The 144179-nt window shown below is 39.4% G+C and overlaps 1 protein-coding gene across 1 annotated transcript; it reads right to left on the bottom strand.

Annotated features, from left to right (window-relative positions):
* Positions 1-84545: 84545 nt before the first annotated feature.
* Positions 84546-85481, bottom strand: OR5AK2 (olfactory receptor family 5 subfamily AK member 2). The gene has a single exon (XM_010334615.3). The coding sequence runs from the start codon at positions 85479-85481 to the stop codon at positions 84546-84548; it is 936 nt and encodes a 311-aa protein (XP_010332917.3).
* Positions 85482-144179: the final 58698 nt, after the last annotated feature.

The following is a 144179-nucleotide window of genomic DNA, read 5'->3' as shown; positions in this document are numbered from 1 at the left end:
CAACCAGAACTGCAATCTCAAGTTAGTAGAACGGTTGGCTTTCCCAGTTTACTGGTCACCGAGATTGCTAGCTTTACTGACAGAGATGATGGGTGTGGATTTTTTTCCCCTTCCACTCCAAACCAAGTGAGTTCTCTCTGCAGCAAAGTTGCTGGTTCTCACGGCCAGTCCCATGGGGTTAGAACTACCCTGCTGACCAAGCTGGGTGGAGGTGGGGAGGAGGAAAGCAGCCTCAGTCTGAAGCTTGAATATCACAAACTTCCGCAGTTCTCACCCCAAATTTAGCAGTTTTTCATGAATACAAACTTTATTTGCGATGTGGCTCTGTTTGATTTTCAGAGCTCTGAATCATTGTTTTTGACAGTTTTGATTTTAGTATATAGAGTTGTTTTCTGGGAAGAAGATTTGCTAATAACCTCCTCATTTTGCCATGCCAGAAGTCTCTCCTGCTTCCTAATTGGAGGGTTTAGTTCCAATATTATTACATTTAAAATAACTAATAATATTGTTGGTTTCTCAATATTCTTTCTTGGTATTTGATGATTTCTGTCTGTATCATCTGTTTATTTGTCCCTCTTTTCCTCCTTTCCTGCCTTCTTTGGGATAATCAATTTTTTTTTAGCTATCCATTTAAATTTATCTATTGACTTTTTAACTATAATTTTTTTTTGTATTTTTTTTAGTGCTCCTCTAGGCAACGTACATAGTTTTAATTTATCAAATATATCTTTAACTAATATTGCATCACTTCCTATGAAACGCAAGAACCTTGCAACAGCAGGAGAGCTCTTATCTGAACCCATCTTCTATGCTATTACTGACATACAGGTATTCCTCGTTTCGTTGCACTTCACTTTATGATGCGTCTCAGATACCGTGTTTTCTTTACAAACAGAAAGTTTGTGGCAACCCTGCATCAAGCAGGGCATCAATCTGTTGGTGCCATTTTTCTCAACAGCGTGTGTTTCCTTTGTGTCTCTGTCACCTTGTGGTAATTGTCTCAGTATTTCAAACTTTTTCATTATTGTCTATCTGTCATGGTGATCTGTGATCATTGTGATCTTTGATGTTATTGCTGTACTTGTTTTGGAGCACCATGAAGCATGCCCGTATACAACACTAAACTTGATCCATAAGGGTTGTGAGTGTTTTGATTGCTTCACCGACTGGCCATTCCACCTCTCTCTTCCTCTCCTTGGACCTCCTTAGTCCTTGAGACACAACAAAATTGAAATGAGGCCAATTAGTCACCCTACAATGGCCTCTAAGGGTTCAAGTGAAAGGAAGGGTTGTACGTCTCTTACTCTGTATTAAAGGTAGAAATGATGAAGCTTAGTGAGTAAGGCTCACCAGTGTCTTTCAAGAAGGTTGAAAGCTTTCACTAACGTTGAAAACAGCGATATCCCGAAACCTAGGCTTTTTTGTACCAGTTGAAAGTCCTTGAAGGAAGTTAAAAGTGCGACTCCAGTGAACACATGGATCATAAGGAAGCAAAACAGCCTTATTACTGATATAGAGGAAGTTTTTGTGGTCTGAATAGAAGGTCGAACTAACCACAATATTACCTTAAGCCAAAGCCCATTCCAGAGCAAGCCTCTTCCATTCTGTGAAGGCTGAGAGAGGCGAGGAAACTGCAGGAGAAAAGTTTGAAGTTTAGCAGAGATCGTTTCATAGGTTTAAGGAAAGAAGCTATCTCTGTAGCATAAAAATACACAGTGAAGCAGCAAATGCTGATGTAGAAGCTGCAGCCAGTTATCAAAACATCTAGCTAAGAGAGTTGATGAAGGTGGCTACACTAAATGACAAATTTTCCACATAGAACAAACAGCCTTTTATCGGAAGAGATGCTATCTAGGACTTTTATCATTAGAGAGGAGAAGTCAGTGGCTGGCTACAAAGCTTCAAAGAACAGGTGGACTCTGCTGTTAGTGGCTACTGCCGCTGATGATATTAAGTTGAAGGTAGTGCTCATTTACCATTCTAAAAATCCTAGGGCCCTTAAGAAATATGCTAAACCTACTTTGCTTGTGCTCTATATAAATGAAACAGCAAAGCCTAGATGACAGCACATCTGTTTACAGCATGGCTTGTAAGATATCTTAGTCATACTGTTGAGACCTATTGCTCAGAATAAAGATTCCTTTCAAAATATTACTGGTCACTGACAATATACCTAGACACTCAAGAGCTCTGATAGAAATGTACAAGGGGATTAATCTTGTTTCCAAGCTCCATAACACAATATTCACCGTGCAGTGCATGAATCAAGGAGTAATTTTGACTTTCAAGACTTATTATTTAAGACATAAATTATGTATGGCTATAGCAGCCAAACAGTGATTCCCCTGATGGGTCTGGGCAAAGCAAATTGGAAACCTTCTAGAAAAGATTCATCCTTCCAGATGCCATTAAAAATATTCATATTCATGGGAGGAGATCAAAATAACATTAACAGTAATTTGGAAGAGGCTGATTCCAACTCTGATTATTTTCTTTGAGGGATTCAAGATGTTAGTGGAGGAAACAACTGCAGATTTGCTGGAAATAGTAAGAAAACTAGAATTGAAAGTGGAGCCTGAAGATGTGACTGAATTGCTGTAATCTCATGATAACATTTGAATGGAAGAGGAGTTGCTTCTTTTAGAAGAATAAAAAAGTGAGGTTTTTTTGTCTGTTTGTTTTCTTGAGACAGAGTCTTGCTCTGCCACCCTGGCTGAGTGCAGCAGTGTGATCTCAGCTCACCACAATCTTTGCCTCCTGGGTTCAAGTGATTCTGCTGCCTCAGCCTCCCGAGTAGCTGGGACTACAAGCATGTGCCACCACGCCTGGCTAATTTTTGTATTTTTAGTAGAGATGGGGTTTCACTATGTTGGCCAGGCTGGTTTTGAACTCCTGCCTGTCTTGGCCTCCCAAAGTGCTAGAATTACAGGCGTGAGCCAATCACACCCAGCCAAAAATGTGAGTTTTTGAGTTGGAATATACTCCTGGTGAAGATGCTGTGAACATTGTTGAAATGACCACAAAGGATTTAAATATTACACAAACCTAGCTGTTAAAGCAGTGGCAGAGTTTTAGAGGATTGACTCCAACTTTGAAAGAAGTTCTACGATGGGTAAAATGCTATTAAACAGCCTGCCATACTATAGAGAAATCATTTGTGAAAGGAAGAATCAACTGATATGGCGAACTCCATTGTTGTCTCATTTTAAGAAATTGCCACAGCCACCCCAACCTTTAGCAACCACTAGCCTGATCAGGCAGCGAATTTTAATTTTTTTCAAGAACATTTTTTCCCCCTTTTCTTTTTTAGACATGGGGTCTCATTCTGTTGCCCAGGCCGGAGTGCAGTAGTGTGATTATAACTCACTGCAGCCTCAACTCCTGGGCTCAAGAGATCCTCCTGCTTCAGCCTCCCAAGTAGCTAGGACTATAGGCGTACCCCATCCACATACATCGACTGCCTGGCTAAGAACTTTTCTTTTTCATTCACAACTTGGCTAACTGTCAGAAATCTTTAATTCTTAAAAATGCGATATCTATGAGTCACAATAAAGCGAAGTACAATAAAGTGAGGTATGCCTGGATACTACGATTTAGTTAACCAGTCCCAGATTGATCTATCCATTTTTCTTAAAGTTCTCTAGATTGGAAAACTGAAGCTCCCCTGAGAATCAGGGACATCACTGGCCAATCCTCAGAAAGAATTTAACCTCTTATTTTGTACATGCATTGAGTAGCTATTGTGAGCAGGGCTCACATCCTGAATACTCTCTGGGAATATTGAGGTAGAGTTTTTGCCCATATATACAAATGACTGCCACATAAGATAGATGGTAGTAAGTGGCAGAGAGAGACAGAGAGTGAGTGAGCTTAATTCTGTCTTGGTGGAAAGTAGGTCAGGGAAGGCTTCATGGTGTTGGTGACGTTTGAGTTAGATCAGAAATAGGAGTGAGGTCTTTTGGAAGAGGCTGCTCCGGGTGGAGGGAATGGTGTGGACAGAGGCACAGACAAGAGCCTGGATGGGAAAGAGACAAGCGTGAGCACCAGTATGTGAAGGACAGCAGGCTGGGGCTAGGTCGCAGTGGAGATTAAGCACCAATCCAAGGCACTGAGCAAGGACAGGAACTTTCACGGAGTTTTGCTTGTCAAGGACCTGTTGTGAGATTGAAAGAATTAGATTCATGGATTAAGGGTATTTTCTAGAGGGAGTCTTCTTATATGAAAGCACATTTTGATATATTGGTTGTAGAAAATGCTTCTTCCTTTGCTCTCACTTGTGTTATCTGGGTCCGTTTCCTCTTTTGTCTGCCCTCCATCCCGGGCTCCCAGGTGTCCAGGCTGAGACTGACCATGAAACTATACTGCCTCCCTGTGCCAGGTTCATGCATAGCACTTGGCATAACTGCTGCCCTGAGGCTGCAGAGGATGGGATCAGTCTTTATTCTGTGATGCTCACTGATGATCATCATCCACATGCACTCATTGTTTTAGATGGGGAGATCGACTGCATTTGCTGTGATGTCTGGATGAGCACTCACGTTCATTTCCATACTCGGAGTCGCAGTGAGGGGAGAGGAGAGGGTCTGTCTTGAGGACCTGCCACTACCAGCCTCCTGGGCACCAGGAAAGGGGCAGAGACCTCTGCCCACTCCATGGGATGATGCATGTGTTCCTTACTTTTTTGATCAAGGGAAGCGATGCTTTTTCTCTCTTCTTTTATCTTCCCTTTCCTTTCTAATTTCCATGAGAATTTCTGAATTAGTTTCTGAGTCCTTGGGAGCACTTGGTATGAGAGGAGCAGAACAGCAAAGATGAGTTCAAAGCCATCCCCAGGACACAGGGGAAGCTGCCATTAGCATTCAAAGCTCCCTCACGGACTGAAAGATAAAGTCCAGTGTCTTCAGTTAGACTTCAAGGCCCATCAGGATCTGACTGTAACTTGCTTTCTAGCTTTGGCTCTTCACATTTCCCCTCTGTGCAGCCTGTGCTTCAATCAGAAAGCATTACGAATCCCTGCCCGTGTTATTCCCTCTGCATGAAATACTCTTTTCCACACCTTGATTCTGGCCCAAAACACCTTCTAGTACCAAAGAGGCACAACTTCCTAAATAACTAGTCCTAAGCCTGGGCATAGGGTGCAAGCAAAGAGAAATACATGTCACATCCAAAATAGCTCCTACTCTTACCTATGGTTACAAGACCAGACTGGCACCAATGGCTAGTCTTTAATTTTGATCTGAGACCTCCTGCATACCCATCCAGACTCAGATCAAATATATCACCTCTGCAGGTCTTTCCTGAGCCTGACTCCATCACACTGTCCCTGGATTCAATGATGTGTGCATATTTCATCTCAGTGTCTGTGGTGCCGGAACCAGTGGCCTGGCACCATTGCAGGCACTCAGCGAACCTGTAAACCATCCCAGGTCCATGATTATGAGGTGGCTAAGATGGTGAATGGATAAGTGTCTTTAAGAGGCAGAAGCTTAGCAAGAAGGCAGCAACAAAAGGGCAGGCACAAGGAAAGCACCTTCATCTCCTAATGTGTCCTCCTGCTTCCTCACCCCCTCCCTATAGTTGTCAGGCTGGGTTTCTCTTCCTGGCTGCAGGCTTTTCATTTCCCCCTGAGTTTACACCTATGTCTTCACAAACTCTGCCACTCCTCACCCCTAACCTGGAGCCAACTTTGAGAGCCAAATGCTCTGGATCGGGTGGAGCCTTTGAGTACTTTCCAGCTGAGGCCCGAAGACAAGATTCAAATACAGGATCCACAATTTATTTATTGGTGTGGAGTCTTATGCAAATTTCTTCACCTTTTGGAGCTTGTTTCCTTGATTGTAAAATCAACACAGTCATTTTTATTTCTGTGTACCTCATGTGACTTGGGTGAAAATCATATCCAATGATGGATACGAAAGAGCTTCCTAGAAATGCTGTAGATGACTATTGTTAGGATAATTGATGAAAATAAATGCATGGAATGTTGCTATTTCCTGCATTCTTTCATGAAAGCTGAGGCTAAAAGAAAGGCACAATCAAGGGACTGAGAAATATCACACTGGCCAACGTTTGAAACCCACTTGAAATTAAGTAAACCTTTAGGGATCTTATTATCTCTTAGCAATAACACAGAGTGGGCTAGACTGAATCCACAGGGTTCCTGCATCTCACATGTAAAGGCAGTGTAGCCTAATGGTTTGGAGTCAAATTACCTGGATTCAAATCCCATCTCTGACAACTAGGTAGAGCTACTTAAGCAATAGCTTAGTCTCTCTGTGCCTCAATTTCTTAGCAAAATGGGAACAATTTTAATAATGACACTTATCTAATGGTCTTGTTTCAACTAGGTACAGCAATGCCTATAAAGCACTGTGAAGTGTAGCTGGTACACAGTCAATGTCATCTCTGATCATTCCCTCCATTAGCTTCCTGCTCATGGGGTCTGACAGTTTTTCCTTTGCTACCATCTTGAAAAAAATAACGAAGTTCGATAATAACTAGGCAGAGGGCAAGGAAAAAACAACTAATGAAAGATTGGCTGGTAACTGAGGAGAGAAATGGTCTTAGCAACTCTCTAGTCCAGTTCTCTCATTATAGAAATAGGAAAGCTGAAGCGGAGGGAGGAAATATTTTTCCTGAGGTTATATAACAAATTCAGTTCAATTTATTGACTCTTTTCTCATGCCTGTTATACACCAAGCATTATCCACATTTCTGTGGATGAGTGGATGAATAAGAAACAGTTCTTTGCCTTTGCAGAATATTTCCCAAAATGTATTTCTTGCAAAATAAAGTTATCATGGCCAGAATTTAACTCAGAAAACGCCGTGTTAAAGAAAGCAGACAGGGTTTTTGCCTTGTGCACTGCTCATCTCAGAGGCAGTCTGCCATGCCTAGCATACGACATGAGTCTTCTGTTCCCCTAGAGTCCATTGGGTGGGATTTGTACTTTGTGGCCCATCCAACAGAAATGTGACTCTGGCTAGAAGTTCACCGAGTAGTTCAGGGTACGGGATATATGGAAAGAGACCTAGCAATTCCATTACGGGGTGTATACCCAGGGGAATATAAATCATTCTACCATAAAGACACATGAATGCAAATGTTGCTAACAGCACCATTCACAATAGCAAAGACATGGACTGAACCTAAGTGCACATCAATGACAGATTGAATAAAAAAGATGTGGTATATATATACCATGGAATACCATGCAGCCATATAAAAGAACGAGATAATGTCTTTTGTGGGAACACGGATGGAACTGGAGGCTATTATCCTCAGCAAACTAACACAGGAACAGTCAACCAAATACCATGTGTTCTCACTTACAAGTGGAAGCTAAATGATGAGAACTTATGAGCACAAAGAGGGAAATAGCAGACACTGGGGTCTACTTGAGGGTGGAGGGTAAGAGGAGGGAGAAGAGCAGAAAAGATAACTATTAGGTAATGGGCTTAATTCCTGGTTGACGAAATAATCTGTATAAGAAAATCATGAGTTTACCTATGTACATACCTTCCCATGTACCCCCGAACTTAAAATGAAAGTTAAAAAAGAGATATTTATGAGAAATTTATTGGTAATGAGGCAGAGATGGGGTATGCATTAGTGTTCACGTGGACCATCCCTGAGGGCACAAAGCCCTATTCCCTCTGCTTAGTGTTTTCATGAGGATAAAAATCTCCTTCTGTGGACCACTTAAGAACAGTCTTACTCAATGCCCAAGTACACAAACTTTAGGAATTGTATTAAGCAACTGAGATGTTGAAGGAAGAAGAAATAACAAGATGATGACCATATTGAGACCATAACGAGGGCAGGATGAGGGTGGTAGTCACCAATTACATGATGTTTGCTATGAGCCCAGCCTACCTTGTCACATTACCTGTATTAACCCATTCAATCCTCATATCAACCCTTTGAGGTGGGTACCATTATTACCACCAGTTTGCGTATGAGGAAACAGACACAGGTAGTTCAATGACTTGTCCAAGGTCATCTGGCAAGTAACTGAAGGAACTGAAGTTTGAATCAAAGCAATGAGCTCCAGTCTGGTTTTGGACTCATAGACAGGGCTGGGAATTGCTTTTGATGTGATGTATATTTCTCTTTGCTTGCATCATATGCCCAGGATTAGGACTAGTTTTTCAGGATGTTGTACCTGTTTGGTACTTTGATCTGCCATCGTGTTCACAAATATTTGGGTGGTGGGATTTAGCTTGGGATGGGCAGTGTGGCTACCTGTGTGTGGGAAGGTAGAGCAAAGGTCCTTCCTGCTCACGTCTACCTTTCTCCAAGGATTTGCCCAGATATCAATCTCTCCATGTTTACTGCCTTCTCTATGCTCAGTACTTCATTTACACTTGCCTGAGTCACTTCCTGTCTACCTTGTTTCCAAATTATTGGCACAGATCTGTGGATGCTCCCTAGATAAGCCATAGCTGCTGGAAGGCAGAGGCCAGTTCTTATTCCTGTCCCTAGATTTCCCACCTCAGGGCTTTGCTTGGTCATTACTGTTAAATGAATAAATGAATGACTTTGGAACCAAAGGATAGGACTAACTAAGAAACCTCCCCGTAAAGTGGGAATACCATAGATGGTAATTAGTGCTACCAAACACTTCCACACTCCGGCCTTCCAGGCACATGATAAAATGACATTTCTTTATCTCTTTTGAAATTGGATATGGCTGTGCGACCTGCTCTGGGAGAAGAAATGTGAGTCGCAGAGCTGTGAGTGTTACTTCTGGGAAAAAGGTTTGAGAGCCAGTGTACGATTTGTCATACTCTGACATGATGGTGGCAACACTTCAGATGGTGGCTGCTCCACCCACCTGAGTCCCAACGGCTTGGAGCAAAGCCCCCCTATGGACTTGGAGCATGGGCAAGCAGTGAATTTTTGTGATTTAAACCACTGGGATTTTAATGCTATTTGGTTCTACAGCATAACCTGGCTCTTCCTGACTGATGTATCATAGAAGATCTTCTGGGAGACAATTCTGAAAATGAACATCACTCTTGCCAAGCATAAAGATAAAACAGAAAGTCCACAGGGAGCTTGAGTTAGAGGCAAAGTCCTGCTGTTATTGATTTAGAATCCAGTTTTAAGAATAGCAGAGGAGTGGAAATGAAGCCGTAAGCTTGAGTGCTGTAGAAATGCTAAATGGAACTGGGAAGGCCACTTGGTATATAAGGCATGGCTAGGGAGGTGGCAGGGAGCAAGAATGACTGACATCTAAAGAGGAGGGTCTGGATGTGTTCCTCAGAACTTGTGGTCTGTATTCTATTCTGATCATACAATATTTAAAATTTTTTGCATTAATTGCTGTTATTTAAAAGTCCAGATTTATTTTATTTATCTATTTTTTTTTAAGAGTCTTGCTCTGTCACCAGGCACCGGGCTGGAGTACAGTGGTGTAATCTCGGCTCACTGCAATCTCCGCCTCCTGGGTTCAAGTAATTCTCTTGCCTCAGCCTCCCAAGTAGCCGGGACTACAGGCACATGCCACAACGCCCGGCTAATTTTTGTATTTTTTAGTAGAGACAGGGTTTCACCATGTTGGCCAGGATGGTCTTGATCTCTTGACCTCGTGATCCGCCTGCATCGGCCTCCCAAAGTGCTGGGATTACAGGCGTGAGCCACCACGCCTGGCCAAAAGGTCAGATTTCTGATGTCTCTGGAACAAATCAGAAGATCTGAATGATGAGGTATGCTACTACCTTTACTGCTTACATGCTGCAGGTGCCTAATATCTGTGGTCAGGCCTGCTTCATTTATTTATTTATTATTCCTAAGCCTGGAGCCATTAGGGTCAGAGACCCCGGTATGACTTGGAGGTGGGACACCTCATCTCGATCTACCTCACAGTGTTTAAATGTTATTACAGGCAAAACAGTGCACTTTCCTCCTCTGGATTTTGGGAGCAATTGCTCTTTCCAGTGCTAAGACGAGAATAATCTTATGGTCAGTTTTAGGACCTAAAAGAACAAAGACGCACAAGACTTTGACTCATCTTGGCACACATAAGACAAAATGATTCTGGGATGTGCGACTCACGATAGACATATCAAAACCAGGAGCCTTTAAAAGTAAAAATGGCTGTGGTCAGAGAAGATTGAAAAGTCTTTTTTTTGTTCTGGCTGTTTGCAAATTGGCCATGCCAGTTTTCCCTTTTTGCAAATGGGCTGGATTGAGAGAAGATAAAGGTGAAACTTGCTGCAAGAGAAAGTGAAGAGTGGGCACAGAGGATTGTTGGAGAGGTCTGAGCATGGAGGAGAAAGTTATATAAGGCTTCAGAGAAATGCTTTGGTGCGATGCTTTCGGCTCTGCAGATGAGAGATGTGGAACAAACACAGGGAGAACAAAGGCAGCGGAGGAAATCCAGGCGGGATCAGCAGATAAGTCAGGGGAAGAAGACAAAGGCAGCTAAATTTAAACAGGAGAGAAAAGATCCCTCAGCGGGGCCAGGAGCAGTCTATAAATACCTTGAAGGCAACAAGCTCCAGAAAGAAAGGAAGGATTATTCACTGTCTCCCCAGATGTAGGACAGAGACAGAGGCCAGAAGGAAGCTGAGCTGGCGTCAGGCTGTTGGACCCAGGGGAATAATACGATGTTTGTACTGTGGTAGGAACTGGGCAGTGAGTGGGGACTCCAGCACCTGGGTGGCTGCTCAAAGTGGAATCGCCTCCAGGCTGATTCAGCCTGGGACACTTCGGAGACCACCAGCCCCTTGCACAGTTGATTTCTGCTGACCAGGAAGGAATCCTCTGGCGGGAAAGGAATCCCCTCGGCTCTGGATGCTGAGACCCGCTGGTGCTCTTTCAAGTCACTCCATTTCTCTCGCTTTTGTCTTTCCTCTTTGTACAATGGGGTTAATTGCTGGTCGCCTAACAGGGATGTGTGAGGATCAAATGAGCTTTTGTGTACGAAAGGGTTTGGGAAGCTGTGAAGCCTAGGACAGATGGAAGAAGGATGCTCTATCTGAGAACCACCTGCCTTTGTTTTCACAGCTGGTCAGGGGCATTGTTAAAGGGGAAGGAAGATTTCTTCCTTCCCTGCTTCTTTCCTGTTCTTCTCATTTGCATTCTGTCTTATGTTCTTCCTTCAAACATTTTGTGATGTACTAACATGCCCCTCAGCCCAGGATAGATGGCCCTGAGCAGATCAGAGTCCTTGCTTTTAAGGAGTTAAAAGCTCAATATGGAGAGCAGACATGAACCCAAATAACTTCCACCTGGTACCATAGTGGAAGAGGCAGGGGCACAGCCAGGAGTGGCTGAGGAGGAAAGGTGCAGCTCACGTGGGAGGAGGGACGTTTAACAGCGTGCAGAGACGGGAACAGCATACTGCGTGTCAGGGCACTCCAGACAATTCAGTGATGGCTGAAACACGGGCTATGTCTGCTGTAGGGGGGCCTGAGACAAGGTTGGCAGAGTACACAGGGCTGGGTCTGCAGGACCTTGTACCCCAGGTCAAGGACCCATGTCCTGTTGATAGAGGGATGCAGAGAAGGGTTTGGAGCAGGGGAGTACCACAGTGACCCTTTTTTGCATTTTATTTAATAGGAAGTACTCTCCGTAGGCAATGTGGATGATGGACTCAGGCCAGTGGTCTGAGCAGAACCTTGCTCCATTCCTGCTACCCATGTGTGTGTGTGTGTGTGTGTGTGTGTGTGTGTGTGTGTGTGTGTGTTTGAAGTGGGCGGGGGATTTGAGACATCTAAGGCACGAGGATTGATGGAGGCGGGTAAAGGGTTAACTCTGGGGCTGAGCTGAGGCTGATGGGTGAAAGTGCTAATTAGCTGAGGACTAGTGTCCAGGAAACCTCCGAGGTTGTGATTCCTCGCTTAGGCTGAAGATAACATACTATTTCCATCCTGTACTTCTGGGAGGAAACACCGCCTTAGAGTCCAGCTTCCGTAACTGAGGAGCAGAGCCAGGCGCTGCCTTGTGTTCCTTTCTCCCGCCTGTTTGCATTTGTGTTTGAGAAATGGAGGCGGTGGGCAGTGTGAAGCCACATCATCATTAAAACTTCCTGAATAGAGAATTTCATGATGGAAGAAAGCCCTAAAGATCACGTGCAGCAGACAGCCTTTGGGGTCTCACCCAGCTCCCATCTAATCTGAGGAGAGTTGTTCCGCCTTGCTCTCCCCATCCCACATATGCAGAAATGGACTCTAGTAGTCATGCTCTTTGGACATATTTTTTCTTCTCCAGTCACAGCTGATTGGCGAAGCAGTGGATACCTGGGTCAGGAAAACCAACCCAGAGCTGGGCTGGCCCAATCATACCTTCCCCAGAACATCTGGAATTGGGTTGTAGAGATAATTGTTTAGCTTGCTGTGTGTCTTGACCTTCTCAGATGATCTAGAATTGAGGTCTGAAGGGGCCGTCTTGGGTAATGGGATGTGTGTAGTAGATTAGGAAGAGCTCATTTGCACAAAGAACGGGTTGAAAACAAATTGAATGACAATGTAATGGAAGAGAGTGAAAAGGAGAGAGAGAAAGAGAAGCAAATAAAGAAAGCAAGAGGAAGACAGGGAGGGGCGACCTTGGCTCCCGATGACTTTTGTCTTTGGTGTTCCTGCACGGTTTCTGTAAGATACTCCTATATCATTGTGGTAAACGCTTTTTATTTAAGTTAGTTTGATTTTTTTTTTTTTTTTGGTAACCAAATGGTTGAAAAAAACAAAATAGTCTTGCTCTTTCACAATTAAGAAAATTTGCACTGAACATTTCCACACCCATTTTTTTTTTTTTTTTTTTTTTTGAAAACTCTGTGAGATATTTCATCATGTGCTTTCTGGTTAACACTTCCAACACTTTTACTCTTCTAGTTAGAAAGATCTACTTGAGAACCTGTCTGTGTATCTTTTGTTACCTTTCAGGATCAATAATTTTTGTTTTATGATAGATCATTTCTTTTTATATTCAGTCCTCTTTTCTTTATAGTAATTTGTACATAATCAGTATTTATATTTTTTTCTACTGAATAGAGAAAGAAACCATTAGCAATCTCCAATAGTTAGCTGAAAAAAGAGAGAGGGAGAACAATGTGACTTTGGTCTAATAAAAAAAATCAGTGGATAATTGCACTTTGGAAAATAGTGCAATCTCTTAAAAAACGGTGGTAGAAATTAGCTGGGGATTAATCATCATGACTGAAGAATCCAAAGTATAGCACAAGAATCCAAAGGACTTATCAGCCCTTCCTAGCATTCTGGCAGCAATTTAGTTTTGAGGAGTTTAAGAGATTCTGAAAAGATGGATTTCTTAAAATGAGGCTTTCTGAATGATTAAGGATTTTTATCCCTGACTCTCAGTGGCTTTCTGGCTGATTGGAAAACTTCTGTTTTTTTTTTTTTTTTTTTTCTTTTTCAGAGTTTCTGGTAGAGAGTGGATAAAAGCAAGGCTCCCAGGTCAGACTGGTTTCACATACTGGGCTAGGACACTCTGTTGTCTCAGATTACTTAACCGTTTAACCCCGTTCTTTCTTTAAATGGGCCTAAAGATAGTCCCTACCCATATGGGAAAAACAAATGGTTTTTCCTTCTGTACTCACACAACTCAATACTTCCAGAACACTCCACTTTCCACACTAGATGTGTGGTTTTCTTTTTTTCCCTCACACCAACCGGTTCTCTTATTCTCCAAACACCAACTGGGTATCCTAGGATTCAACAATGACACAACATACCTGGAGGTAGACCCAGATCCACAAGTTAAGGGCTCAGTCCCAGATGACTGCCCCCACCTCGGGTGCCAGCCTCACCTCCAGGCTTTTTTATTCCCAACTGCCTGTTATAAATGGAGGATCCCCATAACCTTCTCCTCAGGGTGGATAATTTGCTATGACAGTGCCACTGAACTCGGGGAAACACTTGCTTATAGAAAGGATCTAGGATGAAAAGGTCCATGGGGGTTGGAAAGGCCCCAAGGACAGGAGCGTCTGGCCCCATGGAGTTGGGGTACATCACCCTCCCGGCATGTGGATGTGTTCTTGTTCATTGACCCTTCCACTCTCTGAACCTCAAACTTCAGGAGAGTTTCATCACATAGGCATAATGTGGCTTTATTATGCAAGCCAATTTATGGACACTTCATCATGTAGAAACGATCAATTATTAACTCAATCTCCAGCTCCTCTCCCCTCACCCAAGGATGCGGACAGGGGGTTGGCTAAAAATTCTGAGCTTCTAATCATGGCTTGGTCTTTCTGGTGACCAGCCCCCATTCAGGAGCTACCAGGAATCATCTCATGAGAACAAAAGATATTCCTATCACCCAGGAAATTCCAAGGGATTTAGGAGCTCTGTGTCAGGAACAAGAAATGAAGACCAAATATATATTTATTGTTATATTACAATATCATACTATCTCAGAGTTGTGGGGTGCTCATGTTTGTATGATTCTTCTTAATATGTTTACTGTTGTGTGTGGCCTTAGAAACATAGATTCCAGGAGGTAATGGGGCTGGAAGGGATGATGGAATGCCTCTGATTGGATGCTTTCAGCTGTGATCACAGACAACTCTGACTGGTTTAAATAAAAAGGAATTTTTAAAATCAGCCACCCCTGGAAGTCCTCAGGTGGGAGGAGCTGCAGGTTAGCTTAAGATAGTAGGCAGAGGTGTCATTGCTCATCTACCCTCCTTCCTATCATTAGGAAATTGTATTTGCCTTTGGCTAGGCTCCCTGCTAGGTTACAAATTAGCTGCAGAAGTTTCAGGTGTCTCATTGAAACACAAACACTTTTAGAGAAACAAGAGACCATACCTACTTTGTCTTTCTGAAAGAGGTGAGAAACTTCTTCCTGGAACCTCCTAGAGTCTTCTTTTCAAGACTTCTGGTTTGAATTTGGTCACATGCCTGTTTTTCAGCCAATCACTGGCAACAGGAATACATGGAAACACACTTGCTTAGATTATTCATGCTGTGAATGTTGAATAAAGGTGAGTTATATTAGTAAGAAAGCAGGAGGGAAGGGTTGTTTGATAGGTAATTAAATGCTCACTCTGGAGAGTTTATTCATCTGTATTTGTTTATCAGGCTGCCGTAATAAAACACTGTAGGCTGCTGGGTGGCTCAAACAACTGAAACTTATTTCTCACAATTATGGAGTCTGAAAGTCCAAGATGGTGTCAGCAAGTGTGGTTTCTTCTGAGGCCTCTCTCCTTGCAAACAACTGCCTTCTTGCTGTTTCCTTACATGGCTGTCTTTGTGTGTTGTGTCTGTGTTCTAATCTTGTCTTCTTATAAGGACACCGGTCATACTGAATAAGGGCTTACTCTAATGACTTCCTTTAATTTTAATTACCTTTTAGGCCGGGCGTGGTGGCTCAAGCCTGTAATTTCAGCACTTTGGGAGGCCGAGGCGGGTGGATCACGAGGTCAAGAGATCGAGACCACCCTGGTTAACATGGTGAAACCCCGTCTCTACTAAAAAATACAAAAAAAAAAAAAAAAATTAGCTGGGCCCGGTGGCACGTGCCTGTAATCCCAGCTACTTAGGAGGCTGAGGCAGGAGAATTGCCTGAACCCAGGAGGCGGAGGTTACAGGGAGCAGAGATCGCACCATTGCACTCCAGCCTGGGTAACAAGAGCAAAACTCTGTCTCAAAAAAAAAAAAAAAAAAAAAAATTAAAAAAAAAATTACCCTTTTAAAGGTCCCATCGCCAAATACACTCACGTGTTCAGGTACTGAAGATCAAGACTTTACCATATACAGTTTGGGAGACACAATTCATCCTATAACATCATCCAACCCACTCATTTTATACATTGGAAAAATTGAGGTCTGTGGAAGGAGCTGTGATCTGTCTCAAATCACACACACTCTCTAGACTCACAGGCTCACACAACGTTTTCACACTTGTAATAGTGAATTTTTAGCCCCTTGAGCTACGGTTCTAAATCTTAAGAATGGAATCCCTATTTGACCAACCCCTAACACGCAACTTGCAACAAGCTCGTTTCTGGCTGCTGAACTGTTGTTTGGAGACCTGTGTTGATTTGCCAATCAGGAGATGAGGCCGGTAAGGACACGTTGCTTGACTTCTTTAGAACCTATTGCTTGGCCTGGAAGATGGCCATCTGATCCCAGAGATGGTCTTCTGTGCTTCAGCAAGCATCACCTGGTGGGAGAATTAACACTTTCTGAAAAAAAAGAACATGCCTTTGGGCTAGGAGCTGTAGTGTTCCCCATCCTTGGCTTTATTAGATTTAAGGACATCAGTTAACCAGTGGTATAGTCTGATGCTGGGAGGCCTAAGCAAAGTTAACAGTTCTTTCACCTTGCTCCCTCTACTTAGAGCTTCTCAGAGTCTTTATTATGCTGCTGCATTCTGTGAGTATATTTACAGACATGTATACCATCCGCAGGAGTCTGCAGAGTGACTGTGGAGCCCTCTTTTCCTCCATCTGGGACGTGCTGGTCTGGAGCAGTGCTCCCCAACCTTTTCCACGGCCTGTCTAGTCCATGAATAGAGTTAGCATTTGTTTGGCATCTGGGTGGACCTTCCAGGACTTTGGCTGCTCAATTCTAGCCTAGCTGCTCTAAGGTAGGCAGAGTGGTTGGGAAATGGGTCTAGACTCTTCATAAATTAGATATCCACAGGTTCACACACAAGAAAATCAGCCTTGCTTATAGAGCCTCCTGGATGCCTCAGTTGCCAGGCACCAGATGACTATACAGGGATAAGGGTCTCTGCTTGGGGTCCAACGCCACAGAACTTCATTCCCTGGATGCCCCCTGCTCTCCCTCCCACCCTCCATCCCTCCCCTTGTGATTCTCATTTGGTGCTCGCTCCTTTTCTCTTTCCTTAACATAATGTACCTCTCTCTCTTTCTTTCTGCGTATCTCTCCCAGATGGATAGATACATATACACATATGCACGCAAGTTATAGAGGATGGTGCTGATGTATAGAGAATAAGTAGGGCTCATTGATGATGGGAATAGGCATACCAGTTTATTTATTCAACTTCTAAGTTCAGGGGTACAAGTGCAGCTTTGTTATGTAGGTAAACTTGTGTCATGGGGGTTGCTGTACAGATTATTTAATCACCCAGGTATAAAGCCTCATAACCATTAGTTGATTTTCTTGATCCTCTCCCTTCTTCCACTCTCTCCCCTCCAAAAGGCCCCAGTGTTTGTTGTTCCCTTCTATGTATCCATGCGTTCTCACCATTTAGCTTCCATTTGTAAGTGAGAACATGCGGTATGCGGTATTTGGTTTTCTGTTCCTGTGTTAGTTTGCTAAGGATAATGGCCCCCAGCTCCATCCATGTCCCTGCAAATAATATGACCTCATTTCTTTTCTTATGGCTTCATAGCATTCCATGGTGTATATGTACCACATTTTCTGTATCCAGTCTATCATTGATAGACACTTAGGTTGAGACTACGTCTTTGCTATTGTGAATAGTGCTGTAACGGACATATGTGTGCATGTGTCTTTATAATAGAATGATTTATATTTATTTGCGTATAAATCCAGTAATGGGATTGCCGGGTCAAATGGTATTTCTGACTTTATGTCTTTGAAGAGTTGCCACACTGCATTCCACAATGGTTGAACTAATTTGCACTCTTAACAACAATGTGTAAGTGTTGCTTTTTCTCCACAACCTCGCCACCATCTGCTATTTTCTGACTTTTTAAATAATTGCCGTTCTGACTGGTGTGAGATGGTATCTCATTGTGGTTTTGATTTGCATTTCTCTAGTGATAAGTGATGTCGAGCTTTTTTTCATATGATTGTTGGCCATGTGTATGTCGGTATGTCTTTTTTCGAAAACTGTTCATGTCCTTTGCCCACTTTTTTATGGGGCTGTCACTTTCTCTTTTGTAAATTATACACCATTTTTAGAGAGATGCCATGGCCTGGCTGCTCCTACAGCAGTGATATGACTTTTCTGGTTCCCTGCCCAGTAGCTGTGGTGCCCACATCCCTGCATCCTACTGCAGGACCGCAGGGTAAGGCATTGAGGGCATAGCCCCCAGCCTCAGCACCCTGAAGGGGCTCTCGATCATACAGTGGGTGACTCAGGGCCAGCCTGCCGCTCACTCTCATCTCATGCCCTACTCCATTATCTCCACTCTCCTACTGGCCAGAACTGACACTCTGGTTATAATAAGGCTGCAACTTCGCTTTCTTTTGCTCAGTCATCTCATTCCTCTTCCCAAAGAGACTGGAGTTCTGTCACCTGCTGTTACGGACTGAATTGTGTCCCCCTAAAATTCATATGATGAAGCTCTAACCCCAATGTGACTTTATTTGGAGGTAAGGTCTTAAAGGGGTAAAGTTAAGGGAGGTCATAAGTATGCAGCCCTAATCCAATGTGACTGGTGCTGGCTGGATATGGTGGCTCACGCCTGTAATCCCAGCACTTTGGGAGGCAGAGGTGGGCAGATGGCTTGAGATCAAAAGATCAAGACCAGCCTGGCCAACATGTTGAAACCCATCTCTACTAAAAATACAAAAATTGGTGAGACATGGTGGTGCATGACTGTCATCCCAGCTACTTGGGAGGCTGAGGCAGGAGAATTGCTTGAACCCGGGAGGCGGAGCTTGCAGTGAGCAGAGATCACGTCACTGCATTCCAGCCTGGGTGGCAGAGTGAGACTCAGTCTAAAAAAAAAAGAACAAACGACAACAACAACAACAAATAACAATATGACTGATGCTGTTATGCTGTTGTAAGAAGAGAGGCTGACACCAGGGAAAGGCATGTGCTGAGGAAAGGCCATGTGGTGACCTTGTGAGAAGGCAGCAGTCTGCAAGCCAAGGAGAGAGGCTTCGAAGAAACCAAATCTGCTGACACCTTCATTTTGGACTTCCAGAACTGTGAGAAATACGTTTCTGTGATTTAAGTCACCCATTCTGTGGTTTGTTATGGCAGCCCCAGCCAACTAATACATCTGCTGCCACCTGCTGCCATGTTCTTGACAATGCTTTCCAGCTGGGATCCTTGTTTACTGACCACTATACAGCAGGTTATTTACAAGCAAGACTTTCGGGTTTGAAATCCTGCTTGTGTTTAAATCCTGGCCCTGCCGCTGGCTGGGTATCCTTGAGCAAATTCAGTAACCTCTCTTATTTTCATTTCATGGTTGGTGAGAAAGGCTAACAATACCTTCCTCAGAGGCTCAAATAAGATATATGCAAAGTACTTAGAACTTGGCCCGGTATGTGGCAGTATTAATAATATGGAAATGAAGTTAGCAAAAATCCTGGTTTTTAAAATTGATATAATGATACTACAGGTTGAAAAGATAGAAGGCAAATGAGACAACTTATGTTGTACATATCGTGTTTGGTACAAAGTCAGGGCTTAATGCTGGTTAGCGTGCTTTCCTACAAGCCTGCCATGTTCCCTTGGTTTACATGAACTCTGTGCCTGGTGCTGAGCCACTGCCTATTATAACCACCTGTAGATCCCACATTGCAACTTTTGGACTAGTCCCCTGCCCATGCCATCATATCTCTCTTACCTGTTTAATCTTTTTATCCTTAGCATTGATTACTAGCTTGCCTATTTTATATGTACATATATATATATATATATATATATATATATATATATATATTTATATTTATATGTTACTTATTTAACTTATTCATTTTTTTCTTTTCTTTGGAATATAAGCTTCATGAGGGTCTGGCACATTGTAGACACTGAGTCTAGAACTGTCAAATGAGTGAATGAATGAATGGTAGATGCAAAAGCTGATTCCAGTGCATGGAGGGGGAAGTAATGTACCATGATGGTGGCTAAACGCTCAGGGTCTGAAGCCAGAGGAACACAATTCAAATCCTAATCTTATTACTTTCCACTAGTGGGATTTTGACCTGTTGTTTAGATGGAATAATCAAATGAATAAATACAGGTAAGTGTGGAGAATGGTACCTGTAAGAGCCTAGTAGACATCAGGTGATGCTCTCAAGAAGTCATAGAGAAATCTATGGGAAGCAGTAATGGGGAAAACCTATGATTCTTTCTTGATATTTGAATCAGAAAGCATATAGTCTGTTCTCATGCTGCTCTAAAGAACTTCCCAAGACTGGGTAATTTATAAAGAAAAGAGGTTTAAGTGACTTACAGTTCTTCAGGGCTGAGGAGACCTCAGGAAACTTACAGTCAAGGTGGAAGAGGAAGCAAACATGTCCTTTTTCATGTGGAGGCAGGAAGAAGAATGAGCAAAACGGGGGAAAGACCTTTATAAAACCACCAGATCTCATGAAAACTCACTTACTCTCATGAGAACAGCAGCACGGGGGTAACCACCCCAATGATTCAATTACCTGCCACCAAGTTCCTCTCATGACACATGAGGATTATGAGAACTACAATTCAAAGTGAGATTTGGGTGGGGACATAACCAAACCATATCAGAAGAGAGTGATGGGATAAAATTAGATAAAGGCATTAATTCTCACCCTGACTTTGCAGTTCCGCTGGACCACATTCAGGTCCAGAGGAGGAATTTTGGGACCAGGCATTCCTACCTAGAATAGGTTCACAGTAATAGTGAAGTCCAGTTAGCCACACTTATTGTCAACTCTTAACATTGGTGCGGTCTTTAACAGGTGGCAAGGCCCTTCTACCTGCCTCTTCCCTGGTCCCTTCTTCACTGCAGCCCTGGGAGGAGATATCCTTTCTTCTCATTTTATCCATGAAGACACTGAAGCTGTCAACAGGTGCTACTTCCTTGAGATCATGGAGCTTCAGGAGCAAGGGCCAGGCTGTAAACCTAACTCCTCTGAGTCCAATGCTAGAAGTTTTTCTGTTGTCATACGCTGATGTGTTGTAATAGAGGGGGGAGCAAAGTAGAAACTTTGGTGCCATTTTTCTCCAGGAATGAAATCCAGTTTTCTTTTTTGGTATAAGTTGTACTTTGTTATCTCTTGGAAAAAAAAATTGGTCTTCCACTTTGAAAAGTTTTTGCTTTTGTCATGCGAGATCATAAGAATTACTGTAGCCTATGTGGGAGCTGAACTTAATGCTGTGGGGGGTCGATCGATTCTAAAGCAATTGGAGAGCTGAGTGTCTCTCTTAAAAGGCAATTGTGTTTTATTGAATCTTTCAATTCTCAACTACAGTAGGGGAATATAGGATTGTCTGAGTACTGGTTGTTGGAACAAGGGAAGGTCTCTCGATAGCTCTGGGTTGTGTAAAAGGAGCAGCTCAGTGTAGTGCAGAGATGGCACACCGGGGCAGTCCATGTTTAGTCCATGAGTACTTTAAGATGCACAGTATATTACATCAAATACATTTTATTTTGCCAGTATTAAAAACCAGAATATTTCACATAAACTTATGGATTTATTTTTCTTTTGAAAAAAAGAAGATCTGAAGACACTGGACCCTGTTCTGTGGCAGTAATTGGCTGGATCTAAATTGATGCTTCCTTCAAATGAGGCGTGGGTCCTTCAGTGTGTCACAGTTTCCTCCATCACCTATGGTTATATATCCCTTCCATTCACTGATGAACCTAGAGGACATTTTGGTTTGTAATCATAGATAATATAATAATAAAAATAGCACTTTACTGAGAGTGGGAGACTTGAGTAACAGTTCTGATGCCAAAATGCTACAGTGGTGTTGGATAAATCTCTTAAGCTCATTAGAACTTTCTCAATTCATATATGAATGGAGATACTGTCTTAACATGTGAAGGGGATTGAAACAGCTGATGCATTCCTCAATCTATGTATTCAGCTAATGTTTATTGAGTATATACATCATGCATGTTCCTGGTGGCCAAGATATAGATTATAAATCTTATCATCCAGTGGAGAAAACAGGTAACTCCCTAAGTGGGGAAATACAGGGTGCTATGAGGATACGTTGCAGCAGCATCTTACCCTGTCTAGGGTTTAGAGAAGACCTTCAGGAAGAAGTGAGGTTTAAATCTAGACTCAAGCAATGAGCAGTAATGGGAAGAACATTGTCCCAGTCAGAGAAAACAGCATAAATGAAGGCTGGAAATGAGGAGAAGGTAAAGCATGTTTGAGCAACTCAAAGGAATATCGTATCACTAGAAAAGGATGAGAAGTGAAGCTGGAGAGATGAAGAGGGACTAGATTATGAAGAGATTGGAAGGCTCGTGAAGCCAAGAAGTACCGTGGTTGGTTTTAGTTTAGGACTTCATATTTTAAGACTTCAATATGCAAACTCATTTTAATTCTTCAGCTATTCAGGGAGAAGAGGCAAGTGGAATATGAACAGATCCAAAGTATCAACATGGGAGATAGAAAGCCTTTCCCTAAGAGTAAATAAGAAAACAAATCATTAATTTATTAATCATGGATCTCAGTTGAGTCTGGTGAGATGTAAAGCCACTTGATGTTTAGGTGTTTGCATTAAACAAAACACAGTTGACTCCTTTTTTTTTTTTAAATTAAATTTTTTTTTTTGAGACAGTCTTGCTCTGTCACCCAGGCTGGAGTACAGTGACACAACCTTGGCTCACTGCAACCTCCGCCTCACAGGTTCAAGCAATTCTCCTGCCTCAGCCTCCCAAGCAGCCAGGATTACAGGCGTGAGCCACCATGCCTGGCTGATTTTTGTATTTTTAGTAGAAGAGGGGTTTCACCATGTTGGCCAGGCTGGTCTTGAACTCCTGACCTCACGTGATCCACATGCCTTGGCCTCCCAAATTTCTGGGATTACAGGTGTTAACTACCATGCCCAGCCACAAAATTCAGTCAACTCTTGAACAATGTGAGGGTTAGGAATGCTGACCCCTGTGTAGGCAAAAATATACATATGAATTTAACTCCCTAAAAATGTAACTGCTAATAGCTGACTGTTGACTGGAAGCCTTACTGGTAACAAACAATTGATTAACACTTATTTTGGATGTTATATATGTTATATACTGTATTCTCACAATAAAGTAAGCCAGAGGAAAGAAAATATTATTAAGAAAATCATAAGGAAGAGAAAATATATTTACTATTCATTATGTGGAAGTGGATTGTCATGGAGTTCTTCATACTTATTGTCTTCATGTTGAGTAGCCTGAGAAGGAGGAAGAGGAAGGGTTGATCTTGCTGTTTCAGAGGAGACAGAAGAGGTGGAGAAGGGGGAAGGGAAGGCAGGAGAGGCAGGCACATTAAGTATAAATTTTATTGAAAAATGTCCGCCTATAAGTGGACCTGTGCAATTTAAACCTTTATTGTTCAAGCTCAACGGTAATGCTTTATACCTTGCAAATGAAAAGCACAGCTAAATAATACCTGTAATAAATTACATTTTAGTAACCAACACTGCCTGCATGGGGTCTTTTGGTCTAAGGTAGTGTGACAACTGGACTATGTGTTGTCAATCAAGTGAAGTGCTGAGATGGGATAACTGAACAATTAATCAGCTTCCAAATGGGTTTCCCTTAAAATCCATTCTTAAAAAACTTGTAGTGGTTACTGTAGAAAATGTTGCTTAGGTGACATTGAAACATAAAGACCGTAACAGAAAGAAAGGATCCCTTGGGGCTGTTTTAACTATAAAATTTGACCTTTCTAAGTCACTGCAATTCTATGTCAAAATAACACAGAAGTTACTTGAATAACACCAAATTTCAGTTGACAGTTCCAGGTAATTGAGTGAAAAAACTTGTAATTCAGATATATACTTTAGTTCTATTGTAGAACTACAGGGGTAAAGAATTAGAACCAGTCTTGCTGTGGTAATTGCTGGTGGGCATGGGAATAGGAGCATCTCTCTGGCTGTTTTGTGATTGAATGCACTCTTCTCCCTCAATTCTCCTTTTGGGTGGTTATCAATGTAAAGAACATCGACTTCTCCTTCTGTCTATTTCTATGGGGAAATGAGCCTGCTCATTTCTTCCTCCATTAATGTCAGAGTCCTTGGCTCCACTCCAATCCCAGTGCTTGTTATAAATTGGAGCAAAGTATGAGGCATGTCTTCCCACACAATCTAAAAATTCCTGTTTAAAGGGATTATCTATATTCTGGAACATAAGCTTGCATAAAAGAGCAACTATCTCTAATTTTCTGACTATTTCCCTTCATCTTGGATCTGGGTCATCCAGATTAATTATAAATTGTCAAGAGGCACAGGCTGAGCTTGGCTGGGATAATTGTCCACATGATGCTACTGAAGAGACTTCAGTCAAACAATTCTGCTCCAATAAGTCACTCAGCAACTTTCTCTGAGGATAGGAATGCCTCCAGTGTTTTTTTTTTTTTTTTTTTTTTTCCAGATGAGTAGTATACATTAGAATCAAATGAATGTATTCATCAAACATTTATTGACCAACCACTATGTTTTATGTAATATGATGAATGTAAGAAATGAATAATAACTATGGCAACAATTACTATATTTATTGAGCTAATGCTAAGGGATTGGTACTCTGCTGGGTGCTGTATATGCAGTATTTCATTTAATTCTTTCAAACTCCTTGAGAAGTAAGTATTATGGCCTTTACTTTGTAAAATAAAACGCTGAAGTTTAGCAAGGTTAGTTATTTTGCCCAAAGTCAAGATCCCCCAAGTAGAGTGTTTCAGAGGTGGATTTAAACCCAGCTGGCTTCCATGAAAGCCAACACTTTTAGCCAACATACTGTCCTTGAGGAGACTACAGACTGGTGTGAGAGGAAGATGTGCAAGCTAGCAATTACGTTGAGCAGGGCTTAAAAAAAACCAGTAGTAAGTCAATAGAAGGGGGCAAGAAAACTCCAGGTAGAGGAAGTTCAGATGTGCAAAGAATAAGAACATGGTGTGCACAGGAGAAGGTGCAAATTACATGTGGCTGGAGAAGGGAAGGTGGGAGAAGGCTGAAATGGAGGTTGGGAAAATGCACTAGAACAAACTTGTGAAGGATTTCAAATGCCATGACAGGGAATCTGGATTTTATTTTATAGAATGATAGTGACAGCTTTGTCATACTAAGTGACTCCCTCAATAACAATTTATAATTAACTACTGTCCTGGAATAAAATTTATAGATAGCATAATATACCTGCAAATGTACTTTTAAAAGATAATCAATATATCGTTCTAACTCTAAAGAAAAGTAAAAGGAAAAGGAAAATAACTTTTAAAATAAATATTTAACATTTAAACGCTAACTGCAACCACTGTAGAAGACATGATAAAATAGTTAGAGGTTTGCATCTGGATGTTATCATGAATGTATCAGCTACAAATGCAGACTGACATGATGATTTTCTTGTACTGAAGACCTCAAATACAATGAAAGTGTTGCTTTTGGTTATGTAATTTCTCCAAATGGTTAAAAGTTTCTGGTTAAATTTCCCAGCAAAACAAAGTCTAACCTTTCCTCCATTTATGTGGTAGTTGCAATTCAGGTAATCTACTGCATGCTAAAATTGTGCAAAAATACTTTGTTTATTGTAACGCAGTTAGGTTCTATGTTCAGTTAATGATAAGGTTTTCACTTACATGATATCTGAAGGGGTATTTGAAAATCATGGCTGATATTGACTGTTCTTGCCCGTGAGATACCATGCTGTGACCTTAGTGATCTCTGCTCCCTAAATACTGGGAGTCTCCCCTCAACTACTGGGACAACTAACAGTGTTCCTGCAAGTTAAAAAAAGTCTTTAGAGATCTTTAACTTTGAATTAGGAGCAATGTAAAGGAAGTAAATTAAAAATAATTTAAAAAACTCTCTCCTAAAGGAGTTCCAAATATAATGAGGAAGATGGATAAGAAAACAGTTATTAGGAAACTCTGTGCTAAGTGCTAATGCAGTAATAGGAGATAGAAGAGGGAGGCCTGATTTTGCCTGGGATCAGGAAAGGTCCCACAAAGGGAGTGATGCCAAAGCCGATCAATGATGACTTGTTCTTTGCTGAACATGGTAAAAGGAGGACCTTCCAGAAGGAGGTCACAGCATGTGCAATGATATCAGGGGAAGCCCGGAGGACCTGGCATAGCCACGGTACTGTGTGAATGGCCCAGCACAGGGAGTTCAGGAAGGAGTGGAAAGGATGCTGAAAAGACTGGCCAGGGTCAGCCCAATCCTAAAGATTACAGATCTCTGGATCTATTCCAAGAGTATTAGCAGAGAAGTAACTCTCTGATTTTTGTATTGTATTAAAAAAAAAAAAAAAACAGCCACATTGTGGGGCAAAATTGCAGTATGCCAATATTCTCAAAGTATGGTCCCTGATCAGCAGCAACAACATTACCTGGGAACTTGTTAGAAATACAAAGCTTTAGGCCTTGCGCCAGAGGTACTGAACCAGAAATTCTGGAGTTAGGGCCTAGCTAGATGTGTTTTAGTAGGCCCCCTACCTCCACTTGATGTCTAATAGACATCTTGCACTCAGCATGTTAAAAAAGGAACTTTGAAATAACAGTGACTGGATTGACCCTCCCACTCTGGACAACTGAAACAAATAACTCAACATAAGAAACTATGATTTTCAGATATTGGAAACTAGACAGCATAGAACAATAATCCCTAAGAGAAGGGAAGTGAGTGGAGTGAAGTGAAATTTGGGACAATTTCTGATTGTCCCAAATTAATGCCTGGAGAGAGTTTCCAGGGCATGGCACCAGGAATGGGGAATTCAAACAGAACTGTGATCTTCCTGAGTTAAGGACACAGAGATAAGAATTTAGGGATCCCAGGTGGCTAGAATGAACAGAACAGAGAGTACTGGAGAAGAGAGAGCCGCACAGAGAGAAGTGGCATGCAAGTATACACACACGCACGCACATGTGCACACAGAGGGAGAAATATTTGGAAATCTGTAGATTCTCCTGCATTTTCAGTTGAGTATTGATGAGCACATGCATGTGAGGAAACTATCTGAGGTCTTGTAAAGAACTCTTAGAAAGGAGTAGGCAGAACAATCTTAGAAGCCCAGCTAGGAGCAGGAATAGTTTATGTTTCCACCAGCCAGAGTGGCAAAACTTTGTAATAAATGGGGTAATGGGGAAAGTATTCAGAAGGTTATTGCCTCAGTAATAGGTTAAAATTAGCTTCGGTGTAAAGGCTACATTAGTCCCATTTAACAAAACTTAAAAGCAAGCCTCAATAGGATTAAACACATTCTGAGTAATTTAACTGCATCCTCAAACAAAACTCAAAAATATTTTAAAAAGTATAAAAATGTCCAGCACTCGGCTGGGCATGGTGGCTCATGCCTGTAATCTCAGCACTTTGGGAGGGTGAGGTGGGTGGATCACAAGGTCAGCAGATCAAGATCATCCTGGCTAATACTGTGAAATCCTGTCTCTACTAAAAATACAAAAAACTTAGCCAGGTGTGTTGGTATGCACCTATAATCTCAGCTACCTGGGAGGCTGAGGCAGGAAAATCACTTCAACCCAAGAGGCAGATGCTGAAGTGAGATAAGATAGCACCACTGCACTCCAGCTTGGGTGACAGAGTGAGACTCCATTAGAAAAAAAAAAAAAAAAAAAAGAATCCAGTACTCAAAAAGCTAAAATTCACAAAGTCGGGCATCCAATCAAAATTACTAGGTGACAATAAATAAATAATAAATAAATACGTAACATAAATACATAAATAAAAAGCAGGAAATATGACCCATAAAAAGAAAAAAATCAGTAGAAATAGGCCCAGAAATGAATAGATGACATAATTTGTAGACAAGGACTAAGTAACAGTTATTAGAACTAAATATCATAAATTCAAGAATATAGAAGAAGCAGTATATGCTAAGGAAAGAGACAGTCTTTTTCATTCAACCCAAATCTAATTTTTAGAGGTGGAAAATACATTAGATATGATTAAGAGATGATTAGGCACTAAAAAAGAAATGTTTATTTTTTAAATTTTATTGATTGGTTGGTTGATTGGCCTCCCAAAATGCTGGGATTACAGGCATGAGCCACTGTACCTGGCTGCTTAAGAAGAAATTTTCAAACTTGAAAACACGGCCAAAGAAACTATCCAAAATGAAACACACAGAGAAACATGAGTGAACACAAATGACAGCGCATCAGTGAACTTTGGGATAATTTGAACCAGGTTAATATATGTGTAGTTTGAGTCCCCAAAAGAAAGGAGAGAGAAAGGGAACGAAACAATAATTAGAAGAAATGATGGAAAAAATTTTCAAATTTGATGTGAACTATAAGCCTACAGATTTAAGAAGTGCCACTAACTCTAAGGAAAAGAAAGACTAAGGAAATGACCATCAGGTCACATCATCAAGTAGCTCAAAGCCAGTGATAAAGACCAATTCTTAAAAGCAACCATAGATTTTTTTAAAAAAGACATTTCATGCAGAGAATTACAGCTGACTTCTCATTGGAAACAAACAATGCAAGCCAGAAGACACAGAATGATACCTTAAAAATACTGGAAGAAAAAAAATCCGAAATAGAATCCTATACCCAGTGAATTGATCTTTCAAAAACTAAAGCAAAATATAGCTAATTTGAAAGACAAGCTAAAAGAGTTTGTCACCACCAGCCCTGTATGACAAGAAATGTCATACAGGAAAATTAAAAGGAATTCCTTTAATGCCTGAATTCCTTCAGGCAGAAAAAGTATGATACAAGTAAAAAGTATGGATCTGTACAAAGAAATTTAGATCACCAGAAACGGTAAATAGGTATATAAGTACAGAATTAAAGCCTGATCTTAACCCCCAAACCTGCTCTATCTGTAGTCTTTCCCAGCTCAGTTATGGTCACTCTATCCCTCCAGTTGCTAAGCTAAACACTTTGAGTCACCCTTGACTCACCTCTCCCTCTCACACTTTATACTCAGTCCATTAGATATTTCCATAGCTCTACCCTTAGCCTATATCCAGAGTCCAGCTACTTCTCACATCTACTGTTATGGTTGTAGTTCTAGTTACCATAATCTCTGACCTGGATTATTGTAATAGTCTCCTAAAAGATATTCCTGCATCCCCCATATTTTATTTCTTTTCCCCCAGATGGTGTCTTGCTCTGTTGCCCAGGCTGGCGTGCAGTGGCCCAATCTCAGCTCACTGCAATCTTGCCTCCCAGGTTGAAGTGATTCTCCTGCCTCAGCCTCTTGAGTAGCAGGGATTACAGGCACCAGCCACCACACCCAGCTAACTTTTGTATTTTTAATAAAGATGGGACCAGGCTGGTCTTGAATTCCTTACCTCATGATCCACCTGCTTTGATCTCCCAAAGTGCTGAAATTACAGGCATGAACCACCATACCCAGCCTCATATTCTATTTTTTAACAGGGTGGTCAGAGTCATCCTTTAAAGTATAAGTGAGTTCATGTCACCTATATGCTCAAAATCCTGCAGTGGCTTTCCATTTCACTTAGGGTAAAAGCTGAAGTTATTAAACAATGGCCTACAAGGCCCTGTGTGACTTGCAGCCCCTACCCCCATCTCTCTGAACCCACTTCTTGCTACTTTTCTCCTTGCCCATTCTGTTCCAATCATACTGGTCTTGCAGCTCCCTGAGCACATCAGGTACATACTGGCCTTAGGAAACCCTGAGTAAGTCCCTCTTGCTGGACTCTCCTTTCCCCAGACACCCTTTTGGCTCATGCCCTTGCCTTTTTAAAGTCTGTCAAATATCACCTCCTTCGTGAAGCCCACTCTGACTGCTATTTTATAGACCCTCTTCCTTTCCCCCCTTTTTACAGAGCATTTCTTGATTTCTAATACATTCTGTAATTTACTTATGAGGTGTATGTCTCTGTCTTAGTCCATTTAAGTTGCTACATAAATTACCATAGACTGGGTAACTTATAAATCAAAGAAATGTATTTCTTATGTTTCTGGAGGCTGGGAAGTCCAACATCAAGGTGCTGACAGAGTTGGTGTCTGGTGAGGGCTGTCTTCTTGTTCATAAAAGGTATTTTCTTTTTTTTTTTCAGATAGAGTCTTGCTCTGTCACCAGGCTGGAATGCGGTGGTGCGATCTTGGCTCACTGCAACCTCTACCTCCTGGGTTCAAGCAATTCTCCTGCCTCAGCTTCCTGAGTAGCTGGGATTACAGGTGCATGCTACCACACCCAGGTAATTTTTGGGTTTTTAGTAGAGACAGGGTTTCATCATGTTGTCCAGCATGGTCTCAATTTCTTGACTTTGTGATCTGCCTGCCTTGGCCTCCCAAACTGCTGGGATTACAGGCGTGAGTCACTGCACCTGGCCCATAAAATGTGTTTGCTTCCTGCATCCTCACATGGTGGAAGGGTTAGCTAGCTTTCAGCAGTCACTTTTATAAGAGCACCATTCCCATTCATGAAGGTGGGACCCTAATGACCTAATTATTTCTCAAATGCCCCACCTTCTAGTACTATCACAACAGGGATTAGGTTTCAATGTATGAATTTTGAGAGGCAAAACATTCAGACCATAGTAGCTCTTTCATTAGAAGGTAAACTCCCTGAGGTCAAGCACCTTTGCTCTTCTGTTTATGGATTTATCCCAAGTACCTAGATCTGTGCCTCTCACATTACTGGTGTTCAGTGAGTGTCTGTTGACTATTGAACAAGTAGCCTGTTCTGGGTTCCACAGTTTATGGACAGCTGACCTGAATTCTGAGCCTAGGTCTTAGATGATTAAGCCCGTGAGAGCTGTCCTTTATTAATGCTGTAACACAAACATCACATACACACTCGCTCTTTCTAAAGGTAGAACTCTGTGTTATTTTCCATTAGCTTTAATATTACATGTCAACATATTCAATCATGACATTAAAAGAGATAATGTGAAAAAGTATTTTGTAAATGATAAAAGTGCCTATAATTTTTAGTTGTTAGTATTATTTATCTCACTGATTTAATTAGTCTATTGATTTGGTTGGCCAATGTAATTTGCAGAGTATTAACTGCACTATAACGTGAATATCATAATGTCTACTCAATCTATCTTGCAATTATTGTTGAGTTTCCCAGTTTCAGTTATTTGCATATCACCTTACAACTTTTCTCCTTTCCTCTGCTACTCATGCTTTTCTCTAAACAGTCTTACTTTTTATTTTTATAAATTAATTTTAAGAAAAAATATACTACCTCATTAATTGAGGGGTAGAGTCATTTGCCATAAATAGAAGGCACATTAAATACACATTAAAATGCAGTTTAGCTATTTAATTTAAAAAAGTTGTGTCCTGCCAAAAACATCGCCTCTGCTATTCCTGATATGCTTGCCACACGTTTGGAAGCATAAAGTGCTAGAGCACTCTAAATTGTGACAGAACATGTAGAAATGATTGTGATTCATAGGAATATTACTATTATGCTTTCTGTGATTAATAAAGAAGGCAAGCATTCAACCCTTGATTCATCAAAAGTGCAAACTAAATCTTATCTCTGGAAAACACACATGTATGTACATAAGAAAACTCTAAAGATGAAAGGTTAAGAGCACCCTTTTAGTATGATGAGAGTCTCTGAAAGTATAGGCTTCTCAAATAAAGTGAGTGATTCTATGTGATGAAGTCAGTCACCAATCGAACCCTTCTGAACTGGCACAGATCCTCAAAGCTTATCCAGTTGGAATCATGTGGAGGGCGGGGAAGTTAAACTGCTGTGACAAGAAGACTCCCAAAATGCAATGGCTCATTTTCTCTTCAGGGTGACTTGTTGAACTCTGCCCACTGTGGTTGCTCAGGGCAGCTGGAGAACATCTTAGAGGCTGTCTGGCATCATAGAGGCTGGGTGGCTGTCATGCTCAGGAGGGATGTCTGTTGTCTTAAGGGCACAGAGGACATGCATAACTTCCACTCACATTCTACCATCAAGAACTCAGCCACGTGGCCACCCAATCGCCAGGCAGTCCCGTGCTGGGCTGGCTCTCCTAACATGGGAGGTGTGCTCAAGTCCTGTTAGTCACTTGTTCTGTTAGCTTTTTATTCTTAGCTCCCAGTCAAGATCTTTGAATTGACAATTACTGTTAATGGAAATTGGCAGCTTTCTTTCAGGATCAGAATTTTGAATTCATCCCAGATGAACAGTGCTAGCAAACAACTAGTGATTATTAGGTGCCTGATGTGACAAGACTTTGATGTCTTAATTTAGTTCCCAGTGGGAGGATACATGTCACACAAACTGCCTCGCACCATGAAGGGAAAAGATAGCTGTATACAGAGATAGTAGGTGAGAGTCTGGAGGAGGGGAACAGCCCTGGAGGCAGAGAGCAGTCCTGTATAATATGCAGGAAAAGGAAAAGAGTTAAACAGAAAGGAAAATTAAAGGAAAAGAGTTAAATAAAAAAGAAAATACTCACCATCTCAAGGAATAGAAATCCCTATCACAGAGTATAAGCTCAAATTCTCTGGTTTGGCGAAATAATATTCATAAAGGATTGTGTGAAGCCTACCTCACCCACTTAATTAAAAATATACATTTTAGGTATTAATTTCTAGGTCTACCTAGATTATAAAGAATTCAAATGTTATTTTTCCATCTTGAGAGAAGTGTTTTTGCCATGTTGTGCTCTAGGGATGCAGCCTCAGATTTCTTCCAAAGGCATCATCAAGAAACAGCTTTAAGGTCCATACTATTGTATTTGCTTAAGGACACTGTCTATGATAGTGATTAATGTCTCCTAAGAGTAATTCCGTTCAGGACTAAATGCCAGTAGTTCTGTCTCCCTGAAGATCTGAAATGTTTTCTTCTCTTGAACTTTGAGAATCATGTGACTGATTGCAGTTTTTCTTTTCATTTTGGCAACCAGGAAGCTCAGTGTCACATTTATCGTTCACTTAGGAACTGTACAGAGACCTGCCTTTGAAGATAGTTCCTTAATCTTTGCTTTCAGAAATGACCTTTTCTAATTTACATTTTATTTGGTCTAGATTATTATTAACACAGACATCTGTGGTGTGAGGTATGAGGGAGTATGAATAAATGAAGAAGGAACCTAATACTCATTTACCTGTCAACTGTTCAGATCTTTCCATATTTGCTTCCAGTTTTAGTCTTGTACACACATATTTACACATACTTGAAAGTGGCATAGACACTAGAGTAGGAGAGAGAAAAAGACTGAAAGGGATCTCAAGGGGTATTTGCCTTCCCATCACTGTATGCTTATCAACTTCCTACTACTTTCTATCAGGTGATCCTACAGTGTATGCTGGAACACCTCCATTGAAGGTGAACTTACTGTCTACCAAATGTGATTCATCTCTGGGAAGTTCTAATGATGAGAAATTTTCTATATGTTGTCATCTTGCTTCACCTTCTACCCTTTGAATCTACCTGATGGCTTACACAATAAATGTTAATTCTTTGTCCATTGTTAGAAGCTTTTGAAATAGGTGATCATATCCCCCAGTGACTTTTTTGACCAGATCACTCAAAAATTCCACAGATGATGAGGTTGAGAGACCTCTCAGTGATCATCCTGGCCGCCCTGTTCCAAACACATACCCTATGCTACCTAAGTCCTTCTTAAAGTAAGCTTGAAAACTAAACTCAAACTCTCAATACGTCTTTGCCCTCAATTCTAAATACCTGGGATCATATTAGCGTTTTGTGGAGTAAAATTATAGTATAGACTCACAGTAGACTTTCTGCTAACCAAATTCCCTGAATCCCTTCCATACATGTTAGACTAAGTTATATATTCATCAACTCGTTTTGCGGGAATCGGTCTTTGGAATCTAAGTGGAAGGTCTTACTTTTCCCTGCAATACTGTCCTTTCTTCCTTACTTTTTTTTTTTTTTTTTTTTAAAGAGATGAGGTCTAATTATATTGCCAAAGTGGGCCATGAACTCTGCAGCTCAAGGGATCCTCCTGCTTCAGCCTCCTGAATAGCCGGTATGTGCCACCACACCCAGCTCCTTGCATTTACTTTCATCCTGGTATGTTTAAACCATAACTCAGGACTTGGTCACATTATCCTAGATTTTTATTTCATATTCTGAAATATTTCCTTCCCTTCTTGGCGTTTTGCTGCTCACAAATTTGATGGTCTGACCCTCTTGAGTCAGGGATAAAAATCTTATGGCTAGCAAAGCCAGGATCCTTGCTCCTTGTTAGCAGAAGTCTCCTGCTAGGTAAACACTGTTCAACTTGTAAAGCAGTATTCTGTGTGCACCATTATTTGTTGTGATTAATCTACATGCTAGCATTCAAAATGGAATTTAGTAAACCTCGACTGGGAACAAATTATGTTTCAGGCATTGTGTTCAGAGCTTTTGTGTACCTTTGACATTATTTACTGCATCTATGACGTAGAAATGTTGTACAGAACAAGGCCAGGACTTCCGTTGCAAAAGCTCTCAGCATAATGCCTGACTCGTGGTTTGCTAGATTTGTGTGAGAGCTGAAAAAAATGTAAGCTCTAATATTGGTGATAATGGACTTAAGATTTTAATAATACTCAATGCAAACTGAGACTAAAATAAAACTTAATGGGAATGCCAAAAGTGGTGAATTCTCTTTGGATTTAAAGCCTTCATACTTTGGTTTCAACTGGAAAGAAAAGAGTCCAATTAAAAATTATATACATTACTAGAAGCAAATCTAAAAAGATTGTCTCAAGAAAGCAAGATGTATTGGGGTCTTACATGTTTTTTTTTTTTCTCTGAAAAATCCTGCAACATATAATTTCTCAAGTCAGACTTTCTAAAAAAATTTTGAAGTCAAAAATGCATTATTTATATAGAAAGAAAATTGCCCTTATCCTCTCTCATGCTATTTCGCTAGTTTCTGGAAGAGCCAGAATTTGATGTCAGCTCTTTTCTCTAATAAACAATAAAGTTCTCATTTCTCCATCTTGTCTAAGAAGCTAATGTGATAGACCTTTTAAAAGGCCTTGTTGAAGTCCCCAGGGTACTCTTTTGTGTTTCACTTTTTTCTTGGTTAACATGAGGTCATACAGATATTTCCAGAATCAGCTCAGTCTGCCAGCTCCCCATTGTCTGTCTTTATGAAGTATTCCATCTGAGTTAATCGACCACTGTTTGTTTAGCCATTCCCCTATTGTTGCCCATTTGGGTTCTTTCCAATCGCTAATTATTATAAATGGGCTTGGAAACCTGGTAAGTGGTCGACAGATATAAGGCTTGATCATCGCTCTTTTGTTATCACAGTCCCAGGATGCAGGCATTTTCTGTCTTCCTGACTTTCTTCTTCCTAATGGCATTCTTATAAAGGCACCAAAGATTTGAAAACATGTGCTTTATTAAGTGATCCAAGACTGTGTTCTTCATTTCTTTTCCTCTTCAAGGTTGATAGAGTAGTTCAGAAATTCTAGTCTATCTCTGTAATTCTTTACAGAGTGGCTAATCAAGTACATTTTTCCTTCCTATCTTTATTTTGGTTCACTTTCAAGTAAATTTATTTCATTTTCACCATTTCTCTCCTTTTTTAAAAGTAAGGAGCCAGGAAAAATAGAAATGAAGTAGTTTAATGTTCTAAATACAATGTCCATGAAATTAAAATATAGAAATAAATATTAAGCATAAGGTTCACCTTCTAAGATGTCTTGCATAGAATACATATTTACTGCATGAAAATTGGAAAATATAAAAAAATCAGATAAATGTGAAAAGATGGTTACAATTCTGTTTTCCCAGAGACTCTACTGCTAACATCCTGGTGTATTCTCTTCTAGTTTTCTCTATGTGGAATTTCTTTCTTTATGTAGGAATTTTGAAAATTTTTAAAAATTTAATTTATTTGAAAATATTTTTAGGTTGTGCATAAGGTGGAAAGAGAACTCACTGGAGTCAGGACTCTGCAGGAGGAGTCATTTCTTAAGGCCAGTCCTGTCTTGATCTACTTTACCAGGGTAACTTCCGGCAAGTTCCATTGAGCTGTGATTTTCAGTGTATAGTGGCTCCCTGCATCAGAGTCTGTCAGAAAGCCTTATTAAAAATTTATATCCCTGCATTCTGCCCCAGGTTTAATGAATCAGAAGCAGAAGGGAGAACTACTACTCTGATCTTCTGGGAGTTTTCTTTCTAAATCAGTACAGTGTGGGAGTAGGGTTTGGGCAGGGTTCTCCAGGGTGGAATTTCTTACCAGAGGACTCCCTGGATGGGGAGGGCAATGCTCAGGGGTCCAAAAACCTTGGACTTTTTTTTGGTAAGTTTATATCATTTCACATGTGTGCATTTTTTATGGTGAGAATGTCTTCACTTTAACTGTCTCCATATTTATCAAAGAGTTCCTTACCCGGTAAGACATCTAAGCCTTCACTGATCTAAGATCTCTTTAGATTTCCCTTTGTAATGGGCCTCTAGTGGCTGTGAGCAGTGTGGCTGCTGTCCTCAGTAAACCTCAGTAAACGTCCACCTGTTTCCGCCTTGGCCAACAAAGTTGTGAGCCTCTCTCTCCACCTCTTCCTGTAGTCATGTGACCTTGGGCAAGTTGCATGGTCCCTTAGCTTAATTCTTCTCTTAAAAACGCTTCATAGTAGCAATAGTATTTTAAACACCTGTGATTTGCCAGACACTGCTCTAAGTACTCATACCTGATTACCTCGTTTCAATCCTCTTGACAACCCTATGAAAAAGGCACTCTGATTATCCCTCTTTTGTGAATAAACAAACTGAGAGAGAGATCAACTAACCTGCCAATGATAACACAGCTAGTAGATGGTACAGTTGGTATTCAAAACCACACTAGCTGCCTCTAAAATCTATCCTAATAGTACTAACAGTATTAATATTGTTTCTAATAATAATACTATCAATTATTATATAATACTAGTAAACACTAAGAGTAATAATGTTATAACTAATAGTACTAATTGAAGGCATGTACTAGATGGTTGATTCTAACCAAGTGAATTACTTAACCTCCAGAGCTTCTATTTCTTCATTTGTCACCTGGGGATAGCAATGACATCTGCTTCACAAGGCTGTTGAGAGGATTTAAATGAGCTAGTGCATTTAGAACATTCACATGCCACACAGTACCACCTGATTTTCTTTTTATTGTGGTATAATATATATAACATTTATCATTTTAACCATTTAAAAATGTACAATACATTAGTATTAGGTATGTTCATGTTGGACATTTACCTAAGAGATTTTATTTGTTTTGATATTTCTAGAATCCATAGAGTGCTTTGCACAAAATTTGGCAGATTGCATTTATTTAATAAACTCCTTCCCTGTCCCTCCACCAGCCTTCACAAACTCTAAAATGAGGCAGAGGTTTCAATTACTGTTCTTTTGTGCAGTATGAGAGGGAGAATTATGAGACGCCCTAAGTGACCTTGGGCATAGTATGACTCACCTTCTCTCTGGCTCAATTTCTTCATCTGTGAAATGGGGATTAGACACCACTCATTTGATGGGGTGGTTGGAAATCATATAACCTGTGTGATGCTTTGGATAGTTCTAGCAATGTTAAACACCCAATGCATGTTAGTGATAACGTTCTTGTTTTATCATAGTCCTTGTCCCTGGGAAGAGCACGCTTGCATGGGTGCAGAGGCATTGGAGGCTGGCTCTGGCTCAAGATGGCTGCTTTCCCTCAGCTCCCTCCCTGCCATCCCGACAGTGGGGGCTCAGGAGAGACTGAACAATTGTGTGAAGAGGAGGCGTGAGCCTTTCAGGAACCCACAGAACTTTCCTTTCCATAAAAAGCTTTGAATCAGGCTGCCATAGTGGCCTTGGTATTTTTGTATCTTTTCAGCTTCTATTTGGAGTATGGAGTTGGCGTGGGAATATTTTCCTTTATTTCGAGCTTTAAGTAGTTGTTGGGTAACAGCTGTTTTTAAAGATAATCTTTGAGGCACAAAGATGCTGCTGTAAAAACTAATTTCTTGAATTCAAAAAAGTCTTCCTTATTTTATGTACTAGATTTTATTTTTCTGCATGCTTTTGCTCATGCTGTCACTTCTAGAATTCTCTTTCTATCCTAACTCCTGCTTCTCTGCTACTGTCAAAATCATCCCCATTCTCTTGCTGACACTTGTCTCATGCAGCATTCCCCATTCCCTCATCCGTGACATTCTATGGGCTTTGTGAGATTGCTCTGCCTTGAGTGTTGGTTAGTTCTAAGGAAGTCATTCCTCACCCTGTTTACAGGTTCTGGAATACTAAAAGGCCTTGTTCTATTCATAACTCTTTCCTCCTTGTCATTAAGTAGAAAACTATGGTAAATCTTTCTCTTTGTCAAATCAATATCCAAACATCCCACTTGTTTGGGGAGGGATCCTAAGTAAGTAGACAGAATGGTCCCTCCTCTTGCCACAGACACAAGATGGGACACAAAGAGATCCATCTTCTCTGTCCTCTGGCTGGTGGAACACAGCAAAAATCATGGCCATAGTTAGCATTGCTCATTCCTGCCTGAGCCTGATTTCCAGCCTTCCTTTCAGCATTGCAAGCTACCAGAAACTCTAAAAAATAATTTTCTAAGTTAATTAATCTAGGTTTCTTTTGTTTGCAATTGCAATCACTAAGTTTTACTAGAATGGTATTGTGAACGCAGTGGAAACTTCAAGATCTACAGAGCCTGTTTATAAACTTCAGTTTGCTAAAATCCCATGTAGTTATTTGTTGTTTATGGTGTTATAAGTGTAATTTCGATGCCGCAAAAGAAATAGCACTCAAAGATGAATCCTCCCAGCAAAGCAGTTTACTTCTATAGAAGGGTGTGGCACACAGATAGACAATGCTGGCTGCTGCATGCTTGGGCAAGATGGGGAAGGGAAGGGGTACTTATGCCTGAAGGGGGTTGTCCCTACTGCTGTGTCATCCCCTGTTAGCCAGTTAGACCACACAAGCTAGGCTAATTCTGACTGCCTATTTTAAAAAGAGCAGGGGTCTGAGCTGGAGTGGTATGGTGGGTATTTTGGCAGGAAAGATGGTTATGGGTGTGTCAGAGCAGGTCACCAGGGGTGATCAGATGACTGGGATGAGTCAGGATGGAGCTGGGGGGAGGGGAAACAGATGTGAACTACTGATTAGAACCAGTGGAGAAGATTGTTTACTGGAATTACAAGGAAGTTAAACTTTAAAATAGAGAATTAAAGAATAAGAGAGCTGAACATACTGACATACTGATTCTTTGAAGAGAAATTAAGAACTCATTGTATCCAATAATGCCTCTTCAGCCTTCTGATGTCTGATGTTCTTCCGATACTAGCAGCCTGATTTTTTTCTTCCAAACCACTTATCTCTATTCTTAATCCTTGTGGTTCAAGAGGAGTTGACTCCAGGCATGGCTGCAGGGTGGGCATGTTTGGCCCAAGCCTGTGGCTACCGTGATTGGTTCAGAGATCAGTATGTGACTTCATCCAGGCCAATGAGAGTCAGCCCCAGGAGTTTTGCTGGATCTACAGGGAAAGAAATGGGAGTCCTTTTGCTGTAGCTGCTAAGTTGGTTAGCTGGAGTTCCCAGGGACCACCATGAGGGAGACTCCACTTGAGAATTCAGCCATGACAGAGGAAAGCAAGACTGGAGAGGAAGAGAAAGAAATTTCTAATGACATTGCTTGAGGAACTGGACTGAATTGTGCCTGAGTTGTGATAGTAATACAATGAACGTATATTAAATACATACTATGTACCAGGCACTGGTACAAGCATTTCTTACATTGTATTAGTTTCCTGGGACTGCCATAGTGGAAGCACCACAAACTGGGTGGCTTAAAACAACAGAAATTTATTTTCTCATTATTCTGGATTCTGGAAGTCCAACTTCAAGGTATTGGCAGCTTCACAGTTCCCATTATGGACTGAACTGTGTCTCCCCACCCCCTTGCATTTATATATTGAAGTCCAAACTCCCAATGTGACTGAATTTGGATATAGGACCTCTAAGGAAGTAATTAAGGTTAAATGAGGCCATAAAGATGGGGTCTGGATCTGACAGGATTACTGCTTTTAGAGGAGAGACACCAGAAACCCATCTCTCCTCCACCACCCCATCATATAAGGATACTGCGAGAAGGTGGCCATCCCATCTGCAAGCCAGAAAGAGACCTCTGAACAGAAACCGACTCTACCAAACCTTAATCTGGGACTTGTGGCCTCTGGAAGTGTGAGAAAATAAATTTCTGTTCATTAAGCTGCCTAGTATATGCTATTTTTTTTTTTTTTAAATGGTAGCCCAAACAGACTAATACACTTCCTTTGAAAGCTGTAGGCCAGAATCCTTGCTGGCCTCTTTGAGCTTCTGGTAGACCCAGGAATTCCTTGTCTTGCAGTGACAGCACTTCAATCCCTTGCCTTATTATCATATGGCATTTTCCCCTTGAGTCTGTCTCTGTGACTCTTCTCTTCTAACCTACATAACAATCCTGCATGATCTGCACATGTACCCCAGAACTTAAAGTTTAATTAAAAAAAAAAGGACATCAGTAATACTGGACTAAAGGCCCATTCTACTCTAGTATGATCCCATCTTAAGTAATTTACAAAGAGCCTATTTCCAAATAAGATCACTTTCTGTGGTACTAGGAGTTAGGACTTTAATATCTATTTTTGGGGTACTCAATTCAACCCATAACACATTCGTTACCTCACTAAATTCTCACAACAAAACTGTAAAGTAGGTACAGTACAATTATTATTATCGTACCTTCACCCAGGTGAGGGAAGTAAGGCTCAGAGAAGTTAAGTAACTTGCTTAAGGCCCCACAATGAGTAAGAATTTGAAGACGAACCTAAATTCAGGTAATTTGATGACCAATCCTGCAAGTTTAGCCCCTCTACAAACGTGCCTGAGTTCAGCTCAGAGACATCATCCAATCACTTCACTAATTTGTTTAAGCCAGCTTGACTGTGGTTTCTGTCCCTTGTAATTGTTTCCTTCTTTCACCTTTTGCTTCATTCTTTCCTGTGTCTGAGCACTCAGGACTCCACTCAAACCTGCCCCTTGGGATCTACCCCAGGTTCTAGAATTACTTCTTCCTCTTTCTCCACATCAATACTCTTGTGCATCAGATGCTAGCTTTCAGCTGGGTTAGGAAGAAACCAAGTGAATAGATCAATACAAAGTGAGGTTGTAATTTTCCCGGGGCTTTTATCTTTTAAAAGCTGGTTGTTAACCCATTGACTATCAGCCTGGCAGAAATTCAGTATTAAGATAAGGAGATTGGAGGACTTCAGGACAAGTGGAAGAGAGCCTTAGAGCTGGGCACTTTGCCTAAAATGGCTTTAACAATTTCAAGCAGATAACACCTGTGAGAGTTTCATTGTTGAGTTTCCCTTTTGGGGTATACTTATTGATTTCTTCTGGAGATTGAGGATGTTATTGTAGCTTCAGAGTCTTCTACTTATGGAGGGTGCTGCTTTAGTTTATTCAAGATTCTGTCTTTCGTCAAAATCTCTTCCCCCTGGAATTCTCTTTGCTCCATATCAACCTCTTAAACCTTACCTATAATTCAAACATGATTCAAATACCTCATACATAGAAAATTATTAGCTAACTCCTTTCCGAATTTTTTTTTCCTAATTAGCATCTATGATTCTCATATTTTTTAAAGCCAGAATTAGGTGTTATTCTGGGTTTTTTTTTGGCGAGAACCTGAATTCCTGAGGGCAAGAGATAAGTCTGAGTCATCTTAAATGAAGGTGGTCTGACACACTGGTTGAGATTTTGTCAGAGGGACTTAGATTAGAATTTTCACTGTGAGATTTGTTAGTTCTAGGGCTTTGAGAAGATCAGCTAACCTAGCATTCTTAGTCATAATGTGGACATTGTACCATTTTGCAGAACTACTGTAAGAATGAAATGATATATTGTTTCTAAGATCCTTAATTGAAATCCAACAATACTGTTTGCTCAAAAAATGATGTTGTGTTATTTTTAGCTTCACATCCATCTCTCAGCAGAAGAGAGTAACTTGCACGCAGTTTAGTGCTGAGCAAATGTGTAAGTTCTATTCATTTGAATACAAAATTTCCAGGCCAATCAGAACACTGAACTTCCAGGTAACTGTGCCTTGAAGAGGAGGGTTTATTTTAAGTTCAATGTTCATGAATGAACCTTTATTTCCCAATGGCCCCATGACCTTAAATAAGGTATGGTCTTCTTACCAGCCTTAATACTTGCAGTAGAGCCCCAAATGAGCTATCTTAATTTATCTAAAATCCCTTTGCTCTGTGGAATTGCTAATTGCAACTTGAAATTTGGGGAGCTGTTTGTTTGCTTCCCTATTAATAGATCAGCAGTATCTTTTTTTGTCCTGTTTGTTTAGACTGGCTAAAATAAAGACGAGGGGTGAAGTCACAGCAGTGGCTCTGGGAAATATTATTTCATGTAGGATTATGAGTATTTTACAAAAAGTCAGGAAGAATGGGAACCTTGAGAAGCCTCTCCGAACAAGGATGAAGAGTTTTCCAAGCTGCCATCTTGGAAGGCTGGGGGCACTAAAAGGAGCCTTGAGTTCTGGCTATGACACTTATTTGCTACCAAATTGCAATTTAAAGGAAATTAATAAATCTCTGAGAGACTCAATTTCCTCATTCATCCATTCACTTAATGCACGTATTAAGCTCTTATTGTGTACTAGACATTGTTCTATGCTCCAGAGAGACAGTGATAAAGAAAACAAAGAAATTTCTGTCTTCATGAAGCTTCATGTTTAATATAGCTAAGATAAACAGCAACCGATGGCAATTTTCCACTCAGGAAAAGGAATAGGAAAAGCATGTGCAGGAGGGTGAATTTTAGATGGAATGTCGGAGAAAAGCCTCAATGAGAAGTCGATATTTGAATAAAGTCAACACTGCTGGAAGAGTGAGGGAGAGGGAGAGTACTGGGGTCAGGGAAGTGATGGCATCACTGGGTAGCATCATGGAGTACAAGGTGAGGTCCTTGGCCTGGGACTCATTGGAGAGGGTTAAGCAATGGGAGACAAGACCTTACTTTTGTTTTAACATGATCCTTTGGCTTTTGTGTGGGAAATAGGTTGTAGGAGGACAAGTACAGATGCAGGGAGACCAGATAGGAGGCTGTTTCAGTAATACAGGGGAGACATGATGATAGCTTGGCTCAGATAAGGGACATAGCCATGAAAATGATGAAAAGCAATAGAATTGTATTTATATCTTGAGGCTATAGGCAAAAGAAGAGGATATATCTGAAATAACCTGCTGACAGATTAGATGTAGAGAAAGACAGTGTGTTTCACCTGGACAACTGGAAGGATGAATTCACCATTAAGTTAGATGGAAAATGCTGTGGGAGGAGTTTTAGGGGGGAAGAGTAGGAGATTTTTAGTAGACGTGTTGTTTGAGATGTCTATTAGACATTCAAGTTAAGATATAGCATAGGCTGTTGAGTAGTAAGATCTAGACTAAAGGGAAGAGGTCAATGGTGAGTAAAGGACATCTAAATGGTATTAAAGCCAGCAATGTAGATGGATAGAATAGAGGGCTAAGGACTAAGTCTCAGGACTCTCCTTCATTTAGAGGCCAGGGTCATAGGGAGGAACCAGCAAAGCAAGATTAGAAAGAGCAGCCAGAGAGGGAAGAGGAAAATAAAGAGAATGTAGAGTCCTGGAAGCCAAAGCCAGCATTTAGAGGAAAAGAGTCTCCACCTGTGCTATGTGATAATAAAAACTGAAGTAAGATCAGGACTGAGCAGTGATTACTGGAATTATCCATGTAGAGGTCATTGCTGTGCCAGATCGTGGCCAAACTGCTTTCTTAAGTGGGATTCAATCCATTCCTCCTCACTGGGTGGGACCTCCCTGCGGGAATTTCAGCAACACCAGCTGGGGTTATAAGGACAAAACTCTGATCTCTTCCTGGGATGCAGACTGAACGGTGCAGGGCAGCTGATGTGTCTGTGGTTCTGTCGACTCAGCCTTCCCAGACGGCTGGCTCTGAAGAGTCCAGGCAGCCTGGACAAGTAAGGGCTGCTCCTAATGCAGCACACCTGCTCTACTGAAAGGCAGCCAGACTGCCTCTTTAAGTGGGTCTCTGATCCTGTCCATTTTGATGGGGTGAGAACTCCCAACAGGGGTCTCCAGACATCTTCTACAGGAGGATCCAGGCTGGCAACAGGTCAGTTCTCACCCTGGGATGGACCTATGAGACCTATGACAGGACAGGAGTTATGTTACAAAATAATAATAATAATAATAATGGCACTGATCCAGGAGAATCTTTGAGAATTGTGGGGCAGGAACTTGACTTTGGAGGGATGGGTAAGAGAATGCAACAAACAGGGGTAGTAGGAGACATAGTTTCATGATGTGATATTCACAGCTTTGATTTTTTGTTGGTGAGGAAGGAGGAAGGATGGTCTTACAGCATTATTAAAGTAGTAAGAAAGGTCTCAACCCCAGGTCTAGGTCCAGTGGAAGGAGGAGTGGAAGAGAACATAGAACCACTTGAGAGGGCTATAGTGTCCTCATGGAGGAGCCAGGGTTTTCAGTAGTGCAAGAAGGTGAAGGAAATGTTATGACAGAGCTGAGGACACAGGAAAATGTACTGAGAGACCTTAAGCTCCAGAGTTATAGTGAAATGATTTCAGGAGAGGGAGAAAAGTGGAATAAGAGTTCATAAAATGGGATACAGCCACCAGACACTAGAGCTAGTGGACTGGTGAATGGAGATGAGCTGGGAGTCCTGGGCTTCATGGGGTGATGGACATGAACAGGGATAGTAAGATGCTCTTACTGATTCTAAGGCAGGAATTCAGAGAGAAGCTGTGAGTGTCAAAAGAAGGAAAAAAAATGATAAAATATTGTTTTCAAACTTGATATCCAGTCTTGTCTCTTCTTGGTACCTAGAAGGTTGGGGTGAGGATGGATTTGAGTAATAACTACTATGCTAAACTCAGAAATGTGACTTTATCCTGATGGATAAGACTGGTTTTCTTAGTTGAGTTCTTCGGAACAGGCTCCTTCTTCCTTTTAAACATCTATCTCTAGCGTTCTCTACAGCCCTCTGGAAAGAGACTGCAGTCAGATGTTCTACCAGCCTCACAGGTGCACCTTCTGTCAGCCTAGGCTCAAGATGAAATGACAGCTACAGTTAAGTCCTGGCATATTCCAAAACATCCTTGTTCCTTTTATCATGCCTCCATTGGCATTCCCTCTACCAATGACTGATCTAGAGACAAATGGTTTTATTCTGTTGTGATGTGTGGCTACTGAGAAGGGAGTAGACAGATATTGCCGCCAAATTTTCAGTGTCTGGGTCCTCCAATTTGCAGGTCCCAGTGCCGTTGTGAGGAAATGCTTTCACTAAAAAAGAGAGTGGAGAGGCCCAAGGAGCCTCCATAGAAAAGGCTTTGGTGCTAGGTTTGGGTTTGAAACCCTGCCTACCACTTCCTGGCTGCATCTCAGGCAAATGATTTAAAATTTTATGCCTTGAAATTTTTCCATCTTGATGACAAGTGTGCAATTCAGAGCTGTTGAATGGCAAACAGACCTGTGATTTATAACACTCAATTTACATAATTCTCAGCAGCATTTAATAATGTTGACTCCTTCAAACTTTCTGTTCCCTTGGCGTTTGTTACTCTACATTTTTTTTTGTGTGTTTTATTCCTATCTTAGAACGTTCCTTGACTCCCTTTCTTTGCTGGCGTATCCATCACTGCTTAATCATTATGTTGAAATTCCTTAAGACTTTGTTCTGAAGTCTCTAAACTTTTCTTGTTTAAAAAGTTTATTCTATATTCTTACCCTATTTGATCTACTCATGCTATCTATATGCCAAAGGCTGTTAAATATATATCCATAACTTAAATCTCTCTCTGAGCTCTAGACACATGTCTGCATGAATCTTCTACCTGGACATCTCAAAGGCATCTTAGCTTCAACTTAGCCACAAATAAATTCATGTATTATCTTTCCTCTAAATTGGGACATCTTCATGTGACTGGTATTCCAGAAACCTATGAGACAGCCTTGATTCTCTCCTCTTTCTTAACCTTCATACCCAATCCATCCTAAGGTCCTGTCAACTCTACTTACAAAACAGATCTCAGATTCCTTTACTTTGTGCCATTTCTTCTATTGCCTAACCAAGCCATCATTGTCTCTAGCCTGGATCTCTGTAACGATGGCAAAACAATTCTCTCAGTATCTATTCTTTTACTTCTCATCCGTCCCCCATACAAATAGCAGGAGCCATATTTTAAACCTCATGTGAACATGCTATCCATTTCTTCCTCACGTTCCTGATCAGTCAATTCCAATAGAATGAAAATTATTCAATGGCTTTTCATGGATTCCCATTATGACCCGCAAGGGGCTGCCCCTGCCTATTCACTCTTCTTTATCCTATCTTCATCTTGAACCGCTCTTCCTTGCTATCTTGATACTTCAGCCACACTCATTGTCCAGCTCCTGGGCTGTGCTGGGCCCCCTCCTATCACAGGGCATTTAAACATGCCAGTCCTTCTCCTTAGAGTGCTTTTTTATTTCTTAGCCTCTATTCATTTTTCAGATCTCAAGTCAAATTTTGCTTTCACAGGTAATTGCTTCCTGATCCCCTCTGCACCAACTCTCTAAACTGGATCAGTTTTTCAATTCTTTGGCACTGTGTAATTTTGTAGCTCGTAGAAATAAATTTACAATTAATATTTACTTTAGCAAGTATTTCATTATTGCCACTGTAACCCACTAAAGTATATGCTGCAAGAGAACAAATATGATGTCTGTTTTTTGCTGAACAAGTGACCGACTCAAAATAAGCTCTTGGTAATATTTATTGAGTATATGAATGAATAATGGCTTCTATTTATTGAGCACTTACTATAAAACAGGCATTGTAGTAAGCACATTATAAACACTGACCTTTCACAGTAACACTATAATGAGGTGATTATTATTCCATTCTGCAGATGAGGAAACAAGCTGAGAATAATTAATGGACTTGCCTAAGTTCCCGCTAGCTGTTTAGACTTTGGTTCCAATTGTCTCTAGAGTCTATGACCTTAATATCCATGTTATATTGCCTGTTGGGTACCTCTAGAGTTAAAAATACTTTCTCTTTGGGTCAGTAGCTAGCCATGGCCTCCCTACCTTGAGACTTGAACCCTCCATCCCTTGCCCTGTGGTGCCCCTTCCTTTCCTCCTCCTCCAGGATTTTTAATGATTTTAATACCAATTTTACAGGATTGTTTTGAAGATTCCATGATTTAGTGGTTGTAGAAGAACTAGGCTTGTATACTGTAACATGGCTGTTGGATGTAAAGTTTCTTTCTTTAAAGTTTTAATTCTTTTTTTCATGTCCATAAGCCATTTTGATTGTGATTTGTTCTTTAGCATTTCAAGAGGCATGCTAACATCCAGTCATTGCTCAATGTCAAGAACCCATTATATAATGTCTCTATGAAGATCTTATAGCAAAAATAGAGTTATAAACCATTCTATTATAAAGATACATGCTCACATATGTTCATTGTTTATAAATCATTCTATTATAAAGATACATGCACAGGTATGTTCATTGCAGCACTGTTTACAAGAGCAAAGACTTGGAGCCAACCCAAATGCTCATCAATGATAGACTGGATAAAGAAAATGTGGCACATATGTACCATGGAATACTATGCAGCCATAAAAAGTGGATGAGTTCATATCCTTTGCAGAGACATGGATGAAGCTGGAAACAATCATTCTCATCAAACTGACACAAGAACAGAAAACCAACCATCTCATGTTCTCACTCATAAGTGAGTGTTGAACAATGAGAACATATGGACACAGTGAGGGGAACATCACACACCAGGGCCTGTGGGAGCTGGGGGGTCCTAGGGGAGGGATTGTAGGGGGTGGGGGGATTGGGGAGGGATAGCATTAGGAGAAATACCTAATGAAGCTGATGAGGGGTTGGATGCAGCAAACCACCATGGCATGTGTATACCTACGTAATAATCCTGCACGATCTGCACATGTACCCCAGAACTTAAAGCATAATAATAATAAAAAAAGAGAGGCAGTGTTTTGGTCAAGTTGCTTTGGCCAGAGGGAAAATAATTTGAGTTTAAAGAGTCATGTGCTGACTTGTACATTCCCAGAGCAGCATTGTAGACATTTAATTTAAAGATGATGGGACGTTATCTTCTTTTGCAAGTCATGGTCTTTCCCAAGCCCAGGGAACGCTTTGATGTGAGAAGCTGAGCTTGGCAACATTTCCGCTTTGAGGCTCAGCGCTGTTGGTTTTGCCCATAAAAGATGCTCTCACCATCTGCACCTCCTGTGCCTTTGCTGCCTCATCTTGCATGTAGTTTAAGCCTGTTCAGTTTTTCTTTGGAGGCTGAACAGGGCCATCTCTTAGGGTTGTGCCATTGTGTTCTCCACAAAGGTCCCTTGCTGAGTATGTGAGTGGTGCTGAAATCCAGCTTGCAGTCTGCTGGCTGAGCTGTGCACCTTGTCACAAGCTGTGTCTGTTCTGGAGAAGAGGTGCCTATTTCTAATTCATAAGGGTATTAGGTAGGCAAGTTACCCCTTCCCGACTCACTCCTTGCTGGTAGCTCAAGTAGGTTTTTGCCCTGTTCATTTGTAATATGTGTATTTGTGTGTATATATGTGTGTGTGCATATGTACACTGCCTCTGACATTATTTTTGAGAATTTAGATGAAATAACTAGATGCCTTATTCCACCAGCAGGGATCCAACCCTTTCAGCAAAGATGCAGTACATTGCTGGAAAATTCTCACATATTCTGTGTTTGGGCTCTTTGTTCCCTCCCTCCCTCCTGCTTTCTGCTTTCCCTTTCTGTCTTTCAGATCATGATACATTATCACCGTTGGGAGTGATGGTCTTTCTCTCACTCCCACTCTCACTTAAAATTTTAATTATGCTTTTAAAACATAATCCTCCAATCTCATTCAGTGTGTTTTTGTAGATGTTTTTGCAAAAGGTAGCTTGTCATTTTGTGTGCAAGGCTGTATGTTACAGAAATTGTGTAATGTTATAACTCTATTAATTTTTTTTCACTCAGCAAAATGCTTCTAATATATAGCTATTTTTAATTTTTCTATTGCTTTACTCTCAGGCCCAATTCCCTTTGCCCTTCTTGTTTAAATGGCTTATCAGCATAAGGTACAGTTTAGATGTTCCCCTCTGGGAAGCCTTCCCTTATTCTTCCAATGTTCGGCTCCCTCTTCTGGGCTCTGGTAGCATTTGTTCATTCTATTGTTATTATAATTGTGATCTTACTTTGCAATTAAAAAAATCTATTTATGTGTTGAGTTCTTCCATGGAAGATACTGACATATATACATTTATGCAATTCTAGCATCTAATATTGATCTTGGAACATATGTTTTCAATAAATATGTATTGAATAAATGCATAATAATGATAATAGCAAATATTTATCAAGTGCAAACAATATGTCACGCACTATTTTAAGTGTTTCACATTTACTAAACTCATTTAATCTTTACAACAACCCTATGAATTAGCGATAATTATTATCATTGTTTTGCAGAGAGAGAAACCAAGACATGGAATGTTCAAGTAACTTTAAATATCATGTAGCTTGTAAAGTTCTAGCCACTTAACACAGTTAGAAAATGATGAAGCTGGAATTCTAACCAAGGCAGTCTGGCTCCAGAGTCCAAGGTCTTAGCTGCTCTGTACAGGAGCTCTTGAATAACCACTGGATTGTTCCTACTAGGCCTCTTTCATAAATGCATAATATTTCAAGTGTGCTTCCAGGCCAGTGTGCTTTCCATGCCACAATGCAGGCTCTTTCTGCATTAACTCTCTTCATTTGCAGGTGCCTGTTAGGTATTGCCATCTGTGCTGTTATCTCACTCAATCATACATGGTCTAGTAGGTGGGTATCATTATTCCAGTTTTTATAGATGAGGAGACTGGAGCTTTCAGGAATATGACAAACTTCCTGTGATCTTACAGAAGATTAGATAGTAGCAGAGCCAAAATCAGTGGCAGAGAAAAATTAGATAGTGGCCAAAATTTGCACCTGTGTCTGACTGATTTTCACCTTCTATACTCTTTCCATAGCACTGTGTAATCGCCAGAGAGGGCACCCTGGGGCTGAGATCCTCGCCATATTTATTCCTCAAATATTGAGGAAACAGATGGGCATTTGTTGGAAAGGTAGGGGTCTCTTTGGCTTTGACGTGGTCCCAGGAACGTTCTCTCATTATCTGTGACTTCCTTCCTGATCTTGCCATTGGGGTATTAGAATCTCTTTTCCAGATCCTGAATGTCTAACCTCCCCTTCCTCCTGGAAGTCTATGTATACCCTGAATCCAAATAAACATAGCACATAAAATTATAGCTGCAGGAAGGACAGGCATGTTTTCAGGATGCTTTTCATGATGTTGGGAGTAGGGTAGAGAGAGGTTCTTGGAGAACATGGCCTTCTGCTTTTTAGATTGCTGCATCACATGATTTTCCTTTTATTACACTGAATATGTATTTCATTTAATGTTTCACTTAGCATTACAAATCAATAACATTTAATAAAAATACAAGACTACGTAGTATCCAATTTTAGAATTTTAAAGGACTTCAGGAATCATCTTGTACCCTAAAACCAAACATGTGGTGAATTTGTAGCCACTCCTCACTCCTTTTCTGTGGTGAGTGTTGATTATTTTCTCTTTCTCTGGTGGCAGGACCCTGATAGCTTACTCAAGAATCATCTCTTCTGCAGATCCAAATCAGGGCCATTAGGTGGAACAGACTTCATTCCTCTCTTTGGGGCTGAAGAATTGAGCCAGCTTGACTTGTTAGGTAATTTCTTTTTTCCAGGACATAATGATTGGTTTAGGGGTGGGTGTGTGACCTGAGTATATCCAATCTGGATCAGTAAAGAGGAAGTTTTCTTTATTGCCTGAGGAAGCAGATATAAAAAATAATGTTTTTCCATGGGATGTGGAGCAGAGAGGATGCAATCTTGAAGCCTAAAGGGGCTATGACACAGAAATAGTATATTGAACCCCTGGATCCAGCCATTGCCTGAAATCAACTCTATCCCTAGAATTTTCATGTCAATAAGCCATGGACATGGGAACTCTGAAGGCAGGGACTTCATTGTTGTAACTTAGTATGATGCTCAGTACTTAGAATGATGCTCAGCACGCAGTATCAGTAAATATTCACTGACTAAATGCCAGATCTAACAATCCTTCCCCATTGTAGGTTTCCACAGTCCCCACTGCTTTCTTTCTGTGTCCTTCCTGAAAGATCACAGAGTGCTTGACCATTCTGTGACCCATCCAGCTGCAGGTTTTTCTCAGCAGGCTCAAACCCAAACTGAGGCCTTGAAAATTTCCAGATGCTGACAAAGGTATCTAGGTTGTTGCCCAAAACATCAAAAGAAACTAATGTGATTTGACTGTGTTCCCACCCAAATCTCATCTTGAATTGTAGCTCCCATAATTTCCATGTGTTGTGGGAGAGATCTGGTGGGAGATATTTGAATCATGGGGGTGATTTCCCCCATACTGTTCTCATGGTAGTGAATAAGTCTCACAAGATCTGATGATTTTATAAGGGATTTCCCCTTTTGCTTGGCTCTTATTCTCTCTTGCCTGCTGCCATGTAAGATGTGCCTTTCACCTTCCACCATGATTGTGAGGCCTCCCCAGCCACGTGGAACTATGAGTCCATTAAACCTCTTTTTCTTTTCTATCTTTTCTTTTCCATCTTTTCTTTTCTTTTTTCTTTTCTTTTCTTTTCCTTTCTTTCTTTCTTTCTTTCTTTCTTTTCTTTCTTTCTCTCTCTCTTTCTTTTTCTTCTTTCTTTCTTTTCTTATTATACTTTAAGTTCTGAGGTACATGTGCAAAATGTGCTGCTTTGTTACATAGGTATATATGTGCCATGATGGTTTCCTGCACTTCATCAACCTGTCATCTACATTAAGTATTTCTCCTAATGCTGTTCCTCCCATAGCCCCCCCACCACTTGACAGGCCCTAATGTGTGATGTTCTCCTCCATGTGTCCATGTGTTCTCATTGTTCAACTTCCACTTACAAGTGAGAACATGTGGTCTTTGCTTTTCTGTTCTTGTGTTACTTTGCTGAGAATGATGGTTTCCAGTTTCATCCATATCCCTGCAAAGGACATGAACTCAACCTTTTTTATGGCTGCATAGTATTCCATGGTGTATATGTGCCATGTTTTATTTATCCAGTTTATCGTTGGGCATTTGGGTTGGCTCCAAGTCTTTGCTATTGTGAACAGTGCCACAATAAACATACATATGCATGTATGTTTATAACAGAACAATTATTATCCTTTGGGTATATATCCAGTAATGATATTGCTGGGTCAAATGGTATTTCTAGTTCTAGATCCTTGAGGAATTGGCACACTGTCTTCCAATATGGTTGAACGAATTTATACTCCCACCAACACTGTAAAAGTGTTCCTATTTCTCCACATCCTCTCCAGCATCTGTTGTCTCCTGACTTTTTAATGATCGCCATTCTAACTGGTATGAGATAGTAACTCATTGTGGTTTTGATTTGCATTTCTCTAATGACCAGTGATGATGATCTTATTTTAATATGTTTGTTGTCTGCATAAATGTCTCCTTTTGAAGAAGTGTCTGTTCATATCCTTCACCCACTTTTTGATGGGGTTGTTTTTTTTTTCTTGTAAATTTGTTTAAGTTCTTTGTAGATTCTGGAAGTTAGACCTTTGTTGGATGGAGAGATTGCAAATATTTTTTCCCATTCTGTTGGTTGCCATTTCACTCTAATGATAGTTTATTTTGCCAGAAGCTCTTTAGTTTAATTAGATACCATTTGTTTATTTTGGCTTTTCTTGCCATTGCTTTTGGTGTTGTAATCATGAAGTCTTTGCCAATGCCTATGTCCTGAATGGTATTGCCTAGGTTTTTTTTGAGGGTTTTTTTTGTGTGTGTGTGGTTTTAGGTCTTAAGTTTAAGTCTTTAATCCATCTTGAGTTAATTTTTGTGTAAGTTGTAAGGAAGGGATCCAGTTTCAGCTTTCTGCATATGATTACCCTGTTTTCCCAACACCATTTATTAAATAGGGGATTATTTCCCTATTGCTTGTTTTTGTTGGATTTGTCAAAGATCAGATGGTTGTAGGCATGGGGTGTTATTACTGAGGCCTCTATTCTGTTCCGTTGTTCTATGTATCTGTTTTGGTACGAGTACCATGCTGTTTTTGTTACTGCAGCCTTGCAGTGTAGTTTGAAGTCAGGTAGTGTGATGCCTCCAGCTTTGTTCTTTGTGCTTAGGAATGTCTTGGCCATTTGGGCTTTTGGTTCCATATGATCAATCATTGGAGTTAGTGGGCAAGATGGAATGTATCTAGAATCTATATTAGTTTTCTATTTCTATGTAACAAATTAGCACAAATTTTGTGGCCTGTAACAACATATATTCATTGTTGTTATATCTCACTGTTTCCATGAGTCAGGCATATGAGCATGACTTAACTGGGTCATCTGCTCAAGGTCCCATAAGATTGCAATCCAGTTGTTGGCTGGGCCACGCTTCTTTCTAGAGTTTGAGTCCTCTTTCAAGCTCGCATAGTTGTCAGAAGAATTCATTTCTTTGCAGTTTTAAGAGGATGGTTCTTGTTTTTTTGCAGGCTGTCAGTTGGGAGTCATTCTGAGCTCCAGTGGCCACTGCTCACAGATCCTCATCACATGACTGTCTCATGGGACCTCTCATAACATGGCAGCATAGTCCTTCCAGGCCTAAGGAGTATCTCTTTCCTCAGGAGGGGCCCAGTTTCTCTTTTAAAAGCTTTTATCTGATGAAGTCACATAATCTCTCTTTTATCTCAAAATCAACTAATTTGGGACTTTATATTTGCAAAAATCTCCTCACTTTTGCAACATAATAAAACTCAATAATGGGAGCAAAATCTCATCATATACGTAGGTCCAACTCATACTCACAGGGAGGGGATTACCCAGGGTGTGTACATCGGGGGCAGGAATCTTGGGAGGCTACTGTGCAGTCCATCCAATCAGGATCAGTAAAGAGGGAGTTTTCTTTATTGCTTGAGGAAGCAGATACATGTATATCTACTGCAGCATCCAGTTCTAAATTTAAAATTCTCTATTGTACAGATGAGAGAACTTAGGCTAAGAGAAGAAAAATAACTTGCCCAGGCATATGCAGTGTTGAGTGACAAAGCTGGGGTCAGCATTCTAGTCCTTCAGTCTCCTGCTCTAGTAATAGTTGAGGTCTTGGAGCATAGAACGATTTCTGAACCTTTATTCAGGGCTATTCAGACTCTGAATTTGTAAAAAGCTTCTTATGTTTTAGTGTTCTTTGTGGCTTTTCCTCCAACTCCCACCGTACCTCGCAGATGCGTACCCAATAAGTGCTTTTAGTGTTGATTTGACTAAGAAAATCCATAAACTAATTTTCAGAAAATTGAAGGCCAAAGTGAATCGACATAATGTCAAACTAAACCAATGAGGAATTCAGACACAGAAGAAAGCCTTGCAGGAGTTGGATGAAATATTAATAGAGTCAGCGTCAATGACAATAGTATCTCTTCTTCCAGAAACAGCTGTGACCTTTAAGAGATAATCATCACCATAGGGGCCATTCCTAAAGGTCTAGGCCCCCTGCTTTTCAGCAACTGAAGTCACTTCCCAGTGATGCTCATGGTGCGACTTGTGGAAGAACATGATGAATAGGTGAAAAGGATGTTACAAATGTCAGCTAATACCCCTACCAAGTGATTCTCCTGGAAGTTTTTTGGCTTTATGACAAGATTTACTTCCCATCCAAATTAGGACATTTGAATAGACTTGAATAGACTTTGTTGTTCCTCTTCCCATAGTTCAAGCTGATATATATATATATTCTATTTGCTGGTTCATTATTTCAGATATATATATATATATATATATGTACAGTAAATATACAAAAATATAAAAAACATCTTATTGCAACTTCATTGGGACTATATTTAATGGAAGAGTTTTCTGAAGTTTGGATAGCTATGCAATTTCTTGGAAAAGAGCTGAGTTCATGGGAATAATAAAATTCTGTGCTTCTTGGAGAAGAACTGCATTCATTGGAATACTCAAATTCTGAGTTTAATTCTTTAGCATATTGCCTAAAAATAGGAGGTTGTTGAAGAAAAACAAAGGCTAATAAGTGATCTATAGTATGATGGACAGATACTGGGAAGGAATGAATAAGGCCCTTCCAAAAAATGCAGGAATCTGAAAGGCATTTTTGATTGGTTACTATATTAGTTGTCTATTGCTGTGCAATGAATTGCCCCACAATTTAGAACAAAAACAAGGATTCTTGCCTTTTTTTTTTTTTTTTTTTTTTTTTTTGCAGGCTGTCAGTTGGGAATCATTCTGAGCTCCAGAGGCCCCTGCTCACAGACCCTCATGACATGACTATCTCATAGGCCCTCTCATAACATGGCAGCGTAGTCAGTCCAGGCCTAAGGGGTATCTCTCTCTTCAGGAGGGGTGCTTAACATAGGAAATATTTATGGCCTTTCTGTGGGTTAAGAATCCGTATGTGGCTTCACTGAGAACTTCTGGCTCAGGGTCTCTCACAGGCTGCTGTCTAGGTATTAGCCAGGGCTGAGGTCTCATCTGAAGACTCGACTGGAAGAGGATCCTCTTCCAACTTCACTTACATGGCTCTTGGTAGGATTCCTTGAGGGCTGTTGGTTGTAAGCATTAGTTCCTTGCCCCATGGGTACGGGACAACTCACACAGGCAGCTAGTGTTGTGGTAACTGGCTTCCCTCAGAAGGGTGGTGAGGGAGAGAGAGAGGGAGAGAAAAATGGAGAGAGAGAAAGAGGTTATAAAGAGAGAGACTGATTGATTGTTTCAGAATGGAAACAGAGTCCTTGTGTATCTTAATCTTACTGACCTCTTGGAAGTCGCATCCCATTACTTTTTCAGTATTCTGTTTACTATAAGGTAGTCACTACATCCTGCCCGTGCTCAGGGCATTAAGGGGAGTGGATTACAGAGAACATTCACACCAGGAGGCAGTATCACTGGAGACCATCTCAGAGGTTCTACCACAGATAGAGAAAGAAAGAGAATATTCTATGCTGAGTTTGGACATTACTGTAGTGTTTTATCATTTGGGCAGGCATTAATCAGGCCCAGTTCTTAGCAAGGTCCAGAATGAGGCAGCACCCAAGCTTTTATGTGAATGTGCAGGGTTTGAGCAGAGGCTTTTTTTTAAAAAAAAAAGGAAGGTAATTTCTTATTGTTGTCATAGTAGAGACAGAGGTAGCATGCTGTGGGAGTTAAGAGGTAGCTCATGTTGTTTCCAGCAGAGAGGTCAGGAAAGACTCCTTCAAGGCAACACCATTTGAAATGAATTTGAAAAAAAGAGAAAATGGTAGAGACAGCAGAGCTGGGTTGGGAGGAAAGGACATTTAAAAAGGCAGGACAGTGTGAAAAGAGACCCAGAGGTGGAGAGGTCCAGTGCATGCTGTGAGGAGGCCATGCTGAAGGTCAATGCTTAAGGTCAAAGAGATATTGTAAAAGTGACTTGGGGTGAGTGTTTCTAACACATGCTTTCTACCATTTCTTCATGAACTTTCAAAGACACACCTGACAATGTGTCATTGTGGAAGTACAACCTGGTAATTGCATGCAGTTCAGTGTCTCCACACTTGCTTCAGAGAAATGGTTTCAGAGCTAACTCAGAGCTCCTATGTCAAAGACAAATTTCAAATACGTGTACGAAAAATTTTCAATACATTTGTTGCTTTATGTGTTGTAGGACTATTTTTAAAAAAAAATTCATTGCGTTTTAGGTTTTGGGGTACATGTGAAGAACAGGCAAGATTGTTGCATAGGTACATACATGGCAATGTGGTTTGCTGCCTTCCTCCCCATCACCTATATCTGGCATTTCTCCCCATGCTATCTCTCCCCATCTCCCCACCCCCTACTGTACCTCCCTCATTTCCCTCCCACAGACCCCAGTGTGTAGTGCTCCCCTCCCTGTGTCCATGTGTTCTCATTGTTCAACATCCGCCTATGAGTGAGAACACGCGGTGTTTGATTTTCTGTTCTTGTGTCAGATTGCTGGGAACGATGGTTTCCAGGTTCATCCCTGTCCCTGCAGAGGATGCGAACTCATTTTTTATGGCTGCATAGTATTCCATGGTGTATATGTGTGAAATTTTCCCTGTCCAGTCTATCACTGATGGGCATTTGGGTTGGTTCCGGGTCTTTGCTATTGTAAACAGTGCTGCAATGAACATTCGTGTGCATGTGTCCTTATAATAGAATGATTTATAATCCTTTGGATATATACCCAGTAATGGGATTACTGGGTCAAATGGAATTTCTATTTCTAGGTCTATTTAAGCTTGAAAAGTTGACATCTTTAAGTCTGCTTTTCCCTAATTATTCTAACGCTGACTATGTGGAAACATCCAAGTCAGTGAAATGTTTTTGGAGAAGCCCTAGTGCCTACATGATTTCCATCATTCTAATAAATCTGAGGTGTTAAAGGAAGAAATAGAATATTCCCTGTTGAGATTGGACATTACTGTAGTGTTTTACCATTGGGGCAGGCACTGATCAAGGCCAGTTCTTTGCAAGGTCCAGAATAAGGCTTAGAATCATGTAGCACTTAAGCCTTTATGTGAATGTGCGGGGTTTGAGCATAAGTTCTAGAAGGCTTCTGTCAAAATGAAAATAACCACCCCATGGTAAAGGTACTTTTATCACTTAGCTGGGAGGTGGTGGGCAGTCAATGGCTGCTTGGTGTCAGGGGCTGAACCAGAATCCAAAGGAGGCAGAGCCAGCTAAGGCACCACAGTGTGAGGAGCGCATGGTTATCAGGGGACCAAGAGACAAAAGGAGAAGGATTCCAGAGGCCAGAGCAAGAATCAAGTTTGGAGTTGGAGGAACCTGAGAGTTTAAGATCACAACCTTATTTTTTAGTGAAGAATCTCAATGGAAAACGGAAATGGTAACATATGGCATGATAGCTCACTGATGGAGGTGAAGCTAAAATTTAGGACCCCCAAAATAAAATTGAGTAGCCAGTCACATTGTGCCAGCAACAGAATCAAGAATACTGCATAACTCTACATGACCTTCCATGATCCTTCCCTTCAGAGTTGGCCTCTTTCTGCCTTAAGCCCTTTGTTCCACACCTCTTTGTAGCTGCTACTGACCTACCTCACATTAAAGTGATGGGCATATGAATCTTTTTTCCCCTATATAAGTGAGCACCTATCATTTGTGATTCAGTATACAATCTCACTCCTTCTGGTAGTAGTGCCCTAAATTTCCCCTAGGAAACCCACTCTGCTCCCTCATTTTTGTGGTTGGGTAGAATTGACCTCATCTCCAGATTCAGGGGCATGTGCTGATTACCCTGCCCTCTGCCACTGTTTCAGAGAGGGGCGCACAACCCGAGCAGACTCTGTTGAGATATATTCTGGGACTTCTAGAAAGGAAGGCTTTCTCTTGTTTACCTGGCTTTGGTTATGCAAGGCTTAGAGCTGTTTCAGTCATTTGCTACCAGGAAGGGGATCTTCCTGGGGCTGAGGATAACACATAAAGGAGGCTGAGCTGAGACAAGCAAAGAAACTAAGCTTGGATGTTATTATTTGAGTCTGGACCAGCTGAAGCCAGTTCCAATCCTTGGAGTGTTTGGCTGCTTGAGCCAATAACCTAGAGTGATCCTGTTAAAACATAAGCCAGAAAATGGTACCTATCTGCTCAAAAACTCTACAATAGCTGCTTACAAGACTAAGAAAAACCAACATCCTTATAATGACTTGCAAGGCTTTCCATGCTCTAGCCTGCAGTTATTTTCCTTCACCCAACCCGCTCATTCCACTCTGGCCACGCAGTGGAGTCTCAGTGTTTTTACAACAAATAAGAAATGCACCTGCCTTGGGTCATTTATCTTACTATTTCTTTTGCCTGGAAGTCTTTTCCTCCAGATAGCTGTACCTCCTTCAAGTCTCTCACTTTCTTCAAGTATGTGTTCAAATGTCACTTCTCAATGATGTTGACCTTGGCCAGGCTATTTAATTTTGCAACCCCACTCCCCTTGCCCAAACTTCTGATTCTCTTTGCCCTTACCCCTCCTTTTGTTTTCTTTCTTTCTTTTTAATATAACACATACACCTTTAACATACTATATATTTTATTTATTTATTGCCTTTAATGTTTAATGGCTGTCTCTCTCTTCTTGATTATAATTTCCAAAGGACAGGAAGTTTTGTCTGTTTGTTTACTTGTATTTTCTAAGTGCCTAGAACAGGGCCTGGTATAAAATTATTTGTTGAAGGAATGAATAATTGGGAGTGATGGCTAAGAGAATGCATCAGAAACAGTAGTATATATATATCCTCTATATAGCCTAAGATATATATATATATCTCCTAATATATATGGTATATCATATATATATATATCCAATACCTCAAGATGAATCTATTTTTATATTCCCACATATGTGTGTATACACACACACACACATGCGCGCACACACACACACACACACACACACACACAAACACATAGATTGGGATATAGGAAGATATTTATTTTGAGGTATTAGTTCCCAAGATTATAGAGGCTGGAGGCTCAGGAACCCAGTGGTGTATGTAGTTTCAGTCCAAACTAGAAGGGCTGAGAATTAGGGGAGCCAGTAGTGTGAGTTCCAGTCTGTATCTGAGGGTCTTAGAACCAGAAACACTCATGTCTAAGGGAAACAGAAGACAGATGGGCCCAGCTCAAGCAGAGTGAGTAAACTCACCCTTCCTCTGCCTTATTTTTTTCTATTCATGCCCTCAATGGATTGCATGATGTATACTCGCATTGTCGAGGGTGATCTTCTTTGCTCTGTGTAGCAATTCAAATGCTCATTTCTTCTGGAAACATTCTCATGGACATACCCAGAAATAATATTTTACCAGCTATCTGGGCATCAGCCTTTAGCACAGTCAAGTTGACCCATAAAATTAACCGTCACAGAGACAATGGAAGGTAAGAACATCACGTAGAACTGCTAATGGCCATTCTTTGACCCCATTGGTCTAAAGCAGACCTCACAGATGCTAAAAGGGCTGCTCCTTACTTAGACCTGAGTCTGCTTCCCTATTGCACCAAATAATTCATATCTATCTCTGGGAATATTCCAAGTATTGCTAACCTCAGCCAATTGGGATTCCCAGAGAGAAAGCAAAAAAAAAATTTTTTTTTGACCCTATCTAAGGAAAATTTTATTTCCTTTCTCTTTTTATGATTTTAAAAGTAGCGTTTTCCATTCCTTCCAAAATCAACCCCTACCAAACACCCCAGGGTTGTTACTGACTCTCGTGGCTCCAGGAAAATAATCACAGTGGCCCAAATTGCACATTTCTCAATTTTGGGCTTATTAGTTTTAAAGACCACAGGTGAGAGGTTGGAAATTGAGTGCAGATTGTGTTGTGCCAAATACAGTTCCTTTTCTGAGTCTATCTCTTTCACAAAAGGGTAAAGGAAAACAAAACCCTTCAGGCTGCCAATTCCTCTTTAGAACATTCCTGCCAAAAAAATTACACACATATACATCTTTCAATAGTAAAATAATTTATAGGCAGATGATTAGAGAAAGAAATTCTCTAAGGAAATATATTTGTGAACATGGTTCTACTAGAGATAACAGCTGATTTACTTCATTATATAGTCTAGTTAACATCTCCGTAGATTAAGATACAGGCTCAGCCACTACAACAAAGCCACACTAACAGTAGCTCAAAGACATTAAAACTTCACTCCCATCTCTGAGCATGGTAGGTTGAGAGTCCACTGTGTTGGTGAGAATCCTTCCACCTTGTGGTTTTACCATCCTCCGTGTATGGCTTTCATCGTAGAATCTAGATGGCTCTTCACTCTACACTAAGAATTTTCATAGCATCTTTGACTACATTTTCCCAAAGAATCCTCTTAACAATCATTTTTGATACATTATTACAGCCTCTGTGTTGTAGATGAGGACACGAAGGCCCTGTAAGATTGAGTGACAGGAGTGGTTGAAAAGAGGTCCAGACGCTGATTTGAGTCTAGAGCCTCTTCCTCAGTGTAGACAATGGTTTAGCTGCATTAACCAGACTGGCTTTTTACTGTGGCAATGAATAAGTTGTTATAAAAACATTGACCCTAGCAGTAGCTATATCTGGCTTAGTCTGATAATTTCATGTTTAAAAGGGAAGATAAAAATGTTCCCGAAGTGAGCTAGTCATCTCATATTTACTCTGCTTGGTGAACTCTCAAAATGGTTCACTTTAGCCTTTGAATCACCTCTTTGGGCACCCAAAAATCTTCCTAATAGACACTTAGAAGAATTAAAGTCTGGCTTTCTTTCACTTTCTATGTAAAAGGTCTTTTATTCCCTATTTTGAGTATCCCCTTCGGTACTTTGCTTTTGGCATCTTCAGCTAAGATCTGGACTGGCTTAGCCAGTAATGCTCAACTGTGCCTCATGAAGGAAAAAGTCATGTTTGTCTTGCTCATTGTTGTGCCCCTCATTGTTGTGGCCCAGAGCATTCATTCTAAAGCCATTTGTTGAAGAAATTAATTTTCAAAAATTAAGTAGGGAATGCCAAGTAAGATCTTTATAATATAGACAGAGTTGAAAAAGAATATTGAGAATCAGAGATGCAATGCAAGGTAGTGAAAAGAAAACAGAATGATATTAAAAAACAAAAACAAAAACAAAAAAAACCCTAAGGTTGGGCGTGGTGGCTCACGCCTGTAATCTCAGGACTTTGAGAGGCCAAGGCAGGCAGATCATGAAGTCAAGAGATTGAGACCATCCTGGCCAACATGGGGAAACCCTGTCTCTATTAAAAATACAAAAATTAGCTGGGCATGGTGGCGCATGCCTGTAATCCCAGCTACTCCGGAGGCTGAGGCAGGAGAATCAGTTGAACCCGGGAGGCGGAGGTTGCAAGTGAGTCAAGGTCGCTCCACTTCACTCCAGCCTGGCAACAGAGAGACTCCACCTCAAAAACAACAAAACAAAACAAATTTTAAAAAATCTCTTGAATGACCATCTTGGCTTGTGATTCTATGGCTGAAGGGTCTTGGGAAAACCATTTGACTACCTTGAGAATCATTTTCCTCATTTAAAAATGGGCCAGTGATACAGAGTAGATTTATAGAATTGCTGTGAGGGTCAGATAATGCATGTAAAAGCACTTTGCATACTTTGGGCACTCTACATATCTCTGGTGCAGAAATTGAGGAAAGAAAATAGTTATTTTATTGTGAGTTGAGGGAGAATCTTCGGATTTAGAAACTAACCAAGTAGAGAACCTTTCCTTAATCACTAAGTTCTAATTTGTTGGAACATTTTGAGGTTTGATGTGGCACATTCACCAGTTGATGTCAAGGTAAAGAACATGCATCTGAAAACTTTCCCTTGGTTTGTTAGGGTGGCCACAGTGTCTCCTTTGTTGACTGGGATTGTTGAGGGCAATGGTGGGAGGGGGTAAGGCCGCAGTATGATCTTGACTTCCTGATTGAGGAAGCCTCGCTGAGATAGCTCTCTCAGCCTGGAGAAACCCCAAACAAGTGAACTCTGAGGAACCGAGGAATGTGCTGGCTCTAAATTCATGAGCTTAAGTAAATGGGCATATGGAGCAAGCAGTGAGTTGGGGTCTGCAGCCCCCCAGGACTGCTGGTTGCTGGAAAATGTGAAATCAATGCAGCTGAGGTAGCTAGTTGGGTTTCTCTGAGCCAGGGGATAATCTCCTTTAAGAAGACACTTATTGTTCAACACCCACCTATGAGTGAGAACATGCGGTGTTTGATTTTCTGCTCTTGTGTCAGTTTGCTGAGAATGATGGTTTCCAGGTTCATCCGGGACGGGGGGCGGGGTGAGGAGGTGGGAAGAGATAGCATGGGGAGAAATGACAGATACAGGCGAGGGGACGGAAGGCAGAAAACCACACTACCATGTGTGTACCTATGCAACAATCTTGCATGTTCTTCACATGTACCCCAAAACCTAAAATGCAATAAAAAAAAAAGAAGACACTTAACTCTTGGGAAACAGGTGGCCACAGGACACCTGAGTTCATAATGGACAACTGGGACCACTCCTTGTGGCTTATAAAGAGTTTCTGGAACTATCTGGGGAGAAGGGATCCTAGAAAAAGAGGAAGGTCATGAGTACGATTTCTGAAATCTTACTTGAATCCTGAGGAAGTAATTTTCAAGGTCCAAAGACTAAATGGGGCAGACAGAAAAGGCTCCAGTGACTCAGAAAGGTCAGAGGACATGATGGATGGTTCTGGGGCTTTATGTCATCTTGGACTTCTGTGGCACAGGGATAGGAACGGAATGCAGTGGAGTTCAGTAGAGGGGTTGCAAGCTTTAGAGTCTAAGAGGCCTAAATTCAAATATAGAGTTTACTTCTCACTATCAGCACAATGTTAGGTATCTCTGATGCTCAGTTTTCTCATCTGTAAAATGAGGATAAATGTTAGCTTTTCATTGAGTACCTACTATGTGTTGGGGTCTGTACTAGGCTCTTTACTCACATATCAGATTCAATTTAAAGTATCAACTTCATATAGTGGCTGTGAGGATTTAATACTATCATGTATATAAAGTACCTATTCCCGGCATTTAATAAATGCTTAATAAATATTTACTATAGTCATCACCATTATTTGCTATTATGAAATTCTAGATTTCAGGCTTGGTGCCATTGGAAGCTGTGGTTATACTTGAAACTAATGTTTTCATATGAACAGTTTCTGGCCTTCTTATAATCTTTTTTTGCATTTGAGTCGTATCCTTGAGAATTTATTGGAGCTCAGTTCTCTCTGGTTCTCCAGTCATGACTCATTATCCAGAGCATACTTCTTTCTAGAGAGTGTAAGAGGCATCTTGACCAGGGGAAAATGTGATTCTAATATGTCTGACATGCCACAACAGGCCCAGATCACCACCCAGAGACTCACCCATCGAGAGAGAGGGAATAAAGAATTGAACTGGGTTTGCTTTAGGTCAAGATGTCTAAAAGATTCTTTAGTGTTCTGAACAGTTGACAGCCTTTACCTCAGGTAGTATTGTGAGTTGAATAATGTTCCTGCAAAAAATTCTTATGGTAAGGTCCTAATTCCCAGTACTTCAGAGTATGACCTTGTTTGGAGGTAAAGTCTTTATAGAGGTAATCAAGTTAAGATAAGGTAATTAAGGTGAGCCGTAAATGCCGTATGACTGATGTCTTTATAAAAAGAGAAACTTGAAGACTGACACGCATACAGAGAAACACCATGTGGGCAGGAAGATGGCTGTCTATAAGTCAAGGAGAAGACCTGAACCAGATTCTTTCCTCACAGCCCTCAGAAAGAACCAATTCTCGCAACACCTTGCTTGCAGACGTTCAGCCTCCAGAACTGGGAGATGATACATTTCTCTTGTTTAAGCACCCAGCCTGTGGTACTTTGTGATGGCAGCCATGACAAACTAATAAAGATAACATTTTGGCTATGTTCAGGCCATGGGTGTTATCCTTACAGGGCTGGTGTGGTTTGGGTGAGGTGATGGGTAGAAATGGCTAACCATTACTGGAACTCAAGTTCTAAATCTGGATTTCACTTCCTCTTTTAGCATAAACATGAATTCCAGAAAGTGTTTGCAAGACTTACTTCCCTTAGCAGGGGAGAATGTTGACTCATATTAAAGTTAGTAAGTAAGAGAAATAATAAGTGTTTTCAAGGATGATGAATTCACCAAAATAGATACATTGTGTAAAATGGCCAGCCTGAATCATTGATACTGTTTTTTACAAATCTATTTATTTTTTAAATTAACAGATAAAATTATATGTATTTATTTCATACAACATGATATTTTGAAGGATACAAACATTGTAGAATGGTTAAATATAGCAATTAGCATATGTATTCCCTTACATAGTTATCATTTGGTGGTGAGAACACTATCAACTCTTTTAGCATTTCTCAAGAATAAAATATATTATCATTACTTATAATCACAATGCTGAACAATAGATCTCTTGAAATTATTCCTCCTGTCTAACTGAAGGTTTGTATCCTTTGACCCATACCTTTCCAACCAATCTTCCTTATTGAAGAGGAAAAATTAATGAAAAAAAAATTAATGCAGGAAAGAGAAGCAGAAATTAAAATTTTCTTTTGTAAGCAAACTTCCCTGACTCCTTCCACCTCCCATGGAATTGTATCCTGCTTTGCAAGTTTTATAAGTTTATAAAATCTTGTATTCTTGTTCTCTATAGCTGATAATTGTAAGTTTCTGTAACACAGTGAAGGTAATAAGAAGTGCCCAAGCTGGCAGGACTCTGGCCTTCTGGGCACTGTAGCAGAAGCCAATAGATAATTAGGTCCATGCTAGAATCCTTGAGCTCTACAGGTAGTGAACATCTGGGTTGCATAGCAACAGTCACTTGTAAGGCTAAGTTAGGTGCCTGTCATTGCTTAATGAATTGCCTTTGTTCTACACCTGTAAACTTGTTTTAGTGTGACTGTTTACTTCACGTATAAAAGTCAAGCTCTGCCTTTGTTAGGCGCTCAGCCATTTCGTTTCTGACCTGGACCGGTGTACACCTAAAACAAACTCCTTCTGCAACCTCAACTGTCTTTCCAGTCCCTGAAATTCTGCAACACTATAAGTGTTCCAATTTTTAGTAACCACCTTTCTACTCTCTATTTATATAAGATTAACTTTTTTAGATTCCACATATAAGTGAAATCACATGGTGTTTGTTTTTCTGGGCGTGGCTTATTTTGCTTAATACAGTGTCTTCCAGGTTTATCCAGATTATAAAAGATGAAAGGATTTCCTACTTTTGTATGGCTCAATAGTATTCCATGGTGTGTATATACCACATTTCCCTATCAATTTATTCACGGATGGACCCTTAGTTTGATTCTATATCTTAGCTATTGTGAATAATCTTGCAATAAACATGAGAGTCCAGTTATCTTTTCAATATATGGTTTTATTTCATTTGTATATATACCCAGTAGTGAGGTTGCTGAATAACATATTAGTTCTATTTTTAATTTCTTTCAGGAATGTTCATAGTGTTTTCCATAATGACTGTACTAAACTTTCCGCCCAATGGTATGCAGGGGTTCTCTTTTCTCTACATCTTTCCCAACATTTACTATTGTTTATCTTTTTGATAATAGTCATTCTGACAGAGGCAATATGATATCTCATTATAGTTTTGATTTGCATTTGATGCTTAACAATGTAGAGCATTTTCATCTATCTGTTAGCCATTTTTATGTCTTCTTTTGAGAAATGTCTATTCAGATTATTCCCCCTTTTAAAATTGTGTTATTTATTTTCTCTGCTATTGAGCTGAGTTTGTTGTATATTCTAGGTATTAACTCTTTTCAGATGTATAGTTTAAAAATATTTTCTCCCATATGGTAGGTCATTTCTTCACTCTGTTGATTGTGTCTTTTGCTGTGCTTCAGAAGACTTTTGGTTTGTTGTAATCCCATTTGTCTATTTTTGCTTTTATTGCTTATGTTTTTGAGATTATATTAAAAAAACCACTGCCCATACCAACATCTTAGAGCTTTTCTCCTGTATTTTGTTTTGGTAGTTATACTGTTTCAGGTCTTTAAGTTTTTATATCATTTTGAGTTGATTTTTGATTATAGTGTGAGATAAAAGTCTAATTTTGATTTTTTTCACGTCAATATCCAGTTTTCCCAACAGCATTTATTTTACTTATATTTTTCAGAGACAAAATATTTTCTTATATGGACCAACAAATAAAATAAGCAAGAGCATAGTAGTTCTTCTTGTTCCCAAGTCTCACAGGAGCGAAGGGGGTGGTCTCTGATGGATGTGTGCCCACCCAGTGGGTCCACTCCTCTTAAAGGAGAGATCCTCTGAGTTTAGGGAATGCAAATGTCTTAAAAAGAGTAATAGGCATACTTACTCTTTGTCCCAGAGGAGACACTAACATCCTCGGAGAGACACTCCGAAACAAAGGGAAGTTTGTGCTGCTGCTTGCAAGATGTGGAGAAATGTGAGGAACCCATGAAAAAACATTGGTCAACACTTTCCTCATATTAGACAAGTGAGCCTGTATGTACATGGGCTACTGGATAAAATATTTTATCAACACTGGTCAGAAAATTCAGACAAAATTTAATTCAGTCAAACCGCTGTATGTAATAAATAAATTAATATTTTTGATGTGGCTACTGATGATTCTCAAGTCCAGCTGCTCAAAAAAAAAAAAAAAAAAAAAAAGAAAAGAAAAAGTCTTAGTGTTCCAGCCCAATCTTTCAAGATTTTTATTGTTTTCAGTTTTACATTTAAGTCTTTTTCTTTTTTTTTGAGACGGAGTTTCGCTCTTGTTACCCAGGCTGGAGTGCAATGGCTCGATCTCGGCTCACCACAACCTCCGCCTCCTGGGTTCAGGCAATTCTCCTGCCTCAGCCTCCTGAGTAGCTGGGATTACAGGCACGCACCACCACGCCCAGCTAATTTTTTGTATTTTCAGTAGAGACGGGGTTTCACCAAATTGACCAGGATGGTCTCCATCTCTTGACCTCGTGATCCACCCACCTTGGCCTCCCAAAGTGCTGGGATTACAGGCTTGAGCCACCACGCCCGGCCACATTTAAGTCTTTAATCCATCTTGGGTTTATTTTTGTATATGGTGCAAGGAAAGGGTCTAGTTTCGATCTTCTGCTTATGACTAGCTTGTTATCCTGGTGCCACTTACTAAATGAGTCGTTTCCCCATTGCTTTGTTTTTGTCAGATTTGTCAAAGGTCAGATGGTTAGAGTGTGCAGCACTGTTTCTGTGCTCTCTATTCAGTTCCGTTGGTCTATGTGTCTGTTTTTGTCCCGGTACAATTTGTTTTGATTGCTGCAGCCTTGTGTATAGTTTGAAGTCAGGTAATGTGATGGCTCCAGCGTTGTTCTCTTTGCTTAGGATTGCCTTGGCTATTTGGAATCTTTTTTGGTCCCACGTAAATTTTAAAATTGTTTTTCTTATTTTCTTAAGAATGTTATTGGTAGTTTGATAGAAATAGCATTGAATTTGTAAATTACTTTGGGCAGCATGGTCATTTTGACAGTATTAACTCTTTCAATCCATGAGCATGAAATGTTTTTTCATTTGTGTCATCTCTGATTTCTTTGAGCAGTGTTTTGTAATTTTCATTGTAAAAGTCTTTCACCTCCTTGGGTTGCTGTATTTCTAGGTATTTTATTCTTTTTGTGGCATTTTGAATGGGACTGTATTCTTGATTTGGCTCTCAGCTTGGATCTTGTTGGTGTATAGAAATGCTACTAATTTTTGTACATTGATTTTGGATTATAAAACTTTGCTGAAGTTGCTTATCAGATTGAGGAGCCTTCGGGCAGAGATTATGGAGTTTTCTAGATATAGAATCATATAGTCTAAAAACATCTTCCTATTTGGATGCCTTTTATTTCTTTCTTTGTCTGATTGCTCTGGCTAGGTCTTCCAGTACCGTGTTGAATAGGAGTGGTAAAAGAGGGCCTCCTTGCCTTGCTCCATTTTTCAAGGGAAATGCTTCCAGCTTTTGCCTATTCAGTGCTGGCTGAGGAGTTTTCATAGATGGCTCTTACTATTTTGAGGTATGTTCTTTGATGACTCATTTGTTGAGGTTTTTTTTTTTAGCATGAAGCGATGTTTAATTTTACTGGAAGCCTTTTCTGCATCTATTGAGATGATCATGTGATTTTTGTTTTAGTTCTGTTTATGTTATGTGGTGAATCACATTTATTGATTTACCTATGTTGAACCAACTTTGCACCCTAGGGATAAAGCCTACTTGATCATGGTAATTAGCTTTTTGATGCGCTGCTGGATTTGGTTTGCTAGTATTTTGTTGAGGATTTTTGTGTCTATTTTCATCAAAGATATTGGCCTGAAATTTTCTTTTTTTGTCCAGCAGAATAATGTCCTTTTGCAAGTGTGTGTTCTTGGCACCTCTGTCAAAACACTGTTGGCTATAAATGCATAGATTTATTTCTGGGCTCTCTATTCTGTTCTACTTGTTCTAGGTGTCTATTTTTATGACAGAAACTTGCTGTTTTAGTTACTACAGTCTTGTAATATATATAATATATTTTGAAGTCAGGTAGTGTGATGCCTCCAACTTTGTTTTTTTTTTCTCTCAAGGTTATTTTGGCTCTTGGTGTCTTTTGTCATTCCATATAAATTTTACATTTCCCCCCCTTTTTCTGTGAAGAGTGTCATTGGTATTTTGATAGGGATTATATTGAAACTAGATTGCTTTAGGTAGCATGGACATTTTAACAATATGAAATTCTTCCAATCTATAGACATAGGATATCTTTCCACATATTTGTGTTTTTTTGAATTTAGTTCATCAGTGTTTTATTGTTTTCAGTGCACAGATCTTTAACCTTCTTGGTTAAGTTGATTCATAAATATGTATTTTTTGGTAGCTGTTGTAAATGGTTTTTTTTTTTTTTAAATTTCTTTTTCAGGTAGTTCACTGTTGGTAACCAAAAAAATTCCTGATTTTTAGATGACCTTTTTTTTTTTTCAGTATTACTAAATTTGTTTGTTAGTTTTAACAGTTTTTTTTTCTCTGTATAAGATTATGTCATTTGCAAATTTAATTTCTTCCTTTCCAATATGGATGCCTTTTGTTTTTTCTCTTGCCTAATCGCTCTGGCTAAGACTTCCAGTGCTATGTTGGATAGAAGCAGCAAGAGTGAGCATCTTTGTCTTATTGTAAATCTATGATAAAATGTTCTCAAATTTTCCCCATTGAGTGTTAGCAGTGGATTTGACATATAAAGCCTTTCTTGTGTTAAGATACGTTCCTTCTATACCAATTTGTTGACAGGTTTTATCATGAATAAAATGTTACATTGTGTCAAATGCTTTTTCTGCATCTATTGAGATGATCATATGGTTTTTCTTCTTCATTCTGTTAATATGGTATATTTTGTTTTTAGATTTGCATAAGTTGAATCATCACATTCAATCAAGGATTCAGTATGGATACACAATGGTATAAACCATGGAGGTCACTTTCATAGCCTCCTGGAGCTTGTTAAAATCACGTTGTAAGACCTGCATGACATTATGCTTAGTGAAATAAGCCAGACACAGAAAGACAAATATTGTGTGATCTTACATGTAGAATCTAAAAAAGTTGAACTCTTAGAAACAGAAAGTGCAATGGTGGTTACTAGGGATGAGGGGGTTGTTGAGTAAATATTGGATAAAGGGCAAAATTTCAAATAGGGATCTGCGACTCTTTTATAATCTGAAATAGAGATGATTTGTTAAAGTTCCATGCAATAACTCATACTAGGTAGAAAGAATAAATTCAAGAGATCTATTGCACAACATGGTGACTGTTGTTGATGGTAATGTATTGAAAATTGCTAAGAGAGTAGATTTTGCGCTTTCACCACACACAAAAAATGATAAATGTGTTGTTGATGCATTTATTAATGAGGTCAATTTAGTCATTCCATAATAATACATATTTCAAAATATTATCATAATATGTCTATGTCAGAAATATAGATAATTTTTATGTGTCAGTTAAAAAATAGGCTGGACATCGTGGCTAATGCCTATAATCCCAGCAATTTGGGAGACTGAGGTGGGAGGATTGCTTGAAGCCAGGAGTTCAAGACCAGTCTGAACAACATAGTGAGATCCTGTCTCTGAAAAAATAAATTAGCTGGGAGCTACTCAGGAGGCTAAGGCAGAAGAATTGCTTAAATCCAGAGGTTTGAGGCTGCAGTTAGCTATGACAGTGACATTGCATGAGAGACGCTGTCTGTAAATGGTTAAGTAAATCAATGAATAATTTAAAAATTAAGGAAAAAAATCAGACTGTAAATACACATTAAAAAAGGCTATATGAAAAAATGGTACCAGTTTTCAGGTGGGAGATACAAGTAGAAAAATCTTTTCTCCCTGCTGAGGACATCCTCTTGACAGCAAGCAGGATATGTGTCCAGGAGAAGAACATGATGGCCAAATATGGCAACCAAGGCAGCCCTCAAACTCCACAAAGGCAGGGACTGCTGCGCTGATATAAATGTTGTAACATGAAAGACCAAGCCTTAGGGGTTTATCACGGAAAAAGTGATTGATGGCATTAGACCTGCAGGAGGACAGTGAAAAAGTAGGACACAGATTTACAATACTTCTGCTAAACATCCCACCGACTGCACCAGCTGCTAACAGGATGCAGACTTTTGAAGATAGAACTAAGGAATATACCTCAGTATGGCTTGTTTTACTGTGTAAATTAAATGACACCAAGAAATTATTTATCATTTATAGAAATTGTTATTATTTACAGAAAGTGTGGGAAAAAACGTGCCATGAGAGAAAAATATTCTAGTTGTTACTATGTCTTAACTAAAAATAATGTGTATTGTTTGGCCAAGAGTACAAGCTCTGGAATTAAATTAAAATCCTAGTTTTACCCTTTGATTATGTGGCTTGAACAGGCTGTTCAACTGCTCAGAGTTTCATCACCTGCAAATAGGGATCACAGATTTTTCATGATCTAAAATAGAGATAATTTGTCAAAGTTCAGTGAAATAACACATATTCTATATGCTGACACTTAGAACACTTATTCTAATGTTAGCTAGTAATACCGCTGATTATTTCTCCAGGCCTATAATAAACTTGCTTTTCTGAAAGAAGAACATCTATGGCCTTTGTCCATGGAATGATACTGTGATGAGTCAGGGATTCTTCTATCCAAGGATTTGACAGGAGATTTTCCCCAATGTTTGATTCTCTGGGCCCCATTTTTTTCCCCACAAATTTATCTGCTTTCTTTTGTTTACTGTATACTAGAGAATCTGAAAACTCACTAGGATTAGGGAGACACATTTCTCACCATTCATTTTTTTAAAATAAAATTACTGGATTAAGGTACTAGTCTAGACTGAAGCTACCTCAATTTCTGATCATCTGTGATGCAGTTTTGCAGAATAATTTGCCTCAACTAGAAAGCATATGTTCATTTATTAAATGCGTCATTCTACATTAAAATAACTTCTACAGATTGACATCTTATGAAAACTGGTTGGCATTACAGTGGGTTAAAGTTTCTCAAAATTAAAAAAAAATATGTTTAGAGAGCTGATAATATGCTTTAGCCTTTTTTGTGGGAACAGTCAGGGCATAGATAAATGAAGTAATACATTCCAAAATATATTTCTTAAAAAGTTTTATTTTTAATTGACACATAATAATTGTAGATATTTATGGGGAATGATAGCATATTCATTGCCCCAAATATTTATCATTTCTTTGTGGTAAGAACGTTTAAAATCCTCTCAAAATAGCTGAAAAAGAGGATTTTGAATGTTCTCATAATATGCGTTTAAAGTTATTTTGATTCTTGTGCTACCTACTAGAAAGGAGAGGTATTAGAAAACACTGCCACTCTCGGTTCCTGCAGTTGTAGGTACAGATATTATTCATTTTTACAGAAGGAAAAAGAGCCTATAGAGAGAAAGAAAGTTAAACCTGTGACAGGTAAGAAATGAGAGGAAATAATGAGAAAATTCTAAGGGAAAATTTTATAATATCACACAAGCAGCATTTTTGATAGTTCTAGGAGCTGTTGAAGTCCAAAGCAGGGCTGTTAAGAAATCTTTATTATTTTCATGATGGTTTAAATCCTCATGTGCTGGTATAGAAACTGCTAAGCTTCTGAAAGTGCTCCCACTCATAGCCTCTTTCCTGTCTGGCTCTGACCAACAGCTTTAGGGTGTTGGTGGGTAGTTTAAAAGTCACCTGCAAACCGGGTGTTGTGACTCAAGCCTGTAATCCCAGTAACTTAAGGCTGAGGTGGGAATATACCTTGAGCCCAGGTGTTCAAGGCTGTAGCGAGCCATGATTGCAGCACTGTACTCCAGCCTGGGCAACAGAGGGGACCCTGACTCTTAAGAAGTCACCTGTAGATAAGAAAGCAATATGTCCGCTTGAGGAATCATTGGATGTCTTATGTTTGTTAACATAAGTAACTTCAGATAGAACTGATTTTCTCTAATTAAGCCAAAATCACGATATGACTTCGGTATGTGAGGCATAATGCAAATTAGGCTGTCTGTTATAATATATTGATATCTCTGGTTCTGTCCTTGATATGTAGATACCCATAACTAAGTTGCCCTTTGGACAGAATAAATGACAATTTTGCTTCAAGTCAAACTTTATGCAAGATGTTTCCTTGAGGAGATTTGCAATATAAATGAATAACATTTGATCACTTCCTTCAAGTAATTTTAAATCTAGTGGTAAGCAGAGCAAGAAGGTATATAGGAGTCAGGCCCAGTAGCTCACACCTGTAATCCCAGCACTTTGGGAGACTGAGGCAGGCAGATCATGTGAGGTCAGGAGTTCGAGACCACCTGGCCAACATGGTGAAATGCCATCTCTAATAAAAAAAAAAAAGAAAAGAAAAGAAAAAAAGAAGGAATGTAAGAATACCTACATCTGCTTTAATCATGGTGAGATAATGGCATGAACATTGAAAGTTATCTTAATTAGTCTTTAACAACTCTGAAATTAAGTCACCCAGAAATTTATAAAATTATTTAATCTATGATAAAATGATTTTTTTCTTTCAGTATTTTAATACATTTCTCCACCGTCTTTTCACTTGCATTGTTTCTGACAAGAAGTCTACTTTAATTCTTACTTTTGTTCTGCTATTTATAATGTGTCTTTTTTTGGATACACTTAAGATAGTCCCTTTATTCTTGTTTTCTAGCAATTTTATTGTGATATATCTTGGTGTGGCTTTTCTATGTTGCTTGTGCTTGGAGTTTCTTGTGATTCTTGAATTGGTGGGTTTATATAATAGTTTTCATAAAATTAACTAATTTTAATCATTTTGTTTGTATTTTCTTTTTTTAAATTATACTGCAAGTTCTGGTGTACATGTGCAGATCGTGCTGAATTGTTACATAGGTATACACATGCCATGGTGATTTGCTGCATCCATCCCCCCATCATCTGTGTTAGGTATTTCTGTTAATGTTATCCTTCTCCAACCCCACCATCCCTGCTATCCCTCCCCTAGGTGCCCCGCCGCCCAACAGGCCCCAGTGTGTGATGCTCCCCTCCTTGTGTCCATGTGTTTTTAATCATTATTTAAAAAAATATTTTTCAATATCAACTCTGTTGCTCTTCTCCTTCCGTGATTTCAATTACACATATACACAGTTGCATGAAGGTGTTTCACAGCTCATTGATGCCCTGGTCATTTATCTTTTTGATTTTTTTCTCATTTTACATAGCTTTTTTTCCCTGTCTTAATGTTTACCAATTATTTATTTTACATTACAGCTATCTATAGTAAATCCCATCTTTTTTTTTAGACAGAGACTTGCTCTGTCACCCAGGCTGAAATGCAGTGGCATGTTCTCAGTTCACTGCAACCTCTGCCTTTCAGGTTCAAGTGATTCTCCTGCCTCAACCTCCCAAGTAGCTGGGATGATCAGGCATTATACCACCATGCCTGGCTAACTTTTTTGCGTTTTTAGTAGAGACAGGTTTTTTCATGTTGGCCAGGCTGGTGTCTAACTCCTGACTTCAGGAGATCCGCCCGCTTTGGCCTCCCAAAGTGCTGGGATTACAGGTGTGACCCACCATGCCTGGTCCCCATCTGTTTTTTAATCATCTGCAGACTTCATTGAATCTTTCATACCACTAATTATCCTCTTTGGATATATGGAGTTCTGTTGCAATTGTTTCAGTGCTCTTGTTTGCTAATTCTAACATCTTTGGCAGTTTTTGGCCAGTTTTTATTACCAATTATTGTTATTATGGTCGTATGTTCCCATTTTTTGGTGAATTTTTGTTGAATGCCAGACATTATGAATATTACCATGCTTGGTGCTTGATGTTTTGTATTTTTATACATATTCTTGAGCTTTGTTCTGTAGCACACTTAAGATACTTGGAAACTGTATAATCCTTTTTTTCTTTTTCTTTTTTCTTTTTTTTTTTGGCAGTGTCTGGCTCTGTCACTCAGGACTAGAGTGCAGTGTCATGATCTTGGCTCACTGCAACTTCTGCCTCCTGGGCTTAAGCCAACCTCCCAATTCAGTCTCCTGAGTAGCTGGGGCTACAAGCACTTGCCACCATGTCTGGCTGATTTTTTGTATTTTTTGTGGAGATGAGGGTCTCACTTTGTTGCCCAGGCTGGTGTCAAACTCCTGAGTTCAAGCAATCCACCCACCATAGCCTTCCAAAGTTCTAGGATTACAGGTATGAGATATTGCTCCTCACTTTTACACTGTTGGTGGGAGTGTAAATTAATTCAACCATTGTGGAAGACAGTGTGGCGATTCCTCAATGACCTAAAAATAGAAATCCCATTTGACCCAGGTATATATCAAAAGGATTATAAATCATTCTACTATAAGTACACATGCACACGAATGTTCATTGCAGCACTGTTTACGATAGCAAAGACCTGGAACCAACCCAAATGCCCATTGCTGATAGACTGGATAGGGAAAATGTGGTACATATACACCGTGGAATATTACACAGCCATCAAAAACGATGAGTTCGTGTCCTTTGTAGGGACATGGATGAACCTGGAAACCATCATTCTCAGCAAACTGACACAAGAGCAGAAAATCAAACACTGCATGTTCTCACTCATAGGCGGGTGTTGAACAATGACAGCACATGGACATGGGGAGGGGAGCACTACAGACTGGGGTCCGTTGGGGGGAAATGGGGGAGGGACGGGGGGTGGGGAGGTAGGAAGAGATAGCATGGGGAGAAATGAAAGATACAGGTGAGGGGAAGGAAGGCAGCAAAGCACACTGCCATGTGTGTACCTATGCAACAATCTTGCATGTTCTTCACATGTACCCCAAAACCTAAAATGCAATTAAAAAAAAATCTAAAAAAAAAAAAAGAAAAAAGAGAGATATTGTTCCTGGCCATTTGATCCTTTGAGTCTTGTTTTGTAGATTTGTTAGTTTGAACTGAAGCACAGCTCAGTCTAGAGCTAATTATTTCTGACTTGAGGCAAGTCCTTTCTGTCTGCTCCACCCAGAACATCATGAATCTTGAGATTTTTTTCAGTCTGACTGTTGAGAACAGGCACAATTTCCAGCCTTTTATGAGCACTGAGCACTGCTACATTTAATTCTTTCAGTGTTTTCTTCCCTTGTCTCTAGGTATTTCTTACACGTTTGTACTGACCAGCACTCAAATAATTAAGTGGTATTTTCTGAAACTCTAGGCATTCTCTCTCTGTACAGCTCATTTTCTCCAGCATTTTGTCCTGTAAACTCTAGTTGCTTGGATCTCTTCAGACTTTCAGCTCCATCTCCTTTAGGAAGTCCACTAAACTCTTCATACATATCCCGTCTCTGCACTGTGACCTGGAAACTTTCTTAAGGAAGTAAGCTGGGGAAATTTTAGAGCTCACTGGTTTCTTGACTCTCAGGGATCATTTTCCTTTATTGCTTGACGAAAGTGTCTTGCAAACTATTATTTCATATATTTTGGCCAACTTTTTATATTTTAGGTCAGAAGGTAAATCCAGGTGCTATTACTTCATCTTGGTCAGAAGCAGAAGTTCTGAAAGTGATTTGTAATTGGATGAATATAAGTGTTTTAAAAGTACCCAGACTATAGTGTATTCAAGCCCCTTTGAAGCCTTATTTTATATTACCTGAAATGAAAAGTAATTAGGCTTTGAGGTTAGAAAGATCTAGGTTTAAATCTTGGAACTACCACTTAATAGATGATGTGTGACCTTGGGCAAAAAGTGTAATGTCCCTTAACCTCTGTCTAATTTTTGATAAAATGAGATTAAAAGAATTTACTTTAAACACAGGAGCTTCTATGCAGTATTTTTATTTATAGCAAAATATTGAAAATAGATAAGGAAATGATAGAATAAATCACAATTAATCTATAAGTTGCATTTCCAAGAAACACTTAAAAGTAATGAGATAGATTTATATGTATTCTTATAAAAAATTAATAACACAGTGTTAGGTGAATAAAATACTTTACAGAAATATATGGTGTATGAACTGATTTGAACTTTTAAAAACCTGTGTGTGTGTTTGTGTGTTTGTATGTGTAAGGAAAACACCATCTGGAAGTACATATGCAATAAGTAAGTGGGGAAATAACTTGAATGGTACCTTTCCAGTTTTAAAAACAGATGTATTTAAACAATAATGGATGCATGCAAATTAATTTTCAAGACAAATGAATAATATAAAAAACAAGGTTCAAGAGAGATAATAGATATGCCTGGCACAATCTATAGTGTCAATGCCTGAGAGCCAACAAGCGTTAGGAACTCAAATGTAGAAGAAAGGTAGGCTTATTTTGTGTGCTGCAGCAAGAGGGAACATGTACCAGAGAGAGCGGAGTTTGGCTAAGAGAGAAGTGAGAAGCCCTATTATAGGATTTAGGTTTATGCTGGGTAATTCCAAGAAGGATTTAGGAAGTCGATGCCTCCTAAATTCTGAGTTGAGTGTTAGCAAAAGAATTGGTGATTAGCTGTCTTGGTAATTTGTATTTAAGAGGAAGGAAGATTAAGGTAAATAAAGAAGCAGTATTTACTCAGATTAGTTGGAAAGCAGAGTATTTAGCCATTTTTATGTCTGTTCATATCTTTCACCCTCTTTTTGATGGGGTTGTTTGTTTTTTTCTTGTAAATTTGTTTAAGTTTTTTGTAGATTCTGGATATTAGCCCTTTGTCAGATGGATGGATTGCAAAATTTTCTGCCATTCTGTAGGTTGCCTGTTAACTCTGATGATAGTTTCTTTTGCTGGGCAGAAGCTCTTTAGTTTAATCAGATCCTATTTGTCTATTTTGGCTTTTGTTGCCATTGCTCTTGATGTTTTAGTCATGAAGTCTTTGACCATACCTATGTCCTGAGTGATATTGCCTAGGTTTTCTCCTAGGGTTTTTATGGTTTTGGGTCTCATGTTTAAGTCTTTAATTCATTTTGAGTTAATTTTTGTATAAGGCATAAGGAAGGGGTCCAGTTTCAGTTTTCTGCATATGGCTAGCCAGTTTTTCCAACATGACTTATTAAATAGGGAATCCTCTCCCCGTTGCTTGTTTTTGTTGGGTTTGTCAAAGATCAGATGGTTACGGATGTGTGGAGCTATTTCTGAGGTCTCTGTTCTGTTCCATTGGTCTACATATCTGTTTTGGTGCCAGTATCATGCTGTTTTGATTACTGTAGCCTTGTAGTATAGTTTGAAGTCAGATAGTGTGATGCCTCCAGCTTTGTTATTTTTGCTTAGGATTGTCTTGGCTATACTAGACTGGATAAAGAAAATGTGGAACATATACACTACAGAATACTATGCAGCTATAAAAAAGGATGAGTTCATGTCCTTTGTAGGGACATGAATGAAGGTAGAAACCATCATTCTCAGCAAACTAACACAGGAACAGAAAACAGAGAACTGCATGTTCTCACTCATAAGTGGGAGTTAAATAATGAAAGCACATGTACACAGGAAGGGGAACATCACACACCAGGGCCTGTGAGGAGTGGGGTCTAGAGGAGGGAGAGCATTAGGAACTACCTAATGTAGATGACTGGTTGATGGGTGCAGCAAACCACCATGGAACATGTATACCTATGTAACAAACCTGCATGTTCTGCACATGTATCCCAGAACTTAAAGTATAATAAAAAAAAATAAAATAAAATTGACCCTGTCAGTCTGGTTGTCCACAAGTGCAGATAATTAGAAATGGAGGCCCAATCTAGAACTGCTTCTTCCCTTTTCCTTTTAGAGCTTCTCTCACATGTTTGACTCTCAGGCTGTAGATCGAGGAGTTTAGCATAGGAATCACAATGCCATAGAACACAGACAACACTTTCCCCTGCTTTTGAGACCCATTGGTCCCATGGTGTAGATACATGTAAGAGGGAATCCCATAGAAAAGAATGACTGCTCTCAGGTGGGAGGCTCACATGGAGAAGCCTTGTGTCCTTCCTGCAGTGTAAGACGTTTTCAGGCTGGCAGCCAGGATATATACCTAGGAAAATATGGCCACCATCACAGTGGCGTTCAGGAGCTTTCAGCCTTCATGTCCCCACAGAAATAATGATTGACAACCACCCACAGAGGAGAGTACATTTGTGGAGCCTGGGAGTCCAGTAGAGAAGTCCAAGTATCCTGCTGAAGATAAAAACCTAAAATAGACACTGTGAAGAGAATAAGAAAAGCAGCTTCATTTTACCACAATCAACCTCCCTTAAGGCAGCACAGCTTAATGTCAGAGATCTGCACCTCCAGTGATTTCTCCCAAAGGGGAAAGTGAGAGTTTCCCCAGCCTAAGGGATTCTTTTCTTTCTTGCCCCACCCAGAATACTGAATGACTGATTCAATAGTCCTGGGACAATTCAGAGCAGGGAAAGGGGCAGGGACTCACAGCAACATGGGTACAGTACATAAATCGTTACTGTTTCTACTGGCTGCCCTCTGAATCCACCAAGAGGCTGCTCATGAACCTCCCAGGACATACTGCCTGTGGACGCTACTACAAGACCATGGTTGTCTGGAGGATTTTGCCTGCCCTCTCTCCATAGATGTGCCTATAAGAGCCTCTGCAGCTCATATACCACAAACACAAACAGACAGCCAACTAGACTCTTCTGGATTGGGAGAAGATACTTTAAACACTTCCTGTCACTGCCCTAGGAAAAATAAATGAGAGAATCTCAGTACCCAGCCTGGCCTTAAGTCTTGAGAAAAAGTATACAATCCTAACACTTCCCTGTGAAGAGGGAACAAAAGGAGTGGAATTGGTGTATTTGTAGGAAAAGTCTGAGATTCCACATATAAGTGACATCGTTCAGTATTCGTCCTTCTGCATCTGGCTGATTTCACGTAGCACAACGTTCTCCAGGTTCCTCCATGCTGTTGCAAATGACAAGATTTCCTTATTTTTAATGGCTAAATAATATTCTAGTGTATGTGTGTTTGTATCATGTTTTTCTTATCTGTTTATCTGTTGACTGACTTTTGTTTATGTATGTTGACTATTGTGAATAGTGCTGCAATGAACATTACAGATGAGAATGTCGATATGTATTCAACATACTGATTTAATTTCCTTTGGGTATATATCCAGAAGTGGAAATGCTGGATCGTATGGTAGTTCTATTTTTAACTTTTTGAAGAAGCTCTGTACCATTTTTACAATGGCTGTACCAGTTTATTTTCCCATCAACTGTGTACAAGAATTTTTTTCCGCACAAAACTTCAACACATCTTTTTCTTTTTGTTAGTAGCTATTTTAACAGGTGTGAGGTGATATCTCATTGTGATCAGTTAAGAAATTTCACATAGCCCACTTATGTTTACAAACTGAAGAGTAATCAATCTACTCACAGCATGAGATTATTAGAATCAAACATTTTGAAAGTCTGTCCTTGCAGGACTAATAGAAAACTATGTTCTATATTCTCGCTCATAGGCGGGTGTTGAACAATGAGAACACATGGACACAGGGAGGGGAGCACTACACACTGGGGTCTGTTGGGGGGAAATGGGGGAGGGGCGGGGGTTGGGGAGGTGGGAAGAGATAGCATGGGGAGAAATGACAGATACAGGTGAGGGGACGGAATGCAGCAAAGCACACTGCCATGTGTGTACCTATGCAACAATCTTGCATGTTCATCACATGTACCCCAAAACCTAAAATGCAATTAAAAAAAAAAAAAACCCAAAAAAAAAAAAAAAAAAAAAAAAAAAAGAAAACTATGTTCTAACCTTTACGTGAGGACTCTATTTTTTAACTCCTGTTACCGTGTAATGGCAGTTATATTTTGCAGTTCCTACATTAAAGAAGTCCTGAGAATGTATCCCCAAAAGAGTGAGCTTAAAACACAAGACTGCCATATTAAATTTTGTGTTGACTTTTGTCTTAGTGAAGACTATGAAAATGCTGGCTATACATGTCTTTTCTCATTTATCTAAATATGAACTGCTCAGGCAATGAGACTTTCCATAAAAAGTATTTTTAATTAATTGGGCCAGCTTTTAAAAAGAAGATGCCACATTCAAAATAGAGTATATTTTCCTAGATTATGGTTTGCCTCTTTGTAAATCCAAGTAGATAGAAGGAAAGAAGACACTTAAACTTTGCATCTCAAGATGAATTATTCAATTTATTTCGATGATTTTTCTTTAAAAAACCCAAACTCATTCATTAGTCATGTGTATCTGATTACCAGTTTAGGGAACAATTTGACAATTTTGTGGTTTCTGAGATTATCATTTTCTTCAAGTGACAATATTTTAAAATAACATTCTTGTAATTTTACACGTTTTTTGTGATGGAGTGCTGTTTCGTTATATAATTGACTTGGATTCTTTCCATTTGCATTTGTTTATCTGACACTGGGGCCGCAGGCACCCATTTCTAGACACTACAGTGGGGCCAGAGCCCACAGTGCTTACCTCAGCTCCTGCACCTGACCATCTGTGTGCTCCTTCTTCCATCAGGGGTTTGAGCAGTGGTGGTGACAGAAAAGGTGAGCCACACCTGCTGTTGTCAGGGAGATTAGATCACTCTCCCATTTCAATAGCACACAACAGTTAGTTTTTTTCAATCCTTGCCCCAGTTGTTCCCTTCCCCCTAGTATTTCCCAGTGTCTGTTGTTTCCCATCTTTGTGTCTATGTGTACTTAATATTTAGCTTGCACTTATACATGAGAACATGAGGTATTTGCTTTTCTCTTCTTGTGTTCTTGTGTTAATTCACTTGGGATAATGGCCTTTAGCTTTATCCATGCAGCTGCAAAGGACTTGAGTTTGTTCATTTTTATGGCTATGTGCTATTCCATGATGTATATGTACCGCATTTTCTTTATCCAGTCCACCACTGATGGGCGCTTAGGTTGATTCTATGTTGTCGCTGTTGTGAATGGTGCTGTGATGAACATACAAGCACGTTTCTTTTTCATAGAAAAATTTATTTTCTTTTAGATATTATCCAGTGATAGGATTACTTAGTTAAATAATTTTAAAAAAATTCTTTCAGAAATCTCCAGACTGCTTTTTACAGTGATTGAACTAATTTACATTCCCAACGGTGTATAAGCATTTCCCTTTCTCCACAGCCTGGCCAGCATCTATTGTTTTTTGACTTGGTTATAGTAGCCATTCTTACTGGTATGAGGTGGTTATCACATTGTGATTTTGATTTGTATTTTTCTGATGATTAGTCTTGTTGAGTGTTTTATCATATGTATGTGGGCTTCTTGTATGTTTTCTTGTGAAAAGTATCTGGTCATATCCTTTGCCCACTTATTAATGGAATTATTTGTTTTTTGCCTATTGAGTAGTTTAAGTTTTTTATACATTCTGTTAATTAGATTTATTGGATGCATAGTTTCTGAAAATCTTCTCCCATACTGTAGGTTGCCTGTGTACTCTGTTGATAGTCTCTTTAGCTATACAGAAGCTCTTTAATTTAATTAGGTCCAAGTTGTCAAATTTTTTGTTGCAATAGCTTTCGAGGATTTAGTCATAAATTATTTCCAAAAGCTGATGTTCAGAATGATGTTTCCCAAGTTTTCTTCTAGGATTCTTATAGTTTGAGGTCTTACATTTAAATCTTTAATCCATCTTGAGTTAACTTTTGTATATGGTAAAAGGTAGCTGTCCAGTTTTATTTTTTTGGTATATTGCTAGCCTATTATCCTAACACCATTTATTGAACAGGGAGTCCTTTCTCTATTGCTTACTTTTGTTGATTTTGTTAAAGATCAGATAGCTGTGGTGTGTGTGTGTGTGTATGTGTGTATGTGTGTGTGTGTGTATGTGTGTGTGTGTGTGTGTGTGTGTGTGTGTGAGACCTTCTTTCTAGGTTCTGTATTCTGTTGCACCTGTCTATGTTACTGTTTTTATACTAGTACCTTGCTGTTTTGGCTACTGTAGCCCTATGGTGTTTTGATATCAGATAATGTGGTGGCTTGGTTCTTTTTGCTAAGGCTTGCTTTGGCTATTCGGGCTTTTTTTCCAGTTTCATATGAATTTTAGAATAGTTTTTCTAATTCTGTGAAAAATTGCATCAGTGATTGATAGGAATAGCATTGAATCTGTAGACTGCTTGGGGTGGTATGGCCATTTTAACGATATTAATTATTCTCATCCATGGATTGTTTTTTCATTTGTTTGTGTTCTCTCTGATTTCTTTGAGCAGTGTTTTGTAATTATCTCATTGTAGAGATATTTGACTTCCTTGGTTAGATATATTCTTAGATATTTTATTATTTCTTGGTAGCTATTATTAATTCAATCGCATTATTGATTTGGCTCTCAGCTTAACATTATTGACGTATAGGAGTGCTACTGATTTTTGTACATTGATTTTGTAACCTAAAATTTTAGTGAAGTCATTTATTAGCTCCAGGAGCCTTTTGGCAGAGTCTTTAGAGTTTTCTAGATATAGAATTGTGTGGGCCACAAAGAGAGATAGTTTAACTTATTTTCCAATTTGGGTACATTTTGTTTCTTTTCTCTTGCCCCATTGCTCTGCTTAGGACTTCTAGAACTATGTTGAAGAGGAGTAGTGAGAGTGGGCATCCTTGTCTTGTTCCAGTTTTCAAGGGGTAATGCTTCCAGATTTTGCCCATTAATTATGAGGTTGGCTGTGGATTTGTCATAGATTGCATTTATTTTGAGGTACATTGCTTTGATGCTTAATTTGTAGATAATTTTTATTATGAAGGTATGTTGCATTTTATTGAAGGTTTTTTCTGCATTTATTGAGATCATACGGTTTTTTGTTTTGAATGCAGTTTATGTGGTGAATGACATTTAGTGATTTGCATATATTGAACAAACCTTGCATCCAAAGAATGAAGCCTACTTGATCACAGTGAGTTAACTTTTGATGTGCTATTGAATTTAGTTTGCTGGCATTTCATTGATGGTTTTGCATATATGTTCATCAGGAATATTAGCCTGCAGTGTTCCTTTTTCATTGTGTCTTTGCCGGGTTTTGGTATCAGAGACCTGATGCTGGTTTCATAGAATGAGTTGCAAAGGAGTCTCTCCCGCTCAATTTTTTGTAATAGAATTGGCACCAGTTCTTCTTTTTACATCTGGTAGAGTTTGACTACAAATTCATCTGGTTTGGGCTTTGTTTTTGGTTGGTAAGTTTTTAGTACTGTTTTCACTTCAGGACTTGGTATTGGTCTGCTCAGGGTTTCAACTTCTTCCTTATTAAATCTTAGGAATTTGTGTGTTTTTAGGATTTCATCCAATTGCTCTCTATTTTTCTAGTTTATTTTCATGGAAGTGTTCATAATATTCTCTGAGTATCTTTTGTATTTCGATGGGATTCGTTGTAATGAGACATTTGTCCTTTCTGGTTGTGCTTATTTGGATCTTTCCTTTTTCCTTCTTGAATCTTGTTAGCAGCCTACCAATCTTATTTACCCTTTCAATAGACCAAATTTTGGTTTCATTCATGCTTTGCATAAATTTTTGGGTCTCAATTTTGTTCAGTTCTGTTCTGATTTTAGTTATTTCTTTCTTCTGCTAGTTTTGTGGTTGATTTGCTCTTGTTTTTCTAACTCCTCTAGAAGTGATGTTAGACTCTTAACTTGACATCTTTCTACATGTTTCCTATTGCAGAAACATTAAATTTTGCAGAACAGCTGTGCTGGATGATGTGTTGAGCCGAATGCTAACAACTGGGGCTAATTTAAAAGAACTTTTTTTCCTATCACTGTTAAAGCTTCTTTTACTTCATTATTTCTCAAGCTATATATGAAAGGATTCAACATGGGAATAACAGTGCCATAAAATACAGATGCCACTTTCATATTTTCCTGGGAATTATTAGAATGAGACTGTAAGTACATGTAAGACAGTGTCCCATAGAAAATAGTAACTGCTGTCAGGTGGGACGCACATGTGGAGAAAGATTTTCTCCTCCCTGCAGTAGAAGACATTTTCAGGATGGTGGCCATGATGTAGGTGTAGGAAAAGATGATGACCAACCCAGTGAACATCAAGTTAAATCCCACAAAGATAACAAGTAGCATGTTGTTGATGTCAGTGTTGGAGCATGAAAGAGCAAGAATTGGGGGAACATCACAGAAAAAGTGGTTGATGTTATTGGATGTGCAGAAGGACAGTGAAAATGTAAAACCTGTTTGCACAGAGGCATTAATTGAGCCCATGATGTATGAACCAGCTACCAGTTGGATGCAGACTGTTCGAGACATGATTACAGTATAGTGAAGGGGTTTAAAGATGGCAACATAACGGTCCACTGCCATCATAGCTAGGAGATAACAGTCACTGGTTGCAAAGGTTGCATAAACCAATAATTGCATCACACAGCCCTGAAATGATATCAAATTATTTTCTTCTGTGAAGCTTTGGAGCATCTTGGGAGTGATAGCATAAGTGTAACAGATATCAACAAAAGCCAAATGTTGTAGAAAAAAGTACATGGGTGTTTGAAATCTGGAATCTGTGTCGATGAGTAAGATCATTCCAGTATTACCCACTATGGAGGTCACATAGATGAGAAGGAATGCAATGAAGAGGATACACCAAAACTCATGCTGGGCACCAAATCCCAGAAGATAGAATTCAGTTACTCCAGTGCTGTTTCCTTGTGTCATGGCTACTGAAAGTCTAGAAAGGACCAAAAGAAGGACCCAGAAAAGAAGGGAAATCTTTGTGACTTCTTGCAATGAAATGGCTCTATATTTCAAGTCACTTTTTCTGATTGGATTTTCATGACAAAGCTAACAATAGTGTTATTTATTTCCTAAATTAAAAAATTTATTTACAATCATTGAGGGTGATTTACTTGATGAAAGATGAAATGAATTCATCTTCAAAATAAAAAAGGTTATCTTAGAAGAAGACTGACTTTTAATGTGTTAGAAACATAGATATTTTTTCACTATATTAAACAGGCACCCATACATAAAGTAATATTAAATGTAATTTTGTACCCCTTTATAATTTTTCACAGCCACTTACCATTTTAATTTTGGATAAAGATCTTGAAATTAGTAGCATAAATTAGAGAGAAATTTCCTTAAATATGGTCATATTTTACATATGTTTGAAGGCTTTAAAGTATCTTTGTACTAGTATCCTTAGGCAGCTCCCATTTAGGTGTTATTCTTTACAAGCAAAATAACTCTGAGAAATATCCTTACATTTTCTATTGCTTTTTTTTTTTTCTGTTCTGTAGTGGAGGAACGAGAAAGCAGAAATATTATCTTCAATCTACCTTTTAGTGAATACTGAGGTATATCAAGTTAGTGTAAGTTTCTTCATAGGGTAAATTTACTGTAAAATAAAAGAAATATAGTCCTTTCAAAAAGTGTTTCTTTCATTTGGATAAACACTCACTAGAGGAAGCTTGAATAGGCCAGAGGTCTACTTAAGCTACAATTTCAATAGACAAATGACATTGATCATATCAACTTGACTTTAATCATCTGGATTGAAATAAAATAATATGAAAATATGGGGATGCTTTTCAAAAGTTAAGGAAACTAGTGTAAATCCTCCTTCTGATCTCACACAGAATCTGTACATTTCTGTGTTTATGTTGAGCTAATCATTGGCTGGTTTAATATGAAATATTTGTTTAATCTGTGTTGAAGGTGTTTTCTAATCAAATGAATGCCTCAAAGAAAATGGCCAACTATCTAAGCATTTTTTTTTTTTAACATTCATGTTTGGCAGTACCTGTGAAGGTTTGTTACATAGGTAAGCTCATGCCATGCAGGGTTACCCTAGCATTTTAAACATGCTTAACATATGAGTAGTGCTGAGTTTCTCAGGCTTCATTTATAGTCAACATTGTGCAGTGAAAAGGAAATAGGAAACCCTGGTTTTGAATATTTGTCTCACCAGTTATTAGAAGAAAGCATATAACTCCCGTTGGCCCTACTTACTTCCTCTATACAAAGGGGATTATAGAGCTCATCTAGAAGTTAATATGTTCATTCACTTGTTTATAGTATCAGTAACATGCATATTATAGATACCATAATGTTATGTAACTTGGATTGCAAATAAGTTAACCAAAACCTTCTAGTAGCAAAATCAGGAAATGAAATTATATAAATTTCAGTAGATTCATATTATTTATTAATGCCTACTCTAAGACAGTGAGATAAATATGTACTCGTACGGAGTCCAGAGAGAAAAGCATGTTGCAGAAAAATATGTTGATTGTGGACCCTTTGAAAAATTAAACTTTCTGTCCCTCCTACTGTCTCTTGCTTTCATTCTTTTTATTTATTTGTGATTAAATGCCAGAAAGTGTGCACACCAAATTCAAGTATAGTTATTCATGGGTGTGGCATTAGGTGAAAAATAACATTATTTTGTAAACTTATCAACTTCTAAACTTTCACTTTTATAATGGGAATTCATGACCCTTATTGTTTTAAAAATGAAGAAAACTATGTTTTATGTGGTCGCTGATGCCCTAAAGTTGTGTGTCATTTCACTATTTTCTTTTGTTCTTTTTTTTTTTTTTTTTTTTTTTTTTTGAGATAGAGTCTCACTCTGTTGCCCATGCTGGATGCAGTGGTGCAATCTCAGCTCACTGCAACCCAGGTTCAAGTGATTCTCCTGCCTCAGCCTATGAGGCAGCCACTATGCCGAGCTACTTTTTCTATTTTTAGTAGAGATGGAATTTCACCATGTTGGCCAGGCTAATCTTAAACTCCTGACCTCAAGTGATCCATCTGCCCTGGCCTCACAAAGTATAGGGATTACAGGCCTCTTTCTACTTTCTTAACCTTCTGATGTTTCATGTTTCTTTCATTTAATAACAACTAAAAGGCGGAATATGGGAGAGTGGTTAGAAAAATGAAACAATTATATTCTATGTACAAGAAACTCACTTCAGATATAATGACACATGTAGGTTTAAAATAAAAGGAAGAAAATATATACCGTGCAAACATTAATCAAAAGAATGAATGGCTATAAAAGTATTAGTAAAGTATATTTCACAGCAAAGAAAATTACCAAGGACAAAGAAGAACATTACATAATAATAAAAGTGCTAATCTATCAAGAAGAAATAACAATCCTAAATGTGTAGACACTAAACAAGTAAACTACAACTTACATAAGCAAAAACTGAAACATTGAATTGAGCTACAGGCCAATCTGTAATTATAGCTGGGGATTTTAATATTCATTTCTCAGCAATTTATAGGACTAGATGGAAAATCAACAAGAATATAGAAGAACTCAGCACCATCAGCCAACAGGATATCTGTGATAGTTATATAACATTCCACCTTACATGACTAGAAAACATACTTTTTTTCCAGCACTTGTGGAATATATATCAAGGTAGATTGTATATAATCTATATAATTTTAGAAGAATGGAATTCACAGAGAATGTGTTCCTGACCACAATGAAATTGAACAAGAAATAAACAACAGAAATGTAACAGGAAACTCTCCAGATAATTGGGAAAAAATACATTTATAAACAACCTTTGGATCAAAAAGGCAGTCACAAGGGAAATATAAAATATTGAACTCAATAAAAATATGATACTTGAAATTTATGGGATGCAGCTAAAGCAGTATTTAGTGAGCATCCTGTAGTACTAAATGCTTACATTAAAAAGAGAAAAATCCTCAAATCATTAATATAATCTTCTACTTTAAAAATGTTGAAAATGAAGAACAAACTAAATCCAAAATATGTAGAAAAAAGTATAATAAATATAAGAGCAGAATTCAATGAATTGGAAACAGAAAAACAATATAAAATACTATAAAACAAGAGGTGGGTTTTGCAGAAAATTAGTAAAACTGAAAAACCTCTAGAAAGGCTAGCAAAGATAAAAGGAAGAAGATACAAATGACTAAGTCAGGAAAAGCAGAGATATCACTACAGACCCTGTAGACAGAAAAAATACGTTAATAAGAGAATACTACAAACATCTCTACAGATATTAATTTGACCAATGAAATGAATCCATTAATTAAGAAGTATAAACTAACCCATATGAAACTGTTATTTGAATAGCCCTACAGCCATGAAGAGAATTAAATTTATAATGTAAAAACTTCCTTTTAAAATATCACTGGAAAATTCGCTAAACGTATAAGAAATAATTAACTTCAATTCTATACAATTTCTCTCAGAAAACATATGTGAAAAGAACATATCCTGGTTTATTCTGTTACCCTGCTAGCAAAAGCTGAAAAAATAGCACACAAAGAAGAAAACCACAGTTCAATATCTTTAATGAACATAGATGCAAGAATCTTTTTAAAAATTTAGTGGATAGAATTCAGCTATGTGTATGAAATTATACACAATGACTGAATTGGGTATAGTACAGGTCTAAAAGAGAAAAATCATAGGATCATATAAATTGATGAACAAAAATAATTTGACAAAATTCAACATCTACTTATTACCTTAAAAGTCTTTGAAAACTAGAAAAAGAGGACAATTTCTGCAACTGATGAAGAATTTCTACAGGAAAAACTATAGCTAACATCCTACTTAATAGCTACAGACTAAATGCTTACCCCTAAAATTGGGAACAAGCAAGGATATTCATTCTCTTTAGTGTTATTCAACATAGTTTGGGAAGTTCTACTCAGAGGAAAGGATATATACACATAAAAATGATACAGGTCAGAAAAGAAGAAATAAAATTGTCATTTGTAGATGACATGAGGGTTTAGGTAGAAGATTCCAAGAATCTACCAAAAACTTCTAGAAGTGATAAGTGAGTTCACAAAAGTTGGGGAACACAAGACAGTTCTAAAAAATCCATACTATTTTCATAATAACAATAAATTTGTGGAAGCTGGAATAAACACACAATAGCATTAATAATAGTTCAAAAAATGAATACTTAGGTATAAATGTAACAAAACCAATATAGGACTTGATGATGAAAATTACAATATGCTGATAAAAGAAATCAAAGAAAATCTATGTAAATAGATATATTGTGTTTAGGAAATATGAGACTCAATGTAGTGATGTCAGTTCTCCCCAAATTATGTCCAGGTTTAATACATCTGAAATCAAATTCTCAGCATAGTATTTTTAGTACGTGAACAAGAATATTCTAAATTTATAGGGAGGAGAAAAGAAGCTAGAATAGCTAACACAATTCTGAAAACAAAAAAAAAAACATTGATCTTAAAAATATATATCTACAGTAATTAACACTGTGGTATTAGTGGAAAGATAGATACAAAGATGGAGCAAAATAGTGTATCCACAAATAGATCCACACAAGTGCAGTCATTTGATTTTTGAGCAGCTTCAATTCAATGGAGGAAGACTTTTTAGTAAATAGTGCTGAGACACTGTTTACAATAGCAAAGACCTGGAACCAACCCAAATGCCCAACGATGATAGACTGGATAGGGAAAATGTGGTACATATACACCATGGAATATTATGCAGCCATCAAAAACGATGAGTTCACGTCCTTTATAGGGACATGGATGAACCTGGAAACCATCATTCTCAGCAAACTGACACAAGAGCAGAAAATCAAACACCGTATATTCTCGCTCATAGGCGGGTGTTGAACAATGAGAACACATGGACATGGGGAGGGGAGCACTACACACTGGGGTCCGTTGGGGGGAAATGGGGGAGGGGTGGGGGGTGGGGAGGTGGGAAGAGATAACATGGGGAGAAATGACAGATACAGGTGAGGGGAAGGAAGGCAGCAAAGCACACTGCCATGTGTGTACCTATGCAACAATCTTGCATGTTCATCACATGTACCCCAAAACCTAAAAGCAATTAAAAAAAAAAGAAAAAAATATAGTGCTGAGACAATTGGATATTCATAGGCAAAAAATGAACGCAAACCTAACCCTCATACCTTATATAAAAATCAGCTCAACATGAATCTTAGCTTTAAATGTAAAATATAAAACCATAAAACCTTTAGAGAGTAATCTAAGACAAAATCTTCAGGGCAAAATTTTTAGGACAGGTGTTGTGAAGAGTTCTTAGACATGACATCAAAAGCATACCACCCCTCAAAAAATTCAGTAATTGAACCTCATTAAAATTAAACTTTTGCTCTGTTAAAGATCCAGTTTAAAGGATGAAAAAGCATGAAACACTGGAAGAAAACATTTTCAAACAACGTATGTGGTAAAGGACATGTATTTAGAGAATACAAAGAACTTGCAAACTAAGCAAAACAAAATTATATTAGAAAATGCCTGAGCAACATGAAGAGACATTTTACCAAAAAGGGCTATATGGATTGTGAATAAGCACATGAAAATATGTCCAACATCATTAGCCATTAGGGAAATGCAAAGTAAGAACAAGAAGAGATATCACTATGCTACAAGTGAGATGTCACTATAGAATGGCTAAAATGAAAACAAAACAAAATAAAACAAAATAGTGGCAATGGCAAATGCTGGGAAAGACTCAGAGTAACTGGATTACTCATACATTGCTGGTGAAAATGGTAATAACTCTGGGAAACAGTTTGGGAGTTTTGCAAAAAGCTGCTAGACGTACACTTGCCATACAACCCGGTTCTTGGACTTGTGGGCAATTATATTTGCATAAAACTTATATTCACACAAAAACTTGCACAAAATTTTTTATAACATTTTAATTTGTAGTAGCCAAAAATCTGTAAACAATCAAATGCCCTACAGTAAATGAGTGGTTTAGCGATTTGTATTATATCCATATTATGGAATACCACTCAAAATAAAGAGGAATAAACTGTTGATGCATGCAGCAGCTCAGATGACTCTAGGTCATTATTCTAGGTGTAAAAAAGCCAACATCAAAAGGACATGTACTATATGATTCCATTTACAAAACATTATCAAAATGACAAAGTTATAGAACTAGAGAATGCTGGTGATTGCCAGACGGTGGAGAGGTGTGGTGTGACCAGAAGGGGTAGCACAAAGGAGACATGTAGAAGCTGAGATCTGTGATCATCAAGTCTGTATCTTCACTGTAGTGATAGCTCAACAAGTCTAAACACATATGAAATGACATAGAACTATACACTTAATTGTCCTGGTATCAAAATCCTGTTTTGATGTCATATTATAATTATGTAAGATTGAACCCTTGAGGAAAAAGTATGTGAAGGATATTTGATACCTTTCCCTTTTATCTTTGGAACTTCCTGTGAATTGATAAGTATTTCATAATAAGAAGTTTAAAAAATGAAGAAGAAAATGTAAGGCCTATTGTGCAGTGATGTGAGGTTTAAGTGAGCAAATTATATAAATTTCTGCATATGGAAAGTATGCCAAGCAAATGACTTTAATAACAATGCAAATAATACATTAAAGGCATATTATATTGATGGGTTAATTGAGCAGTCAATTTATTGATTCAATCATTTGTTCATTCATATTCTTTCCCAGGTAATACTCAGCCTGAATCAAGTCCATCCCTTTATTTCCAGTAAAATTTCCAGTAAATCACCAGGGATGAAGTAATTCCTCCTGGTTTTGAGGTACAACATGCAGGGACTTTGGCTAATCTTTTGCTCTAAAATTTCCACAATGCACTGGCATGGTACATGGTAGGTTTAGAAAAAAATGCTATTTGCTTTGTTTTGCTTACTTTGAGGTTGCCTACATGTTCTCTTTCTGCAACTGGCGCTGATTGCTGACCAAGGTTTCTCTTTTTAGTTCCTCCTCATCAGTGAGTATATAGCTGGGCCATAAGAGATCAGTACTCACTCCCTTGAGAACCTGAGGTTCCAGGGGCTCAGATGTAATTGGGAAAACAATGTTTGCTAGTCATTTCCTGCTGAAGCAAAGTTGAGCTCTCCAGGGGGGGAAAAAAATCTTGTTTTAATGCAATCAGGGACTTTTTGCCCTGCTATTGACAATTTGCTGTTAACCTTCTTTCCCGCCCTGTTTTTTATTCTTCCTCCCTTCCTCCCTTCTTTTGTTTCCTGTCTTCCTGCCTTTATTTCTTCTTACCCCCACCTTCTCTCTTTTTTTTTGGTGGGTGATGAATAAGAAACAATGCAAATGGAAAAAAATTCAGAAGTATGAAAGTGTATGGAGTAAAAACCATGTCCTCCTTCATCCCTTGATTTCTAATCTTCAGTCTCCTTTCCTGGAGATCATCACTGTTACAAGCTCTTGTTATTCCTCCAGATATACAAGCCTTGCATTGCATTTGAAGACATATTATATTCATATTCTTTGCTCTCTCTTGCGACAAAAGACAATGTATTATTCACATTGCTCAGCTTTCATTTCACTTAATGTTTTTGGGTGATTTGCCTCTGTCAGTGTGAAAAGAGAAGCCTCACTCCTTTTAATGTTTGTATTATATTTTATTGAACAGTTGCATTTATTAATCTGTTTAATCATACTGTTTCCCCCATTGCTGACATTTAGCTTGTTTTCAATCTTTTACTAATCAACGTTACTGTAAATATTATTGTGAATACTTCTGTTGGAATAAAAGGTGTTTTGGAGAGGAAACTGAGTAAAGGCTGTGATAATGATAACATTTGATACGTATTGCCCAGCTATCCTCAAGAGGCTCTACTGGTTTATATCACTTCTACCAAATATAGTGACTATTTCTCCAAATTCTAACAGATTATTACAACACTTAAATAACATTTGTTGTTTTCATAGATGAAAAATAATTTAATTTGTTTGCTCTTGGCTCATCTGAGCCAGGTTGGATATCTTTTTATGTTTCTCTGAAGAATTAATTTTTTATTTTATGTGAATTATCTGTTATCAGATGTTGCCTTCCAAGATTTTGTTTTTAAATTGATATCTTGAATTGTCCCATTTTTGCCTCATGAAAAAGAATGAGGCAACATTTTGTACTATAATACACAATATTGCTGTAAACTTTATTGTACGTGTTGGTACAATTATTTTTCATGTATATTGCACTAGTTTCCTGTTCCTATTGCTTCTGTAACAAACTACTACAGAGCAATTGCCACTTCCTCTTTCTTAGGCTAAAATTTTCTAAAGAAGGACATACAAAACTCAGAGTTATTTTTTTTTCTTATTGAGCACTTCAGAAATTAAGATTGATAGCATTTAGGTATAAAATTTAAACGTAAGTGTTCTAATCCACACTCTACCACTGAAAATGGAATTTGAATTAGCTAAAGGGGCAAGCTGTCTTTTTTTTTTTTTTTTGCTTTGGATTAGGGCTAGTTTCTTAATTTTTTTTTTTATTATACTTTAAGCTCTGGGGTATATAGCTGGTTTCCTAAAGAATTTTCCTTTCATATACTGATTCCTGAATAACCTGATTCGGTGGGGTGACAGCAGTGGTGACTACACAGACTCCCTGAGGATGTTCATTGTAAAGTCACAGCCTGTTTTATACAAAAAGAAGTTTCTTAGAAAGCACTCGACTTTCTCAACTTTCTGAAATTTTATTTTTATTAAACATATCATAACAATGTGCAGAGATCTGGAAGAGTCACAACCTTGCTTCATGACACACTGTTACCATCGGTCCATGCACCGCCCTATTTAATGTTAACTATGTAATACTTTATTAAGTGAATAATCCAGTCCAAAGTCTCAAAAATTATCTACAGTATATACGTACTCCTTCCCTGTACTTTGCATCTGCTCACCCTCATCCTTACCTGCAAATAGCAACATTATGAATGTTTCTTTGTATTCTTTTATTTTTGATTTATAGCTTTGCGCGTGTGTGTGCGCGCGCGCACACACACACACACACACACACACACACCCCTGAAGCACATATTTTCTAGTTTGCCTGTCACTGAAGTTGATGAAAAATGTTCTTCTGTTTTATTCTGTGACTTAAAAAAAAAATCACCAGATCTAAATCTTATCAGTTGCGGTGTCATAGCAGAGGCTTATTCATTTTCACTGCTGCAGGATGTTCCATTATGTGATTAAAATCTAATTAATTTATCCCTCCATCTGTGTAGCAGCCATGTGAATGAATTTGTAGACCTCCTTCAGGAGTGTAAATGACCCAGGATTTCAGCTTCTCACTGTGAAATCCCTTGTAGTAGTTTTTCTGACACCCCAGTTCCCGTGGTCTGCTCCTCGGTAATGATTGTGTGCAGTATGGATTCTAAGGCAGACCCACACCTGGGAGACACAGGACTCCTTTGTCAGTTCATTTTGGTTCAAGGATTTCTCAGTGACTTTGCTGACTCATCCTTCTACTTCACAACAGTCTCACATGCTTCTGCCTAATCTTCTCTTCCTCTCTTCTTGACTGGGATCTGACTTGCATCTTTCTTAGCTTTTCTCATTGTCTTCCCCATTTCCTTTTACATAGGTATCCCCCTAACAAAATGTTTGCAAGTGTAATCCCATCTTGGTGTCTGCTTCTTAGACAATTTAGACTAACACATTCTGTCAATGGATGTTGGAGTAGTTTCCAGATTTTTCTACTGTACATAATATTGCTATAAACTTGATTGTACATGTTACTTGGTACAAGTAGTCTTCATGAGTATTGCAGTAGTTTCCTGTTGCTGTTGCTTCTGTAGCAAATACTGCAGAGTACCTGCTGCTACAGAGTACTTGCTGGTAGAGAGTACTTGCTAATTCCTCTTCCTCAGCTCCAATGATGTCATCACTATATTGGACCAGAGCAATGTTCCACAGGTTTCCAGATAATCAAGATCCCATAGGCAATACTGTGGCTAAGGAGAGATCAGAAAGCCCTGGGAGTTTTGGGGAATGCTTGGTGATATCTATGCTAGGAGAATGTACCTTGCTTCTGAACTTGGTTCCTGATAAGTGTGGAAAAGACCGCATTTCCAAATTAGTGCCAGTGCACAGTTCTAGAGGCTTTTTCCAGTAACAATTGCATATCTGGCACAGCAGCTAGATTGGTGCTTCCAGTAGCCTAAGATTGTAACAGTCCTTTTTCTGCCATAGTCTTTGTGAGTTTCACAGTTCCTGGACTGGTAGATTAATTGGGGTTATTGTCAGTGGCTGCTTCTGACGGCCAGCTGCTTCCATCACATAAGCTGCAGTAGGGAGGTGTGGCTGGGGCTACATGCTCCATGGAGCCAGCAAAAGCTGGGAATGAGCAGAAGCCCTGCCCCTTTAGAATTGGGATGGGAGCTCCCTGGGTGTCATTGCTGCTGCCCAAACTATTGCGGCAAATGGCCTCTTGCTCCACAGAGTGGGCAGGATCCCTGGCTGCTCCCTCCAACCCTGTGAAGCTGCAACCATCCAAACCACAGCTGCAGCCTCTGGCATCCCTGCACTCTTGGGGTCCCAGAATGCCCCTGCTGCCTTCACAGGCTCCGAAGTGCCTGCTTCCACTGCCTGGCTTTTCTCTACTTTGGATGCCCATTCTGATCTCAGAGCAAAGTCAGTGCCAAGTCCAGGGGCTATGAATGACAGCAGGATGCAGCCAGATTCCTGGGCAGAAGAGTGTGCTCCATGTTCAGGCCAGGGAGGCCAGACGGCTTGGGCAGGGCTGTGATTCCCACTGACCAGAGGGAGAACTTGTGGTGTATGTTCTGGGCCTACCCATGATTGCCCGTGGACCAGTGAGCATACACTTTCTCCCATCTGAGGCCCATAAAAGCCACAGGCTCAGCCCGAGCTTGGCAGATGATGGGAAAACCAACTGCAAAGAGCAGCTACCCTCTGCTGATCACAGGAGATGTCAGAGTGGCCACCAGCCGAGGGAAGCGTCCTACTCCAGGATATCCTCTGTGTTAGGATCTGAACACTCATCAGGACCCCCTGGCTGCAGAAAGGAGTTACCCCATGTAAGTCTGTTGTGAACTGTCATGTTGCTCAGTAAAAACTCCTCTGTATCTTGCTCACTCTCCATTTGTCTGTGTACCACATTCTTACTGGTTGCAGGACAAGCACTTGGGACCCACTGAATGGTGGAGCTAAAAAAGCTATAACACAAATGAAGCTGAAACATGCTCCTTACTTGCCATGTTGTGGATGAACAGAAGGAAAGAGCTCCAGCCTCTTTGCTAGCACAGACTTAGGAGCTTCCTGAGCCAGGGCTGTTGTTCCCTTTATGTGGGCCTGTGGTGCCTGGCATCTCCAAGCTTCTTGGTGCCACTAAGTTCCCCAGTGCCAGCCAAGGAAGCTGCTTGCGGTGTGCCTGGTCCAGCTACAGCCTCACAGAGAGCCAGTTCCTGCGCCAGCTCCTGGAGTTTCCTGTCCTGCTGTGGCAGCCGGCATGTCTGACTGCACAGTTGCTGGACCCCACACTTGCTCACACAACTCTTACCACCCTATGCCTAATTTGCCCTTGGCAGGAGTGGGATTCAGGCTGGTAGCATAAGCTGAGTGCAGCCTGCCAGGCCGAGTTGGTGGAATGAGCCCAGTGGGCCCAAGCAAAACTCAAAGGTGCCACTAGCCAGAGGTTTCAGACCAGAAAAGCAATACCCCAAGGATCCTGTAACAATATGATGAGGACTACCACCTAATCTAAGTCTTATAGAGTGGCACTATTCCACTCCATTCCACTCCACCTGAACTAATTCTGATGTACAGCTAGTGCTCAACTTATGACCATGATTGGTTCTGACAGACCAGTCGTAACACGATTTGGTCGTAAGTTGAGTAGGCTATATGTACAGTACAGTACTGTGAAACGATGTTATAAAAATCTTTAAGTCATATCTTATCATAGTTTTCTTTCATTATTGTTATATATCATAATTTTCTTTGTTCATTTTATGCCATTTGTATCATCTCTACACCATTTTGTTTCTTATTTTTACATTCATCAGGTTTAAGTAAAACACTGCATTACCAGTACAACTGGTTTAATATCTTCAAAAAATACAAAAATACAAAATACAGGTGTAAAAAATACCATAGGAAACATTTTCCCAATTGCAAAACATATCAAAATATATAAACATGTACGAAACATTTTATTGGCTGCTGGTGCTTGGCTGCGGATCGTTGATGTCGTCTTCTGAGGCAGCAATTTCTCCATTTCGTGGATGGGCCTGCTTCATTGCTTTGTTATAACTGTTGATCACATGGGTGCAGAACCTTTCACAGCTTCACGAGTTATTTCTTTATCTTTCAAAATCGTCAACACAGTCGAGTGTGATAACTTCATATCATGTGCGATTACATTCACTTTCTTTCCTCCTTCGTACTGCTTAATTACCTTCATTTTCGTGTCGAGATCAATGGCCTTTCTTTCCTTCTTGGCAGGCTGAGGTGTAGACAAAGACAATTTCCTCTTGGTAGACATCTTGGGAGGGGTTTGATGAAAAATGTCCAAGACACAAAACACAAATTGCTGTACCGAGTCTGGGATAACAGTTGAAATGGTGCACGCGGAGATGGTAGTGCTGCCGGAAGCTGGTCCGCACTGTCGTACACCCAGCAGGGCAACATTTGTGCTGCCAGACGCGGAGCAGTCGTGGCTAGCAATTGTGGTCGTAAAGTTGAATGGTCATAAGTTTCATAGGTCATAAGTCGATCGATACCTGTACTGTTATGTTTACCATCCCCTAAAATCACTTCCCCATTCACTGTAGCGATAGATAGCCACTATCTTCCACCTCATAGAAGATAATATTCTTGGCAGTATGATATTGGCAGTAGGATATCACAGCACCAATATTCTTGGAAACAGCCTGACTTCTTTCTTAACTGTACTGTGAAGTTGTCTGTGCAAAGAATCATATCTCAGGTGTTGAGGATTAATCTGTGAAATGTGTAATTTTTCTAGATGGAGGCATCACACATGCATCCACTGCAAACATTGCCTACTACTCCTCTAGGTTAAGTGACAGCTCTGCCCCTTCTCTTCTTGGTGTCTCTAATTCCTGCATGCCATTAGATCCTTCTGCCTGTGTGTCTTCTGTGGCACATACATACACACATACACAGTCACAAACTTGACCTCAAAAATCATAAAGAAACATTACTTGTAAAAACCCAACAATTCTTGGAGATTCCTGATAGCTTGCATTCTTACTTAATGCCCGACTAAAAATGCAGGCAAACTCTCACTACCTGATTTTGCCAAGAAGAGTAAAGCTTTAGAGGAAATAGGATCAGGGAAAGCTGTATGAAGATAGCTATAAGGAAGGTGAATATTTTCTCTGGCTTAAATATATGCCATTTCCTTGTCTTTTTACTTTAGATTTCCTGGCCTGGGAATTAAAGAGCATTGACTGTGGAGTCAGGTATTCCTGGGTCTGAAACTCTACTCCACCAATTTCCACCTGCAACATCAGGCAAATTGCTTGGTCTTCTTAGGCCTCATGTTTCATATCTGAAAAATGAGGTTTAATTGTTGCACCTATGCCTAGTGGGCCTGTTTTGAGGATTAAATGGAATTATGCCCATGAAGGGTATATATCAATACTTATTGATGGTAGATCCTTATAAGTATTGGTAAGAATTTTATCTAGCAATCCTACTTCTGGGTATTTATCAAGAAAATCAAAATCAGAATCTCAAAGATATATCAGCATTCCTATGTTCATTGCAACATCATTCACAATAGTCACAATGAGAAAACAATCTAAATATCCATCAAAGGGTAAATGAATTAAGGATGTGGTGTATACATACAATGGAATATTATTCAGCTCTAAGAAAGAAGGAAATCCTGCAATAGCAACAACATAAATTAAACGTAAAGACATGATTCTAAGTGAAACAAGGCAGTCATAGAAGAACAAATACTGTATGACTCTATTTACGTGAGATATCTAAAATAGTCAAACTCATAGAAACAAAAAACAGAATGTTGGTTTCCAGGGACTGGAGGAAGGGGGAAATGGGAAGTGCCAATCAACAGGTATAAAATTTCAGTTATGTGAGATGAATAAGCTCTAGAGATGGATGTTACCATACCATGCCTATAGAAAACAATACTGTATTGTACACTTAAAAATATGTTAATAGGATGGATGTCATAATAAGTGATTTTACCATGATAAAATAAAAAAGAATTTTAATAATTCAAAAATAGAATATGGAATTATTCTCATATATCTAATAAAATTTAAGAATTCCAATTGGAAGAAATTACATTAACATATTTCTGGAATCAGAAAATTCTTGTAATAAGAAAACTTTAAGTGGTTTTCTAGGTATGCAATATAAGCTTAAGGGACAGACATAAAAATTAAGGAGCAGAAATTTCTTTTGGTGAGTTGTTAAACAAAAGGAAGGATTTCCATGAAAGAGGTCAAGGAGGACTTTTTTTGCTATAGCCCCTTAGATTTAGCATCCATCCATGCATTCATTTCTTCCTCCGTTTAGCACATCTCTACTGAGCATCTCTAACATGTCTGGAAATCTGTGCTTCATGGATACTGTAGGCTAGAGAGGGAGACAGACAAATTAACACACCACATATATTAACGTAAAATTATACCCATGGTAACTGCTACAGAGCATATCACAGGAAGCTTTGACTTAGTGAGGAAGTGCTCTGGGATGTGAGAAAAGCTACGCTGAGATGTGGTAATAGTGCTGAGAGCTGAAAGTGAGTGGAAGCTTGACCAGGTGAGATGGAGTGAGGGCAAGGAGTTGACAAAGGGGCTCAGCCATTGGGATCAGGAACAAAGAGCCTGTGGTGCAAAACAGCATGAAGACTCGAAGAGAGCCAGCAGGCTGAAACAGAGAGAGCAAAAGCCAGAGGGGTACAAGGTGGGGTAGTGCCCATTGGGCAGTCTTGGGGTTTGGACTTTATTCTAAGAGTCATGGGAATCCATTGAAGAGTTTCAGATAGGGCTATAACATAACTGCCAGGAGTCATTTAGTAGAAGGAGACATGGGCCTGGTTGATGAAGCCACTTTCATTCTAGATATGCCCATAAAGCAGAGCCCAACAGCCTGAAGGGTAGAAATAAAATAACCTGCAGGATCTGAATTTAACTCAGTGCTCAGTGGTATTCAAAGCTGTGAAAGCAGTAGGCTTTGTTCTCCTCCTCTGGAAAGTGTATTGAACAAGCAATAAAAATATGGTTAATGCCTCTCCATGTACAAATACCAGTCACCACAGGTGGGAGGGAGACATCAGTTGAGACAGTGAATTCAGAAAAATAATGATTTTCATTAACTAACAACTTACTAAGCAAATTAAAATTTACCCCACTGATACATTTTCCTTCTTACCTAGCACCTTTCCCCCAATGGTCCTCATTTTTGTATTTACTATCCTCCTGATTCTCTTTATCACGTTACTACATATTTATGTATTCTTAAACAACACAGTGTTTAGTTTGCACATTTTTGTAAACCATAGAAATACAAAGGATCATAAGAGCCTATTGTGAGCAATTATACACAAACGAATTGGATAACCTAGAATACATGGATAAATTCCTAGAAACATACAACCTACCAAGCTTGAATCATGAAAAAAGAAAATCTGAACAGATCAACAATGATTAAGGAGATTGAAGCAGTAATCAAAAACCTCCCAGCAAAGAAAAGCCCAGAACCAGATGGGCTAGCAGCTTTTTTGAAATTTCAATTTTATTTATTTATTTATTTATTTACTTACTTATTTTAGAGACAGAATCTCTGATTTTAAAAAAACCTCTAGTTGCTCAAAAGTCTCTATGTTGCCCAGTCTTGAACTTCTGGGTTCAAGAGATCCTCCTGCCTTGGCCTCCCAAATGCTGGGATTACAGATGTGAACCACCTGCCTGGCCCAGCCATCTTTTTTGAACTGATTTCATGTGTCCTTATATAATCTGTCTAAATTTCCCAACTTTCTTCAAGTTACACAGTAATAATTCTGTTTGGAGATTTGCAAAGTGGGCTATTTTTAACACTGAGGGTAGAATATGTTTTAGATAGTAAACTTGCCCAAAGAGAGTCTGGTTGCTATTTCTAAATAATCAGGAGAACAAGCAGTGCTTGAGAAGCTCTCATTTGGACCAGGGGAGACAGTAAAAAAACAATCACTGAGCCCACTCCCACTTGCAACCCTGAAATGAGGCAGGAGAAATTATCTAGACATCCACCAGTGGAAGGAATATGGTCTCTTGCTTGCCTATTATGAAGAGTCCTGAAGTCTAAATAGCTTTTTATTCTTTTCATCTCCTGCCTAACTTCCCTATTTGACATTAGCCATTACAATTTTAATAACACCTCTTCCTCCCAGACAGTCTTTGTTTTCTTAACTTTGACATGCGTGACTAAGTCTCCAGGAGTTATGAGCGATTTAATGTGTAATTTTCCGGTAGGGATTTAATTGAGAAACAAACAAAGCAAAAAGAGTATTTACAGAGCTTGGAGTAAGGGAATGAATGTATACTGGTAGAATTTCAGGGAACAGATAATCCAGTAGCGCTGACTCGCTTGGAGCTGGGGAAGCAAGCTTGCACTATTGTGCTTTCCCTCCCTGCAGCTAAGGTAAGCTTTAATGAAAGTATAGACACTAGAGATCGGTATGTTATCAAGGGTGTCCACTTATTCCTCTAGCACTAAAACTCTCTTTTGTGAGAAAGCCCTCTTGTCCTAAGACATGCTTACTTTGGTGTCAAGCTTAAAAAATGCCTTGTCAATGCCTGGGGTTTCCATTAGAGAAAACCAAAGTCTTTCCTTCACCAGGGTAACCTAATTACAAGGTACCGTCATTATGCTCTGGTGGGTAGGGAGTAGGCAACAAAAGCTTAGACTTAAAACACAGTCTTTTCTTTTTTTTTTTTTTTTTAATTGTTCTTTGGACTCTGGCGTACATATGCACATCCCGTATCCTGCAGGATTGTTGCATAAGTACGTACATGCCATGGTGGTTTGCTGTCTCCATTCTCACCCCCTCAACCCCCTGTCACCTACATCAGGCATTTCTGTTGGTGTTATCCCTTCCCATCCTCCCTGCCCCTCCACTGTCCCTTCCCTCCCACCCCTCCTCTCCCCTCCACTCTCCCCCTCCTAGCCCAGTGAGCATTGTTCTCTTCCCTGTGCCCAAGTGTTCTCATTGCTCATCACCCGCCTATGAGTGAAAACATGCAGAAACACAGTCTATTCTTTAGGCAAACACAAGACATCTTTAAATATAGGACATTAACCTGCTTGATCTGTTGCTATTAGGACTAGATATAGGAAGTTCTTTTAAGATATTTCATAGACATTTTAATTTTTCCACTTGGAAAGAAAATGTATATAAACATTAAGGACACATATGCAGTTACAAGAATGAAGCTCTGAAGTCAATATTGAAATATTTGAAGAAATTTTAATGTTAATTATATTCAGTTTTTAAAGAAAAAGAAATCCACATATCTGAGAAGGAAAACATAAGAAAGTTTGTGCTTCAATAGGAGCTTCTTAAACATGTTTTTCTTTTCTAAGATCAATTGCATTCATTTTCAAAGTACTTCATTAGATGGTTCTCTTTTGGCCCAGTCCCTATGTCCACTTCATTCATAAAGCATTTGCCTGGTTTTCGTACTTCTGGCCCTTGACTGAGATGACCTGACTAAGGTCTATTGGGGGACTGAATTTAAGGTTCTAATGAAAAAATGTTGGGCTCCATTTCCCTTTTGTCACCCTGGTCAATGTCATCTTGTGTTTCCTATTTGTAGAAAAGACTTTTAGAGAAGGGGTTATCACATGTGATTGGGATTCAAGTTCCTAGCACGGTCAGGTATACCAATGGTGATAATTAAGTCTCGGTTCAGCAGGGAAGAGCTCTTGTATGTGCACCCACTCTCATCAGAAATGCAATTACATGTGTGTCAAGGTTGACATTCAGCATCATTTTTCATAGTAAGCATCCACCCAGAGGACTGCAGATTTCTTCAAGGCTCTGTGGAAGGAATAAACAAGATAATCAGGAGGTGAGACTGTTATGTCAAGGAAACTCCTATGTGGAATTTGGTTCTCTGCCTGGTTCAGAACAATGTTGTCATTTCCAGCTATATCTGACAAATGTCATCCCCTGTTGATCAATGGAGGGGGATGAAATACACTGAATTGTTTTTAGCAGGTGAATTCACCTTTCCTTTATGGAGAACACTGAGATTTTCTTTCATTGTAATCTTTTCTGAACCCATATACAGTACCTGTAAATCTGCCTATCCTATATCTATCAATCAACTCTATTTTATAATATGGAGGGCGTTTTTCTAGGCTCTGTTTGTACAGCAATGAGTAGGATAGATGTGAGTCCTGTCCACATGAAATTCCTGGTCTAGTTTGGAAGACACATAGTAAATAATTTATTGGGTGGGTGCGGTGGCTCATGCCTGTAATCCCAGCACTTTGGAAGGCCGAGGTGAGTAGATTACGAGGTCAAGAGTTTGAGACCAGCCTGACTAACATGGTAAAATCCTATCTCTACTAAAAATACAAAAATTAGTCAGGTGTGGTGGTGTGCATCTGTAATCCCAGCTACTCGGGAGGCTGAGGCAGGGTAAGCGCTTGAACTCGGGAGGTGGAGGTTGCAGTGAGCTGAGATTGTGCCACTGCACCTCAGCCTGGGTGACAGAGTGAGATTCTGTCTCAAAAAAAAAAATTGCCAATCTGTTATTTGAATACAATTGTGATAAAGTTCACAAATGAGAACCAGGTGCCACAAGAGCATGTGACGAATTTAGTTTTTGGGGTCAGAGGAGATAGACATGAGGAAAAAGCATTTGAGTTGAGCCTTGGAGAGAGAATGGCAATTGACAAGGTGGTATCAGGGGAGGTGGAGGTTTGGAGGGACATTCCAGGCAGAAGAAAAAGTGGCAAAGGGATAAGACAACTAGGGAAAGGAGTTTCGCAGCAACAGAAGGTAGGGCAGTTGTCTGGAGGACAGACAGAGAGAAGGAGAGTGGTGAAAAGTCTGAAGCTGGAGCCCTGGTCAGGAATCAGATCAGATCAAGCTTGGCCTTGTTGGCCTCATTCAAGATAGTTTTTTTTGTTTTTTGTTTTTTTGATCCTAAAAGAAAGAGAAAGTTATTAAACCTAGATTATTGGCTGTTAATTTAACCAGCACAATGTTCTTTAGGCAATTGCACATGAGTGCCTAAGGATGAGTATGGATTTCCAGTTTCTGCATGCCTCACTACCCTTAATTCATCATCCCAGCCTGAGTTGCGCATTTATACCCCACTGGACCTTGCAGGCGCCTAAATTTGCAAGACTAGACTAGATGACCTGACAGTTCCTCCCACTACTTAAATTCTAACATATATAGGAAGCTCTGTGGGAGATAGAAAGGCAAATAATATACAGCCTTGATTTTAAGAAATTTGAAATTTAGTAGGACGGTAAAGCACTTTCACTAAGCAGCACCTAGAAGTAAAAGGTCAGTATTATTATTATTTTGTTGTTGTTGATAGATACTGTTCCCTATGGTGCACTGTATCCATGCTGAGCACACAGGTGACCCTTAATAAATGGTTGTTAAGTGAATGTATCACAAGCCACTGAATAGTCTGGGGAATGGCAGAAAAGATAAATGAGAGCTGTGAGCTGAGAGAAATTATTTTATTACCTGTGAATATCTCCAAGTGCCCTCCATGTGAGTTTATTCACATGCCGCAATCTGTGCTTGGCACACAGAGACCTCACCAGAGGTGCCACGTTGTGATAATTATGGTGTGGCATTGTGGAGAGCAGACTGGGGAAACAGATAAGAGATATAAAATTTATACCTAAAGAAAAACTCTGAGTTTTCTTCCTTCTATTACCAAATAAAACTATATCAGCAACGCAGACCCAACCTTGACCTTGCACAATACTGCTGTTCTGGAAAGTTCAAAAACTCTTGAATTACCTAGGGGTGCTGAAGATACCCTTCTCCTCCATCTCTGTCTTTGTTTTTGTATTTTGCTTTCTCTCTATTTATCTGATAGGCTTTGGCTGTGCTTCCGCCCAAATCTCACCTTGAATTGTGTCTCCCAGAATTCCCACGTGTTGTGGGAGGGACCCATGTGTTGTGGGTGGGGTCCATAATTGAGTCGTGGGGGCTGGTTTTTCCCATGCTGTTCTTGTGATACTGAGTGAGTCTCATGGGACCTGACGGGTTTGTCAGGGGTTTCCACTTTTGCTTCTTCCTCATTTTCTTTTGCCACTACTATGTAAGAAGTGCCTTTTGCTTCCCACCATGATTTTGAGGCCTCCCAAGACATGTGGGACTGTTAAGTCCAATTAAACTTCATTTCCTTCCCAGTCTCGGGTATGACTTTATCAGCAGCAGTGTGAAAACAGATTAATATAATAAACTGGAACTGGGAATGGGGTGTTGCTGAAAAGATACCTCAAAATGTTGAAATTACTTTGGAACTGGGTAACAGGCAGAGGTTGGAACAATTATGGGAAAGTTTGGAACTTCCTAGAGACTTGTTGAATGGCTTTGCCCAAAATGCTGACGGTGATATGAACAATAAGGTCCAGACTGAGGTGGTCTCAGGTGGAGATGAGGAACTTGTTGGGAACTGGAGTAAAGGTGACTCTTGTTATGTTTTAGCAAAGAGACTGGTGGCATTTTGTTCCTACCCTAGAGATTTGTGAAACTTTGAACTTGAGAGATATGATTTAGAATATCTGATGGAAGAAATTACTAAGCAGCAAAGCATTCAAGAGGTGACTTGGGTACTGTTAAAGACATTTAATTTTATAAGGAAAGCAGAGCATAAAAGTTAGGAAAATTTTCAGCCTGACTATGCCATAGAAAAGAAAATCTCACTTTCTGGGGAGAAATTGAAGTGGGCTGCAGAAATTTGCATAAGTAGCAAAGAGCCTAATGTTAATCCCCAATACCATGGGGAAAATGTCTCCAGACCCTGTCAGAGGCCTTCATGGCAGCCCCTCCCATCACAGGCCCAGAGGTCCAAGAGAAAAAAATGTTTTTTGTGGGCTGGGCCCAGGGACCTTGGGCTGCCTGCAGCCTGGGGGCTTGGTGTCCTGTGTCCCAGCTACTCCAGCCATGGCTAAAAGGGGCCAATGTGCAGCATGTACACTAAGAAAAATTGGCAGAGTTTAAATGGTACATGACCTTCCTTTAGGAACACTCAACTGCCAAGGGAAAACTGCCTCAAGTGAGCATGCATGCAACTTTAGTAAACACACTGTGTGTGTGGCACCCCCCAAGTGCTGGTGGGCCACAGTGCATGCGGATAGCTCAGCCCAACGACAGACTCAGGGGAGAAGAAACACAAAAGCGGGAGTCATACCAGAGTATAAAACCCCAAGTGAAGGGCAGAACAGTGAACTTGGCTCTTGCAAGTCATTTACTTGGACCTCTTCCAAGTGTACTTTACTTCCTTTTGTTCCTGCTCTGAAACTTTTTAATAAACTTTCCCTCCTGCTCTAAAACTTGCCTTGGTCTCTCAGTCTGCCTTATGCCTCTCAGATAAATTCTTTTCATCGAGGAGTCAAGAATCGAGTAGCTGCAGACCCATATGTATTCGCTGTGGCTAATAGAATGAAATAAGATTTTCAGGGTCCTTACAGGTATAAAATTTATTCTGTACTTCTAAGAGTCTCAGATTCACTAGAAAGTCTGTGTTCCATGGAAGTTTAGAGCAGGGGTCACTACAATTTTTCTGTAAAGTGCTAGTTGGTAAATATTTTAATTCTCTCACAACTACTCAATTCTGCTGTTACAGCATGAAAGCAATCATAAATAATACATAAATGGATGATCATGGCTGTGTTCCAGCAAAATTTTATTTATAAAAACAGGCAATGAATTTAGCCTCTGGAGTGTAGTTGACTTGGCTTAGAGCAGGGGTGTCCAATTTTTGGCTTCCCTGGGCCACATTGGAAGAATTGTCTTGGGTCACACATAAAATACACTAACACCAATGACAGCTGATGAGCTAAAACAATCACACAATAATCTCATAGTGTTTTAAGAAAGCTTATGAATTGTTTTGGGTCACATTCAAAGCCATCCTAGGCTGCATGCAGTCTGCAGGCTGTGGGTTGGACAAGCATGGTGTAGAGCAAAAGGCTCTGTAATCAAACTTCCTAGGTTTAAAAGCTGCTTCTACCACCTATTAGTTATGTGACTTTATATGTTACTCAACTTCCTGTCTCAATTTTATCATCTGTAAAGTAAGACTAAGTACAGTGTCTGTCTCACTTCGGTATATGCAAAGCACTTGATGCTGCCTACCCCCAGGCAAATCCTTTCTAAGGATGAGTTATTATTATTTGAGATAACTAGGTTCTAAATCAGTGTGATTTGAAAGATTCTCCACCATTACCTGACTGCTGAACCAGTCCTGGTTCTCCTCTTTGCTCATTCCCATTGGTATGTGGTTCATCTGGGTAGCATAGAGAATCCAAGGACTTTCAAGTAACCTCTCGGATGAATAAAAGGAGGTAGTTATGGCTATTTGGGGTGTTTCAGTAGCAAGCAGTGGGCTTGCATAGCCCCTGGTGGAGCTGGTTGAGCATTGGAGGAAATGAAAGAGACTTAAAGGTTCCAGTAAAATCGTGATCTTTCTTTTTCCTCTTTGAAAGACCTTTATATCCAGAGATGAGACACTAAGCATTCAGCCACATGACTGCCAAATGTATAGTAGCAGAACCTCTAAAGATTTCTGTAGCTCTAGTGCAAAGATCAAAACCACTACGAGAATTTAAGGGCATATGCAAACTGGTTGACATCCTGGGCTTTGTCCTCAGATAAGAGTTGGATTCAAGTTCTGTTTTGGCATTGGCCTTTGCTCTTACTTGCTCTTGCAGCCTCTTGGGCATATGATTTAATCTCCTTAAGCTTCAGTTCCTTTAGCAGAAAAATGAAGATGATACTATCTACACTGCAGAGTTGTGTGAGGATTACATTAAATAAGATAATGCAGGTAAAGCCTTCAACAAAGTGATGCATAGTAGCTATCATTATTCTTATAATTATTTAAGAATATTATTTAGAATAATACTGCAACAGAATGAGGGAGGAATACATTGGAAAGCTGGAGAGGACTATTCAGGCAAGAATGAGAGTCTAAAGTTTTGCTTTGGGAAAATCTTTAGTCATAAAATAACTTAAACAAAATCCCTTTCTGTCATTCTTTGGTAGGTATTACTATGTCTACCTAGATTACAGTTTTAAGGACTTAAGGTTCAGTTGAAATGCTTCAATTAAGAATCCAGGAAGTGAGCAAAAAATGGAGATTGGGCACATTTTCTTTTTGCAAAGAGCTCGTCTTATTCAACGATTTCAATGATTTTTTTTTTTTTTTTTTTTTTTTTTTTTTTGCATTTGCTTAAAAACACCTCAATTGCAAGAAATGGGACATGATGTAATAATATAATCTGACGAAATCTAATGACAAATAGCTCTGATAGGGAAGGTACGAGGGTCATCTGGGTTACTGGAATAAAATAGTATTCTTACTTGACCCAGTATATGAGCAACACAGTCCCAAAGACTCCATAGTAAGGACCAAATGTGATGAAATAGCGGATGTAAAAGGTACTAATGCAGCGAAGTCCTGCAGAGAAAATCACTTGAAAATTATATGCCCTCAACATGATCTCAATTCCTCTTCATTATCCTGGGGTCCCTTCATGTTCTGGCTAAATCTTATGCCCTGTTATTTAAGGAAACTACGTCTGGAAGGGACACAGCTTTTCACTTTCCCTCTTCTACTTTGCCTAGCTTCAGAGAATGAGCCACATTACTCACCACCCAATATCTTTGAAGGTACACCATTTGCATGGATTTCAGGCTGAAATATACTGGCATGAAAAGTGGGGCCCTAACTGAAATAGAACAAAAATTAATGCTGAATAAATAAACAGAATGTGTTCATGTGTACTTAATGTTTAGCTCCCACTTACAAGTGTGAGAACATGCAGTGTTTGGTTTTCTGTTTCTGCATTAGTTCACTTAGGAAGATGGCCTCCATCTCTATCCATGTTGCTGCAATGGATATTATCTTATTCTTTTGAATGGATGTATAGTGTTCCATGGCATATATGTACCGCATTTTATCTATGCATTCTGCTATCAATGTGCATTTAGGCAGATTCCGTATCTTTGCTATTGTGAGTAGTGCTGCCCCTGAGACACACAATTTATCTATATAACAAACTTGCACATGTACCCCTGAAACTAAAATAAAAGTAAAAATAAAAAAGAAAAGAAAAGAAAAATCACCTGTAATCTTGCTACCCAGAGATTACCATAAACATTTTGAATATAGTCAGATATATTAATACATGTTCTAAAAACTGGGATTATGCTACATGTAATACTGTTTTGTATACTACCATTAAAAAGAAAACATATCATGACCATCTTCCCATTTCTCTAAATATTTTGCAGCATCTTTTTTTTTGTTTTGTTATTGTAGGTTAAGCTCTGGGATACATGTGCAGAATGTGCAGGTTTGTTACATAGATAGACATGTGCCATGGTGGTTGGCTGCACCCATCAACCCGTGATCTACATTAGGTATTTCTTCTAATGCTATGTTCCCTTGCCCCCAACCCACTAACAGGCCCCAGTGTGTGATGTTTCCCTTCTCCTGTGTCTGCGTGTTCTCATTGTTCAACTCTCACTTACAAGTGAGAACATGTGGTGTTTGGTTTTCTGTTTCTATGTTAGTTTGCTGAGAATGATGGTTTCCGGCTTCATCCATGTCCCTGCAAAGGACACTAATCCTTTTCTATGGCTGGATAGTATTCCATGGTGTATACCTGCCACATTTTCTTTATCCAGTCTATCACTGATGGGCATTTGGGTTGGTTCAAAGTTTTTGCTATTGTAAATAGTGCTGTGATAAACATACATGTGTATGTGTCTTCATAGTAGAATGATTTGTAATCCTTTGGGTCTATACTCAGTAAAGGGATTGCTGGATCAAATGGTATTTCTGGTTCCAGATCCCGGAGGAATTGCCACACTGTCTTCCACAATGGTTGAACTAATTTACACTCCCACCAACAGTGCAAAAGTGTTTCTATTTCTCCACGTCCTCTCCAGCATCTGTCATCTCCTGACTTTTTAATGATTGACATTCTAACTGGTGTGAGATGGTATCTCATTGTGGTTTTGATTTGCATTTCTTTAATGGCCAGCTTTTCTTTCATATGTCTGTTGGACGCATAAATGTCTTCTTTTGCAAACTGTCTGTTCATATCCTTTGCCCACTTTTGAATGGGTTTGTTTGAGCCTTAAGGAGATCCTCTAGCTTTTGACAAAGGCAGTCTCTCTGGCAAAACTTTAGTTTTGGAGCCCTCTTCTTGACTAGGCCTCAACCTTGGCCTATGAGAACTGCAGACTCTCAGCACAAATGATTTCACTCACTGTCTATACTCAGAAACTTGAACAAACACTAGCATAGTTCCCCAAAACTCAAGGCCATCTCTCTGGGATAACCCCAGCATCCTTGAAGTCTTTGCCCAAGGAAGCTCAATGCTGCCAAAATAATTTACTGTTTATTCTGGTCAATATCTGACTATAGATGCCTGATTCCCCTTTTCTTAGACCATTTACTGTAAGGTACTGACAATTGTAAATCCTCTGTGTCTTCCTTTGAGATGTAGCTTCAACACTCCAGAAATGAATTTCTCAAGGGCTTAGAAACCTTTGAAATGTAGTCATTGAGAAGGATGAGACTCACATTTCAGTCTATTTGGGAAGATAGGAGCCCAACTTTGATAAGCACCAGTTAGCAGACACAGACAGCCTGGACAAATCTCATCAACCAATCCCTCTACCCCAACTCCTACCCTCACCCCATCTCCCAGTGTCTTTCAGTACTTTCCCTTTAGTATGTACCAGCATTTGAAAAGCGTCTCTCCCACTTATGCATCAACAGAATTAAGCTCAGTTTATGATGAAGTCTCTCTCCCCTAGTGCAGTAGCCTGAATACAGTTTGTCTTGCTGCCTTTAACAAATGTTCAATTTTGCTTCTTTTTGACAGTTTGAGTATGACTCATTTGCACCCAAGATGTTAAGCTAGCATTTGCAGGGAAAGGTCACAATAAAACAGCTCTTGGTGGTGGCAGTGCAGTTTGCAAGGTGGGCATTTTGCAGTGAATTCACACCATTCCCTCATTTCTCATAAGCTAAGGGCATATTGCACCACTACAGACAGGGGAGATAAACACACGCTTCTCAGGAAAGTTCATAGAAAAACTCCAATAGCATCTTCTTTTGCAAACACACATCTAGTTAGGGTGGGAACCAGGTACCTTTCAAAAATGGGGCACCAATGTTCTCTTTCCTCTTTTAGGTTGTACAAGAGAAGCAGGGCAGGTGATGAGGGCAGGATAGGGGAGGCTGAATTCCAGCTGTAAAGGAGCCAGCAGCGATGTCAATCTCATATTTCAAAAAAGTTGCCCCCTGCTATCCTCCTCTGGCATGATGGAGTGGCCACTTGTGGCTGACACGTGGGCAAATCAGATAATCTGCAACTGTGTTTCTCAACCCCAGCACTGCTGGCAATTTGGGTGAGATGATTAATTTTATGAGGGACTGTCTTTTGTACTACAGAATGTTTAGCAGCATCCCTGGCTGCTACCCACTGACTGCAGATACCATCCCTCCTCCTCTGTTGTGATAACCAAAAAAATGTCTCTAGACATTGCCATACATCCCCTGGGAGGCAAAATTGCCCTGGTTGAGAACAACTGGACTATAGGAAATGATTGGTTCCTTCCCTGATTTTGGTTTATTCCCCACATGTATGAGTATGTTTTAGTTGGGCAGATTTGGGGGTTTCTTGAAAACTTTTTTGTGAGCTGCCACGGGTTTGACATTGGTTAAGAGCAAAGGCTCTTTGCTTATGATGTTCTTTTACTGGTATCAGATTGACTCAGCTACCTTTATTTTACTTTAAACTTAACCCACATGCCCACACTCAGATATATATGTCTCATTCCTCCCATAGCTATATGCAGGTCATGGGAGCAGACAGTTTTCTTCCACACAAGCACACTGCAGGGGCCTTTTATTCCCGGGCCTCTCCATTTTCTGGTGTCACACTGTCAATGCTTCAGAATTATTTCCCCATCTCTACTTTCTCCCTACCCGAACATCATTATTCTTTTCTTTTGGTGGATATTTAGTCTCTCCAGAATGAGAGTCCTATATGCAGGCCCCTCGACTGGCAGCCTGCCTTCCCTCCCTTGTTGGGTATCTTTTTCCTTCCCCATGCACCTCTCAGAGTGATGAGGTGCCATTTAAAAAGTCTGTTTGCTTTTCCATCTCCCTTTGCAGATTCCCACTCCAGTGAGTCTGAAATAAGACATGCTGCTTTGCTCAGTAGCAATAGGGCATGGGCTTCTCTCTTTGAGAGCATTCCAATCGTGCCTTCTGCCTCGACAAGTATTTGCTTCAAAGAAATGGGATATAAGGAATGTGGCTCTGGGAGACTCACTCATGTGGAAGTACAGGTGCTGCTTTTCATAGTTGATATATTTGATTTTCTTCTGGCCGAACTGAATGAAGAGAGAATAAAACTAAAATAAGATACCATACTTCTGGTTATCACACTCAAGGATGTATGTGTTTGTGTGTATGTGTGTGTGTGCACATGCATGTGTGGGTCTAAAATCTTTATGGAAAGAGCCATCTAATTAGTGTTCACTGGCTTTCAAGTCTGAGGCACTAAAAGAACCAGAACCAACACGGGAGGGACTATTATGGTGTCTTTTTGCTTTAATTAAATGTGGGTAATTCTTGCACAAATGGAATATTTCATTTGACTATAGGAACTGTGATAATTATTTATTCCTATGGAAATCATTTTGAGTTTTTTTCTCTTTATGTGAGATGGAATGGTCACTGTAAAGGGGTATTTCTGAGTTTTTCTTTTGTTTCTTCAACTATGGTATTTAGGATTTTGCTCCATATTAATTTATTCATCCAACAGATGTGTGATTTGTTCATCACAGCCAAGAACTTTCTTTTAAATTCATTCATCCAACAGATACTAGATGGTAATATGATAAAAGATATAGGCATGGCCCCCTTCTGTCTGTCTCATATTTCTTCTTTTGTGTTCTCATCATGGATGTCACACTATCATTTATTATTTTGGCATATGATATTAGTACATATAATATTTATTATACATTATGTATAATTACTATATAATAATACAGTTATAATGTTACATTCACTACTGAGAATTTCATTCATTTTTTAGGAGTCCCTTAGTTAATCCGGCATACGTTCAGGGCACAAAAACAGCAAATGCTATGACAGGAGGATAGCAGTAATGGTTATATCTCTAGTATCTAGCAGACACTCAATAAGTGTTTACTGAAGGAATGAATGAATGAATGATTGAATGGTCATTCATACTCACTCTGTATTTTTGCCTGTGTTTACTCAGTTCAACTCTGGGCAGTGTTTGACTCTTGCTTTCTCCTTTCCTTTGGTATCTTTCCTCTTATGTATATATTTCTTTTTTTTTTTTTTTTTTGGATTGTATGGTTGGTCCTTCCCTCTCTTACTGTCAAGAATGACAAGAAATGTCACAGTGATGAAGTAATAATAGCTGTTTGCAGTTATTCCCAAACCTCTAAATATTTTAGTAACAAGAAACATGGAAAAAGGACTAGCTGGAAATGCATGGGAGTGGACAAATCGTAATGGACTGATTTTGAGTGTCACCTCAAAGGAGGATTCTGTCTTCCAGGATATGAGCACAGGACATAACAGAATTAATAAATGCTTGCTGAAGAAACTTAATGTTTGAATAAAGTATTAGAAAGGCAGACAGTAAAGATGGAAGAAAGGAAAAACTCAGGGCTGAACAGATATATTTTTGATGTGAAACTACTGAATTTTAGAGTTTAAATAAATAATTTTAAATAATGTCTTATACAGTAGCTTGGAACTTATATAGAACTGTAAGGTTTTAGGGATGTCCCAGGAGCAGCTTCAGAACTTGGAGAGGTGGACTCCATCATTTGTGAAGAGGCAGCCTGTGTACTGAGTATAGCTCTATAGAAGGCCTGTCGGAAGTCAAGCTGCTTCAAGAACTTCCCTGAGACAAACTCCCTTCTCTCGGGGGAAGGTGAGAGATGAGGGAACAATTGGAGAAATCAATACCTCACAATTCTAATGATGACCATAGAAATCACAAATATCAGGGAAGTCCAATGTGTTCATGGAACCATTGTCAAAAGCAACTGATTTGTGATCACAGCATCAAGAATTTTTTCAGAGTGAGAGACCTTGTTTTTTATTTCAGCTAGGGAAAAGGGTGAGTCTCCCAAAGCTGAAAAAAAAATTTTCAAAAAGTTGCACATTTTTTGGTTAAGGTACCAGATAGACAACAACTGATGAGGCTATACTGTTTATTTTTATAAAACTCCTAGTTTTTCTAGGAGACAGCAACCTCTTCCCAAGTACCTGACTCTCAGGTACTTCACTTGAGGAGAGGCACTTTGCTTTGGTTATCCTCCTATCTCCTTTGCTTAAGAGAGGCTCTCTCCTAAAAATCTTGGTAATTGACATTGTCCTTTACATAGTGGTTTTAAATTGAAGTTTAAAAAAGTAATCATTAACTGACAAATTCTGAAGATGACTTTGCCTCTCCTTTTTCTGTTGTTTAAGTTCAAATTAGAGGTGAGATCTCTAGCTCTCTTCCATGGCATTTGGGCTATGGTTCATGTGTAAATGCACCAAACGAACATGGACTAAATACAACAGCATAGTCTCTTCTAACTGGGCTAGAATTAGCTGAGATAACTACGTATGTGAATGTACATGACCTGGTGCTTATTGAATGTATTGACCTATCTTCTCTCAGTGAATGTTTCTCCACGCCCTGGTTAAACCTTGGACAATCACTGCAACCCCAGTAATCTGGTTCCATGATCTAACATTGGCTTGTATTGCCTCAGAGAAAATGATGGGCACTGGGCAGGGACCCATCTGTCATTATCATTGCTCAAACAGAGTAATGTGGATTCCCAGATTTCTTGCTGTGGGAAGTTGGACTGGATGACCTTTAAGGTCATAGACTTAAAGGTCATGACTTGAAATCCCCTTGTGTTCTTACAACCCCAGATTCAGTTATTTCAAATCTATATATTGAACCTAAAAGAAGGAGAGATGTTCTCAGATTGCGTGTGAAGCCAGAACTTCCAGCTTGATCTTTCCAAGGCGAGTCTGTAAGCCTTTCCAGGAACCACTTCCAGGAAAATTTCCCTGATGCCCAAGATTTCTAAGTGTACCTGGACAGGTTGTAAATCTCCAAGAACAAAAAGTGAGCCCATGTCAACAATATCCGGGTATTTGCGGTAACTGTTCGGTTTTTCATGATGTTGAAAGTGCCAGTAATTCCATCAGTTTGCTGAAAGGCCCTGAAGAGAACAGAGGGCTCATTACTTAAATTAATTCTTTACTGAAATACCCCTCACTGCGAGAGTTTTCTGTATGCATCCCCAAAGTCAAAATAAGATATTTGAGTTTCTCTAGCTTACCTCCACTGCTGGGTCACAGTATGACTCATCAGACAGAGCTCTCATAGCTTACAAAGAAGTAATTCTCTGATCCAGAAACACAACTTCAGGCTAAAAGTTTGGTAACAAAAATCATAAAAGTTGGTTGAAAAGAAATACTTTCCCATCCTTCTCTTATTTGATCTTCATTAAAGAAAAATCTGAAGGTAGGTGAGACAGAGAATATTGTTTCTATTTTGTGTATAAAGTAGATTTAGCTCTGAGACTTAATTAGTTCTAGGGGGAAAAAGCGGCCCCAGGTATTCTACTTCAGTGAATGTTTCAAAGAATTAAGGATCTGAAGTGATCTCCTTGGGGGGTTTGGCTCAGATCCTTGTATGTCCTGGGCTTCAGTGCTCTCATACAAAAACAAATGAGAATACAAAGATTTTAGCTGATGCCAAGCTTGAGTCATCTCTGATTAGGTTGTTTGTGATTTTTTTTTTCCTCATATAAGTCTGAAATTTTAGTAGAGCAAAGAATTTGGAGGCACCTCAACCTAGTTACATATGCTGGATGTACAAATGTGGCAGCATGGTTTGGGCAAATCACCCACCCTCTTTGAGGCTCAGTTCCACTTTCAGTAAATAACATGAAGATATTAACCTCCATGGGTGGGCTGGGGAGTTAAGAAATGATGTATGTAAAATGTTGGCATGTTGGGATATTCAGCTTTTCCTCCTTTATGTTAATCATTTACAGAAGAATGAGCAGCAGTAGTAGGTTTTTTTTTTTTGTAGCTGGCTTTCTATTTTTTTTTTTTTTTTTTTTTGTACTTTAGGTTCTGGGGTACATGTGCAGATCATGCAGGATTGTTGCATAAGTACACACATGGCAATGTGGTTTGCTGCCTCCATCCCCCCATCACCTATATCTGGCATTTTTCCCGTGTTATCCCTCCCCGACCTCCTCACCCCCACCACTATCCCTTCCTTGCCCCCCACCAACAGACCCTAGTGTGTGATGTTCCCCTCCCTGTGTCCATGGGTTCTCATTGTTCAACACCCGCTTATGAGTGAGAACATGCGGTGTTTGATTTTCTATTCTTGTGTCAGTTTGCTGAGAATTATAGTTTCCAGATTCATCCATGTCCCTACAAAGGACACAAACTCACCATTTTTTATGGCTGCATAGTATGCCATGGTGTATATATGCTACATTTTCCTTGTCCAGTTTATTGTTGATGGACATTTGGGTTGGTTCCAGGTCTTTGCTATTGTAAAAAGTGCCACTATGAACATATGTGTGCATGTGTCTTTATAATAGAATGATTTATAATCCTTTGGGTATATACCCAGTAATGGGATTTCTGGGTCAAATGAAATTTCCATTTCTAGGTCCTTGAGGTATCACCACACTGTCTTCCACGATGGTTGAACTAGTTTACACTCCCACCAACAGCGTAAAAGTGTTCCTATTTCTCCACATCCCCTCCGGCATCTGTTGTCTCCAGATTTCTTAATGATTGCTATTCTAACTGGCATGAGGTGGTATCTCAATGTGGTTTTGATTTGCATTTCTCTAATAATCAGTGATGATGAGCATTTTTTCATATGTTTGTTGGCCTCATATATGTCTTCTTTTGAAAAGTATCTGTTCATATCCTTCACCCACTTTTGGATGGGTTTGTTTGCTTTTTTCTTGTAAATATGTTTTAGTTCTTAGTAGATTTTGTATATAAGCACTTTGTCAGATGGGTAGATTGCAAAATTTTTTCCCATTCTGTTGGTTGCTGGTTCATGCTAATGATTGTTTTGTTTCTCTGTACAGAAGCTCTGGAGTTTACTTAGATTCTATTTGTCTATTTTGGCTTTTGTTGCCATGGCTTACGGTGTTTTAGCCTTTGCCTATGTCCTGAATGGTTTTGCCTAGGTTTTCTTTTAGGGTTTTTGTGTTAGGTCTTATGTTTAAATCTTCAATCTATCTGGGTTTAATTTTAGTGTAAGGTGTCAGGAAGGGATCCAGTTTCTGCTTTCTGCACATGGATAGTCAGTTTTCCCCAACACCATTTATTAAACAGGGAATCCTTTCCCCACTGCTTGTTTTTGTCAGGTTTGTCAAAGATCAGATGGTTGTAGATCTGTGGTATTGCATCCGAGGCCTCTGTTCTGTTCCATTGGTCCATGTCTGTTTTATTTTAGCAGTACAATGCTGTTTTGATTACCGTAGCCTTGTAGTATAGTATGAAGTCAGGTAGCATGATGCCTTCAGCTTTGTTCTTTTTGCTTAGGATTGTGTTGGTGATGCAGGCTCTTTTGGTTCCATATGAAGTTTAAGGTGGTTTTTTCCAGTTCTGTGAAAAAGGTCATTGGTAGCTTGATGGGGATAGTGTTGAATCTATAAATTACTTTGGGCAGTATGGCCATTTTCACGATATTGATTCTTCCTAACCATGAGCTTGGAATGTTTTTCCATCTGTTTGTGTCCTCTCTTATTTCCTTGAGCAGTGGTTTGTAGTTCTCCTCAAAGAGATATTTTACATCCTTTGTTAGTTGTATTCCTAGGTATTCTCTTTGTAGCAATTGTGAATGGGAGTTCACTTTTATTTAGCTCTCTGTTTGTCTGTTATTGGTGTATAGAAATGCTTATGATTTCTGCACATTGATTTTGTATCCTGAGACTTTGCTGAAGTTGCTTATCAGTTTAAGGAGATTTTGGGCTGAGATGATGGGGTCTTTTAATACACAATCACGTCATCTGCAAATAGAGATAATTTGACTTCCTCCTTTCCTAACTGAATATCCTTTATTTCTTTTTCTTGCCTGATTGTTCTGGCTAGAACTTCCAATACTATATTGAATAGGAGTGGTGAGAGAGGGCATCCTTGTCTAGTGTTAGATTTAAAAGGGAATGCTTCCAGTTTTTGCCCATTCAGTATGATATTGGCTGTGCGTTTGTCATAAACAGCTTTTATTATTTTCAGGTATCTTCCTTTGATACCTAGTTTATTGAGAGTTTTTAGCATAAAGAGCTGCTGAATTTTGTCTGCTGAATTTTGTCAAAGGTCTTCTCTGCATCTATTGAGATAATCATGTGGTTTTTGTTCTGTTTACGTGGGATTACATTTATAGACTTGTGTATGTTGAACCAGCCTGACCTCCCTGGGATGAAGCCTACTTCATCATGATGGATAAGCTTTTTGATGTGCTATTGCGATTGGTTTACCAGTATTTTATTGAAGATTTTTGCATGTATGTTCATCACGGATATTGGCCTGAAGTTTTCTTTTTTGGTTGAGTCTCTAGGCTGTTTATTCTGGTTAGCATCTCATCTAACATTTTTTCTAGGTTCTTAGTTTCTTTGCATTGGGTTAGCACATGTTGTTTTAACTCTGAGAAGTTTGTTATTATCCACCTTCTGAAGCCTGTTTCTGTCAATTCATCAGATTTATTCTCCATCCATCTTTGATCCCTAGCTGGTGAGGAGTTGTGTTCCTTTGGAGGAGGAGAGACGTTCTGATTTTTGGTGTTTCACCCTTTTTGCACTGGTTTCTTCCCATCTTGTGGCTTTATCTACTGGTGGTCTTTGTAGTTGGTGACTTTTGGATGGAGTCTCTGAGTGGATGTCCTTATTGTTGATGATGAAGTTATTTCTTTCTCTTTCTTAGTTTTCCTTCTAACAGTCAGGTCCCCCTGCTGCAGGACTGCTAGAGGTCCACTCCAGACTCTGCTTGCCTGAGGATCAATGAGGGAGCTGCAGAACAGTAAGGGTTGCTGCCGGTTTCTTCTTCTGTTATCTTCATCCCAGAATGGTACCTGCCAGATGTCGGCTTGAGCTCTCCTTTATGAGGTGTCTCTTTGGGTATACAGGGGTCAGGGAGCTGCTTGAGGAGACAGTTTATTCCTTATAGGAGCTCAGGTGCTGTGTTGGGAGCTCCGTCGTTCTGTGCAGAGCTGCGGGGCAGGTACTTTTAAGTCTGCTGCAGTGGAACTCATAACTGCATCTTTTCCCAGGGGCTCTGTTGTAGGAAGGTTGGCTTTTTTTTATAAGTTCCTATTGTGCTGCTGCCTTTTTTCATAGATGCCCTTTCCTGAACGGAGTAGTCTAGTCACAGTCTGCCAGCAGAGGTGTTGCCGAGCTGCTGCAGGCTCTGCCCAGCTTCTGTGTGAACTGCCTCAGTAGTGGTGGTCACCCTTCCCCCCACTGAGCTGGACTGTCCTGGGTCCAGCTGTGCTTGTTGCGAAACTCTCAATCCAGAGCGTTTCAGATTGCTTGTTTTGTGGGGGTGGGGCAGATCACCTGGCTCCCTGTCTCTGCCCCCTTCCTTTCAGTTAATGGACGGCTCTGTTTCCCAGAGGTTCTAGGCACCAGTTGAAATGGCCGCCCAGATTTGTGTGAGTTTCTGTGCACCAACTGGCACTGGCTGGAACTGCCATGCTAAAAACTCGTGGCGCTTTTTGGTCCGGGAGTCTCCTGGTCTGTGGGCAGTGAAAATTTGTTTGGAAATGCAGTGGGCACTCACCCTCTGCATTGTTCTTGCTGGGAACTGCACTCCTGAGCTGTTCCTATTCAGCCATCTTGGATCTAGTAGTAGTTTTTATTGCATATTTGACATAGTTCAGTAACCAGTCTATACATGTTCTAGTCTGCTCTGTTCAATGCAATAGCCATTAACACATGTGGCTACTGAGTACTTGAAAAGTGACCAAATAAAGGCAGGCTGTAAGTATAAAATACCTACTGGATTTTGAAGATTCAGTATGGAAAAAAAGGAATGGAAAGTATTTCATCAATAATTTTATGTTGATTCCATGTTGAAATAATACTATTTTGAACATATATGGGGTAATAAAATTGCCTTTTAAATATGATTATTAGAAAATCTAAAATGCATGTGTCATTTTAATGTGGTGCATTATATTTCTGTTGGTGCATGCTGGTCTGGATACTATACATCTATAGCAGAAGGGGATGACTTTATGTGGAAATCCATAAGAATTAGCACTGCCCTTCCAAAGTCTTCTTTGTAGTTCTTTCTTAGCAACTCCCATCTCATCCCCAATTAACACTCCTAACCATCTGGCAACCCTCTGGCCCGAGTCTCTATCCTGAATCTTATGCCTGAAATGGGCACTTTCCAAATATATATACATGTAAAATATATGTAAATATGTATAATACATTATACATAATATATAAGTATATTTAATATATTATATATAATATATGCAAATATATATATATTATGTATAATATATACAAATATTTACAATATATACTAATATATAATATGTTATATATAATGTATGATATATACTTATATATTATATATCCAAGGCAGATGAGTCTTACCTTTCCTCTGAAAGGAAGGAAATATATATAATATATAGATTACATATATAATATATATATGGACACTTTCAAAATATATCTGTATATATATTACATATATAATATATACTTATATATAATATGCACTTATATATGTAATATATATATTATATATAATATGTATATATTATATATATTTTGAAAGTGGCCATTCAGGCATATATATATTTGGATATCTCATGATACCTCAAGTTCAATGTGTCACAAAGTATACTTAACAATTTCTGTCCCCCTTTCTAGGGCCCCATCAGTGCTCTGTGTTTCTTCCATTGAATTACATGAGATGGGTACAAAGTTATAGTTAGACAGGAGAAATGAGTTTGGTGTTCTATTACACAGTAGGGCAAGGATCTCCAATCCCTGGGCCATGGACTGGCACCAGTCTGTGGCTTGTTGGGAACTGGGCTGCACAGCCCAGCAGAAGGTGAGTGGCAGGCAAGCAAGGGAAGCTTCATCTGTATTTACAGCTGCTCCCCTTCTTTCTCATTACTGTCTGAGTTCTGCCTCCTGTTCGATCAGATCAGCTGTGGCATTAGATTCTCATAGGAGCACGAATTCTATTGTGGACTGCACATGTGAGGAATCTACGTTACATGTTCGTTATGAAAATCTATTGCCTGATGATCTATCATTGTCTCCTGTCATCCTCAGATAGGAACCACTAGTTGCGGGAAAACAAGCTCAGGGCCCCCACTGATTCTACATTACGGTGAATTGTATAATTATTTCATTATTATAATAGTACTAGAAATAAAGTGCACAGTAAATGTAATGTGGTTGAATTATCCTGAAACCATCCCCCACACACTAGTCCATGGAAAAATTGTCTTCCACGAAACCAGTCCCTGGTGCCAGAAAGGTTGAGGACCACTGTAGTAGGGTGACTGTAGCTAATAATCAGGTAGTATATATTTCAAGATAGCTAGAAGAGAGGATATTGATTATCACAAAGAAATGATAAATGTTCAAAATGATGAATATGCTAATAACCTTGACTTGGTCATTACACAACTTGCATATGTATTGAAACATCACACTGTGCCTCATAAATACATATAATTACTGTGTGTAAATTATAAATAAAAATAAAATAAAATAAAATAAAAGCTTTTAAAAATTGCATATGACCCACTTACTCTTACAATTGTGCATTTATTCACACATTCATCATTTATTTTGAATTATGTCCTAGGTGTCAGATACTTACTGAGCTAGGCATTTGGAACATAAAGACAACCATGATAGAACGGGGTTTTCACATTTATGAAACATACAATCTAATGGGAGCAGTAGACAACTGAACAAAGACAATGTGGTAAGAAGAGATTCTCCTTTTCAATTAAGTCCCCCGAAAACCAACATTTTGGCCTCTTCCACCAGCTGACTGTACTCTTTTAGCCAGTGACTGTCTGTGGAAAGTAGTGTTGTGGGAGACTGGTTTTGATCCATGATATGATGGGGAGCAGATCTTAACAGATAAAGCTTAGAAAAGTGGTCCGAGTAATTATGGGTGTGATCCAAAAAGTACCTTCCTTTGGCTCCTCTTTCTGGAAGCCACTATTGCCAGAGACAAGGGAAATAGAGGACTCGAGGGCAAGTGAGGATTATTAGCTGCATGCCAAAGAGGCTCCCCTTTCAACACATTCTAGGCAGGAACCACCCTGTCATTCCTCATTTCCACATTAGGTCTGTTCTCAGTAGGTCTATTCTCAGGGCAGCAGAAAGAACCCAAGCTTTGGACTGAAACCAACCTGAATTTAATACCTGCTTGGCCATCTATTTAGGTGTGTGACCTTGGGCAGTTTCCCCGTCTGTAAGATGGATGAGGTTGTTGAGAGGATTGCAGAACAGAACAAGCTTGACACTTTCCTTTTCCTCACCAAAATGAAATGTTTTAGGATGTCATCATGGAATCAGCATAGGCCCGATTTTCAAGGAAAATCTTAATTTCAAGTGCTCAGAACCATTATGCCTATAATGAGACTTGATTCTTAGTTTTTAAAGTGTGCATACTGAGGAGTATCGAAAATATGCTACAAGGAGTCCATTTTGATTTTAGCATTGCATAGTAGTCCAAAATGTATGCAGACATTTCAAGGTTTATTTTGGGAAGTGCTCTTCTATTGTACAAACACTGTAAAGACCAGAGGATGTATATTTTTGCACAGTTGGTGAATGAACTATTCTGAACAATCTCCATATTGGTGCCTTTTCCAGGAGGTGGTGGGGGGAGGTAATTGACAAGAAGTTAAGTTTTAAACTTTAAAATTATGATGTATATCTAAGGTGGGGATGTTGCTGTTTATTATTTTCTTTATCACATCCTCCTTGCCCACCTTTCCTCTCACAGAGAGTTTTATCTCCTGCACATAGTTGAAGCCTATGTTCATTTTGCTCATGAATCACTGTTTTTGCCTGCAAAAAAGGCAGAGTACACATGGTTTTCTTTTAGAGCCATTTCCTATTTTCTTACTCAGCTCACAAGTCATCAAGGTTATATTCATTTTGACTAGTGCAAATTTATTTCTGGAGACAAGCTTATCTAGAAATAGCTGTGCATAAATCTGAATCAATGGGAAAGCAGTGATTTTTTTTTTTAAAGTGCCAGCATGGGTAGGGCTGATCTGAAATATTTCGCATATTGGCACTGAATCAACTGCCAGTTACATCCAAGGCAGATGAGTCTTACCTTTCCTCTTACTCCTCAAAATAGAGGAAGAAAAATGTCATGATCTATTACCTGAAAATCACAATAGCTTAAGAAACTGCCTCTCCTTTATTCTGTGGTAAGTATCCCTGAGTGAATCCAGAAACACTCATCTATCTTACACTGGTGGATAGAGGTTGGAATAGCATGCCCATAAGAATGTTCTGGTCAAATGTAACCTATCACATGAAATAACAACTTATTGTTCATTCTAACTATTTTGGGGGACACATCTCCAATAAGAATCAAAATCCAACTCTGTGTTATCTGATTGACTTAAGCCTTGATCTGCTCAATGGGAGACAGGTCAGATAAAAGTAGGTGATTCCAGGTACCTTGCAACTCAATGATGCTGTGATTTATCCCCATCTTCTTAATACTGCAGTGATTAAACATTTTTCTTATTAATTCTGAGTCTTCATTTTGATTATGAAAGACCATTGCTAATCCTAGTAACAACTAAAAATTATTAAGCATTTCCTGTATATCAGGCACTGTGTTAAGCATCACACATGAGTGTTGCATATAATCCTAACATCTCTACCAGGTAGAGATGAAGCCTTTGTCTATCCCCATTTTACAGTTGAAGAAACTGAGGTTCAAAATCATTAAGTAATTTGTTCAAGGTGACCCAGCTAATGAGTGCCCGAATTCCCACAGAAGGCAGGTTTATTGTTGCAGGTTAGAATCACCTGGGGAACTTTCAAAAACACTGACGTCTAGACTTTACCGGAGATAAATTTAGAATATCTAGAGATGGCGCTTAGGCACTAGGGCTTTAAAAAGGAAGTTCTTCAGGTGGCTCCAAATGAAAGCCAGCATAGGCAGTGCCTGCCCTGTTTAGTATTCTGCTATGAATTCTCTACTGACCAGTTTACGGCCATTGGCTTAAATAGTTAACCCCTCTGAACATGAATTTCTTTTCTTTTTTTTTAAACTGGACTTTAGGTTCTGGGGTACATGTGCAGATCATGCAGGATTGTTGCATAGGTGTGTACATGGCAAGGTGGTTTGCTGCCTCCATCCCCCCATCACCTTGATCTGGTATTTCTTCCCACATTATCTCCCCCCACCCTCCCCAAGCCCCACTGTGCCTCTTCTAACACCCCCCCCCACCAACTAATTACAGTGTGTGATGCTCCCCTCCCTGTGTCCACATGTTCTAATTGTTCAACACTCGCTATGAGTGAGAACATGTGGTGTTTAGTTTTATGTTCTGTGTCAGTTTGCTGAGAATGATGTTTTCCAGATTCATCTGTGTCCCTATGAAGGACACGAACTCATCGTTTTTTATGGCTGCGTAGTATTCTATGGTGTATTTGTGCCACATTTTCTTCATCCAGTCTATTGTTAATGGACATTTGGGTTTGTTCCAGGTCTTTGATATTGTAAAGAGTGCCACAGTGAACATATGTGTGCTGAAAACTAGGGGTGCTATGTCCCCATGTCATGAGAATTACTTGAGACAATAGCCTAATGGGGCTAGTTCTGAACCTGGCACTTGTCAGACACACAATGTGAGTGCCCATCTGTGTTTCCTTATTGTTTACTGTAAGTAGTTACTGCTCACTACTCTCTGTGGGCCTGACTCCAGGATTGTCTTCACCCTTTTATTAGTTGGCTACTTCTAAGCCACTACAGGATGGGGAACCAGATAACCAGAAAGAGGTATGTGTATAAAATCCCTATGTTAGGGAAGAACAAATAGGCTCTGAGTCAGTGCTCATGGGTTTTTCCTAAGGGGCCTGATTTGAATGCAAGGATTTGGTTTAGTGGAAGGCTCAGAGGTATTTGCTTCCCTTCTAGGACAGAGTACATAGTCACCAAACCCTAGAAAGTTCTAGAAAAGCAGATATTAAGTTTAACCCCTAATACTACTGAGGGGAACACAGAGGGCCAGAGATAGAATGTGACTTACTAAAGATCACACGATGAGCACTGTCAGAGCCAGGGCTGGAAGCCACGCTTGAAAGTCCTGCACTGTTCACTGGTTCGTTCATTCATTCATTCATCTATTCATTCATTCATTCCTTCATTCAAACAAAGCTTGTTGAAGGCCTCCCATAAGCCAGGCATTCTCCTAGCTGCTGCACTGCAGTGGTGCATAGGACAGGGTACCTGCTTTTTGGAGCCCAAGTAAGAAGGGATAAGACCAGCTGTCATATCTCTACCTGCTTTTTCCAGCACTCTGGATTTTGCAATCCTCCACTCTTGAACAGAGCCATCTGGCTTTTCCTGATAAGTCTTTCTCTTCTTCTATCTGGTCTATATTTTTCCCTTTATTTCTTCATAGCCCCTCACCCCTCCACCCCACCCCTAGGACTAATCGGGCTTGCTGGTTTCCCCTCGCTTCGCAGCAATAAATCTTCAAATCCTTTTTAAGAATATTCACACTTATGATTTTACAATGCACGTCTTCAAGGCACACACTTTCTTCTGCGAGGTGGTTCCTTAGGGCAGGGGGTTGCCAGGGATTTGGCCAAAGAGTGTACCAGGGTAATAAAAGATATAAGAGCTTCTTAAATAGAACCAAATGTACTCTCATAAAAATTTAAAATTCTCATTTTAGCACCTATTTTATAATGTGTAATGTATTAGTATATATATTGTCTACATTGTTAGTACACTTACATTTATTTGTGGGGTATCATAAACATTTTTTTTTTTACTGACATCAATGTACAAACATGGGAATCACTTCCTTAGGAATTCATGTTCAGGAATTGCCCTCATGTTCCCTGATGTCCCATACCTTGAGATGGCCGATCACAAATTTATCCATCATGTGGTTCCACTTAGACTTCTTAAATGCGGAAAGGTGCACTATGTCATGCTGCAAATATGAACTCTAAGCCTAGGAGAGATGAAGTTACTGTTAGAGAAATTGGGACCCTAAGAGGAAATCAATAAATGAGTCCCATAGTAGATTCACAACCTTATTTGAGAACACTGGGCTCAAATTCTTGTTCAACCTCCAGCCAAAATTAGTTTTTCTTTCTTACACATATCCTGTTCTTTCCAAGTTTTACACCTTTGTTCTCTCAGCCTGGAATGCTTCCTTGTCACTTTCAAAGGTTTCCAGTATGGAGTGCAGAAACTAAGGTCTTTGGTGTCAGACAGATTTGAATTCTAAACTGTTCTTCACCACTTATGAGCTTCGTGACTCTGGGCAATTTACTCAGCAGCTCTCACTGTCAGTTCTTCATCTGACAACAGAGGATACTAATACCTAACTCATGGGGTTGTTGTGCTACTTACATACCTATAAAGTACCCAGCATATGCTAAGCACTAAACAAATATTTATTTCCTTTCTTGTTTTCAAAAGTCACTTCTCAAGAAATAAAACAAGATGATTTAAGAAAAAAATTAACATACAGAATGCGGCAACGTAGAAACACATTGCAGTTAATTCTCTGTGAAACCTTTTCCAATGATTCTAATGAGAATTAAACGCCCTTTCTGCTCCAACAGTACATGCTGGTTCCTCTCCTTGGCATTAAGATGATTGAATTGGGCCAGGCAGTGTGTTTAGCTGTTTGTGACAGACTGTCTCCTCCACTAGACGACTTCTTTCTCGGGAGCAGGAAGCATGTTGACTTTTCTTTTGTATCCACAACATGGTATCATGCTCATTCAGAGATTCACACTTCATTCAGCAAGGATTTATCCAATGCCCTGCTAAGTGTCAGTTGTTATTTGTAATTTGTGGAGGAACTCACATGTTCTTATTCTTATGCAGGATATCATTTCTGCCCTTGAAGAATTCATGGTCTGATGTGTTGATATATGTTGGTTGGTTAAAGAATGGAAGATAAATATGCATGCTGCATGGCTAAGGACAGAACTTTGATCCCTGAAATGGTGGGGGATAAACCAGGGCAAATAGCAGCAATTGTCATTAATTGAGCATTTACCATAGGCCAGACACTGTGCTTTATATTTTACACATTTGCCTGATTAGCCTTCTCAGAATAATTCCACATTCATTATTAACCTCACTTTACAGAGGTGAGAACCAATGAAATTTGGTAACTTTCTGGTAAGTGCCTGATGTTGATGAGTTCCTTGCCAGGAAGTGTGAGGCAGCAGCTGACACCAAACTAAAGAGAAAAAAAGAAATTCTGAGCCTTTCTATGAGGATGCTGTCTGGGCTTAGTATATCAGCTTACCTGAGGAATTGTGAGAATAAAGGAAATGAATATTGTAACAAGCCAGCCATTGCCAAAAGGATACAGTGTTAGCCACGCCAGCACTTCCAAAATTAAGATCTGGGCAAGGTGAGGGAAGAAGAACCCCAGGTTGGCATTGAACACATTCATAGCCTCTACAGTCCTCCGCAATTCTTGGAAATCTTTCATTAACTGGGACTATGAAATAAATATTCAAAGAGTAAATTAACTCCTTCAGGGGAAAGGGAATACAGACAAACATTATTAATAATTTTGTATACATGTTCTTTATTAATAAATTTAATTATCCAGAATTAAAACCACAAAACAATGAACCAGCAAATAAAACTTTTTAAAAAAAGTGTATGAAATTTATTGTTGTTTTCTGCAGAAGTGAAAGATGAATAATGACTTGTAAACTGTCCTAAAACTGTTATGGAATTCAGAATTAGATTTTTGCAGGGGAGAGGGAAGGAGAGGAGGGTGCAGTAGAGAGATACGTACACTTAACGGTCGCTTTTTAAACCACCAGGTGTTGGGTGAGCTCTGGTTCTGTTTTGGGGAACTTGGTCATCTCTATGGATCCGTGTTTCCATAGTTTACAAGAAGCTTTCCAGGTCTTCAGTTGCTTAACATACAGAAAGGGTTATTTCATAGAAGTTGGTGATTGTAGAACAATGTGGTTCACTTAGATTAGTTATCAGGATGAACTTTCTGAGAGCTCCTTAGTGAATCCCCAGAAACAAGGCAGGGTTTCCAGAGGCATGAGTGTGTGTGTACTTGGTGGAGAGGTCTCATATGAGGGCACTGTGTGTATGTGCATGTGTGAGTGTTCATGCACAATATTAGCATTGCCTTACAAGGTTGATGCGTCGTACTGGGGAGCACATAAGAATGGAAAGAAATATCTCTTGGCTTACTGACTACAGTGGGTTTGAAACTAGGACAGTTGGGAAAATGACCAAGTTATAAGAAAGATAGCAGTGTTGTACAGATGTAAGAAAGGAGAAACATTAGAAACAAAAAAGACAGAGCTATGAAAATAATTCTAGAAGCCCAAAATTTCAAAATTCACAGACACAACTTTCAAAGGATCTGCTGCCTGGTAGAAGTTTTGGATAGGCTCATCTTCCAAGGCCCGATCAACCTTAGCATTATTGTAGCCACAGATTATTTTAACAACTATCTAGTATTAATTTGTTATCTCTAGGATGCCTCCAGCTTTGTCATCTTTTGCAAAGCATTTATTGCAGAGTTGAGGGAGTTCTCCAAAACCCAGAAGAGTGACTGGCTTGAAATCAACAAGTCAGTGACAGATGGTGGACTTAACCCCACACCTGACACCCAATTTTACGCTCAAATACTAATTTTCTATGTATAGCCACTTGAATATCCACATAAATGTATTAAAGAAAACTTATGGTAGACCTTTATCTCCAGAGACCAACACTCTTTTAAATAATGATTATCTGGTAGGTCTCAGCCATTGGTGGGATTTTATTTTTCTTACAGAAAAAGTTTAGAAAAAAAACAATAAAGTTTTGCATCACCCTCCCTTTTAAATGTAGGGCTACCAAACTCAAATGACGGGGACACATCTGAAAGCTTTAAAACTACTAGTACCATCATAAGTTCATGATTATGATAATATGTAAAATTTATTTAGCATTTACTATGCTCTAGACACTGTTCTAAGCACTTGAAATGACTTTACCTCCTTCAATTGTTTTCCCAATAATTCTCATAAGGTTGGTACCATTGTTTTCAGTATCTTATAGGGGGAGAAACTGAGCCACAAGAGGTTTGGGAACTGGCCTAGACTCACACGATTTGGGAATAGCAGGGTTGGGGCATGAGTGCAGGCTGGATATCCTCACAACCCACTCTTCAGAACAGAGCTGTGTTGTGGGATAAACATGGGCCTGAAGAGTGAGCTTAAGGGTTAGTCTCAGATTTTCACACAACCAGTTCCATGTCCTCAGATTAGTCCTGCTCCCTTTGTGAGTCTGTTTCTTCATTTTTTAAAGAAAGAATAAAATCCTTGCTCCCTCTGCTTCACAGTGGTATCTGGATCCACACATTATACAAATTATTTTGAAGGGCTTAAGAGTCAAACAAATGTAACTGTTACAAAAAATAAATTTCAAAAAATGGAATTACTCAATATTAAGTAAAATTCCTCTCAGTGTTATGTAAAACCATCCCAGTGAATTTTTAGTCCTATAGAGGCTCTGTCCTTTAGAAGACGGTATTCTTGTAGCCAAAATATTAAAGAAAGAATGGCATTCATGCTTGGGAATATCTAAGGGATTGGAGCCAGAGAGAAGTGATCTGGAGTCTCAGCTCTTTGATACAACAGCTTGAGGACTTTTAGAAAGTAATTTATTTTCCCTGAATGATAATTTCCCCAAATGTAAAAAGGCTGTAGTTAGGATACAGTTACATCTTTCAATCAGTAGCTACTTTTGGAGTTCCTACTGCATGCTGATCCTGTGTAAGTAGATCTTCAGGACATAGGGGTAAGAAAAGTAGACATAGTCTCAGCTCTTATGCAACTTAGTTGGGCTTGGAACATACACACAGGCATAACACGTAATTACAAGCAGTCAATGAAAAGGAAATTATATCTGTAAGTTGCCTGGCATGAAGTAGCTGCTTAGAGACATGAAATTACTTTGGCCCTCTGATGAAGGGCCAAAAATTCTATTCTTTTGCTTCACAAAGGTTTAAGAGTTCTGATGACCTAAAGAAAAAGGTTTTGTTTGGAAATACGTGGAATCCACCCATTAACTCTAGTGTGCGCCCACCCTGCATGATGCCTTCAGAGAAAACAGTTAATTGGCTTAAAATATGACTTGTCTCCATCCTTCTACACCCCTGGATCCTGACACCTGACTCACATTTTTGTGTCTTTCCTGGCTGGGCTCTCCTGGGGCAAGCTCTCCAGTGAGTGGTGGCTTCAGGTACAACGGCACAACATCAAACTTTGGGTGCATGGCCCTGAAGGCATCCTGTAAATCAAGAGAGACCTGTCAGAGGCTTCGAAGAGATAAGCTTATCCACGGATTAGTCCCCTTTCTTATTTTGTCCTGTGCTCAGTCTGGGAATCAGCACAGGCCTCATTGTAGAGGATTTGCTTGTAACTCCAAGGTGATATTTCAAGTTAATTGATCAGAATTACCCCTGGAAACTACCTCTGTGAAAGCTTCCTGCTGGAGACCCACCTACTACCTGCATTGCTTCTCTAGGTATGACCAACACAGTCAGGTGATCCTGGAGCATTGATGAGATCACTATTTTATTTTATCGCCAGAAGAAATAGTTGAGTTTGAGTTGGGATGATTCTGTATAAAAGACCAGCATCAGCCTTAGTGTGAAGGTTGCTCACACTTTCTGAGACAGTGCAGCAACAAAGATTGGCTATGCAAATTATGTCTTCCATTGAGGGCTCTCTCTGGGTTCCTGGACAACACCCAGAGGAATGAGGCCCGTTGGATTTGTTAATTCTAGTGAAGGACAGGTTAAAGTTGATGATTGCTTAAGGCAAAGGCATGCGAGATTGTGACAGCACAGCCCTAGAGGCCTGGGTGGTCTAAAATAGTACACCTTTGGCTAAGTTTGTCACTGAAAGAATCTCCTCACTTTCTATTAAAAAAAAGCTTTGGTGGTCTGTGCAGGGACTTGCTGACAGCCAGAAACAGAATAGAGGTGACAAACTATATTTTTCCATCTCAGGTGTATGTTAAGCAGCAATTCCATATGGCTATCAGAAGCAGCGATGCTTCCTATATCCTGCTTATGTTTGGAAGAAAGATAATCTTCTCTTTCAGGAATTTAAATTTGTTTTCAGAAAGAAGAAAAATTCTCCGGGAGGGAGATGCCAGACTTGTTGCTATTATGGTTTGGGGATGGGAGTAATTAAAAATGAAGAAAAATAACCAAAGTTGTAAATTGTATATATGAAGGTCATACAAATTACTCTGCAGTGGTGGTGTTACATAATACTGATTACGAAAGTGGACCCTGGAGCCAGCTCTCCTACATGTAAATTCTGGCTTTGCTACTTACTAGCTAAGTAGTTATAGGCAAGTCTGTTGAGTTGCCTGTGATTATGCTTCTATATTCTTTCCCCTAAATGGGGGTGATGATATAGCCACTCAATTCATAAAGTTCTTATGAGGATTAAGTAAATTAATAATAATACCAAGTGGCATTTACTATGTTTTAAATATACATCAGACGTATTTCTTACGTGTATACCTCTACTGATAAGAACTCACTACCTACCTTCTCTTCAATACAGCAGTTCAGAGAATTTCCTTCCTTTACCTCAATGCCTAATGTAAAGTGAGCTCTGAATCATATTAGTGAATATAATGAGTGCTACATCTTCAAATACTGAAGCAACTTCAGGTATATCCAAGTACATATGAGCCTACTTATTATTATAGTATTATAATACTATATTATAATAGAATTACTTATTATACAAGTAAGAAGGTATTTTTATAATGAACAAGGTTAGTTAGAAGGGTACAATATCAGCTCTTTAGACTCATTTCCCATATGGTTCCCCCGATGCGATGATGTAAAATGGGGTTTTATCTGTTAGAATCAGTCCATGCAGTGAGGTTCCAGTGCTTCCTTTTGTACAGATAATGTCACCAGTGTCCATTCTGTTTCTGAATACTCCCCCAACTCCCCTAGGAAATGCTGGACTAAATAATTTCAAAGGTGTTTACATTTTTCACATTTATGATACTAAAGCTTAGGTCCCCTAACCTGGAAGAGCGAGTCAGTGAATAAGGCATGATTTAAATATCTCATCATGCCCTACACTGAAAAATCATGTACTGCTTGTTGTTTCAGAGTGAGTTAGGATGGAACACATCCTGATGGATCAAGACCGAAGTGTAGAATGTAATCTATTGCAATGTCATTGTACTCTGAGCAGCTATCTAGAGTCCTAGCACAGTGTCCTGACAATAAAATTTTTCTGGGTTCATTGTTTCTTCAAATACCCAGGAAGGTTTGTAGGTTAAAACTGTGATAACACATAAGGGAATGCTGTGGAGATTTTCAGAATAGTAAATACTGGCCTGCTTTGTGGAACTCTTTACTGCATTAACGGGGCAGTAGTCTTAGAATATTCTATTCAACAGAATTTTGAACAGAATCTAGATGCTAAGTTGTGAAATCCCTTCTGCAAGAAGTCTGCAAGACTGAGTCCTGTTACCAACATTCTTGGGCCAAGTGTGTTTCTGCTGAAGGAGGAAAGGGGATCCAATGAAGAGGAGAAGGGATAGTGCCAGTGTTTATGAAGCATGTCCTGTGTACAAGGCATTCTATGGGCCAACTCATCGTCATCATTTTAGTTCTGTGAGGTTCTATCTCTTTCATTGTACATTTTTTTTTACATTGTATTTTTTTTTTTTTACTAGGCAAAGAACTTTATTAACTTTGGTTTCAAACTTGATTTCCAGGCTTCTTTGGCTTAATTAGCTGCAAAGAATGAATTGTGTATAAGCAAAAAACTGAAAAGAGCTGTAGTGTCCAAGGGGCTTGGGCTTAAAAATATTAGAGATCTAGATTTTATCAGATCCATAAACAAAAATTTCTTAAAAAGCAGTCATAATATAAAATAGCAGCTTCCAGTAACTTCTTCAAGTTTTGTCTTCAGAAGTTGACTTAGATAAAGACATTAAATTTCAGAGGAAAGAAGTATCTTGCCCCAAATGCCACACTCAATAGCAGATCCAGGATGTGAATTCAGGATTATGCAATTCTAAGGGCTTAAAGCCCTAAAGGTCCATTCCAGCCTTAAAGTCTTCCCAAGAAAGGAGTGATGCCAGATTGGGGATGATGCTAAAATCAGTATGTATCTATCTGTTTGGCAGTTGGTAGTGACATCTCCCCACCTTAGGTCTGAGTCATGTAAAGCACTTTGGCTCTAGCTCCAACCTGCCTCCCTAGATTCACCTTCTCTATACTGTCCATACAACATCTTCTCTACTGGAGCCTTCCCATTCAGTATGCATTCCATGGCCTTCTGTAGTCCTGAGGTTTTATGCTTATCGCTTTCTTGGCCTTGACTGCCTCCTTCGTTTTCTTTCTAGAAAAGCTCCTCTCATCTTTCAAGACCCAGATTAAACATTGCTTCTCCCAGTCACTCCGGAAAATGATTCGTGATTACTCCTGGGTTGACACAATGCTTTGTTCCTAGAGCTTTTCAAATTATACTATAATTAATCTGTGCACTCACCCCTTTGTTTTAGTGGCGTGTGGATTTTTTAAAGCCTGGAACCATGTACTATTACTGGCCAATGAATACCTAATGTCGATCACTGTGCCTGCAGTATAGCATGTGATCAATAGACACCTGACGAATAAGGGAAAGGGTGAATGAATGAATGGATATAACATTTCTATAGCAAGGCATTAAGATAATCGAAGTGTAACACTAAAAGTATACAGGTGTGAAGTGCTGCTGTTCTTCCTACTCATGGCATCTCTGTTTTTGGAACTTTTTGTGACTTCAGCATCTCAAATTTTCATCTGTTAGCCTTTTTCCTTCTCAATTATCATCTTTAGTATTTAAATTATTCATAAATTCATGCCATAGCTCATCTCATAACTGATTATTTCCAAAATAGTAACAGCATGGAGAAGATGTGATGATTACTTTGCTTTCACAAATACCTTGGATAAACTGCTAAGTTTTTGCTGTTACTTGGTGAGAGATGGAGTCATGTGCTTTCCTGTAAAAACAGTATGATCCCCAGTGGAAGAGAAAAGTATGTAAAGTCAGAGGGTGTGAGACAGAATTCTGTTTTTACAATTTAAATGGTGTATACAGGCTGTGCCCTGTACGAAGGCACTTGGCCAAGATGGTAAGTGTGGCCTGACTTCCAGTGGACACTCCATTTGCTGAACCTTGTTCCTGTAGGGCTGCAACCACCCAAGGAGTGTGCCTTTCCTAATTCACACTAAGGCATAGTTTAGGTAGCAGAGGAGTAGAAAGTAATTTCACACAGAAATTACTTAATTTCTCCTAAATGTAGATAATACTACCTAATCTTCTTCATGAGCTTATTAATTCTTTCATTCATTTATTCAGTCATTCTAAAGCCTATGGAAGACCCAGCCTAGAGGTTAAGAGCTTAGATTTTGGAATCAGACATTAATAAGTGGCCATGATTGTATATGATTATTACTTAGTTCATTTGAGGTGGGTTGAAATTTCCCAAAAGAAATTTACTAAGGAGCAAACATGAATTTAGAAACCATATATGGAGAATGTTGTATATGTAGTCATAAAACAAGATAACTAGAATATAGACCTTGATGTACTCACTACAAAAAAGCTCACGAGACTGTTCTATATCCAACCACAGATGAAGACCCCTGCTCTCACACCTTTGGGCAATTCCTCTTCTGCTTCCTTCTCAGATTTCACCTGCCCTAAGGCAATGGCTAAAACAAGTCTCTACAAATTTCATATGGACAGTAAGTTCTAAACAGGCCTGTTTATTTGGAGAAAGCATCTTTGCCCTTGTCCTGGGAGACAGCTACTTTGGAGTAGGAATGATCACAGAAAGTCACCAGATTTCTTTTCACCAACGGGGGTAAGCAGAGGGTTGTCTTCCCACTGCAACTCATTCTATTCTTTGAACACTCATTTCTTGAAAACTCTTTCTTATATTGAGATATTTTTCTGTAATGCTTTCCCCTGAGCTCCAGCCCAATGGAACTCAACTCTCCCCTTCCCTTCCTCTTCCTTCCAAACCTGTGCATTCTCCTGGGCTTCCCTGTAATAGATATCACCACTCAGTTGCCCAAGCCAGATATCTATAAATCAGTTTAGACTCCTCCATCCTGGTAGTTTATACAGTCACTCATCAAATATTAGAAATTATATCTTCTAAATATCCTTCCCACCCGTCTCATCATCTCCATTCCTGTAGCCAACACCTTGCTGGGGCCTTCAACATGTTCCCTGAACTCCACCATGCTCTTCCTTCATTTTGGCAGGCTCTTCTGGATTTTATCCTTCTCTTAACTGCCATACTCACCTTCCAGAAAGTGAGTGTCTCTTCATGGTCCATTTTAATCTCTTAGCACTTGAACTTTCTCTCTCCTCTCTCCCATCTATTTTACAACTAGAACTATCATTTCTAAAAACTCTGAATAAACTAGGTATTGATGGAACATATCTCAAAATAATAAAGGCTATTTATGACAAACCCACAGCCAATATCATACTGAATGGGCAAAAACTGGAAGCATTCCCTTTGAAATCTGGCACTAGACAAGGATACCATCTCTCACCACTCCTATTCAATATAGTACTGGAAGTTCTAGACAGAGCAATCAGGCAAGAAAAAGAAATAAAGGATATTCAGTTAGGAAAGGAGGAAGTCAAATGGTCTCTTTTTGCAGATGACATGATTGTATATTTAGAAGACCCCATCATCTCAGCCCAAAATCTCCTTAAACTGATAAGCAACTTCAGCAAAGTCTCAGGATACAAAATCAATGTGCAGAAATCACAAGCATTCCTATACACCAATAACAGACAAACAGAGAGCCAAATCATGAGCAAACTCTCAGTCACAATTGCTACAAAGAGAATAAAATGCCTAGGAATACAACTAGCAATGTAAAGGATCTCTTCAAGGAGAACTACAAACCACGGTTCAACGAAATAAGAAAGGACACAAACCAATGGAGAAACATTCCATGATCATGGTTAGGAAGAATCAATATTGTGAAAATGGCCATACTGCCCAAAGTAATTTATAGATTCAATGCTATCCCCATCAAGCTACCAATGACTTTCTTCACAGAACTGGAAAAAACCACCTTAAACTTCATATGGAACCAAAAGAGAGCCTGCATAGCCAAGCCAATTCTAAGCAAAAAGAACAAAGCTGAAGGCATCACACTACCTGACTTCAAACTATACTACAAGGCTACAGTAATCAAAACAGCATGATACTGGTACCAAAACAGAGATATAGACCAACGGAACAAAACAGAGGCCCCAGAGGCAATGCCACACATCTACAACCATCTGATCTTTGACAAACCTGACAAAAACAAGCAATGGGGAAAGGATTCCCTGTTTAATAAATGGTGTTGGGAAAACTGGCTGGCAGCATGCAGAAAGCAGAAATGGGACCCCTTCCTGACACCTTACACTAAAATTAACTCCAGATGGATTAAAGACTTAAACATAAGACCTAACACCATAAAAACCATAGAAGAAAACTTAGGCAAAACCACTCGGGACATAGGCATAGGCAAGGACTTCATGACTAAAACACCAAAAGCATTGGCAACAAAAGCCAAAATAGACAAATGGGACCTAATTAAACTCCAGAGCTACTGTGTAGCAAAAGAAACAATCATTAGAGTGAATTGGCAACCAACAGAATGGGAAAAAATTTTTGCAATCTACTGATTTGACAAAGGGCTAATACCCAGAATCTACAAAGAACTAAAACAGATTTACAAACAAACAAACAAACAAACAAACAAACAAGCCCATTCAAAAGTGGGTGAAGGATATGAACAGACACTTCGCAAAAGAAGACATACATGAGGCCAACAAACATATGAAAAAATGCTCATTATCACTGGTCATCAGAGAAATGCAAGTCAAAACTACATTGAGATACCGTCTCATGCCAGATAGAATGGCGATCATTAAAAAATCTGGAGACAACAGATGCTGGAGAGGATGTGGACAAATAGGGACACTTTTACACTGTTGGTGGGAGCATAAATTAGTTCAACCATTGTGGAAGACAGTGTGGCAATTCCTCAAGGACCTAGAAATAGAAATTCTATTTGACCCAGCAATTCCATTACTGGGTATATATCCAAATGTATAAGTCGTTCTATTATAAGGACACATGCACACGAATGTTCATTGTGGCACTGTTTACAATAGCAAAGACTTGGAACCAACCCAAATGCCCATTGATGATAGACTGGACAGGGAAAATTTTGCACATACACACCGTGGAATATTATGCAACCATCAAAAACGATGAGTTAGTGTCCTTTGTAGGGACATGGATGAAGCTGGAAACCATCATTCTCAGCAAACTGATACAAGAACAGAAAATCAAACACCGCATGTTCTCACTCATAGGTGGGTGTTGAACAATGAGAGCACATGGACACAGGGAGGGGAGCATCACACACTGGGGTCTGTGGAGGGGGAACTAGGGGAGAGACAGCAGAGGATGGGGAGTTGAGGAGGGATAACATGGGGAGAAATGCCAGATATAGGTGATGGGGAGGAAGGCAGCAAACCACATTGCCATGTATGTACGTATGCAACAATCTTGCATGTTCTTCACATGTACCTCAAAACCTAAAATGCAGTAAAATATATTTAAAAAATTTGGATGATGCAGGAAAGAGGCAATGGTCACAGATTGTTACTTTTCTTTTACGAACAGCTTAGAAATGCCAGTTGATTGTGATGTGAGGATGAAGGCAGGAGGGATGCTGTGCTAGGGATACACTCTCATGTATAGCGGGAGGAGAGGCAGTTATGCAGTAAGGGTAAAACTCAAACTCCTTAACTCAGCACACAGATCCTTTCTCTCCCTCTTCTTTCTCTGTTCTCTCCCCCTACATCTTTTCTCTCTTTGTCTTCTATCTGCCTTCTCCTCATAGCTAGTGATTTCCTCTGTGATAACCATTCACATTAGTTAGCATGTAGTTTCGACCAATATTGTGCTAAGTAAGGGATTGCCCAGACTGGGATGCTCATTCTGATGGGGTGCTTACTCACGCCATGAATTATATTTGTACTCCATTTCTGTATACACCCTCCTTTCCCCCTGCCCCACCCTTGCCTCTGCTGGCTCTGCTCATCTGAAACCACTCAGAATGCTCTCTTTCGGTGCTACACACAAGTCTCCCTTTCCTCCACATAGCAGTCCTCCAAATAGTTGAAACGAACTCTGCCCTTATTTCCTGAAAGCTTTTGTCATTCTTCCCCATCATGTTGGACTCTGACTTTTATGAGAAAGAACTTTAGTTTCTGAGTTTCTCTACTAGAGTGTGGTGTCCAGAAATAGAGTGGGCTAATCAGCATACAAGATAATAAAACTGCTTTCATTGTTCTTATTATGCTGCCACTCTGAATGTATCATAAGATTGCAATTATGGTTTTTGTGGAGCTCAGAACATTCTGTTATTTTATATAAAACTCGTGTCCAGCTATTTATTCATATATATTTACTGTCATCGAAGTGTTTTGTAGGCCAGTTAAAATGGTCCATATCTGTAATCCCAGCACTTTGGGAGGCTGACGCAGGAGGATGGTTTGAGGCCAGGCATTTGAAACCAGCCTGGGAAACATAGTAATACCAGATCTCTACAAAAAATTTTAAAAATCTGGCTGTGATGGCACACACCTGTGGTGTCAGCTACTGGGGAGGCTGAGGCTGGAGGATCCCTTGAGCCCAAGAGTTGGAGGCTGTAGTGAGGTATGATCATGCCACTGCACTTCATCCTAGGCAACAGAGGGAGACTCTTTTCTAAGAAGAAAATTATGCTTTATAATCCTCATTTTAATGATTGCAAAATAACTTATTGTATTATAATTATAATCTATTAATCAAGCCTCCTTGTTGGACTTACAGGTTGTTTCTGGATTTTCCTAGGTGAGCTCTTACAGATAAAAAGACTGTGGCCATAACTCTAGTTATTAGCATAGTAACATTATTTTTATTTTTTTCAACTCCAAGGTATTAATTAAAATACTATACACAAATGTTTATTCCATCACTATCTACATGATCCAAAATGTAGAAGTAACCCAAATGTGCATAAATAGATGAATAGGAAAACAAAATGTGATATACACATACAATGGAATGTTATTCAGTCATGAAAAGGAATGAAGTACTGGTACATGCTGCAACTACAGACCAGTCTTACACCTAGAAGATTTCAGCATGACCTGATCACTTTGAGCCAACTCTAGCCCCAGCCTCGCTCTTGATATGCTAAGTGAAAAAGCCAGACACAAATAATAGTATACATGATTCCATTTTATTTGTATGAAATATTCAGAATCAGTAAGTCCTTAGAGGCACAAAGCAGATCGGTTGTTGCTAGTAGGTGAGAGTAGCAGGAGTAGATTATGGCTGCCCAATGGGTATAGGTTTTTCTTTTGAAGTGATAAGAAAAAATTGGAACTTGATAGTAGTAATGGTTGTATGACATTGTGAATGTGCTAAATACCACTGAATTGTATATCTACAAATGGTTAATTTTATATTGTGTGAATTTTACCTTAATTAAAAAAAACACTAAAACAAAAACACAATGTTAAAATCATACAAAAACTCTGCTTTCTTAAAGTGTCAGATTTTATATGTCACCTTTAGTTATTTTTGTTTTTAAATCTCACCAAGAATTTGCTACTCTGAGGAGGTACTATGGCTACTTAGTATGCATCTCATTTCGTTTCCATATGGAAAAATCCCATTTACTCTGATAAGCCACTCAAACATTAATCTCTTTAAAGTTGTAGGTTACATTGCTTACTGGAGAGAATTCATCATTGTCTCTTTTTGATCCCTTAACAACTTGGACATATTTTAATGTCCATATTATATGATATTCGAATCTTTGCATGTGACATTAGTTTTGAATCATATCATTTGAAAATACTGGGTAGCTCATATGTGCAATAACAGGAGCTTATGTACATATGTGCAATAACAGGCGCTTATGTACCAATTTTGTTTTATAGATTTACTTTTCTTAGTAAAGTTCCTTGGAGAAAATGATAATCTATCTCAGAAGAATGAAGTAATAATAAAATACAAAAGCTGCCATTTTTTGAGTATCTAATCTGTACCAAGCACCACAGTGAGCACTTCATTTGATCTCTGCTGCCTTTTATGGCAATGCTAAGATGAAAGTATTATTATCTTCATTTCCTAGATAAAGGAGCTGAGGCTTCAAGAGCCTCAGGACATTCCTAGTAAATGTGAAGCCCAGATGTAAAGCATACCTGCTTCATTCCCATGAAGCTGGACCCCTAACAAGAGTTTTGGAACAACTGACTGCATGAATGAATGAATAACCCTGTGGGATGGATTACTTAGGTACCATCATTCACCTTTTATAAGGACAATGGAGACCTAGAGAAGAGTTACTATGTATATAAGAAAAGAGTGCTTGCTCTGGGCAGGTGCAGCCATGGGCCTGGGGCTGGCACACTTTGGCCCACATTTGCCACTCAGAGGTTCACCCTTCAAATATCTCTTACATTATAGGGTGAGCATTTGATCTCAGGTCTTCTAACTTTATGATCTTCCCTCCTTCATTAGAAAGCATGATGCTTCATTATAAAGCTCTCTGTTCCCAATCAGACAACACCAAAAATAAAGAGGATTTGTAAGCTGGTGGTGAACAAACAAGAAATAATAATCATATTTCGGAGGATAAGGATGCTGGTAATAAGACTAATAATAGCTAAACAATTGAATGAACTTTTACTAAGTATCTGGCTCTAATGCCAAACACTTTACATGCATTGGTTCTATTTGCCATACATTACTCAGTTAGGTAATTTAGCCTCATTCTGCAGGTGAGGAAACCGAAGCTTGGAACATTCTAATAATATTCCTAGGTTTACATAACCTATTCCAAAGCTCAGGCTCCCTGTACTCTGAGTCATGGAGTACTATTGATTGTTCTGGCCACTCTTTCTTTCTCCTTAAGCCATTTTCTCTAGGAGAATCTTTTCTCTGGACATTTATTTATTTATTTTTCTAAAATCTAAAGTACATGGCTGACCAAATTATGATTTTCTTCCTTGATATACGTGATTCCTAAGGTGGCATGGGTATTTTCCCCCAAGATTCTGATGGCTTCTATTATATTATTCAATTCCTCCTTGTTGGCTATAGCAGGACACAAACTCAGGGTTTTTCCTGACTTCTGGAATATAAAAATAATTAGCAAATTAAAACTTTATCATCTATCTGGGCTGCCTCAAACTGAGTGGGGCTATCAGTTATTTTCAAGGTGATTGAAGCCTCATGTTTTTGTGAACGCATCCTCTGAGCTAATTCTGTGGCTTGTGTTAGCAAAACCTCATCTGTATTTTCTGTGAGTTGCAGAAATGAGGGGATGGGATAGGTAGGGATCCGTAGTGTTTTACGTTTTCCGTTTGTTGTTTTTCTTTTCCTGTTGTTCTTACACAAATGCTCTACACCTTGCTTCTTCTACCCTCTGCTCTCTGATTTCTGGGCACCATGTACAAATTCATCCTCATTTTCCAAAGGAAGTTGAACTTCTGCTTTAAAAAATATCACATGTGAAAGAAGTGGTAAGGCTGTAGCAGGGTATACTCACAAAGGCATTCATCTGACTGTAGAAACAAGAAAGAAAGAACGTAGAAGAACAAGAACCTACACAGAGAAGGAAATTGGTGGAAAAAAAAATAAGAATTGAGAAAAAGAGATGCTGATAGCATCAGAAGATGAAATATTGCAGGTATTTGTGAATTCTGTTATTATTAATGCAGCACCATTTACAGACTGGTACTTAACAAAATAGTGTTTTCAATCCAATCTTTAAAATCAGTTAAAGAAGTTATATGCTAAACTGTAAAACCAACAGGGGCCACAAAATGTATAAAAGCCCACATTTAAATTTCTATTCTGTCATATACTAATTTCTGATCTTGAGTGAGTTGTTTAGTTCCTCTAATTCTGTTTCGGCATCTGTACAATGTGGAAAATAAAAGTCCCGGTTGAGAGAAAATCGACTTCTTTATGGACTATTTTAAAAGAGATTCCTTAAGGCACTTAAGATTTTGGGAAGCCTTCTTATCATGTATTAAGTGGAAGTTTTATTTTTTTACAATCCAGGTAATTAGGGCTCTAGGATCAAACCAAACTGATTTCAAAATTTGGGCACCATTACTTGCTGGCTGTGTGACACGTTATTTACCTTCTTGAATGTCAATTTTCTCATCTGTAGTATGGGAATAATAGTCACCTTCCTTGTAGGTTTGAGTGCAGTGATGCATGTGAATGTGTGACTAAAAGTGGGCTAATCACCTGTACGAAACTGAATGAACTACAGATGCAAAAGAGCTCTTCAAGCTCTTACAGCCTAGGGAATTATAGGCGTTCATCGTTATTCACAACATTTTCATACCCACTTCATGGATTGCTTTCTTTCTTTTATGCATTCCAATTATTTGATATTTGTAAGAGTCGTATACATTTTTGTTTGGGTTCAGATTTTGTTTTACAGATTTTACTCACACATTTGTCACTTTCTTTTTATCAGACAGTGACTCAGCTTCAAAACAAAGAAAAAAAAAAAAAAAGAACAAAGCAAAACAAAACACCAGAATACGCAAACATAGTATTCACTGGCAGCGTCTGAACTCATCCCAAACCAGGTGCAGCTCATAGCTAGACCCTGAGGCTTAATTTACTTCTAAAATTTTGCTAGAGAGGGAACCGGAAAAATTGGTTTGGGAGGAGATGAGTGATCGTGGAATGCTTTTGGGAGGAAAGCCAACATGTCAGCCATCCAGCAGCTGGGGGAAAGAAAGCTGGGAGAAAGTTGTGGGAAATGCTTGGAGTCTCTTACTGTAGCATCTTCCCCAGCATAGTGGTTGAGGACCCGGCGTCCACCTGGATGCTTGTCTGCCCAGCTGGAGACATTGTAAACCTTGCGATTGATGACCAGCCA

Source organism: Saimiri boliviensis, chromosome 6 (genome assembly GCF_048565385.1).
Source record: "Saimiri boliviensis isolate mSaiBol1 chromosome 6, mSaiBol1.pri, whole genome shotgun sequence".
Classification (NCBI taxonomy): Eukaryota; Metazoa; Chordata; class Mammalia; order Primates; family Cebidae; genus Saimiri; species Saimiri boliviensis.
The sequence above is the reverse complement of the archived record's forward strand: the minus strand, read 5'-3'. Positions and strand labels throughout refer to the sequence as shown.

Excerpts from the sequence above, each read along its gene's own strand:
- OR5AK2 (XM_010334615.3), bottom strand. The coding sequence starts at position 85,481 with ATGACACAAGGAAACAGCACTGGAGTAACTGAATTCTATCTTCTGGGA.